The following is a 128,904-nucleotide window of genomic DNA, read 5'->3' as shown; positions in this document are numbered from 1 at the left end:
ATTGAAATAGATTTACCATTTGAAGTCTCCAGAATTGTTGAATCAATCACAATTATAGATTAAACCCCCTCCCGAAGTGAGGAATATGTAGATTATGTATAATAATTAAAGTCCCTTATAATTCTTAGACCTAACTCCCAATGGTTTGATTAGATTAATGATTCCACTCAAAATCTCAAATCTCCTAAATTCTATTGAATTAATGTGTGAATTATTCATCTTTCAAGATTAATTATTTCATCTCCCGATTACTCTAATAAACCCTAACACTCCTAATTGGTGATCAAGCAATTGATAGGAAAAAATACAGGAATAATTCAAACAATTGCAAGAGCAAGATAAAACGAAGTCAATTGGATTAAAACTATGAATCAATGCATCTTCACCAAGAATTCTACACAAAGAGTTTAGCTACTCATGTTCATGGTAGAAAACAAATCAAAACTAAGAAAAACAATGGAAATCATGATACGGAGTACAATTGGCAGAGGAATTGAAGCTTGAATCTTCAATCTTCTTCCAAGAGTTCTTCAGAGAGAGAGAGAGAGTGGGTGTTTTGCGGCTGGTAGAGAATTGACCTAAATCTTTCCTCTTATTCCCCCTTCTAAAATCGCAATTGACTGAGAAAAACGCAGGTTTGACGGACCCGGCCGGGTGGAATTAATCCACAGGAAAAACACCCGACCGGGTAGAAGTCTCTGGAGTCTCCACGTTATAGAAGAACCACCCGGCCGGGTAATTATTGTACTCCAAAATCATCCGGCCGGGTCTAGCAAATTCGGCACTCTCTGGACTTCTTCAAACTTTGTGTTGGCACCACCCGACCGGGTGGAGCTCTTTTTACTCCAATTTCACCTGTTTTTGTCTAAAACACTTAATAAACACGTGAACTCCAAAATATATAGTAATTGGCTGGAAATGACCATTTTGAGCACAAAACTCAACAATTATGCACATCAACATACCAATCACAACACTACAAATACGAGTTTGTCACATGGAACGGAGGGAGTAGTATAATTTTCTCAAAATTTTGTCTTTGTCGAATTGTAAATTATCCCAGTATAGGTCAGTCTAATTTAATGAAGAAATTGACATTGTGTTTCAATTTGGTTGACTCTGGAATGCAATGTGTAATCATAATTAAAGGTTTTAGGGCATAAACAACGGTGATCGAAGAGCACGTACGTCGACCAAGCTCTCCCTATAGGCCTGGGCCACTGGGGCGTCTAAGATCACACCGATTTATTGTCCACTCAGAGCCCGTTAGGTAATTTGATTTATGAAAGAATAATCAGAAATTAGATTATACAGAGTAATACTTATTCGCCTTCGTCCCGCGACATTCTCCCATTTATTACTATGCATCTTTATTTTTATTTTTCATCTATAAATACACTCATTCCACAATGCATTATCGATTATGTAATTTTCCTTATTTTAGTAAATTTTAAAAGTAAAAAAATATCAACTTTATTCATTTTTTCTCTCTATCTCTTTTACTTTACCTATTTTTTCTCTCTTTCTCTAATTTTATCAATTTGTTATTAAACCTTGTCCCGTTCATAAATGAGAATATTTTTTCTGGACGGGAGTATTGTCGATAATGAATTTTTTAATTAACTTGGCAATGAATTTGTATTGCGATCACTCTAATTAGATATTAACAATGAATGTTATTATTCGGATATGACAATGAATAGTTACATTATTAATTTTAATCATGTTCAGATGATTCTTTGAATATTCCTTAGCAATATAATTGGTCGCTTACCGATTAGTGATGATGTAAAATAACAATCGAATTGATTATATTCCATACCTTCCGAACTAGGCGTATTGATTTTTTTTATACATATAAATAACGTGATTAGTTTCAATTAATACACGGATTTTCACTTAATTTTCAATTTAACATGATTTTTTAATTAAGGTGATTAGTATCAATGAATATTGAATAGTCCACCTCCTTTTCTACGGTAATAATAATTTTATTTACATGAACTCTTAAAAAGAATCCGCAACTTTTCAACCGATAAAAAATAAATTAGATTATCCATAATTACCATAACTCAACCAATAGTTAATAGGAGTACTGCTTAATAAATAGATTTAAATGACGATATTAGGTGTTGACAAGTATGAACGGTGGGCATGATCATAATCTTCCCACTAAACATAGTATAACTAGCAATTAACTATGGTTTAGCTTTTAAGGATAAGGGTAGGTATGTCTACACCTCTACTTTATTACTATATCGAGGTTGTCTAGGTGAAATGAATTCGTGCTAATTAGAGCCTTTTAAATCATTTATTGCCATTTACTCCAAAGTCGTTGTGATTGATATTTGCAATTCTCAGTTTCTCACGTTTGGATAATTTCCAGCCGTTATCTTAATTGAAACATTTTAATTTATAGAAATAAATCTATACAACAATGATATGCTACGTAATTTATGTAAGCTCCTTATGTGAGCACCACACTCATTTAACGTATGTTTAACGTTGTTCGTTTCGATTTATATATTTAGTTTGATTCTAATATATTAAAAAATGTTATTGAAGTTTTTAATTTCACAAAATTCATAAAAATCAAAGCTCGATTTGCTCGTTTATTAATTTATTAGAAATTATATAAAAAATGAGCAAATCGAGCTTTGATTTTTATAAATTTTGTGAAATTAAAAACTTCAATAACATTTTTTAATGTATTAGAAATATATAAATCCAAACGAACAACATTAAACGTACGTCAAACGAGAGTGGTGCTCACATAAGGAGCTCACGTAAAGTATGTAGTATATCATTCATCTACAACTAAAATATGACTAATCACAAAAAAAATATTTTAATAAATTACTAATAGAATTAATTACTAATAAAATTATAAAAAAAGTCATTTATGATTTATCCTGCATCTTTTAGAGTTTGAGTAATTCTGAAAATTCTCAACCAAATTTACTCATGTTTATTCAATACTTATATGTGTAATATTTTGATATGAGATAAGTAATATTTGTATTTAACCTTTCTATTAATTTGTACTTGTAAGGATCAGATTACTCGAGGTTCACTAATTACCGGGACCTCTTTGTATTGACAAAAGTCTGAGATGGCTAATCTCAGAAAGTACAAGCCAATTACAGATTCAAGTAACACAAAACAGGAACGATACAAAGAGAAGCAAGAATTAACAAAGAATCCTAATCGATTTACAAGATCTGATCCTCTTGTAAAAGCACCGGATCTATCGCTGCAATTCACCTGCACACTCAAGTACACTGTTAGTATGACAAGGGAAACAGATCCAAAATGGATCTAAACTGTGAACACAAAAACAGAACTCAAGGAACAGAGAAATGGCTCAGGTCGCAACCACGACTACACCAGGGCCAAGGACCTCCTCCGTCCTATCCAACAAGTCACAAGGGAGCACAGTGGAACCAATCTAAACCCCGAGCTAGGGTTACCCGACTGCTACCACACAAAACCACCCTCACAGAACCAATCACTCAGAAACACAATCACACAACCTCAAGAACCCTCAGAACTCACGGATCTGAGAAACCAACCGATAAACTTCCCAGAAACAACAAGAGACAAGCTCAACCGCTTGAACTCCCTCAAATCTCCAGACCAACACAGAGGTTGAGAGATAACACTCGATCTTCACCAAAAAGAAGAGATCGAAGCCATCGGAGAAGAGAATCGGCCAGAGCTTCGAGAGAGAGAGAGAGCTTCTAGAGAGAAGGCAGAGCAGATGCTCAAGAAGAGAGAGAGAGAGAATAGTGTTCGAATGAAGAGAGTGAAGAGTCAAGAGTCACAAATAGACTCAAGAGAAACACACCTCAAATCCAACGACTCAGCGCCAAGATCCGAGTGAGAGTGACACGTGGCAGCCATCGGGGTAACTCTTCATTAAGTAACGGGCCAAGACAGAATGGGCCATCAATTAAACGGCCCAGCCGAATTAATTCCCAGCCCAAATGTTAGTCCATAATTCCACATACTCCACCTTGGACTACCTTTGGTAAACAGAGGAGAGCCTTGGTCATCGTGTTGCTTCATCACAGCCTACAAGGTCAGAACAAGACACCAAAGAGTCAGAGCTCATTAGTCAAGAACCAACCAGGTTGCCTAACAAGACACCAAAGAGACAAGGCTCATTAGTCAAGTAGGTCTTTATGTTGCCTTGAGATTTCAGTAGACCAAGGTCTAGAGAATCAACAAGGTCTTCCCCGGGACATGCATATGCACATGCTAACCACAATCAAAGTGCAACCTTTTAATGCAGATGAGCAGTTTATCAGCAGGTAGACATTTAGTTCCCATGTCAGCAGGATTCTTATCAGTATGCACCTTATGCAATAAAACTTCTTGTTTTTCAACCACATCTCGAATGAAATGGAACCTAACATCTATATGCTTAGTTCTATCATGAAAAACAGGGTTTTTGCATAGTTGAATAGCAGACTGACTATCAGAATATAAAGCAGGAACAGATTTTAAGAGTTTAAGTTCAGAAAGAACTCCCTTTAACCAAATTGCTTCCTTCATAGCCTCTGTGATGGCTATATATTCTGACTCTGTAGTGGAGAGGGCTACTATGTGCTGTAACTGAGACTTCCAACTTATACAAGAACCACAAACAGTAAACACATAAGAAGTGGTGGACTTTCTTTTGTCCCTATCATTTGCATAATTGGAATCAACAAAACCACATAGATTTACACCATCAACACTCTTCATAAAACACAGACCATACTTAGAAGTATGTTTCAGATATCTCAAAAGCCATTTCAGGGCCTCCCAGTGCACAGGTCCAGGGTTTGACATGTATCTACTTAGGCAAGAAACAGCATAAGCAATATCAGGCCTAGTACTAACCATTAAGTACATCACAGAACCTATAGCATTAGCATAAGGAACCTTTTTCATAGCATGGATATCATTTTCAGACTTTGGACACAAATCTTTACTCAATAGGAAATGAGCAGCTAAGGGCACTGAGGCAGTCTTAGCAGCAGACATGTTAAACTTATGCAGGACTTTAAACACATATGGCTCTTGATGAAGCACAAGTACAGAATCCTTTCTGTTCCTATGGATATTAATACCCAAAATCTTTTGTGCATCACCAAGATCCTTCATCTCAAAGTTATTACACAGAGCAGATTGCACAGACTTGATGGATTTGAGGCAAGGTCCCATAATCAGCATATCATCAACATATAGCAGTAAGAACACAGGAACCTTATCAAGGTTTTTCACATACAGGCAGGCATCAAAAGTGCTTCTAACAAACCCAAGATTTTGCATGCATGAATTAAACTTGATGTTCCATTGTCTGGGAGATTGCTTCAAGCCATACAATGCCTTTTTTAACAGGCAAACATGATTGGGATACTTAGGATCTACAAATCCCTCAGGCTGTTTCATATAGATAGGCTTATCTAAATCACCATGCAGGAAAGCAGTTTTAACATCCATTTGTTTAAGTTCCCAGTCAAAATGAGCACACAGAGCAAGCATAAGTCTAACAGTTGTAAATTTAACTACAGGAGCAAATATCTCAGTATAATCTACCCCCTCTTGTTGAGTAAACCCTTTGGCCACAAGTCTGGCTTTATACCTAAGTCCCTCTACCTCATTCTTTATTTTATACAGCCATCTGCAATCCACAACAGAGGCACCAACAGGTAAGGGAACAAGTAACCAGGTACAATTAACTTTTAAGGATAACATCTCATCTTCCATGGCTTTTTGCCATTCATGCCAAAACTTAGATTTAAGAGCCTGTTTAAAAGACTGGGGCTCATCACCATCAGATTCATGCACATTAAAAGCCAAAGAAATCAAGTTAACCAAACCAGTATACCTATTAGGTTCATTAATGTGTCTCCTGACTCTATCTCTAGACAGGAGGTAATTACTCAAGTCTGGACCAGGGTTAACCGCTTGGTCATCAAGTAAAACTGGGTCAGGCTCTGGATCAGGTTGAGGGTCAGGGTCAGGCTCAGGTGCAGGGCCAGGGGTGATAGGATTTGGAACCCAAAATTGCTCCACCTCACTTGGAGTATCCTCAGATACCTCCACCTCAGTGAGGTTATCAGTGGACTCCACCTCACTAGGAGGCTCATTGTCCACATTCAGAGGAGTGGTATCAGGGGCAGGTTTAAGACAGGGGAACTCAGCTTCATTGAAGATGACATCTCTGCTTATAATGACCCTGAAGCCAGGCTCACTTCTGTTCCAGATCCTATAACCCTTGACTCCCTCAGGGTAACCTAGGAAAACTCCTTTCTTGGACTTAGGTTCTAACTTGTCAGTCTTGGTATGAACAAAGGCACTGCAGCCAAACACCCTAAGATGAGACAGAGAAATTTTTCTACCAGAGAAAACTGTCTCAGGACACTTTCCCTTTAAGGGAACAGATGGAGACCTATTTACAAGGTAGGCTGAGGTCAGAAGGGCTTCACCCCAAAATTTTTTAGACATTCCACTTTTTGACAAAAGACATCTAACTTTCTCTAGGAGGGTTCTATTCATCCTCTCAGCAACTCCATTTTGCTGAGGGGTATAAGGGGTAGTCTTGTGTCTTTTAATTCCAAACTGAGTACACATGGAGTCCATTTGAGAATTACAAAACTCAAGACCATTGTCTGTCCTAATCACTTTGATAGACTTTCCAGTTTGATTTTCAATAAGATTTTTCCATGCAGAAAACTTGTCACTGACCTCAGACTTGTTTTTCATTAAGAAACACCAAACTTTTCTGGAAAAATCATCAATTATGGACAGAAAATAGACTGATCCTGAATGAGTTGAAACAGAGGCTGGACCCCACACATCCATGTGTAGGTATTCTAACACACTGTGACTGATATTTTCAGTAACAGGTGTGGGGAAAGATACCCTATGTTGTTTGCCCAAGACACAAGTGTCACAAAAAGGAAGACTATTTTGGAAATCATTTTCAGAAAGTAACTCATTTTTCTTCAAAATATTTAGACCTTTTTCACTCATATGACCAAGTCTATTATGCCACAACATGGCTTTATTAACCCGAGCCAGGCTTGAGACATTATTCACACAGGCCAAAGGTTGAGCAGAACACACATAGAGATTACATTTTTTCATAGCTTTAAACAAGCACATAGCACCCTTACAGATCTTCATGACTCCCTGCCCCCATTTACCCTCTAGCCCATCAAGCTCCAAGCAAGTGCAGGAAAGCAAATTATAACACAGATCAGGCACATATCTCACATTGTTCAAGTTTAGCACATAGCCATTGCTGAATTTTAAACACACAGTACCAATGCCAAGAATTTGACACTTCTTGTCATTTGCCATGGAAACAAAAGTATTTTCTACAGGTTTAAAGTCAGAAAACACAGACTTAAAAGGAGATATGTGATAGGTGCATCCAGAATCAATCAGCCAATCATTTTCAGTAAAAGAGCAACCCAGAGAAGAATTTACAGACAGAATATCATGAGTCATGAAGCACACTCCCTCAGGATCATTATTCTTAGCTAGGTTAGCAATAGAATCCAGACTATTATTACCATGTTTCTGCTTCTTAGGGTTGGGGCACTCTTTCTTATAGTGGCCTGCCTCACCACAGTTAAAACATTTTCTATTAGCCTTAGGATTTCTACTGTTAGACCTAGACCTTCCCTTTCCTTTCTTCTTTCCTTGATCATTAGATTTATTGTTATCATTACCCCCTCTGGTTTGGGATCTACCCCTAACATGCAGGGCTTTAGACTGAGCAGATTTAAAGGCATTATGTTCCTTGATTTCAATTTCCTTAGATTTCAAAGAACTGATGATTAGGTCCAGAGGAGCACTATCCCTACCATACTTTATAGCAGCTTTAACATCATTATAAGAGTCAGGGATAGCATTCATCAAGGCAATACTAGTATATTCATCAATAGTCTTGTCACCAGACCTTTTAATATCCTGAACAAGTTTCTGGAAAATATCAATGTTATCATCAATGTCCTTAGAAAGATCCAGTTTAAATTTGAAAAGTTTTTCAAGCAAATACATTCTGGAGGACATTGAAGTTTCAATATACAGAGTATCAAGTTTTTGCCAAAGCTCAGAAGCAGATTCAATAGATCCAACTTTCCTAATCACAGAATCAGAAAGGTTTAAAATAATGGTTGATCTGGCCAATTCATTCATTTCAGAAATTTTTTCAGCAGGTTCAGTGTCAGGAATAGTTCCCTCCACAGCTTTGAAAACTTTTTGCTGAATTAAAATGCATTTTATTTTCTGTTTCCAGATAGTAAAATCATTTTTTCCATTAAAGGGTACAATACCAACTGGTTGAGTCATTTTTAAGTAAATTTTCACACAGATAACAGTACCAACACCACAGCAAACACAGCAAGCAACCCAACTGTCACAGAAAGTGGACTTAAGCACACAGCACTTTGAGAGAGTACTTAAGGCAGATATGTAGCTATTCCTCATACAGGAAACGAAAAGAACACAGATGCAAAACAACAACAGAGCACACAACACACAGGAAAGCAAGACTCCACACAGATTCAAAGAAAAGATTCCAGAAACCTCACAGAACAGGTCTTGACAGAGTTCCTCCCTATCTGTCACGTGTACCCCGGCAAGGGGATTTCCCAGTTCACAATCACCCAATGTATGGGGGCGCAGGGGGTCACCCAAGGCGGTTACTGGCACAGGGTGGATAGGTAATTCACTCAAGACACAGATTTAGGCTTCTGAAAAACACACTTTGAACTTTAAAACAGAGGAGACCAATCACAGAGCAGTCAGCGGAAGCAAGTTAAGCAGAATTGCATCAAGAAACATATCACAAGACAAAAGTACATAGTCCTAGACCACGGCCAGTGGTAACTACCAGAAACAACTGCCCAAACCTAGACTAGAAAGCTGTAAAAGTTTTTAGAGTTGCAGCCAATTTACCAGAGCGGTTACCCTTCGTTAAGGAATAGCCGTCTTACCTCTGGGCCTATACCGGAGGCCGAGCTTTACTCTGACGAGCCCACCTCCTTAAATTTTAGCGACCCGGCGTGCCCAAGTAATCCCCCCGTGGCTCTGATACCACTGTAAGGATCAGATTACTCGAGGTTCACTAATTACCGGGACCTCTTTGTATTGACAAAAGTCTGAGATGGCTAATCTCAGAAAGTACAAGCCAATTACAGATTCAAGTAACACAAAACAGGAACGATACAAAGAGAAGCAAGAATTAACAAAGAATCCTAATCGATTTACAAGATCTGATCCTCTTGTAAAAGCACCGGATCTATCGCTGCAATTCACCTGCACACTCAAGTACACTGTTAGTATGACAAGGGAAACAGATCCAAAATGGATCTAAACTGTGAACACAAAAAACAGAACTCAAGGAACAGAGAAATGGCTCAGGTCGCAACCACGACTACACCAGGGCCAAGGACCTCCTCCGTCCTATCCAACAAGTCACAAGGGAGCACAGTGGAACCAATCTAAACCCCGAGCTAGGGTTACCCGACTGCTACCACACAAAACCACCCTCACAGAACCAATCACTCAGAAACACAATCACACAACCTCAAGAACCCTCAGAACTCACGGATCTGAGAAACCAACCGATAAACTTCCCAGAAACAACAAGAGACAAGCTCAACCGCTTGAACTCCCTCAAATCTCCAGACCAACACAGAGGTTGAGAGATAACACTCGATCTTCACCAAAAAGAAGAGATCGAAGCCATCGGAGAAGAGAATCGGCCAGAGCTTCGAGAGAGAGAGAGAGCTTCTAGAGAGAAGGCAGAGCAGATGCTCAAGAAGAGAGAGAGAGAGAATAGTGTTCGAATGAAGAGAGTGAAGAGTCAAGAGTCACAAATAGACTCAAGAGAAACACACCTCAAATCCAACGACTCAGCGCCAAGATCCGAGTGAGAGTGACACGTGGCAGCCATCGGGGTAACTCTTCATTAAGTAACGGGCCAAGACAGAATGGGCCATCAATTAAACGGCCCAGCCGAATTAATTCCCAGCCCAAATGTTAGTCCATAATTCCACAGTACTAATTAGAATAAATTAGATATATACAAGAAACGACGAAATTACAAAATCTTGTTGCAATTAATTTGTTCTTATCCATATTTTGATGCAATTATAAGCTTACCTAACACTATTTTAGTCCTAGTTAGATGTCTATTTTTTGTGTTACGTGAATAAAAATAAACTGAGGTTCACAAAATATTGAATTAGGATAAAGGTCAAAACATCCCACGATCAATTTTGGACCAACAAATTAATTTCAACGCTTGATGACTTATGTGGATAGATATAAATATATTCATCACAGATAGTGCTTAAGTCGTAAATTGATTGTTTGTGGATCTTTCTTATCGATATAAATGAATTGGTTAATTGTGGATTTTTTACATATATTTACATCGAATTTGTGGAGTAATATATATTGTTGATTGTTTGTTAATCTTTCTTATCGATATAAATGAATTGGTTAATTGTGGATTTTTTACATATATTTACATCGAATTTGTGGAGTAATATATATTGTTATTGTAGCAGCATTTATAAAATCACGTTAACTAAAAATGTGTTGATATGTATGTGCTAATGCTGTAACTGTGTAACTTATGAACAACGTGATATAAAATAACTATAATGTGAAAAAAAATCTTTTATGAGGAAGATAGTAATGAAAATTTAGATAAATGTACGTCATGTGTTGCGTGCTGTGAAATACACGAACACTTAAGCAAAAACACACAAGAATACCAAGAAATGACGTGTTCAGCCGAAGCCTACGTCCACGGATGGAAATGGGGATTTCGTATTGAATTGATGTGAGGAAAGGATTACAAAACGTAGACCTAGCTCTAGACTAAGCAATGAAAACATTCATATCTCATGAATAAAACTCTCTCTGATACAACAACAGAAACAAGATCACTTAACATGGATGAAACTCTCCTTTCTCTTTTGCTCTCTGTATCTCTCGGCTGATTTTTCTTCTTCTGATCTCTCGGCTCACACACACCATCTATTTGTATGTATGCGTGTGTGTGCGACGGTTACACCCTCAAGACTCACGCTTAGCTCCAACTGAGCTCGAGTTGTTGTAACTGCCTTCAATAGAATTTGAAACTCAGCTCCCAACGGCTAGTTTCATTTGCTAACTCTTGGCCTCTTCTTCTTGATCAGCCAAATAACTAACAAATCCTCCACCAGGATGATCAACTCTTCATACAAACCCCCACAACTCCATCACCATACAACCTTCATTAGTTTCAGACCACCCCCACTAAATCCAAGCAATAGTTGAACTTGGACTTTGGTAGCGCCTTAGTGAGCATGTCAGCGGCATTATGATCTGTGCTCACCTTTTCTATCCTTACTTCCTTCTTCTCCACTTCTTCTCTTATGAAGTGTAACCTTACATCTATATGTTTACTTCGTTCATGGAATGTATGGTGTTTAGCTAAGTAAATAGCACTGCTGCTATCACACTTTATAGCTACACTTCCCTGCTTAATCCCAAAATCACCAATAACTCCCTTGAGCCACTGACTTTCCTTCACAGCTTCAGTTAGTGCCATATATTCAGCCGCCGTTATGGATAGAGCAACCACAGATTGAAGGCTTGATTTCCAACTTACTGCTTAGTTGAACAAAGTAATAATATAACCTGATTGGGATCTTCTATTGTCCAGATTTGCTGCATAGTTAGAATCACAAAAACTAACCAAGGCATCTTCCTTACTTCTGTCTTCTGATCTAAACATGATCCCCAAATCATCATGACTCTTCAAGTACTTCAGAATGTACTTCAATGCCAGCCAATGTTCTTTGCATGGACAAGACATATATCTACTTGCTACACTGATAGCATGGGCTATATCGGGTCTTGTACAGATCATAGTGTACATTACACTTCCAACTATATTGGCATAAGGAATTATGCTCATCTCTCTTTCTTCTGCATCACTTTTTGGGCACTGATCTCTTGAGAGTTTAAACTGCTGAGAAATTGGAACAGAAACCCCTTTGCTACTTTCAACTTGAAATTTCTGTATCACTTTTTTTACATAATCTTTCTGTGACAGCCATAGAGTCTTGTTCTTTCTATCCCTCAGTATATCCATACCCAATATTCTCTGAGCACAACCCAGATCCTTTATCTCAAATCCCTTGCCAAGCATTTTCTTCACCTTCTGAAGCTCCTTCTTGTCTAGCCCAGAGATCAAAATATCATCTACATACAACATCAAATATAACATACCGGCCTCATCCCTATCCTTGAAGTAAACCCAACTGTCATACTTAGATTTTTCAAATCCCAATTTCTCCATATATTCATCAAACTTTAGGTGCCATTGTCTGTTGGCCTGTTTCAGACCATACAAACTCTTTTTCAGCAAGCATACCTTATCATCACTTCCATGCATTAAGAAACCCTCAGGTTGATCCATATATATAGTTTCATCTAGGTCTCCATGCAAGAATGTTGTTTTTACATCCAGCTGCTCCAATTCCCAATATCTCTGTGCAGCCATTGCAAGTAAAACTCTGATAGAAGCATGCTTCACCACAGGGGAAAATACTTCATTGTAGTCAACACCCTCTTCTTGAGTGAAACCTCTTGATACTAATCTAGCTTTAAACCTGATCTTATTCCCAGATTCTACCTTTTTTCTTAAATATCCACTTGCAGCTGACTGGTTTTTGATCAATTGGCTTCTTGACCAAAATCCATGTCTTATTTTTTTTATCAAAGACTCTATTTCTTCAATCATAGCCTTCATCCACTGCTTGCTCTCCTTTGACTGCATGGCTTCCTTAAAACTTGCTGGCTCTGCATACTCAATCTTCTCAGCCACACATAATGCATACAGCAGGTACTCAGCTTCACTGTATTTAGTAGATGGCTTTGGGTTTCTTCTGGTTCTATCTCTAGCCAACATGTAGTCATCTAAACTCTGCTGATTTCCATCAGATTCTGGTGCACTACTGCTGCTGGCTTCAACTTCATTACCCATCTCAGACTGTTGTTCAACTCCAGTAGCTTCATCATCACCAGAGATCTCCATCTGAGTTGAACTCTCAGGTTCCATCACCTCCATCTGTACTGAATCCTTGGGTTCTGGATCCTTAGCTGTCTGATTAGTTGGTTGAGCCTTCTCCAGAAATGGCATTCTATTTTCCTCAAATTGCACATCTCTGCTAATAATGACTTTCCCATTTCCTGGCTCTATGCACCATAGCCTATATCCTTTCACCCCTTTCTGATAGCCAATCATCACACATCTCAAGGCCCTTAGCTCCAGCTTGCTTTGTCTGATGTGAGCATAAGCCATGAACCGAAATATCTTCATATTCGAGTAATCCACATTCCTTCCGTACCACTTCTGATCAGGAGTATCAAAATTTATAGCAGAAGAGGGACTTCTGTTAATGAGTACTGCAGCCATACTCACAACCTTCCCCCAGAATTTCTTAGGCAACCCAGAGTTAAATAGCATGCATCTAACTCTCTCCAAAATTGTTCTATTCATGCGCTCAGCAACCCCATTCTGTTGTGGATTGCATGGGGCTATTCTATGCCTCTTCATTCCCCTCTCCTTACAGAAAAAATCAAACTCCTTACTCAAGAATTCCAGCCCATTGTCAGTTCTCAAACACTTCAGAGAACAACCCTTTTCCACTTCTACTTCTCTACACCACTCCTTAAATCTCATAAATGTTTCTGTCTTCTCCTTTAGAATAAAAACCCATAATCTTCTAGAGAAATCATCAATGATGGATAGGAAATATTTACCTCTACCCAAAGTTGATGGTGTAGCTGGCCCCATAGATCACTGTGGGCATAGTCCAGTGGTGTTACTGAGCTATGAATCCCTTTTGTACATGGTAACTTCTTGATTTTGCCAAGCACACACTGCTCACACAACCCAAGTTGCTCACTGGGATTTTCCAGCTTGATCAAATCCCTCTTTGACAGTTCCCTGATCCTTGCTTCTCCCAGATGCCCCAGCCTGAGATGCCAACTTCTCATGTTCAGACTCTGCACAAGATTTAAAGTTCCAGAAACTGTCTTTGCTTTCAGATAGTATAAGCTCCTTCTTCTTTCAGCCACCATGATCACCTTCCCATTCTTGACTATGTTCATAACTTCATTTGATAGAATGCAAGCATAGCCATCAACATCCAAAACTCCAACAGAAACAAGGTTTCTTTTGATTTCTGGAATGAATCTTACACCAGTGAGAAATCTAATAGATCCATCATGTAGCTTAAGCTTTATCTTTCCTATACCCCTGATGCTGCAGATTTGATTGTTGCCAAGCAAGACTGATCCACTTGCTTCTTTCAGATCATTGCACCAGCTCTTGATTGGACACATATGAAAACTGCATCTAGAGTCTATAATCCAGGGGAGTTCATCTGATTCCTCAGCAACATTGAAGGCTTTAGGAATCTCCAATTCTTCGGCAAAATCAGATGTGTTCTTCCCATTCTCTTCCTCAACTTGTTTCTTCTTCCAAGAAAAACAGTTTTTCTTCAAATGCCCAGGTTTCTTGTAATAGTGACATGATCTAGTCTCATTTTCTTGATCATTGCCTGCCTTCTGAGGATAAGATTGCTTCGATCCAACTGACTTCTTCTTGAAATTTTTCTTTCCCTTCCCACTTTTGACAGTGAGACTCTCTGCAACCGAATCAGGGGACACCTTGTTGTCTTGCTTCTGGAGCTCCTTTGATTTTGAGCTGATTGAACCTCCTCCATTGTTATAGAAGTTTCCCTTCCATAGAGCATCACATCCTTCAATTGCTCAAAGGATTTTGGCAGAGCATTCAACAAGATGATTGCATTGTCTTCAACTTCCAGCTTGACATCTATGTTCTCAAGCTCATCAATGATCTTATTGAACGAATCCAGCTGCTCCTCTACCCCTTTCTCATCCATGATCTTGAAGGAGTAGAGTCTCTGCTTAACATACAGACGATTTGCCAGAGATTTGGTCATATACAATTACTCAAATTTGACCCAAACTCCCGCGGCTATTGTTTCCCTAGCAACCTCTCGCAGCACCTTATCGCCCAGATGCAGAATGATCGCGCTATGCGCTCTCTCAAAGATCTCGTCTCTCTTCGTCTTCTCCTTTGGATCGAGATCTGGATCCTCATTATTCGATTTGTCAACAGGCTTCAGCGCATCGGCCAAGCCTTGTTGTACCAGCATCGCTCTCATCTTCAAACGCCAGAGACCGAATTCGTTCTTCCCCCGAGAATTTCTCGGCCTCAAATCTTGACAACGACATCTCCTTCAACCCTGTGTGATTTTGCCCAATCTTCCCACAGACGGCGCCACGTGAAATACACGAACACTTAAGCAAAAACACACAAGAACACCAAGAAATAACGTGGTTCAGCCGAAGCCTACGTCCACGGATGGAAATGGGGATTTCGTATTGAATTGATGTGAGGAAAGAATTACAAAACGTAGACCTAGCTCTAGACTAAGCAATGAGAACATTCATCTCTCATGAATAAAACTCTCTATGATACAACAACAGAAACCAGATCACTCAACATAGATGAAACTCTCTTTTCTCTTTTGCTCTCTGTCTTTCTCGGCTGATTTTTCTTCTTCTGATCTCTCGACTCACACACACCATCTATTTGTATGTATGTATGTATGTATGTGTGTGTGTGCGAGGGTTACACCCTCAAGACTCACGCTCAGCTCCAACTGAGCTCGAGTTGTTGTAACTGCCTTCAACAGAATTTGAAACTCAGCTCCCAACGACTAGTTTCATTTGCTAGCTCTTGGCCTCTTCTTCTTGATCAGCCAAATAACTAACACGTACAAGTTGGACTTTATCAATGAATTGCAATTGTAGAATATATTGGTCAAATCGATTGTGGTCACTTCCACCATGGAAATGAAATTGAAATCAAGGAATAAGGTAGCATCGAAAGCTATGCTTACAATCTTGATGCAAATGTTAAATCCACAATTAATTCATGAGATGGACTCCCGCGTGATGTGAATCCAGGTATTCAACATCATAGATTACCACGACATCGAGGGTCATGAGTTGATTGGAGTCCGAAAATAAGGTGGAGACATAACAGGGAGCCAAATCGGATTTGGCGGTCTTATTCAAACTAGAATTTTCCTATGAAGATAAAGTTCAAATGCTCTCCTTAGACCACCATTGTCTTCATCGTCGAAAGAGTTTCATGTGAGCACCTTGCACACCTCAATTGGATCCTGGATTAGGAAGTTATGGTCGTTTTACGAAAGTAGCGCAGCCCAAAAAGAAATGTGCGACCGGGCGAATTCCAAGAAGCAAAATGCCCGACCGGGCGTTGTTGACTGTTTTGAAGTTTGAAGTCTAGAGACTTTGCCCGACTGGGCGAATTATAATGGGGCATTTTTTACGGAGCAACTTTTTGACTTCCCGTTTATATTTTGTTTTACTCTTCTTAAGCTCATAGTATTAATACTCTTGCTAGGGTTTATTTGAACCAGCTCTGAATGATATTGTAAGAATAAAGCTCCAAATTTGAGCACCCCCTTTATCTTTGAAGGTTTATCCAAAATTCCTTGTGTTTGCATTTCAATCTATTGTCGGACTTTGGTGAAAGTTGTCTTTGGTTGTCTTCATTGTTTTGTAGAAGGTCTATATGTTCCAAGCATCTATCTAAATCATAACACCTTCATCTTCATCTTCTTCCTTCTCCGCCACTTTTATTGTTCCATTTCTTGTTGGGCTTATTGGGTTGTCGAAATATTTAAAGGAGCAAGTCAGGGGCAAGCATATGTGTCTTGAATTCTTAACATTCACGTTACCGCGCGCTCGGGCACTGTGAGCTCGAAATAATTCATAATATCCAACCAACCAAACACAAAATAATTGTTAAGAAATATACAATTAGCAATATTTGCTATCCTACGTAATTTAATAATGTGGATTACATAATTTTCTTAAATTCCAAACTTAGAATAAACATTTCAATAACTTGGGATGGGATGGGACTCATGGGAGTAATTGTTTTGATAATGCATTAAACTCAACCCAGGCCCAATTACCACTATTAGTTATTTTAGTCTGTTTCATTTAATGTGGGCCCAATTATGGAGTAGTATATATTTTGTGTTGTCACTTGTGAGGACTATGCATTTAATTTTGGTAAACACTCCAATATTCTTTTAGTACTAAAAATTTCTGAGATTAATATTACACATTATAACCCAAAATGATAAATGTATACATTAAAATATCGATTCTGGTTTAGGAAGGATACAAATTAATTTTTTCCATAAGTTATGAAATAGTATGGGTTTATTCAAAATTTTGAAGTTGAACATAAAGAACTAAGAAAATTAATACTGTATCATTTTATATAGAAACAATTATGAAAATGAGTATTTTCAAATAACCCTTGAAAAATAACATAATACATTTTAATATAAAAAATACTATAAATATATGTCAACTTGAAAATATAGAAATTTGATATATATTCGTAGCACCATTTCGATTTAAATTCAACAAAAATATCTACTTGAAAATATAGAAAAAGTTAGCATAAAAACTACCAGAATTAGGCTGTCGACACGTAATATCTTTGTCCATAAAAATAAAAATAAAAATCAAAATAAAATCTTGAATAAATAATTAAAAATTAGATGAGTGTGAATTAGCACAGCAGTGAGCCACTCCTCTCCTCTCCCCAATTCCCATGAAGCTACTCCCCCTCAAAATCTGGTGATTGATCGGTCACGACAAATTCATTCAATTGCATCAGCATAAAAGGGGAATAATTTCAGACGCAATTCGGCTTGGTAGAGATGGCGTCAATTTCCTGCATCGCCTCCTCCATTTCCGCAGCTACTTCACAGTCGACTACACCCCTATTTTCCCCCTTTTCCGCCAAGCCACGTTTCATCGGCTTCTCTTGCCGCCGGTAGGTATTCTCGAGTTGTATGTGTATTGCTCAATAGATTGTTTGTTTGTTTATTTATATTTGGGGCTAAGCTTGGTGGCTAAATTATATGTTTACATGGTTTTCCTTTCTAGCTGATGCGTGGTGATATTTATAATGTTTGGGATGAGTTAACTTAAAATGCCTAATTTTGAGCTTTCAGAAATTAGGCAAATTGATTTGCTGAATATGTTGCTATATACTTTTATATGTGGAATGCTTTGCAATGGAAGTATAAAACTGCTCCTATGTGCTGCTTCAGAATTACTATGATGTTAAAGCTCTGCTACTAATTAGTGGCAATTATTTTTAAATTTTACAATAAAGACCTATATAATAGCTTAATGATATTGTAGTTGTATTCTTTGTTTGTCGTAATGATAAGTAATTGTAGTTTCATTTGAATAGGTTGCACTATTGAGAAGAGGGTGGTGCGGAGTGAGTTATCTCGATTTCAACTATTTTACACTCCACTTTTTTAAAGATCTATTCTTCTTTCGTAGATCACACAGGGTTGGTATAAAGTGCAGTTACACTGGCTCTGGCATTAGAGAGGAGTCCAATGTCGGTACTATTGATGTTGTCGCTGATGTTAAGACTGAGCGAGTATGTTGTCAAGATTTATGTTGATTATTTGTTACATGCAGCTTATGTAGATTCGTGAGCTAATCATCACTTGTTTAGTGACCAGGTTGTAGTTTTAGGTGGCAGTGGCTTCGTGGGTTCAGCAATATGTAAAGCTGCAGTATCAAAGGGTATCGAGGTCATTAGTCTTAGCAGGTGCACGATTGTTGCTTGAATAATTTGAATAATGTTTCATCTCTCATGTGGCAGTAAAGTCCTATGGATTCTCATAAAAAAATATGTTACTGATCAGACTGAAAGTTATTGGTTCCTCTGGATGGTATCCACTGATAAATTATGAACTTTACTTGTTAACAGGTCAGGCCGACCATCTTACTCGGATGCATGGGTAGATCAGGTCACTTGGCTGACAGGCAGGTTCTTCTTTTTTTTTATGCGGCTTCGACTGATATTGAGTGCAGTTTGATCATTCAAATGTCAATTATGCGCGTGTGATAGATATAGTGATCTTTAAATGATTATGTTTTAAAAGTTTCATAATCCCCCTTCAAACTCTCAGTAAAGGATAATTGAATCAATAAAAACAAGGACTTGATTAGAACCAGAATTGAATAAGTATAAATGCGATGATTGTATATTCATTTCTACCTCTTTCTCTTCTATGCGCATATTTGTGTTTTGTTTGTATCCTAATAAAACCAAATACGGCTTGTATCCTAATAAAACCAAATACGGCGTAGTAACAGCTCACCGACCTCTCACAACCTTCCAACTAAGCAATGAAAATGATTGTTGATTTTCAGGGGATGTTTTTTATGCAAATTGGGATGAAGTGCTTCCTGGTGCTACAACAGTTGTTTCAACACTTGGAGGTTTTGGCAGTGAGGAACAGATGCAAAGGATCAATGGCGAGGCTAATATAGTAGCAGTAAATACTGCTAAAGAGTTTGGTGAGTATTCATGCCTTTCATATTATGATTTTTATCCAACTAAATATGGTAGAGAGACTGGTGTAATTTCTATTGTGATTGAGTAGTTGTGTGGAATTTCTCATTCCTTTGTATTTCAATGTGGAAGTATATTTATATTGTTTTTCCATTATGAGTGCACCATTACCTATCCCTTTGCCTTTCGTAAGCAGAGCACCCCTGGCATGAGAGTGCATTATGAAAACAATAACCAAAAGTTTAATGTTATATTGGGGGGGGGGGTACTAGGAACATGTCTTTACTGAGTCGACATCATGTTGATATCTATGCTGTTTATTCCGAGCTGATTGCGATTGTCTGGACAATGGTAGCATACAATCTATCTTCTCTGCTTACTGAGCTAACTAAGTTCAGGACCATGCCACCGTCATCAAAATGCTAATATATTAATCAACCCAAATGCTTTATCTTGACTATATTGTGATTCATATATTACTATTACTTTATTCTATCATGGCCTTGATTATGCCTGTGCTGTGTCACATTCTTTGGTGGTTTGAGTTAATGCAATCAGCTTATTTGTTCATATTTATTTAGTTGTCAATATACTTATCCCAATAAATCCATACTAAGTCTGCTTGGGAAGTCACCTCGAGTCTGCTTGCTCGTTTTGCTTTCTCTCTTTTTTTGATGTTCTCATTTCCTAGCGAACTTAAGAAGAAGATATCCAATCGGCATATCAGCTAGTCAAGCCGTTTTCAGTTTACCTGGTATCAATATTGATCAGTTTACTTTCATCTCCACACAGGTATTCCCAAGTTCATATTGATCTCGGTTCATGATTACAATTTACCATCCTTTCTACTATCGAACGGTTACTTCAATGGGAAAAGGAAAGCTGAATCTGAGGTTCTGTCCAAGTATCCAGCTTCAGGTACTTGCAGACTCTCCTTTATTATTTATCACAACAGCTTGGACAATACAAAATTGATGATCTATAATGGAACTTGGGCAGGCATTGTTTTCAGACCTGGGTTCATATATGGGAAACGAAAGGTCGATGGTCTCGAGATTCCCCTGGACTTGATTGGGGAGCCAGTGGAGAAACTTCTCAACGCTGTACAGAATTTTACCAGACCTTTGAACTCTCTGCCTGCCTCCGATCTCCTGTTGGCTCCCCCTGTCAGTGTAGACGACGTTGCGTTCGCGGTAGTAAATGCCGTCTCTGATGATGATTTCTTCGGTGTTTTCACCATCGAGCAAATCAAGGAAGCTGCAGCAGCAGCAAAGGTCTAAAATGGTTTTCGTAGAAACCTTGCAAGACTTGAGGTCTTGTACATTGGATCATGCAATAAACTCAACTTAAAAATGATAGCTATAATGACTGATGTATTAAGGTTTCAATAGAATTTAGTAATCAATCCTTAGCTAGAACTTCCTGATTCATATTTAAAGTTTGATAAACACTAACTATTAATTAGGATAGACAAAACTTGCTGCTCCTCACAATTTGATCTTAATTTTTTTAAAATATTTTTTTGTATTTTAATCTAAACAGTTGCACACTATCCTGTTGTATGTAATATTTCTTCATAATTTTCAATTAATGCATCTCGTGCCGTTGATAATCTACAACCAGAAAACGGGTTCAGACTTCAGCTATTTGTTTAAAACTTTGAACTAAATACCCGTATTACCAAATTTACCGTCCGTACCAAAAACGGGTTCAACTATCGTTTTAGAAAAATGATAATAAATAGTTAAAGTAGAGAAAAATAGTAAAATAAGAGAGAATAATGTAGATAAAGACTCTTCTTTACATTATTTTCTTTCGTATTTTATTTTTTCTCCACTTTGACTATTTGTTGTTATTTTTCCAAAATGAGGGTAGAAAATTAAATGACTCAACTACCATGGAACAGAGAGAGTAATTAATTTTGTGCATACCATGTATTTTGATATGGTATAATACTTGTAAGAATACGCTGGTAAGTTAACCGTATGATTTTTTGCGTATCACAATATATCAAAATTCCATACCATTCTAAATATATACTAATTGTATAACATTAATTAAATTAATCATTTATCAATTAATAATCAATTTGATTGTGTAGATACTTTGAAATCATATTCAATTATTTTCAGTATGCAATAACATCACGATATTTCAGCATACCATACCAAAATTCAATACAACATAAGGTATGGTGTACCAGATTTCAAAAATACGATATATCACGACGTTTCAACATCATGGTATTTTATTACACCATTGCGATATATTGTACAGTATGACATTTCTGGAACAGATAGTGAATAAAATTGACATGCACACTTGAGAATTAAAAGATGTGAAATGCATAAATCACGACACAAATATGGCGGCCTGTTTAAAATCTCCACATTGATAATGATATGTTTTGAGACAAGGAAAAAGTTTAGAATAAGGCATGAAATCACCAACAATAAATGGATTGTCCCATCAACAGAAGCAAGCCACTATTAGAAAAAAGTACATAGCCTAGAAGTCTTGTGCTCCAAAGAAATATCAATCCATTCTTCCCTTGAGAATTCTCTCTGTAACTTCAGTCGGTGTGCTGTTGCAATTATACAATTCATTCAAACATTTAAGGTTCTGATTGAAATTACTCAAAAGAGGCTTGAAAGAATGAGATTTCATCAGAAAAATACTTACACAAGGTAAACATGTCCTCCCCAGCCACTCAAACAGTCACGGTCTACTGACGATATCAGAGCTTGTGAGATGGTCTCGAACAATTCCTCAGCTTCCTGAATTTCGGTATAAAATTAAAGTTTAACATGTGGATCCCAGGAAGCATAAATTCCTTTCATTTGTATAACACGAGACTCAGCAGAACTTGTTTTTAAGCACCAAAAAGTATTCATTCTCTGATTTAAACGACTAAAGCTAATTATTCAGATATAAGCAGCATCAAGTATAGTAACAAACCATGTCAGGTTTGAACATTGATTCGCAGGCACCATAGAGTGATTCAGATGCAGTTCCAGCGACAACAAAATCTTTGGCAAGTTCCCTGCATTCATATGGAAAGATAAGAGTTAAAAGAAAGAAGGAAATGATAATATCCCTGGATAAGCATTACTCAAAAAGATGGAGGGCATATAGTACCACTAGTAGTAACTGAGTAAAAATATAAAAGAGCAAATATTAACAACCTCTCAACGAGCATCAAAGTGGTATTTTCTTCAGACTATACGAGAAGTTGTTAAAAGATTTCCAATCTCCGTCTCATTTGAAGAAGAAACTTAGTTATTCATATATATTAAGCCTCAATTACTTTCAAAGAATTGAAATGCCACCATATTTTCACATTGAGCTATAGTTTCTACATCACTTGCAATATAAAGGGAAGATCCATCAAATCATAATGGCATGATAGTTAGGCGGCCACAGTTTGAAAAAATCTCGTTAGCAAAGAAAATGAAATGATAAGAAGATGAAGAAAAGGAGTTTGGCGTACTTTGCTCCAATGGAATCCATGGTGCAAATGAAGGGTTTGTCATCATCTCCCAATCCAGCAATAACAGGTTGGCAAAAGTATGGACCAAATCTGAACCAAATAAAAAGAAATAGATATGCAAACCTTTTCTTTGACAAGTATGCCACCTCCAAGTCCACAAATTAAAGAGCCGAATATAAATTTTCAAGGGTAACACATTTTCAACTACAAAACAAAATATACAACTTAAGCCCTCCACACAGAAATTGTATAACTAGAGGTGGTAATGGGAGTTATCGGATTGAAGTCATTGAATTATTGAATCTAAATCAAAAGTTGCCTGCATCTACATTTACCGAAGACAACAACATGATCTCTGAAACAGCTGTGGATAATATCAGTTCAAACCACACTAGACATAAACTCTGGAATAGTCTTATGTACCTTTTCTCATAGAGAACTGCAGATACGAGGCTAGCAAATGTTTCAGGCTTCATGTCCCTCTCTTCCCTAAGATGATATAACTTGTGTCGGAATACAAGCCTCTGATACCTTCAAGTGGATTCAACCGAAACACAAAATAATATGCCAGATTACGAACTATGGAAAAAAATAACCATGCATATACATTATAAACATGTATAACCAAAGTACCAAGGGCTATCTTCACATGCGTTAAAACTAGAAACATTTTTGTTTAATACTATCCCTCAACAAAAATTCTGGACAGTAAGACATATAAATGGCACTCAATGCTGGCAATGAAGAGGCATGTGGGGTGTTTCTTCGACATTTAATATAAGGTTTCTGAAATAGTGCATGTACATTTTCTCCCAATTTTGCATCCATGAGTTGCTAAGCAATGGCTATGAGTCTTTATGTTCATAATTTGTACAATCACCAGTAAAAGACACATGCATTGTCAAAATCATTCTCTTTTTCTGCAAGGGAGCTATAGACTGTAGCAAATGTTATTAGTGGAGTATCATTCTGAGCACCTCACTCTCACATATATTCCATTCATATTTTATAGCCTGTGTTGAAAAGCAAAAAACGCAAAGAATTTTCATCCCTAACCAAAATTGATCAGCGCTGGTAAGAAATTCATAAACTACATCAGCTTACAGAGTTTGCGTATCAGTAGCGAGGCCAGCAAGACCGATGAAGAGCGTATGGTGGATCCTGTAAATCTTCTGAAAGTCGGTGGCGATCGTCTGCAGCTGCACGCCGAGCCTCCGGTCGCTGGCAATCGCGAAGCAGTTCTTCCCCACCATCGCCACCAGGGCGCTCCCATTATACTCAAAGATCTGCAATTATTGCCGCGTAAATTCATCCAACTCAACAAATCACATACAGAAAATGGGGGCGAAGCGAATATAGGGTTGTCAACAACGCCGCTACCAAAATTCGAACACTTACCGACATTTAGATGCAGAAAATGATCAAATGCCAAAGCTTTTCTTCGCATTACTTTGTGTGTGTGTGTGAATTTGAGGGATTAGAGAAGAGATTTTAGCTTCTTTTGGAGCGCGATTGCTTGAGAGAGGGGACACTCCGAGGCCGACCGTTTCAATCGCCCGACCCGGCTCGGAGTATTGGTTCATGTCATGGGCTACCTTTGGGCCTTTTAAGTGGGCCTAATATTTTAATTTGTTTTTCGTGAAATATCCAATAAGATAATTTACTAAAACTCTTTTTTTTCCTCCAAGTCCAGAATTTATCTATTATTATTATTATTATTATTATTATTATTGATACGAGATACGACACCACATCATGCATTTAATCGCAATGATAAAAACTACCTTCGTCCACCAAAAATATACAAGTCATGTATAACATGGATTTTAATGTTCAAATAGGAAGGTAATAGAGGGGGAAAAAGATAAGAGAAAAGTAGTGTTAGTGGATTGTGAAGTCCTTATTATTAGTATTATATTTAAATGTTTAAAACTTTCCATATTTAAAAAAATTGATCTAATTTTGATGGACGGTCCAAAATAATGAAACTGGTCTACTCCCTCTGTTCCCTTATAGTTGAGTAATTTTTTCATTTCAAAAAGTTCCCTCATAGTTGAGTCATTTCCATATAAAGTAACTTTTTTCTCTTTCTTACTTTATTCTCTCTACTTTATTCACTTTTTACTTTATTCTCTCTACTTTTTTGCCTCTCTTACTTTTTTATCTATTTATTTAACTCACTCAACATTCCTTTCTTAAACTCCGTGCCCAAAAGTTTCGCCTCATCTACGAGGAATCAGAGGGAGTATTTTTTATGGACGTAGTACAGTATATTGGATAGGTATAAATCTATAAAATACTAGTAAAATGCCATTTTCTGGTTGCATAAACAAAACCAAATGCAACGCGTGCTCTGAGTTAATTTAATGTAATGTAATTAATTAATTGAGTATACAGAGTGGATTGACCACAAGTGGATTACATGTCCTATACACGTTATACAATAATTTAATTTAATTGGTAGTACCTCTTAAAACTAAAGACTTCTTTAATATTTTTGGTGTATAATTAACGCAATATTTCCGGCATTGCCCTATATATTTACTCCATCTATCTGTAATTAAACGACTTACCTTTTCCTTGAATTCTATTTTGAAAAATAATACTTCCTCCCCTGTCCCACAAAAATATACATTCTTTATCTTTTAATTCGTCTCATAAGAATATGCATTTTCTAATAAGATGAGACACATTCTCTACTAACAATATTTTAATTACTTTTTCTCTCTACAATTCTCTTTACCAATTTGTATTAAAACTCGTGTCAAACCTAAAATGTATATTCTTTAATCTTTAGAGACGGAGGGAGATTTCAACAAATTGTCTGACTATTTAAACATCTTTCATTTCACTTAGTTTAACATTTTAGTTTTTATGTGCATCACGTCAATAAACTCAGACACGTGTTACGCCAAATTTTTTCACAATGGAACAATTGAGAACCTTTAACAGTCATGATATAATCAATCATTTCTGAAAATGCAGGAGTGATAAAAAAAATTGACCAAACATAGACAGTTTTCTAGCCATTTGTATTATTATTATTTAGTACTCCCTCTTCGGTTCTACAAGAGTATGTTCTACAAGAGTATGCATTTTTAGTTGGGTACAGATTTTAATGCACAATTGGTAAAGTAAGAGAGAGGTAAAAAGAAAAAGTAATTACTCCCTCTGTCCCTGAAGAGTATGTCATATTTCCTTTTTCATTAGTCCCTAAAGAGTATGAACATTCCATTTTGGAAACTCTCTTCTCTCTAATGAGGTGGGGCTCATTTTCCACTAACAATACTTATAAAACTTTATGTATCGACATCTCTCTTACTTTAATACCAATAATACATTAAAACTCACCGAACCCAAAGTTCATACTCTTTGGGGACGGATGGAGTATTAGTGTAGAATAGGTCACACCTCATTAGAGAGAAAAAAAAGTTTTCAAATTTAGAAAGTGCATACTCTTATGAAACGGACTAAAAAAGAAATAGTGCATATACTTTTTGGACCGAGGAAGTATTATTTATTACTCTCTTCGTCCCACAAGAATATGCACTCATTCCTTTTTAGTCCGTCCCACAAGAATATGCACTTTCTAATTTTGGAAAGTCTTTTCTCTCTAATAAGATGAGACTTATTCTTCATTAACAATACTTTAATTACCTTTTCTCTCTACATCTCCCTTACTCTATCAATTTTACATTAAAATCAATGTCGTCCCAAAAATGCATATTATTTGGGGACGGAAGGAGTATTATAATAATAATACTAATAATAACTATTACTTATTGTTGGAATACGACACTACATTCAGCCATCCACATCCGTGTCTCAATACCGCCTCCTAACCGTCTCATCCCTTCACTATTCATGGGTCTCACTGTACTTTTTACCCCATCTTTTAACTAAGAGACAACACATGCATTAATCCATCTCTTAACCATCTCATCCCTTAACTATTCATTCAATTTCATTTTTTATTTTTATTTCTAACAAATTCAATTAATATTTCAGTGAAATATTAAATTAATACTAACAATTCATAAAATCATTAAAAATCACGAAAATTACAACATCCGAAAATACGAAAAATACATAATTGAAATCATAATATCACAATTTATAGAAATCTGCATAATCATGGAAAGTGATGCGGTGATCGTCTAACGGTTGCCAAATTTCTGAAGTACATTTCTGCAGCGTCGTGAGACTGGGACGACCAGTAGCGTCGAACCCTTCTTGGAAGTACTCTTTCCGGGCCGTCAATGTATTGCGATATGCAGAAATAACTCCCGCCGCATGCGGAAACGACGAGGAAGTAGATATCTCCCCATACCGGGTTCTCACAAAAGTAATCTTGTACTAACTTTGCGGCGGCTTCCTCCCGGTCACGATGTATGTATTTTCGGGGTCGCTTTTGATGTGCCGCGGCGGCCTCCTCCTCCCTACGTCGCTCTTCTTCTAGCGATTCTTCCATTATTCGACGCATTTGCTCAAATGGATCCATGAATGAATTAAATTTGGGAGAAGAATTGGAGAGGAAAAAGAGATGATATGATAGTGATGAGAAGAAAAAAAGATGAGGGATAATGTGTTTGTGTGTAAAATGAAAGAGCAGGAGTATTTATAGAATATAAACAGAAAAAATGGATTTTTTTTACCGTTTAAAAACGGTAATATTACCGTTGAAATTTTTAAAAATTTTAATTTTTTTTGCGAAAAATCAATTTTTTTTTAAAAAATATTTATTGCGTCAGCAATGACGACGCCCACTCGCGGGGCGGCGAGTGGGCGTCACGCCCCGTGCCAGAGCTCGCCACGTGGCACTGGCGCGCAGCGAGATGGCCCGCCGACCCTCCCTCTCCCACGAGCTAAGCGACGAGACCGAAGACCTGCAGCGGCATCCCATTGCTGTCTCGTCTCTCCGAGACAGCAACGGGACGCCGCTGTGAGTGCCCTTATGCATTTGATCGTCCTGTAGATATCACCGATTACATTTAGTGCTAGTATTATTTTTCTCTCTCCACCTAACACCCAAAAATAACATCTCTTAAAATTTCGTGTTGATTATCTAAATATATCATTTATGATATGACGAAAAGAGTATATTAGGCCATCCGCAATGGGGCTGACGATGGCACGCCCGATGGCGCGCATCGTCCGCGCCTGCCATCGTCCGCCCCATTGCGGATGCGTGACATAGGCCGCGGACGATCGTCGCGCCCTATACTAAGGGCGCGTAGTATAGCGCGGACGATGTCCACCGTCCGCCCCATTGCGGCCTACGCGGACGATAGGCCATCGTCCGCGCCATCGTCCGGCCCACTGTGGGCTACGCGGACGATCGACGCGGACGATGGCACGCAGTTTCGTTTTTTTATAAATAGAGTTCATTTGTAATTTCATTTCACGATTTCACTTTCGAAACTTATTACATTTACATAATTACTACGAAATGGATTCAAGTCCCAATAGTCCTATGTTTAGCGGAGAGACGCGTTGGCCGGGTACAGAACCCGACGAATATCGTTCGTTCGACGCCGACACCCAGTATGATCCCGATTTCAGTACGGAATTGTACGGGTTGTCTGACATGGAGCCGTCTCCAAACCGACCAAGCGCTCCCTCCCGCCGTGACGCCGCAGCGGCCGATCTCGAAATCGCCACGACCGCTTCCGCCCCAGCCAAAAAGAAGCGGAACCGGCAGCGGGCGCAGAAGTTGCCGCCTCCCGGAAATTGCGATGAGTACGCCCCCGGCCGTATGAACTACACCGACGACGAAGCCCTCATTTTGGCCCGGTGTTGGGTAGATATATCGGAAGCGCAGGGCGCGTACTGGGAGCGCATCGCCGGCCTCTACAATGAGGCCAAGCCGCCGACCGCGTACAAGCGCAAACGTGAGCAACTCCGCAAGCACTGGGATCAAGTGAAGAAGCAAGTGAAATTGTACGCGGCGGAGTTCGAGAAGTTCACGCGGGCACAGGGGAGCGGCGAGAGCTTGAGCGACGTGCGCGCTAAAGCGCTGTTGTCGTACCGGTCGATGTACGGCGACTTCAAGCACGAGGCCATCTGGGCGCTCTTGAGGGACAAACAGAAGTTCCAAGGTGGAATTCTGCATACTGGTGCGCCGAGGAGGACGAAGACCACCGAAGCTGGTGATTACACGAGCAGCGGCAGCGGCAATCACCCGGTTGACCTCAACCGGACGTACGTGGATGAAGGGAGTTCCGGCACACCGGTGTCCTCCCGGCGTCCGCCCGGCGTCAAGGCTGCGAAGGCCAAGGGGAAGGCGGCCGCGACCTCATCCTCGACCGCTGCAAACCCATCTCCGTTCCCGGAAACGCTCCCGACCCAGACGGCTACCGCTTTTGAGTCGTTGGCAACAGCGTCGATGGCGAGGACGTTATTGCAGCCGCACAAGGCCCTCAAGAAGTGTACCGACCCCGACGAAGCCGAATATCTCCGGGCGTTAATCGATGAGCTGCGTCGGAAGTTGGGAATTGCACCGACTTAGTTGTTTTTTTTTGTAAGTTGAATGGTGTAACTTTTTTTTATTAATGCGTCGCCATTTGTTATTTAGACGTTTTTTATTTACTCGTTACTTGTTATTTGAAAACATTTAAATTAATTAAACAAAACAATAAAATGATGATGTGGCGCCATAAGGTGCTCCACTGCAGGTGGGGGAAGGAGGATAAAACTGATGACGTGGCGCCTTAGGGCGCCCCACTGTGATGCCCTTATAAAATGATATAGTGGGGTCAACTTATCATGATAGTGTGTGTAAAAGATGTTGCACACTTGCACCAGATGATCTCTAATATTTAATCGCAATGATAAATAAAATATTGTGAAATGGTATAAATCTGCGAAACAGAATCACAATATAATATAGTAAAATGCCATTTTCTGGTTGCATAAACAAAACCAAATGCAACGCGTGATTAATTAATTGAGTGTACAGAGTGGTTACAATTGGATTGCAAGTCCTATACACGTTCTACAACCATTTAATATAATTTTCTCTCAAAACAAAAGAAAGCATTTTCAATGTATTGGTGACATTTTTTAATAAATGCAAGATTTTCGGCATCACCCTATATATTTACTCCATCTATCTATAATCTATAGTATGACTTACCTTCTCCTTGAATCCTGTTTTGACTTGATGTGTTTTCTTATGCTATAATTAACCAACTTGGCTTCGTGCATAATCTGCGTGATAGTATAATTTGTAGAGAGATGATGGTGGGGTGGGCGTTGGTGTTGGTGTTGGTGCTGGCCATGGCGGCGGCGGCGGTGGCAGGTGGTGGTGGCGAAGTGAGGTATGATGGAAGGTCGCTCATCATCAATGGCCAGCGGAAGCTTCTCTTTTCTGGCTCTATTCATTATCCAAGAAGCACTCCCGATGTATAATCTCTTTCCCTCATATGCATAGTTGCATAGTTACATATGTAATCAATTGCAAACTGCATTTTTACTACAAACTGCATTTTTACTACAAACTGCTAACTAAATCTTATCCATTAGATTTTTAGATTTGATGTACAAATAATATTAATCAAGATTAAAAAGTATAATGTCAAATTGACATTTGTATGCAGCAAGTTGACATTCATATGTTTTAGTCCTGATATTCATATGTTTTAGTTTCAATTTTGTTGACATTATTTATCATCTATTAGACATCAGATTTGGAAATCTAATGGATGTAACTTAGTTTGCCGTTTGTAATAAAGATGCAGTTTGCAGTGTAGTGCTATATCACTTGAAAACAAAATCAAGTTTTTTTATAATACTAAGTACTACTCCACCTATCATGCCATAATCAAAGCAATGGTATATTATGTAAAAATGATATTCCATCCGTCTACGAAAAATAGTCATATTTGTAGACGACACGAGTTTAAATGAGAAATTGATAAAGTAAAAGAGATGAGAGAAAAATTAGGTAAAGTAAGAGAAAGAAAGAAAAAAAAGAGAGAGTAAGAGAGAGAGGAGATAAAGTGATTAAAATATGAGAGAGTTTCTATTTTTATGATGAGACTATTTTTCATGGAAATCCTAAAATGATAAAATGACACTAGTTTTTCATAGATAGAAGGACTAATATGATGCATAAAAATAGTCATATTTTTCTATACTATCCACTTATACGGATTTTAAACAGATGTGGCCATCTTTAATATCTAAAGCTAAAGAAGGAGGACTACATGCCATTGACACTTATGCATTTTGGAATCTACACGAGCCACGGCCAGGACAAGTACGACTATTGACTCATTTTCTAGTAACAATAATTTAATCAAAAATTTTTCCATTTCTCTCTTAGTTTAACAATGGTGCATTAAAACTCGTGTACAACCAAGAGTACATACTCTTTAGGACGGAGAGCGTATGTATAGTGATTTTATTCTTAGGAGATTTGTGCATATATATTTATATATACTCCCTTGTCCTAATAAAGAGAGTAAAATGAGATAGATGAAAAGGTACAAATGGTATTATTTTCAATTTAGAAAATTTAAAAAGAAACATATTTCATTTTTAACAGAAAGAGTATATCACTTGCTTTTTAGTACTGTTCTACATCTACTTTATATCTCAACATTACAAACAACTTACACATTATATTTGGTTAATGTACTAATTTTATGGAAATTTCAGTATGACTTCAGCGGAAGAAGCGATATAGCGAGATTTATGAAGGAAGTTCAATCTCAAGGCCTTTATGTCTGCCTAAGGATTGGGCCTTTCATAGAGGCCGAATGGTCTTATGGGTAACTAACCATATACTGACTCGAAATTCCGACATATTAGTTCAAGATTAATGGGCATTGCATCGTAACTCATCTTTAGTAATTTGCGTGCTATAGAGGCCTTCCTTTTTGGCTCCATGACATCCCCGGGATGGTATTTCGTTCCGATAACGAACCATTTAAGGTATGTACTCCCTCCGTCCCACATAATTTGGGACACTTTGACCGGGCACGGGTTTTAAGAAATGTAATAAAAAGTTAGTTGAAAAAGTTAGTGGAATATGAGTCCTACTTTTATATATTAATTTTATAATTAAATGTGAGTAGGAATGAGTTAGTGGAATGTGGGGTCCACTACCAAAAATGGTAAAAGTGAAATGGGTCAAATTATGTGGGACGTCCCGAAATGGAAAACTGGGTCAAATTATGTGGGACGGAGGGAGTATCTTTTTTTCAATTCTTGGTAGTTGAGAAAGAGGTGTTACACTATCTTGTTAGTTAAATCGAAAAATGTAAATAAAATAATATTCCTATTTCACTCTTGACGCAACAGATTCACATGCTAAATTTTACGACAAAGATAGTGAATATGATGAAATCTGAGAATTTATTTGCGTCACAAGGAGGACCTATCATACTATCTCAGGTACAATTTTTCTCTCAATTTCTCTCTTTTTTTTCAATTATATTAGGCATTGAACATAAATAATTGCACCATAGATTATAAAGACACTTGTCTAATATATCGTTGTATTGAGTAATTGGATCATAGTCTATTATAATAAAAATGATATGAATTCAGATCGAAAATGAATATCAAAATGTGGAAAAGGTTTTTGGCAACAAAGGGCCGCCTTATGTCCGTTGGGCCGCGGAGATGGCTGTGGGCCTCAAGACCGGCGTGCCATGGGTTATGTGCAAGCAAGATGATGCTCCGGATCCCGTGGTAAAGTCCATTTCTCAATATCCTAATTGATGTTTGATTTTTCAAAATATTGGAGTAATTCATAATACGAGAAATTGCAAATTACTCCTTCCGTCTATGAAATATTGTTCACTTTTATCATTTTGGTCCGTCCATGAAATGATGTTCACTTTGCTTTTTCCCATTTTTGTTAAATGGAGCTCACTTTCCACTAATTCATTATACTCACGTTCTATTATAAAACTACTAATAATGGAACCCACATTTCACTAATTTTTTCCACTCATTTTTCTTCACATTTCTTAAAACCCGCGCAGAGTTAAATGTAGATAACATTTCGCGGGCGGAGGGATAGTCATCTCTAACCCATTTATGCCATCTCCAAACCATTTCTCAATGTCTCGTGGGCCTCAAGATTGTTGTACCTTAGGCCATCTCCAACATTTACACAAAACTCAAACCCATTTGCGACTATATGTCACACACAAAAAATAATTTACTCTAACCATTTACACCAAACTCAAATTTTGTGGAGTACAATTTTTGAGAATATGTCTTGCACAACTTTTGTAGTAGACCCATATTTGGTGTATAGAAAAATGCAAAAATGAGTTTGAATTTGCAGTGTAATTAGAAAAAAATTTTATACTAAAAATGAGATTTAGCGTATGATTGAAGATGACTTTAGTATTACGCATTGAGCATGAACACTTGACACATAGTTGTGCTGTTTGTTTCTATAATTTGATCGAATCCAATAAGTGATTATAATACTCCTTCTGTCCCATAAAAATATGGGTGGATGAGATGACATGAAAATTAAGATAAAATTGGTAAAGTAGGAGAGAGGAGGAGAATGATATGATAAAGTAAGAGAGATGAGGAGAATGATAGTTAAAGTAGAGTTAGTGGACAGTGTGACCTACATTATTAAATTGATATAACTTTTCAAAAATAGAATACACATATTTTTGTGGGACGGACGAAAATAAAAAGTGCATATATTTTTATGGGACGGAGTAAGTATTTTCAACATACACATATGTGCCAATCTGATATACAAACAAATCCCGATACAAGTTTAATCAAAGAATATTAGATAAATATTCCTGATTGACAATGCACATTATATGTATGACAAGAAGCATAGTTCTAAACTGTGTTATGAATTTCCAAATTTAGCTATTACTAGTACTATCTGTATAGTATGGAGTATATTAACTTATTAAAATGTAACATGAACTAATTAAAGCTTAGTGAATATCTTAATCTAGTCTATAAATCTTTCATTACATCTACAGATTAATGCCTGCAACGGGTTGACATGTGGAGAGACATTTGTCGGACCAAATTCACCAAATAAGCCAGCAATTTGGACTGAAAACTGGACACATTTGTAAGATATCAAATATTACACTATTATTCTACTACTACTACTACTATTTTAGTGTTATAAATTATATGGATCCATGATATGTATAAACCACATTTTGTTACAATGAAGCTATGATGTGTACGGTAATACCACCAAAATCAGACGGGCTGAAGACATTGCATACCACGTTGCTCTATTCATAGTCAAAATGAACGGAAGCTACATAAATTATTACATGGTATGTTCGAATTTCCAACCATTTTGACACTACTATTAGTATTACCAATTGTATTTTCGACTACATTACATGGTTGTTTGACTTTCTAGTATCACGGGGGAACCAATTTCGGAAGGAACGCTGCGGCATTCGACATAACTAGTTATTATGATCCAGCTCCACTAGACGAATATGGTAACTAACTAACATAACTAACTTTTTTGCATCTAATTAACTTTTCGAAATTCATAGGTTTAATCAGACAACCAAAATGGGGACATCTGAAGGAGCTTCATGCAGTGGTTAATCTATGTTCAGACACCCTACTGCATGGAACTCAAATAAACATCTCTCTGGGTACACTGCAACAAGTAAATTCTTCGACTATCGAATAAAAAGTTGTTTTTATTTTGAGAACGGCGAACTCGTAAATTTATTTATTTTTTTAAAAATTTAACAGGCCTATGTATACAAGGGAGTAAAAAACGAATGTGCAGCATTTCTTGTGAACACAGATGGTGCAAAGGAAGCAACCGTCCAATTTCAGAATCAAACATATATAATTCCTCGAAAATCAATTAGCATATTGCCAGACTGCAAAACAGATGCATTCAACACAGCAAAGGTAACACATTAAATTCTAAACATCAATGTGTGATTGCTTATACTCTGACATTGATTAAATTGAGATCGTCTGACCATCTTATCCTTTAAATTCTTGAATAGGTGAGCAGTAAAGGAAGCACGAGAACAATGACACCAATTGTGAAGTTGGATTCAAAAGAGATGTGGGAAGAAGTGGATGAAGCTATTGCAGCGTTTGGTAATACCTCTTGGAAATCAAATAGTTTGCTAGAGCAAATGAACACCACCAAAGATACATCTGATTATCTATGGTACACTGCTAGGTAAAAAATCAAGATTATTTCATCTAACCTATTATGATTGTCATATATTCAACAATTAAACTGGATGACTCGAAAATTTGACCTATTTTTCTATTACTATATGCAGTTATGAGCAATCTGAGGAACAGTCTACTATGATAAGAGTGAATTCTCGAGGTCATGTGTTGCGTGCATTCGTCAATGGAGAATTTATTGGTGAGATAACATGTACTTTATTGTTATAAATCTTTATATATATTAGAACAATAATATTGTTTTTATTTAGGCTCGGGACATGGGACTTTCACAAATCAAAGATTCATTTTGGAGAAGAATGCTCCTTTGAAAAGAGGAGTAAACGACATTTCGTTGCTAAGCATAATGGTCGGCTTACCGGTAAATTGACTAAATCATTTGAATTTCGTAGGCAGTAGGCATGGGTTGGCGCAATATAGGATTCGTTTCAATCCCCCAAAGCTGTTGGACTAATGTAGTTTAGGGTTATGAGTTTAGGGTTATTACGTGCTGCCTTCGCTATTTATTTCAATTTGAGATTGTCATTGAGACCATATCATACTTCATTACTCGTCTTTTCTTTCTGTCCTTGTTTCGGTGGACTTTGACCTTATTTGTCCTTGAGCATTTTGGAGTTGCTTAGATGTTGTTTTAGGCGTTGTTCTCCTCCACGTTTTGCGGTTCAAGTGTTTCATTTATTAAAATAATTGATTAGAATTTTATTGTCTAAAGGTTGTTATCCAAGTTTATTTGACATCTTTTTTGGGTAAAAGTTATTATTTTTTTCATTAGTAAATTTGTAATAGTGAAAAATCAATGGTACTATAGGATTCAGGGGCGCATATGGAGCGTATAGCAGCAGGATTGGAGAAGGTGAGAATAGGAGAAAAAGACTTATCTAACCTTTCATGGGGATATCAGGTATGTATAAATTCGTGTGAGATCGTCTCATTTTGAGATGGATCAAGATCAAAATCTATACTTTATTGCACCCAAAGTCTTGTTATGATCATCCTCTAATTTACGACATTACCCGCTCCAAAATTGCTTAAATGCTTTCATGAAATTTGACTATTTTATTGGATTTATTGAAATGAAAAGGTTGGGTTAAATGGAGAAAATATGCAACTTTACACAGAAGATGGATCACAAAAAGCAAAATGGAACAAATTTCCCTCATCTTCTCGGCCACTTAAATGGTACAAGGTATGTAAGTATTAATATCAGCAATGATATGAGAGCATATTGTCGAAATAATCATGAAATTTAGATTTATTTATAATTATTCTTGATTATTTTTTGGTAAGACTATACGATTTGTTAGCCGAAATATCATGTGTGGATATCACTATCGACGAAAACGATGTCTTTTTCATAAATGAAGCGCGCTGTTTGGTTAAAAATATCAACGGTATATTACACGTCAGCATCCGGATTTTTCACCGTGAGATGATTGGAACAAATCGAAACTTTATGATTTTTCTTGCTGATTTTTAAAGTTGCAGGACAAAATAAAATTTTACTGAACTTCGCAATATTTCTTGATAGTTTGCCCTATAATTTATTCCAACAATATAAGTAATTAATTTTTTTAATTGCGTTTTCTTTTCTTAGTCAAAATTTGATGCACCCAAAGGCAATGATCCAGTTGCACTAAATTTGGGGTCAATGGGGAAAGGGCAAGTTTGGATCAATGGTGAAAGCATCGGTCGATATTGGATCTCATTTCTCAACCCTCAAGGTTCTCCTTCACAAAGATGGTAATCGAAATGTTTTTGTAGCTATTTTTTTTCTGAACTGCTACCCTATTGTTGTTATTCGTCATGTTTTTAACTTGATTTTTTAGAAATTAGCGAAATTTCTTGATGGTCAATTGTTATAATTTATATACATGTGTATTTTGCAGGTATCACATACCAAGAGCATTCTTGAAGGCCAGATATAACTTGTTAGTGATGTTTGAAGAAGAAGGGGGCAATCCTCTAGGCATATCAGTAGATACTGTTTCAGTAGCAGTAGCATAATTAATCATTTCTTTTCAATCTTCATTTAATTTGTTTTGTTTTGTTTTGTTTCACCACAATATAAGTATCATAATTTTGTGATATCTATGTAACTAAATTTTCTACATCTGAAACTATCACAATTGTTTTTGACATTTATACAACAAATGAAATGGCTTAAACATCAGACCTGTTTTGTGAGCCACATCAAAATATTTGATTATTAAAATTCTAAAAATTGAAGATTACACATTCATCAAAAAATTCAAAATGTATGTATAGTTATTTTTTTTAGCATTGTCATCTAACTAATTGATAATGATTAAAATCGATTTTCTTGTGTTAATTACATCTTAACTTAAAAATCATGAAACGAAAATAAATATAATAATTTATAATAAAAGACAAAAATTACTTAATAATCATTCTCATTCACATATCCATCTATGATCTATCATAGTGAAGAAGAAAATCTCCATTCTTAAAGTTAAACCATTTTAGTAACAAATCAAAATCAATAAAAAAATTAAATCTAATTAATCATAAAATCCCAAGCAAATTAACAACAAAATGCAGACATAGAATATATATTATATTCTACTATATATATTCTATGGTAATATTAATACCATTACCACGAGATCAATTTATGTAATTATATAAAGATTGCTTAATTAAAATTGGATCCGTAGCACCCCTTATTTGATTGATTTCCAATAAAGTGTTAATACCATTACCACGAGATCAATTTATGTAATTATATAAAGGGGAATATTTAATAATTTTGATGAAAGTACCAAAATAGTCTTCCAATTACCCATATTTTCTAATATGAATATAAATTCTTACCTTTCTTCTAAAATAGTATTCATACTTTGGATTAATAATAGTACTATCACTTATCATTTCAAAGAGATTTTCGGACAAGTCACCATATTTCATTTTTCTTTTCTAGTAGAGTTTTTCATTTAAGTCCAATTTTTAAATTTTGGAATTTTTTGTAGAGACTTTCATTCTAAATCCCTAAATTTTAAAATATCTCTCTCAATTTAGATTTGCTTTATTGTTTGGAATTTCTATAAATCATAGATTTTATGAATGGAAAAACTCAAAAGAACAATTAGTATTATCCTTACAAATATAAAAATAGCAATTTAATAAGGAAACAATAAATTAATAGAAAATCGGTTTAAATAAAATTATCTTTATTCATTAGTAAAATGCCATTTTGTGGATGCATAAACAAACTAAATGCAACACGTGCTCTGAGTTAATTCCCATAAATTAATTAATTTAGTATATAAAGTGGTTACACATAAACGTTATAGAAAAATTAAATTTAATTATCACTCAACACAAAAGAAATCGTTTTCAGAGTATTGATGATCTTTTTAATTAATGCAGCATTTTCGCGTTGTCCCTATATATTTACTCCATCTATCTATATTACTTATATCTTCTCCTTGAATCCTGTTTTGACTTGATGTGTTTTCTTATGCTATAATTAACCAACTTGGCTTCGTGCATAATCTGCGTGATAGTATAATTTGTAGAGAGATGATGTTGGGGTGGGCGTTGGTGTTGGTGCTGGTGCTGGCCATGGCGGCGGCGGCGGTGGCAGGTGGTGGTGGCGAAGTGAGGTATGATGGAAGGTCGCTCATCATCAATGGCCAGCGGAAGCTTCTCTTTTCTGGCTCTATTCATTATCCAAGAAGCACTCCTGATGTATAAACTCTCTCTCACACACACATATATGTATGTGATACAGACCAAACGGGAGAACTCATCCCAAAAGACTAGCCTGTTAGGAGAGAGAGCCCATTTAGTCTATATACCCCACATCAGTTGTTTCACACGACCGATGTGGGAATTGAGTCCGTAACATTCGACCCTCCTTTAAGGGCCAACGTCCTCGTTGGTCACGGCCACGTTGGTCACGGCTGGTTCTTTGCCAGGCCACCACTCCGTGGGCCACCACTCCGAGTTCTCGTTGGTCACGGCCACGTTGGTCACGGCGAATTCTTTGCCCTGCCACCACTCCGTGGGTCACCACTCCGAGCGGTCCCAAACGCACTCATTGGTCACGGCGAGTTCGTTGCCCGGCCACCACTCCGAGCCGTTTGGGCTCTCAATGAAAGCACCAATTGATACAGACCAAACGGGAGAACTCATCCCAAAAGACTAGTCTGTTAGGAGAGAGAGCCCATTTAGTCTATATACCCCACATCAGTTGTTCTCACGACCGATGTGGGAATTGAGTCCGTAACAGTATGCTACCTCATCGTTGCATCAATGCATATGCATTAACCCTATATTATTCGTTGACAACACCAAAATTTGACGGGTGTGCATCAATTAAGCATTGAATTTGTCTACAAAAAAATACCATCATAGGACAGTTGAGAGTTTTTAAAATTGTGTTTTGTCATTTAAAGTGCGTTGAACAAATTAAAATTCGACTAAATTTCATGATTTTTTTATGATGATATATATAAATGCCAGTTATTTAAAACGTGTACCAACAAGAAATATGCATAATACTAGTTCGGTATCAAAATAATCCTATTTTTCTATTCTATTTTGGACAGATGTGGCCGTCTTTAATATCGAAAGCTAAACAAGGAGGAGTTCATGCTATTGATACCTATGTATTTTGGAATCTACACGAGCCTCAGCCAGGAAAGGTACTGACTATTTATTGATCATCTTTTTAAAGACAGGATACCACCATTTATGTGTGTATATTACTTCATGATTACAACTCCACTTTATATCTCAACTTTTCAAACACCTTATATGTTAGTATATTTCACTCATATTCAGTATGAGTTCAGTGGAAGAAACGATATAGTGAGATTTATCAAGGAAGTTCAATCTCAAGGCCTTTATGTTTGTCTAAGGATTGGGCCTTTTATAGAGGCCGAATGGTCATACGGGTAATTAACCAGACTCAAATTTCCGATCTATTAGTCGAAGATTAATCAACATTGCATCACAACTAATACTTAATAGCATGTGCTATAGAGGCCTTCCATTTTGGCTCCATGATGTTCCCGACATTGTATTTCGTTCCGATAATGAACCGTTTAAGGTATGTATCTTTTTGCTATCCTTGGTGTTACACAGTTACACTTAGTACCAATATTAGTATACAGTTATATCATAACAATGTAAATAAAAGATTATTTATTTCTGTTTTATCCTTGATGGGACAGATTCACATGCAAAATTTTGTCACGAAAATAGTGAATATAATGAAATCCGAGAATTTATTTGCCTCACAAGGAGGACCTATCATACTATCTCAGGTTCAATTTCTCTCTTTATTTCTCTTATTTTTCAATTATTGTAGACATTGAAAATGAATAATTATAGCGCGCAATTTCTAAGGATGCGATCTAATGGATCATAAAAATGGGATGATCATTCAGATTGAAAACGAATATCAAAATGTGGAAAGAGGTTTTGGCGACAAAGGGCCACCTTATGTCCGTTGGGCTGCGGCGATGGCTGTGGGCCTCCAGACCGGTGTGCCATGGTTTATGTGCAAGCAAGACGATGCTCCGGATCCCGTGGTAAAGTCCATTTCTCGATATCCTAATGTTTGATTTTTCTCAATTTATTAGTATTTCATATTATGAAAATTTGTGAATTAATATATGTACTATTGATGTGGTAAACAATTGTACCATAGTATAATTTAATTTTCGACTGCTGAGCTTTGCAATCAGCACTCCCACAAGTTGAATTTCAAGGTAACATGTTAAAAACATGTTTAGAAATATGAATATAGATCTAGATCCATTACTTTTGATATCCATATGTATGCTTTTTAGTGAACAGTTCAATAAGAAAGAACTATAAAATCTTTGATTGAACATACATATTATTTGTGTGACAAAAGAATGGTTTTAAACTGTGTTATGAAGTTCTAAATTTCTGGTAATATTTTTCTGTAATAAAGAAATATAGCTATTAACGGCACCATATGCTTATATACTTTTTTGTCTATATTAATAATTAAATTTCAAATTTAATTAAAGTTTGTTATCCTAATCTAGTCTATATATATTTCAAAACATTTGCAGATTAATGCCTGCAACGGATTGAAATGTGGGGAGACATTTGTAGGACCAAATTCCCCAAATAAGCCAGCAATTTGGACTGAAAACTGGACACATTAGTAAGGGATCAAAGTATTATTATTATTATTATTGGTATTATTTGTTACCATTGTATTGTTATAAATTATTTGAATACATGAGATGTATAAACCTACAATTTTTTAAAATGAAGCTATGATGTGTACGGCAATGCCCCCAGAATCAGATCGGCTGAAAACATTGCATACCACGTTGCTCTATTCATAGTAAAAATGAATGGAAGCTACATCAATTATTACATGGTATGTTCGAATTTTTGAACATTTCAACACTAGTATTACCTCTTGTATTTCAACAATACTATTATAACATGGTTTGCTTGGTTTCTAGTTTCACGGTGGTACCAATTTCGGAAGCAACGGTTCTGCATTCGAGCTAACTAGCTACTATGATCCAGCTCCACTAGACGAATATGGTAACTAACTAACTAACATCAAAATCGAAATTGATGTGATAAAATTAAATATATTGTGAAACAAAATCACATCATTTCAGATAAATCATCGTTGTTTTAATTAACACTTGAAATAGAATAACTTTGTTTTCTTGTCACATCATATTTGATTTCCTCATATTAATTTTGATGTGGACTTCTTTGGAAAATTTTCACAAACTTGAAAATTAAAGTTGTGAGATCAACCATAAATTATGATTTAAATGTCATCTTTCCTTTTTGCATCTGATTAATTTTTCAAAATTCATAGGTTTGATCAGACAACCAAAATGGGGACATTTGAAGGAACTTCATGCCGCAGTCAGTCAATGTTCAAACACCCTACTATATGGAACTCAAACTATAATCTCTTTGGGCGAATTGCAACAAGTAAATTCGTCAACTATCAAACAAAAAAGTTATTAGTAGTTTTATTATGAGCAAGGAGAACTGAGAAATATAATTTTTTTTTCTCAAAAATTAACAGGCCTATGTATACAAGGGAGAGAGAGACGAATGTGCAGCATTTCTTGTGAACACAGACGGGGCACACGATGCAAACATCCAATTTCAAAGTCGAACATATGAAATTCCTCGAAAATCAATTAGCATATTACCAGACTGCAAAATAGAGGCATTCAACACAGCGAAGGTAACATATCAGGCCTTTAACTAACAGTACTTCAATCATTTTTCTCTAGTACTTATCTATTTTATGTTAAAATATGTACCGTCTACTAACAAGATTTTAGATATCTTGGTCAACCACGATAATAAAAGTGACTCCATTATTTGTTTTGATAGATTATGAAGGATTGATTTAAATTGAGATCGTGTGATCATCTTATCCTTTAAATACTTGAATAGGTGAGCAGTAATGAAAGTACAAGAACAAGGACACCAGTGGTGAAGTTGGACTCAAAAGAGATATGGGAAGAATTGCATGAATCTATTGCAGTGTTTGATAAGACCTCTTTGAAATCAAATATTTTGCTAGAGCAAATGAACACCACCAAAGATACATCTGATTATCTATGGTACACTTCTAGGTAAAAAATCAAGTTTATTTCATCTAACTTGTTATGTTTGTCACATTAGCACAAATAGTAATGAATCTATATCATAACTTAAAATTCTGACCTATTTTTCCTTGCAGTTATGAGCAATCTGAGGAGCAGTCTACTACGATAAGAGTAAATTCTCTTGGTCATGTGTTGCGCATATTTGTCAATGGCAAATTTATTGGTGAGATAATATATTGACTTTATTACTTCAAATCTCCTTATAAGAAAACTACTATATGTAGAAAATTAAAACAACAATATTGTTTGATTTAGGTACGGGACATGGGTTATACAGAAATCAAAGTTTCATTTTGGAGAAAAAAGTCACATTGAGAAAAGGAGTAAACGACATTTCCTTGCTAAGCATAATGACTGGATTACCGGTAAATTGACTCAATTCTATTTGTATTTGATTTATTATAAAGTCAACTGGTGCAATATATGACTCATTTAAAGTTTTGAAATTCGCTTAATTGTTTAAGACTGTGATTTTGTTATTGTTTAACTTCGTGAATTTTATGATTTCGTTGTTATTTGTGGTTATGTGGACTGTGATATTGTGCTCATGTTCAAGACACATTGTTTAGGTTTTTGTTTTCTTTTTGTTATGTGGAATTTTGGTATATACCATGAACTTTTGCTTGCGGTTTTTCGGATTGAGCGTTTTATTTTTAAGAAATGATTGGAATTTTCTTGTCTAATTACTGTTATCCAAGTTTATTTAAACATCTTTAGGGTAAAAATTATTGTTTTTTATTTGTAACACTGTAATTTGTGAAAATTAATTATAAATCAATCTTGGTTTAAAAAATGGCACTACAGGATTCAGGAGCATATATGGAGCGTAGAGCATCAGGATTGGAGAATGTGAGAATTGGAGATAAAGATTTATGGAACCTTTCATGGGGATATCAGGTATGTATGAATTCGTGTGGGATGGTCTCATTTTGAGATGGATCATGCTATGATCCTCCTCTAATTTACGACATCACCCGTTCCAAAATTGCTTAAATAACGCCTTCATGAAATTTGACTATTTTATTGGATTTATTGCACTGCAAAGGTTGGGTTAAAGGGAGAAAGCATGCAAGTTTACACACAAGATGGATCAAGAAGAGCAAAATGGAACAAATTTTGCTCATCTTCTCATCCATTGAAGTGGTACAAGGTACGTACTAATTAAATCGACATCGTTCTGAGGGCAAATTGACAAAAAAAACAAGAAATTTAGGTTTGTTCGTAATTATTCCATGACGACATAAACGATGTCCTCTATTCATGAAGAAATTTCTAATTACACGATATCGATCGTTTTTTTTATTGTGGAATAATTATGAACTAATTCAAATTTGTGATTTTTCCAGCTGATTTTTTAAATTGCTGGATAGAATAAAATTTGACCAAATCCTTATAGTTTTTTTTGCTGGTAGTTTGCCCTATATATTAATTTATTCCAACAATATAAGTAATTAATTTATTTTATTGCATTTTCTTTCTTAGTCAAAATTTGATGCACCCAAAGGCAATGATCCAGTTGCACTAAATTTGGGGACAATGGGGAAAGGACAAGTTTGGATCAATGGTGAAAGCATAGGTCGATATTGGATCTCATTTCTCAACCCTCAAGGCTCTCCTTCACAAATATGGTAATCGAAATGTTTTCATTGTCTTTGGTTGTATGTTGTTTTGTCATCTTTTTTACTGTCATGTTTTGTCTTTTAAAAATTAGTGTCATTTCTTGATGATCAATTGTTATAACTTAAATACATAAAACTTTTTGCAGGTATCACATACCAAGATCATTCTTGAAGCCTAGAGATAACTTGCTAGTGATGTTTGACGAAGAAGGGGGCAATCCTCTAGGCATATCAGTAGATACTGTAACAATAACATACTAACAATGGCATAATTAAACAATTTCTTGTCAATCTTTATTTCATTTTGTTTTGTTTCACCATAATAAAATTACCACAATAAAATTATCACAAAACATCTTCATTATTAAGTTGAATTTCGTCAGTCACAAAATTTGCACTTGGTCTTGTTCCATCTCCCTATCCATCTTCTACACACTCACATGTTAGCAAAACAAAACATACAATCACGAACATAAACCAAATAAACACATAAATTGTTTAATCAATTCGACAAGATATGTGTCTACACGTTGGACTAATGACAAGTCAGATATTCACTATATAATTTTCTGATACTATTGACAATACAAGAGAATGTATATGCAGATATAGTGCACTCTAATCATATCCTCGTAGAAACTGAGTTCGGCCTAAATATAAATTGTATGGAATCCCAATAATGTACTCAACTATAAGAATTGAGTTGGACCGTCCTAAATATAAACTGTAGGAAGCCATACAGAAAAGTCAACAATAGGAGAACATATATAGTGGATGATCTATTCACTTTTTTCAAGCTTCATATTAAACACGTTTACAAATTTTACTATATAGACAACTTTTTATTATGAATAAATTTTTAAAAAAGTCAGATAACATATTATAAATATATTTTCATACAAAATAGTTGCATTTTCACATAAGCTACAATTCATGAATTGTAAACAAAAATCAAGTCTCTCACACTATTTATTTCATAGCAGACTTGCATGAATGAGTAACATAGAATCTACGTTGTACAGAAAGAATATATTGTTTCATCACCTAAATACTCATTTCTTGAATCTACATTTGCAAGATCAAGCAAGCTTCTGTAGCAGTTTCAGCATGAACCAGTGAAACAAACCATCACCATGTCCAGATCAGCTGCTTCTACTTGTAAGCAACAAACCCCGATTTTTGCCCTTTTCAGCAACGCTAATGCCGTCTCCCTCTAAACTTCTCATTTACCAATCAATTTTCTTTTGCTGCGGGGGATTCCCTATGTTTCTTGTACTGCCTCGCTTTTGACTTGAATCTCGACCGAGCTTCTTCTTTGTCAGTCTCCCAGGCGCTTGGTGGCAACATAGCTTTCTGAGAAGGGAGTTCGGAGATGAAAAGCAGGGTCTGCGCCCATCCAGCATACTTCCCATATTTGCTCACAAAAGCATCTGCAACACGACTGCAGATTCGTGGTGTCAAGCTGGTGCCTGCCAGTTCAGGAAGGAGATACCTGGTGGCGATCTTTTGCAAATGTATATTAGTAAAATTGATCACATATGATCTCTCTTTTCTCTTTTCCCAAAATAAGAAACAACAAGCAGGAGGAACTGGGATGGGTTAACCAACCTTCCACACATGAGTATCAACAGGAATTGCGTGATGATGATCCAAAGCAAAAAGAGCAATGCACGCAGCAACCTTCGGGCCAACACCAGGTAAACTTGAGAGACCGCCAACCGACTCTTGAAGATCTAGTTTACGAAGAGAAGCAAGCCACTCCTGACCCCCTTCAGGCTTCGATTGCAAAGCCGCAACAGTGCCAACAATATATTTAGCCCTGATCCATTTTTCAAAACAAATTTACAAATGCATTGTGGCAACAAGTTGAATCAATTTGAGAGAGAAGGGAAACAATGAAAACTTTTGATAACCTATAGTATTACACTGTCAAGACTACTAAAAGAGAAATTCTTGAATCAAGGCTGCATTTTTACCCACTTTTTCAAACCCAATAAATAAGAAAAAAAGGAAAAATCGCATAGATTCTCATTAACTCAAATCATTAGCAAGACTACACCAATAGCTCATCAAAGCACAGCTATGAAGTAACCATCAAGAAATATCCATATATGTATGCAATTAAATGCAAGTTTCTATCAGAATTCCATCAAATATGCATAACCAAATCTAAATCCACACACATAAACTTCAAACAAGCTAAATCAAAGTCTACCTGTACCCAAAACCAGCGTCTCGAAGCTCGGCCTCCGACAGCAGCGCCAGCTTTTCAATCGACGGAAACTCGTAAAACTCGAATTCTCCCACATTCCCCAGAAATCTTCCCTTGGACGAGATGAAATCAACCATTTTCGTAATCCTCTGTATATTATTATTCGAGGAGCAAATAAACTGAATCAGACATTCCAAGGGATCCTGTCGCAAAACCCTAGCCCCCTCCAAATGCAATGCCAGCTCAGCAAACCTCGAATCGGCAGCCCTAAATTCGTCCCAAATCGAATTCAGCGAAACGCCCATGTTCAGAAAATCGAAAAGCTCGGTCCTTGCGCGGTCCTCATCGTCCGTGAAATGACAGAAATACCCCACGCCGTTGTCATCGAGCTGCTTGAGGGAGACGAGGTGGGGCCCGATTGGGCCCGTGTACTGCAGCGGCCAGGTTTTCTTCCACCGGAACGTCTGGCCGGTGGGGAACGTGAGCGGTAGATAGAGCTCGGATTTGCTGATGTTGAGGGGTTTCCATTTGATCTCGGCGGCGGCGGTGGGGAATGGCAGGGGATTTTGGAGAATGTTGCGGCGTTTTGTGGAAACGGAAGTGATGAGTTTTGTGAAGGATTGGCAGTGAAGCGGCGGTGGAGGGGTTGAAGGGGACGGAGGCAAGGGAGATTTTGGTCTTTTCATTCTTGCGATTAGGAGATTAGGGATTGCAGTTATATTTGGGAAGAAGTCAGAGAAACTAAAACTTGTGAGGCGAATTAATGAAGAATAAAATGTCAAAGGGTAAAAAGTAGTTATATTTGTAACTTACGTAAAATTAAGGGACCAAAGTTGCAATTTATAACGGCAAAAATATCAGAAGAAATTTGATTAGTTAATCAGTGATTAGCAAAACAACTTTAACATTATTTTATCTATTTAAAAATACTACTCTTGCACATACAATAAGTCATTTTTATAACAAAATGCAATATAATTACTTCATTATTTCATTCTCTTTTCTAATTTTTACTTCATGGTTCTCTCTTTTAATTATTTCCGCTCTACTTAAATCTTTAAATATCATTTTCTCAAATCGAAGGACTATAAAAAACCGGTAAGGATCTCATCAACTTTTCCCCCTCCACCCCTGCTCCACCTCTCACAATAGAATAAAATAATTAACATCTCGCTTAGAAAGATATATTAACTAAATTAGAATATTAAACTTTAATCAATTGTTGGATTTTAATTAATTTAAGTATATAAAAAGAATGCAAGCCCATATATCTATATATTGAAGAAAAAATTGTAGGAGGTCGTAATATTTTAAACATTTGAAAACACTCTTGGTTTAACAATCTTAGATTTCCTAGCTTTCTCCCTTTAAACTTGGTGGCGGAGAATTGTTCCTGCATCAAATAGGCAACGAACGTGAATACCGAAACTAGCGGTTTACTTGCGGATACTAATCAATCATGGAGAAAATATAGTATAACAAGTAAATTTTGCGCAATATCATTATCTGATGAAATGAATTCTTAAAATGGCAAAATGGTTCTTTAAATGGTGGACGGAGGGAGTATTGATTATATGATGATATGAGTGTAGATTTGTTTTTCTGTTTGTAATTTCTGCCGCATATCATTAGATGATGACATGAATTCCTAATATATACAAGAGGATAAAAGAAGTATGTATTTAAATATTAACAAAGCAACACATGATAAAATCCAAAGTATTATTTAACATTATTATTACAAAAAAAAATTACATAATGAACGCAAGACAAAAAAAAACAGAGCTAATTAACGGATTTGGATCCCCAGCACAGCACACGAAAGGTTGTTACACTCATTCTATTATTTTAATTTTAAATTATAATATTATTTTATTTTATCATAAAATAATTTATTATATGCGCATGTTTAATTAACGCCCGAAGCAACAAGAAGATTGGTCACGAACTCTGTTACTATCATCATCATCATCACCATCATCATCATCATCATCATCATTCGCGGGTGATTTGTCAACCCTGCCTATGCAACACGGAGCCATGACCCAAAATCCAACCAAACTCAAAGTCCCCAAAACCGCCAGCATTCGGTAATACTGATCCAAACGGTTGTCACCCGCCGTCTCCCCAAACAAACTCTTCTTCCCCTCCCCTTCACTCATCTTTCTTACTATCGCCACCAAAACCACACTACTAAAATAGCCAACCCCCTCCACAAAATCCGTGTACACGTCGTAGTTGTCTCTGAGCTTGGTCGGCGCCTGCGCGTGGTAGTACGTCTCGATGCTGCTCCTAAAAAACACATCCACGATACGAGACATTAATGCATATCTTCCATATCTTTTGTTTAGTTATCTTTTGATTCATAGTATCGTTCTATATCTTGTTTTCTTGTTCCCTAAGCTAGTATTCTAGTATTATAAATAGGGATAGGTTGTTATCATTTTATTCATTCAATCAATATATGAAACTATCGTTATTTTGGCTCAATTGAGTAGCAAACAAGAAACATCTCCTAAGGCTGCCGACGAGTAAATCTCGCGCTCAGCCGCCCCTTTTGCCTTTCAAGTCGCCGACCCAAACGTTGGGCGCTCGACAACGTCAACACTCGTTTCTTGATTGTGTGTGGAAATCGACGTTAAGGATTTAGGTCCTTAACAGTAGCTTTGCTTTTTGTTTTACGTTGTGCTTCTCTTTTGCTAATCTTTTGTTAGTTTGTCTTTTTTGTTGAATGATTTATGGTGTACTCTCGGCTCGCCATCCTTGTGGCCGGGTCATTTTTACTTGTCGAAAAAAATTAAAGTCAGATTTTCCACTTAAGTATGTTTTTAAATAATAAATCAAAAATAAATTACTCCACAAGTCAGAATAGTAATATTGAAAAATTTATAATGTCTGATCCCAAACATAATTTCTGATTTTTTTTCATTTTTAACATTTTCTTGTCGATTTATATAATGTATCTTTTCAATATTTAAATATACTAGGAAGAGTAATGGCCAAAATTGGTCATGAACATATGATCATTTTACGATTTTGGTCATAAACTTTATCTTTTGGATTTTTTGATCCTAAACATATGGTCATTTTACGATTTTGATCATGGACTAACTATTACGTTAAAAATTAACGGTCAACGGATTTAATCCCGATTTTGACCAAATTAGACTTTTAATTCTGATTTTTTACTCCCTAATTAATTCCCCTTTAATCCAACTAAAACACTCTTCTTCTCCAAAGTAAAATACACCAATCCTTCCCCCCCTCTCCTATGTTCAATTCCTTGTCATCGCCGTTGACGAGTTTGAGAGCAGCCTTCTCATCGCCTTTGCTCAATTCCTTGTCCACTTGCTCGACCACTTGCAACCTCTCTAGTCCACTCACTATTTTGCAGCAACGCCGTCGCCGTGAAATGTACAATCCTCCGCTGCCAAACATCACCACACCGCCACCCATTTTCCCCTAAACTAGATAAATTATTCAACATGAGTAGTAGTATTACCTAAAGCGGATTAATCCTTTTTTTGGAAGAATTAGTAGTACTCACCCACCACTCACTGTGGGAGAAGAGATTATGCAAATAAATTTGACGTCACTTTAAAACAATAACTTCAGCCTTTGGAATATAGTAATTAGAAATTACTCATTTGAAATCAAATATTTTATTTCTTTCTATGCTGCCAAGCAACCTCCTATCATAGTCTTGTTATGAAGTGTTGATCAACATTTAAATTTAATTACATAATTCCTCAACATGTTATGAAGTAGCATCGAACTTTCCGATATAAATATTGTTTTGAGTGTTGATCACTGGTCAAAATTTAAATTGTACCCGGATTGAATAGGTACGTGATAACGTGATTACTCCATATTAATATCAGCACATGGAGGATTATCTATTACCATCATTTCCGATTAGTTCATCGATACCGTAAAAATTGTTATTTACGTAATTAATTTTACAAAATATAGAAAATTTGAAGTCTGATTTTTTTTCTTTTTATTTATTTCCTTTTTACAACAATAATGCATAAAATATTATACCCAACATAATATGTACTTTCTTCTTTACACGGAGTCTTAATTTTGGGCATTTCTTTTAAATACGGAGGTTAAGAAATATAAATATTTAATGAGTTAAGTGGACTGAGATCAAAGTAGAAGAGTTGTAAGAAATAAAATAAGAGAAGTTAAGAGTTGTATTTAGCCACAAAAATGACCCAACTGGAATGATATAATTCAACCAAGAATATGACTTAACACTAATAAGGAGAAGAGAGTATCAAATAGAGTGTGATAGGAAAATATAATAGAGATGGTACTCTTGTTTCCATTTTAGGAAATGTGTCATTTTTATTAGATATACCTAAAGAAAAACGTGTCATTTTTTTTATAGAACAAAGAGTGAATAAAAATTAAACTTTTATTTTACTAATTTTTTAAACTCATTTTCTTTTACATTTTTTTAAACCCGCATCAAGTCAAATGTATTGCGGGAGGAAAAGAGTATAGAATGTCTGATAATGCTGGTGTGTCGCATACAATTAATTAAGCAAAACAATTTATAATTAATTGGGTGTGAGGTTATTTGTATTGGTATTGCTTGCACTCCACCTTCAAATCACGCCTCCACCATTGGTCAATCCCATGAGCCTCCTTAAACTTAAGCCACTCTTTGCAAATCCCATGAGCCTCCTTAAACCTTGTCGCCGCCGTAACGTTGAGAGTGATATGAGCACAAGGAAGAAGATGTAGCGGTTCATGCGACGAAAACATGCTCAAAACGGATCTTTTGGTGGCAATCCTCACAATCTTCCCCGCCCCGATCGCCTCCATTGACTCCCTGTTCTTAAAATACCCAGCATATTCCGAGCATATTGGATCCGCCCGGTTGATAAATACATACGGGACCCATGTTGACAGCATTGCAAAATAGTCCTTTTTACTAGTCTCAGTAGTAACCGCAACAGCAGCAGCAGCAGTTAACTGAGTTAAGCCAGCAGTCACGAAACTGGTGAGATACCTAATCCCAGTCTTCACCTTGTTGTTCTTGATTCGCTCGATCGGCAGAGAGATAAAGGGCGGGTTAAACAAGTACGTCTCGAGACGGACTTTGAATTTCTTCACTATTTCCCGCCCGACCGCCAGTGCTAGCGACGATCCCAGGGAATGCCCTACCAGCCAGACGCATTTGTGCTCTATCTGGATCGCCTGGGTGGCTGCTTCTAGCGCTGTCCGAAAACGATTGCTCTTCTGGATGCGGTTGAGGACGACTTTCACGTTCAGCTTGACGTCCTCTTCCCAGTTTTCCGGCTTCATGATCGTGCCGCGGAATGCAATCACGTATTGCGGTGGCCCGCCGGTTTGGTGGCAGGAGCTTAGTAACCTGAAGACCACCCCAAAAATCGAGCCGTCATTGTTGTCTACGAGGCGTTGGTAGACTTGGAAGTTGAAAGAGTCCCACCACGGATGGGCCAGGGCGTATGGGTATTTCCGGTTATGTCGTTGGTCATGTTGCAAGGTGTAAACTCCCTGGACCAAGCTGGCTAACACTGACCTTTTGTGGTTCAAGTTGCTCCTGTCATTAGACAGAGTCTGGTGTGAGATCGTCTCGTATTTTCAACCAACTTTACTCTATATTTTTTAAAAATCTATGCTGAGTCAAAATGGGATATATAATGGGAGATAAGGTAGGGGCGGAGCCAGAAATTCAATTTAGCAAATGAAAATTATTTTTTTATATATATAATTAACAACTTAGGACTCGTTTGATAAAAAAAGATGAGATATGAGAATATATGTAAAATAAGATAAGAAATACGGGCTTCATGTCAAGATATGCAAAGATATGATTTTTTTTCGTTGTTGTTTGATAGAACGGAAATTATCTAAATTTTTATAGTATATTAAATAACATGGCTTAACTTGACAAATTGGTGGGTTACATAAACATGGTTAAGGTTATAATTTTGGTAAGATTAGGAAGGATATCAAACAATTAGAAATGTCCATATATAATTCTTTATCTTGTATTACTAACTTATCAAATACACCCGTATTAATTGAAATATATTGTGAATGCCCATTGTCCCTTATTTATAAATTTATAATGAACTCAAAAATATTTGACTCATGTATAGTGTGGGCTGTTACCAATCAACGGCGGTGAGATGTGAAGGCCCACTGCGGCTGAAAGTTTGATCCTCATAGGCCATTAATGCTAATTAACTGCACAAATAAATCACATCAACTTATATACAAATTAATCACATCAACACATTGAAAGATATCATTTTAGTAAAAAAATTGAGAAGGGTTTGATAGTGTTTGTGTCCTCAAACTCTTTTCTTCTTCAATGTTATGGACATTTTCTTGAATGTTCTAAAAGATGGTAATACAAAACGCTCTTAACCTTTTTTTTTAAATGTCATTTTATGTGTGAAGAAAAAAAAAATCATCGTAGAGTACCGCAAAATAGATCGGCTTTTCATTACCCTATTTTATATAGCTACATTACCCTATTTTATATAGCTAAACAATTTGTGAAATACGCTAGAAAAAAGTTAAGTTTTCAGATATTTTTTTAACATACGCTTACAATAAAGTTGTTCACGTAAAAATCTAAAAGTTCATAATTAACGATGTTATGATATAACATTCGTGGGCTATACGCGTGCCTGAGGAAATCGGCAGTCGTGTCCTTAATGGCGGCCCAAAGCACACATTTAAGGGCTTAGCCACTAAGCACGCTGTTGCAATGCCCAAAGCACACACCATTAAATGCGTGTATAGGCATTCACGCATTTGAGGTAGTCAGTGTGCCTTCATGCAGCATTTCTGAGCACTTTTGCCTTTTAACTACCAATTATGTACTCGATATACACTGTTTTTTATCCAATTACAAAATTTTTAAAAAAATGAAAATTATCCGTTTCTATATTAATTGGAATTCAACTCTAAAAAACAATATTATTGCTATAGCTATCGAATTCCAACTAATACACACACTACACCAAAATAAATGACAAAAAGAGCAAAAACTAAAAGAAAAGGGAAGAATGAAAAAAGTGAAAAGGGAAGAATGAAAAAAGTGAAAAGGAAGAAAAATGATTGAGAGTGAGGAGACGCACCTATGTATTGCAGAATGCGTGGAATGTGTTTCTTCTTATTTTTGTTTTCAAATAGTGTGTATATATATATATACATATTTTATATTTGTATGTGAGCGGGAAGCATCACGCGTAAACAACATTATCATTTTCGTTTATTTTATTTATATAATTATTTTTTTGTCTGATACTCCCTCCGTCCCGCACTACTCGCACGTATTTCCTTTTTGGGCGTCCCAAGTTACTTGCACTCTTTCCATTTTTAGTAAAAATTTTTACCTATAGCCGTCATTTTTGACTTTCCTATACACTCATTCCTTAATCTCCGTGCCGAAAAGGAAATAAGCGAGTAGCTCGGGACGGAGGGAGTACTTCAAAATTGACTAATGTAATGCGGAGGCAGCCATCGAATTTGGAATTTATCATTAATTTTCTGCGCATTTCCAATTTGACCTAAATATTTAATTTTATGCTATATATTATTGGATTATATGTGTTCGACTTGAGTGGCAATAAAATTTCGAAGAGTCAAATTATAAGGTGAAAATTTGTCCTATTTGCATAGACCATAAATTTTCTCGATCATAGAGTCTTCTGTAGAATTTATTGGTTCAAAATTCAAATGCAAATTTTCTTCTTTATCCAATAACCGGCGTCACCACCGCGACACTGATTTTTCGCCGACGCCGGTTTGACGCCGAACCATTGGAACCGGCGTCGGCGAAATCGGCGTCGCCATGCCGATTTCCGCGCTGACGCCGGTTCCGACGCCGATCCTCACGGGCGCCATTGTGCGTCCCGGATCGGCGCCAAACCGGCGTCGGATTTAAATTTTTTTTTTGTTTTTCGAAAACACTATATATACGCGCGTTGAACCTCATTTTCATTCGCACCACTTGTTTTAACGAGTATTCTCTCTACCTTACTTTCTGTTCAAGATCAATTTAAGAAATGAGTAATGCCGGTGGTAGTGGTGGGGATGCGGATGAGTACGAGCGTATGATGAACGAAGAGCTAGATGCCTATACGAGCCGTGAGGTTGATCGATGGATGCAGAGTTATATGCAGCCGGCGGCACCTCGCCCACGACCAGTTGTCCACCGTCGACAAGTGGTGCATCGTGATCATGAAGCTGCACATCAGCGCCTGTTCACAGATTACTTCGCAGAGGAGCCGCGTTTTGACGCCAACCATTTCAGGCGTCGTTTTAGGATGAGGCGGGACTTATTTATGCGTATTGTTAACGCATTGGAGCAGCGATATCTGTATTTCCGCTTCAGGCACGATGCGGCTGGCAGACCCGGCCACACCCCTATTCAAAAGTGCACTGCGGCAATCAGGCAGTTGGCCTACGGCACCGCGGCAGACATGTGGGACGAATACCTCCACATCGGTGAGACGACTGCCATCGAATGTGTGAAGTATTTCTGCCAGGGCGTGATCGAAGTATTCGGTGATCAGTATCTCCGAAAGCCTACCCCCGAAGATTGCCGGAATCTGCTGCGGATGCACGGGGATCAGTACGGGTTCCCGGGAATGCTAGGTATAATGTACGCCTGTACTATCATGCACAACATGATCGTCGAAGATGAAGGTGTACAACTGACTGATTGGGCCACCGACGATAATGAAGCAGGTCCAAGCCACGGCGTCACCACCGCCAACGTACGAGGTGGGGTACCGCACGATGAAGAAGCCCTCCTCCAAGCACATGCCGACATGCGTCAGACGGAGGCTCATATTCGACTGCAAAAGGATTTAGTTGAAGAGTTGTGGGCGCGGAGGATTGCAAGGCGTTAGTTTTTATGCAAATTTATGTAATTTTTTAAATGTAATTTTTTTAATTATTGTACTTTTTTTTTAAAATTAATGTACTTTTTAAATTTTAATATTATTATTCGAATTTTCCGTATTTGTCTCGTAAATTAAATTCCGTATGTTGATACGAGTGTAAATTAAATTATACTAGTATCACGCCCGTGCGATGCACAAGTCATATTAATTTCTTCATATTTATTTCATTATGCGAAATAAAATTTGTGAAATGATAAACAAAAGAATATTCGACATCCTCTTACTTTGGATTATACTTTTTCAATCACAATAACCCTACCTGGCCACAAGAGTGCGTTTAAATGCTAACTTTTCTTAAAAATGTCAATACAATCACATTAAAATTTCAACAGATATTTGTGTTGACATTTAAATATCAGACTTAAAATTAAAAAAACATTTTAATTCCTTGAAAATATGAATTAACCGTTGAGTTATAACTACAGGAGCAAGTTTACGTTGCAATAATTTAAGATTGCACTGGTGAGATACTTCCTAGCCGAGCTTCATTTCATTGCAATATAGTGACCCTATACACTAAAAACCCAAACCTTGAAACCTAAATCATAAACCCTTAACTTTAAAATATACTCATCATGACCAACAAATGAACCAAATATCTATAAAATTCTCCATCCGCCCAGTTCAATTTTACTTTGTTGATCACTTATTCTATTTTGAGGGTTTTAGATCTGTATTCGATATCTTACACTGGGTCGGCCTACTTGACAATCCTTACTGATAGTAGAGGTTTTTTTACCTAAATCTTGGCTGCAAATCTGATTATATGCTCATATCAAGAAAGTGCAATTTTAATTAAAAAAAACATGAAGACATTCTTTTTTTAAAAAAAAATTGTGCAAATCTATACATATATAAAAGAGAGTTTTGGATCAATATGAGTGGCTCGCTCGATATATTTGAATCCTAAACCATAAATACTAAACTCTGAACTCTAAACCATAAATACTAAACTCTGAACTCTAAACCATAAATACTAAACCCTAAACCCTATTATCTTCTAGATTTGAGATCAATTAGAATGGCTCAATACACTTGAACCCTAAACCATTAATCATAAACCCTAAACGCTAAATATTGAACCCTGGATCTAAATCGTTGCCTTCATCTCAATTATATGGAGATATGTATTAGTATTAATTTTCATAAACTTTCTCACTTCCTCTTCGCCTAATTATCATAAAAACAAAAAAATATTTCCAACTTCTAATTTTATTGAAATATGCATAATAATAATTTATTATTAATCGGCTAAACTGAATTACAATATAGATGAATGTTAGTTAATTTAAATTAACTAAACGTAAATAAATTAAATCAAATACTATCAATCACGAGTTCTAATTATCTGTCTCTCTCTCTATTTATCTTTGAAAAATGCTAAAAATACATACAGTCGATGTATATTTTGAAGCTAAGGCAAAAATAGAGAAGCCTTTACAAATGAAAGAAAACAAATCGATCTCAATTATCTTCGGAATGACGCCGGCGGTCGAGGGATGGGTGAACATGGTTGTTTCCGGCTGCCGCTGCTCACTTAAGATTTTCGCCATTTATCTTTTTTGTTTATGTACTTGTGCTTGTTCTTGGGGGTTTTCCATTTATTTATATAGAGCCAAATCAGTTTTGATTGGTCATGGGTGCAAATGAAAAGTTTTAGCTCTAATTCCTCAAACAATAATGTATACGTTTTCATTTTCAATTGGAGCCTTTTAGCTCTAATACGTGAAATAATAATGCGTTTCACATTTATGTTCAATTGGAGCCTTTTAGCTCTAAGCTAAGATAATAATGCATACATTTAATACATCAAAAGTTATTATATATATTTAAATATAATTACAATGGCATTCTTGTTAATTTTCCCAAAACTCCCTTTTTAAATCCCCAAAGTGTGTCATCTATTATGAGACGGAGAGAGTATGTAATAGTAACTTATATGAAAAATGATTAACTTAAAAGTAGAGGAAAAGAAACCAATGCTAATAAAAATGATTTAATTAAAATAGAAAAAACCATAGTATTGTTAAACGGCACAACTAAGACTTTAAATTTTTATAACTTATAAAAAATTTTATTTTGTTTTTAATTAAATACACAACAAAAATAAAGAACATGTAAAAAGTAAGAAGAGACGAAAGAAAAGAGTACACAAATTGTACAGTTTCTAAAACAACACAATTGAGTTAATCTTAATTTCATACTATTATTATATTCCATTTTAGGTATTTTGTAAATGTAATTAATAGTAAATTGTAGTATTAGTCAAATATGTTAATAATATAAGCATCTACATAATTAATTTACCTAAATTGAGTTAACCATGATTTCATACTATTAATTCCCCTTTTTTCCTCGCAATTTATAATACTATTAATATGCTACTCAGCCGCAATTTCTGTCATGAATTGGCCAAAATATGAAACAAATCACGGAGGGAAGGAAAATAATAAATTCAAAATTAGATCGATATTTTAACTAAGAATACTTCAAAAAACCTTCCTGTATGCCCTACTTGTTTCTTCTATAAATAAGAGGTTGTAAACATGTAATACAAGTATAACAATACAATGAGAATACACGAATATGCCTAGTCTATTTCTGTCGATGAACTCTAGTCTGTTTCTTCCATTGTCTGACATGTTAATGCCGATGAACATTTCGAACCCATCCTTGCAAGTCGTCTCCCCGCCAGATTACATGTTGTAATTGATATTCCACAATAATAGTAGCTCAAGAATTTGCATATTATGCCTAAGCAAGAGTTTTGCAAGTGCCCATCCATACTCATTATCTTTAGTTATACCAGAATTTATATGGGAATATAGAAAAATAATGGCATAAATGTGTGGGAAGAAGAAAGGGCTAGGAATTCATAGAGTTTTTGAAATAGAAAAAAAAACCTCTCAATAAACCCGACGTAAGGTTGACATTTGAATGCTATTTATGTTATTTCTCTAAAAACTTTTCAAATTATCAAATTTTATTAGAATATTCATAATGGCATAACGGAATCAACAGCATCTCCCCACAATGTGCAAAAAAGCATGTTATGGCTGTGGAAAAAGGGATTCAAATACGTTATAAAAATAACAAAGCGAGACAATTTTCAACACTTACTCGGAATTTGATAGCCGGATTTCGATGAGTCTAGATGTAGAATGCATAACAATTTTTCCAGTGTCGACAACCACACCAATGATATCTGCAAAAAATATGAAGGTAAGAATCGTGGACAAAAAAAAGTGTAAAGTAAAGTTTTAAAGTTTTTTTTTTTTTTAAAGTGTAAAGTAAAGTTAAAGATGCTAAACTTACCAAAAAGTGGTTCATCACATACATTACCAATCTGCGTAATCTCTTCAAATGACTTCAAATTTAAAAGCATTTTTGGAAATTGAGGCTCATTAACTGCAATCATTTGTGTGCTTGAAATCATCTTAATGTGGTATGCATGATTTGTAACTGGATTGCGAGGCCGATTTTGCCTCACGAGAAAATTGCGTATACGAAATATACCCCCTTCCCTAATTAGTGCACCAAACCTTACGTGTAGAATTCGTGGAATAGTTGCTTGAATCCTTGTGCCCTCAACACAAAAAGTCCATAGGTAATGGTTTCATATAACTTGCAAAAACATATCTAAAACGCACAAAACAACATACCATTCGATCGTGAAGCACACATTCTAAACTCACGATATTGGTTTTGTCTTTAGGAGCGGCACCTTCATAGACATAGATACAACGGACTTTGATAATCGAATTAGTTTTCGTTAGTTGTAGATCATCGAGCAAGGTGTGGAATGGTTCCATGGTATCAACCTTGCTACTTGTGGGAAGAACAAAAAGATGAAGCTTAAGCTGTATAAGGTAAGTAGGTATGTGTGGATAGATCAAATCATCTAATGTCATATTTATAGGGAAAAAATGAAGCATGAGGCATCATTTTAATTAGTGGAGAAACCTAATCGACCTACAATTCTATTCTATGTCATATTTAGAGAAACATCCACCGTTAGAAAAAGTAAAAAAATTTCAAGGCAATCTCAAAAATTGGGGAAAAAATATAAAACTCTCAAAAGTCATTATTAAAATACCAAACCACATTATTCTATTTAATACTACTACACGTGTATTCGATGAGTTCTGTGGTTAGGATATTAATATTAAATGCTTTACATATAATTATGAGTTTGTGCATCATCATATTATTATTATCAACATAAAATGAAAGATCAATCTCTCTTCCCTATTGTCCTTAAACGTTTCTTCTCTTCGTAACCTCTTGTTTTCTTCCCACGTCTCCTCTTCTTCTCATTCCTTGCTGGATAACTAACCGAGGCATCAAGAGCAAGGTTCTTATAATAATTTTTTCCCTACATAATGTCAAATGACAAGTCATAGAAACATTGGACCTCCAAAGTATGTGAAATAATTTTAAAATAAGGGTTAAAATTGTGAAATAAATACTGAAAATTTAATAAACGTTATTATGTACATTAAATACAAATAAGATAGTTGACTGTTTCAATTTAATTATTTCCGTTAAGAACGTTATGTCATTATTGGATAGAGAATGGTTTAATTTTATTTTATAATGTTCCTCAAGAGACTTTAATTTCTTTTAAGTTTTTAACTTAAAAAATTTAACCGACACATTCATCATTTATGCTTTTAATTGATTAATTACGTAATACTTATAAATATTCGAAGTGCCTTCCTGGAAGTGTAAATTAATTTATTATAACAACAATAAAAACCGTACACATTATAATTTTATTTAAATATTTATAATGGCACATTATAATCCCAAACCAAAATTTTTAATTCCCAAAATGCCCCCAAAACTCAACTTTTATATATGTATAGATAATTGTTATTAGTGATGTGGATAGGTAGTGTGAAGGCTATGTAAGGGCTATTTGATGTCCAGTTGATGTGGCAAGCTGATGTGGCAGGAGAATTGTAGTGCTGATGATGTGGCAGTGTGAAGGCTATTTGAGGGCTATTTGACGTCCTAACCTATTGGAGATGCTCTTAGTATAGACTGTAGTACTATAGCACAATCTATGAGCCTAGCTTGTTCTTGTTTAGTTGTGTTAATTTTACAAATTACGTAACAATCAAAAGTTGATATGTTCATTCTGTATGTTATAACTTTAATAAATGGATAAAATAATAAATTGGCTTTAATATATCTATATTTTGTAAAATTAATGATATAATATAAGTAGTTTTTATGGGGTTATAATAAAATTAAATGAATAAAACAAAATAACCATGTCAGTGTAAATTAGACGAGAACGGTATCCACAGATGCCCTCCATGTGATAATTATAATTTCAAGTAATCACACACATATTCAATCTAGCACAATCTCTAAACAATTTAATTTTGATCAATCTAACACTCAAAGCTATATTTATGTCACAAAGTTCCATCCTACACCTACTTCATCACACATTGATAAATTATGAAAATAAATTCCACATCAATTTAAAGCATCATCACACGAAATTATGCAAATAAATTCCACGTCACTTTAAAACAATGACTTGAACCTTTGGTATCTAGTACGGAGTGGAGTTCAAGAAATTAAGCTCACTTGAAATTGAATCTTTTATTTTTTTTTATCTACTAAACAACTTCCTATTAGAGCATCCTCAATGAGGTGCCGATTGACACACATTTTGGCGAACAAGTTGGCCATCGGGTACCCCACCGCCGAGCGCTCGGGCACCGCACACGATTTGGGCGCCGAGATCGGCGACTGCCCCATTTTTTTTGTTTTGTTTGAAGGAGAGAGGTTGTAGTATGAAGAAGGAGAGAAGAATTATATAAAGAGAATTACGCAGAGAAGTTTTTTAATGGAGAAGAAGATGAATAGTGAATTAGGTTTTCATTTGTTTTTAATTGGTGTAAATGAGCTTTATTAGTGGGCCAATAATTTTATTAAACAACATTTACAAAAAATATAAATAAAATAATGATGATATGAAAATGAGATGAGTTGTGGAATAGGCAAGAGATAGGTTGCACATTATAGAGAGATATGTTATGGGATTAAATGTTTTTGTACATAAGGAAATAAGATAGGCTGTGAGATAGGGTATGAAATAGCCTCGAACCATTGTAAGTGTTCTTATAGTCTTGTTAGCGCTACAACATTATAAAACTAAGTGAAAATTATTATTTAAATTATAGTAATATTTAGTTGACTTCTAATCTAGGGAGGAAGGCACGTGTGGCTCCGAGGCCCATCAGCTATCTGAGTAATTACTATAGATTTATGTTATTCAGTCATAAAATGAGTAATTAGTATAGATTTTCAGTAATACTTATCGTGGGGGAGTTGGTTACCGCTCAGGACTTGCTACATGGAATTGAATTCTCTTAGCCCCAAAATCTATATGTATGTATTGTTAAAAAAAATAGTAAGAGGTTATAATATTTTAAACATGTGAAAACAGAACAGTCTTGGTCCGAGAAACGTGATAGATGTTCAATCGGACGTGAATACCGAAAGTAGAGGATGCAGAGACTAATTAATCAAGGAAGAAATCTACACAAGTTAGTTTTGCACAATATTGATTATAAATCTATTATGTCTGTAACTTCAGCTGGCTGCTGCATATCACTAGACGATAACAGGAATTCCAAACATACACAAGAAGTATTTAAATATCAACAGAGGAAGAAGGATAAAATCCATAGTATTACTATATGACATTATTAATACAAAAAAAAAAAAAAAAGTTACTCCATCAGTAACGCCCGAAGCAACAAGAAGATTGGTGACGAAGTCTGTTACTATCGTTATCGTCATTCGCGGGCGATTTGTCAACCCTGCCTATGCAAAACGGAACCATCACCCAAAATCCAGCCAAACTCAAAGTCCCCAAGACCGCCAGCAGCCAATAATACCGATCCAAACGGCTCTCACCCACCGTCTCCCCAAACCAACTCTTCTTCCCCTTCCCCTCCCCCTCACTCACCCTTCCCACAATCGCCACCAAAACCACACTACTAAAATACCCAACCCCCGTCACGAAATCCGTGTACACATCGTGGTAGTCTCTCAGCGTGCTCGGTGCCTGCGCGTGGTAGTACGCCTCGATGCTGCTCCTAAAAAACACATCCACGCACGCCACCAAGTAGAACTGGAACACCAGCCACATGGCATGCTTGCGCTTCACCACCGCCGCGGCTACCACGCAGCAGAGTATCGCGTGCGCCATGGCCACCGCCACGCCCACGATCGATGGGATCGTGCGCAGGCATCTTGGCACGCAGAAGTTGCAGTATTTGTTCGCGCATTGGAGGAACGCACACATCGCGCATATGCACGGGGCGGCGGCTAGGGCGATCAGCATCGGCAGCTGGAATACGGCGAGTGGAATGGTCATAAATAGGAATTTGCGCTTCATATAGTTCGCTTGGGAGACGAAGAAGGTGTTTCCGAGCGCGGAGACAATGCCTAAGATGATGAAGTTGATTGAGATGCCGGTGATGTGCCGCATAAAACTGGACTCCTTGCGACCACCTTCGTTTTCTTGATGATTTCTGTATAAAATTAGATAGAAAGTGGACTAATTTTGTGAAATTTGACTAAAATTAGTAAAAGAAAGAGTAAAAAAAAGAGACCACATGGTTGAAATAGTGGGGCCCATTTTATTAACAATGATTATTTAACGGAATTATTTAACCTGCAAGGGGTGAACGCTTTGAAGAGTGTAGAGAGCAAACTCCCTTCGTCCTTGGGACCGGTTTTTGTGTAAGACGACCATCCGCCCAAAAAGGTAACGGTTACAAAGGCGGCGAAGATTGCCGGAAACCCAAACCGGAAAGTCCACGACGATATCAGTGAAATTATAACAAGTCCAATTGCGTATACGCAAAGGTTCTGTGCTGTCGAGCCATGCTTTTGCACAAGACCACACAATTTAAATTGTCCCCCCTGGCTGGTCTGTTCATCGTGCAAACAAGGCACACTCACGGTCAGCCCGCCTCGTCCGATAGCCGTTAACGCCACTCCGAGGTACAATAGGCCTCTTTGCGTATTCCCTACACATGTTTCATTGTATTCCTTGCATGGACCCATGCCCAGAACCGGTGGCAACGACATTGTAACAAAAACGATACCCTGCAATCAAGAAACCATAAAATTTGGTCAAATTTTAGTACGTAACTTTGAAAATCAGCCATAAATTTTAGATTTAGTGTCGATCATCCCATGAGATTTTCAAAGATGAGATGGAGCAAAATTGACAAAATACCATAAAGTTTGGTTAATTCTAGTTCGTCACATAACATTGAAAACCAGCCAGAAAACCATGAATTTTAGATATAGTCGTATGAGATTTTTAAAGTTACGGGACATACCAGAATTTGATCAAACTTTATGTATTTTTTTGACAATTTATCTTTTCATAGTGATATAGATATGGACTCACCAGAGTAGAGGAGACGGTAGAGATGACGACCACCTTAAAATTTCCGAGATACTTGTCGGCGAGGAGCTGAAAGACGGCGGGTAGCATGAGGCTTGTTCCTTCCCATATGTTGACGATTGCGGCGGCATGAGTGAAGCTTAGTTTCCAAACATCCGTCAAAAATGGTTGTAAAACAAAAAATGCCCGTCGCATTAATGTGTCGGACCACAGTAGTTGTACAATCCTACAACCCTTGACTGCACAAATCACTTGCATTTTAGACATGAAACATACTAATAAGTAAGGGCGTTTAAAGTCATACCGTTATCTCTAATGCTATTGCTAAAGCAATTTCTGATGCAATTGAACATCGTTGCATGGAATTATGCAGCTTCACTCTCACCAGCAAAATGTGAACTAAAACAGGAAGAAAAAAAAACTAATTAATGATTATAAGACATGATTTGAGCAATGGGTAATGCAAATTAGGATTAGGATTATCACTATTATCAACTTACATTCTTGAAAAGCTGCCCCACTTTAATTCGAAATTGCTGTTTGGATTTTGGAGTTTCAATTCACCGCTGCCTTAAATAGAGAAAATTCTATTATAAACAATTCCTCCTTTTAATAATGTAAAGAAAAAAAAAGTTCCCATTCACAATGTCCTTTACTCATTTTTGGGTTTTCTAGTTGCCTAGTGTTTGGGGCAAAGAATAAATAATGTGTTTCATGAGGGTCAATATTCAATTAGTTATACCTAGATAAAATGATATCTCCTTGTTTAGCATATTGGATCCAGTATTTTAAAAATTCGAATCGTCAAATAAAAGGTGAAGCTATGGGCTCACGGTTCATTTCCTTCTCAAGTTATGCTTATAATATATCGGATTTATTTTCATAAACATGCAAAATGTTCATCTGCATTGACTAATGTAAAAAGTACTGTATGCTCAAGTAAGCCGCCAACGTACCAACATGACATATGCATATTTACGCAATAATTTAAGAGACTAATATATAAATACAAGTAAAGGTGATATTATCTCAATTTATTTTTTAATTGATAAATAAAAATAAATTTTTAAAGTTGTGATATGATGGACTCGAACTCACGTCCTTCAATCCAGACATTAACCCCCTACCTAACTACCACTATGCCAAATAGAAAGGGAATTGGAAAAATTGGATAGGAGTGTAACTCAGATCATAAGGAATTGAAACCTTTTGGGTCAAAATGCTAAGAAAATAATGTAGCCAAAAAACCAAATGACTAATTTAATCTTAGACAAACTTTATTTTGATTTATCTCATATTGTATTTCACGATTGACTAACTTATTTAGCAAATTGAATACCACCTACATATATTGAACATCTGAAAATAAATAGCAAATTAAAGGGCTAATTTCCTCCTGTAGCTTCACTTTTGCTACAAACGGAACCCACCATCTAGCCAAACACAATTTCAAAAGCCCAATCGCATATGCAAAACACCATAAGAGCATCCACAATAGCGCCTAGCGCACCGCTTAGCCGAGCGCTGGCGCTAGGCGGTGCGCTAGGCGGTCTATTGCAGCCGCCCAGCGATTTTCGCGAAAAAAAACCGCCTAGCGCTCGGCGGTTCCGTGGCGCTAGGCCGTGCGCTAGGCGATCCGCTAGGTGCTATTGCAGCGTCCGGATCGCCCAGCGCACCGCCTAGCGCGAATTTTTAATTTTTTTTCCCGAAACACTATATATACGCGACTTGCCCGTCATATTCATTCGCACCACTTGTATTAACGAGTACTCTCTCTATCTTAATTTCTGTACAAGATCAACACCTAGAAATGAGTAACGCCGGTGGTAGTGGTGGGAGTGGTGGGGATGCTGAGGAGTACGAGCGTATAATGAACGAAGCGCTAGAGGCCTATACGAACCGTGAGATTGATCAATGGATGCAGAGGGCCTTGCAGCCGGCGGTACCTCGACCTCGACCAGTGGTACACCGCCGAGCGGTGATTGATCGTGATCACGTAGCTGCACATCAGCGCCTATACGAAGACTACTTCGCACAGGAGCAGCGGTTCAACGCCAACCTTTTCAGGCGCCGTTTTAGGATGCGCAGGTCCCTGTTTATGCGTATTGTTAACGGATTGGAGCAACGATATCTGTATTTCCGCTTTAGGCACGATGCGTCTGGCAGACCCGGCCACACTCCTATTCAAAAGTGCACTGCGGCAATCCGGCAGTTGGCCTACGGAGGCGCTGCAGACATGTGGGACGAGTACCTCCACATCGGTGAGACGACTGCCCTGGAGTGTATGAAGTATTTCTGTCAGGGCGTGATTGAAATATTCGGTGATCAGTACCTTCGAAGCCCTACCCCCGATGACTGCCGGGATCTGCTGCGAATGCACGGGGAACAGCATGGGTTCCCAGGGATGTTTGGCAGCATAGATTGTATGCATTGGGAGTGGAAGAACTGCCCCGCCGCCTGGAAGGGGATGTACACTACCGGCTACAAGGGAAAGAATCCCACGATGATCCTCGAGGCCGTAGCTGATTACCGGCTGTGGATTTGGCATGCGTATTTTGGGATAGCTGGTTCGAACAATGACCTCAACGTCCTCAACTCGTCGCCACTTTTCAACGAGCAGTGTCAGGGTGTCGGTCCAGCCATCAGTTTTGTCGCCAACGACAACCGACATGATATGGGCTACTACTTGACGGATGGGATATACCCTAGGTGGCCCGTCTTTGTGAAGACGATCCGATGCCCAGGAGATGAGAAGAATGGATACTTTGCGGCACGGCAAGAGTCGGCGCGCAAGGACGTGGAACTCGCATTTGGTGTGCTCCAGGCTCGATGGGCGGCAGTTAAGGGGCCAACGCGTTTGTGGCACGTCGACTGCATTGCTGATATAATGTATGCCTGTATAATCATGCACAACATGATTGTCGAAGATGAAGGTGGACAACTGACTGATTGGGCCAACGGCGATAATGAAGCTGGTCCAAGCCACGGCGTTGCCGCCCCTAACGTACGGAGTAGGGTACCCCACGATGAAGACGGCCGCCTCTAAGCACATGCCGACATGCGCCAAACGGAGGCTCATATTCAACTCCAAAAGGATTTAATTGAAGAGTTATGGGCGCGGAGGACTGCACGACGTTAGTTTTTTTTTTAATTATGTAATTTTTTTTAATTAATGTACTTTTTAAATTTTATTAATATTAGTGAATTTTTTCGTTTTTGTGTCGTAAATTTAATTCCGTATATTGTGTGATTGTTAATTATTTCATTTTGTACATATTTGTTAATAGTGATGTGGATAGTATGTGGCTAGGCTACTATGGCTGGGCTATTGCTGGACTACTTGCTTGTTTTGATGATGTGGCAGAAGGATTGTTAGTGCTGATGATGTGGCAGTGGCTAGGCTATGGCTGGGCTATTGCTTGGCTATTCCTATTGTGGATGGCCTAAAGAACGTTCGAATGACTTGCCGTCAATGGAACAACTTTATTCATGAAACCACGTCTCAATTCCTGATTACAAGAAATTCAATTATGAAAACACTAAAACACGAGGATCTGATGAAAGGATTTATATAGGAGTATATGTAAGTACAAGTGAGCATACTATAATACCAAAATTTAATAAATTAAACAACAAAACTTTGCCTTTCTTATTCAATCGAACTGTGTTTTACACATGAAAGGAGCCCAAATATTGGAACATAAAACATTAAACTAATATGAATCACACCACTTCATTTATACTACAACCTTTTCAAACATGAACATTATCTCTCTCTATATGTTGTTGATTAAAAGAGCGATAACGAAGCACAAGCACTAGCATCAGAAGATGTCTAGTTGGGCAATGGGATATCGGCTAGATCCTCTCTATATGGTGGATTCTGCATCTCAACTCCTCCTTGATGCCCATTTTCCATTCGACCGGCTTGGGCAATCACGTCCGACTTGGTGGGGTCGATGAATGTCACAACCCTATCCTTTCGAAACATGAGATAGATGACGGAGATAATATAGATTGCCATAAGAGGAAACACTACGATTCCAATGAACACATTCCCCACTTTCGGCAAGTCATTGCTAATAAGCCAACCCACAAATGCAGTGCTCAAATAATAGATGTTGATGCCTATGATCCCCAGCCCTAGGATCCATGAAAACACGATAATCTGCATGAGCACGTACACAATAATTAGTACTAGTATTACAAAAGAACTCATCTCAATGGAGTAGGTAACCATCAGACATCCTTAATAAAGATATGATCTAACAGTCTAGATTCACTTACGTAGATAGAGTTCTTGTGAGGTCCCATCTTGGTGGCGCTCGTGCTGAACTTAAGAAGTGGGATTAGAGCGAAAGGAAGCTCGAACGATAATATCATCTGTAATAAATTGAATTCTATAAGTAATAATTACATTTAATTTGTTACTTTGGATGAATTATATTCCATTTTTGAGTGAGGATTATGTAGTACAAACCGATGCAATAATGATGAGTCGACCAGCTCCTGAAGATCCTCCAATTATAGACACTATTAGACTTGGGGTTATTGCAATGCACCTTGTCATCAAATTTCTTATCCATTTCTTCATCCTAAGTTCCAAGAAACCCTATAAAAAAAACCATGAAGCAGTTTAGACCAATTCTGGTACGTCCCATTTAAAAATTAGCTAAAAATCACAAGTTTGGATTGGCTCGTAACTAATCCCGTAGCAAAATATTTCATTACCTCAGTATAATATATTGTTGACTTTTTTAATCAAACACGGTCGTTTTCTTTATGAATATACGACACATTCAAATAACTAGTTGTGTTGTTATATCAAATACAATTTCACCAAAAAATTGCAGAACAAATCAAAACTATACGTGGTTTTTCTGGATGAGTTTTAAAGTTGTGGTACGAACGTACCAAACTTCGTGATTTTTCCGACAATTTAACTTTAGTTGTCTCACATCATACCTGCATGATGAATTGTCCTGCATAGGTGCCGGTGATAGCGGAGCTTTGGCCCGAGGCCAGCAATGCAATCGCATAAACGATAGAACTTGATTTCCCCAAAACATTCTAGAAAAGATCAAGTAAAAAATGGAATTAGATATATTATCCATGTACGATATAGGTGGGTTTTACTTATGAATATTGAGAATTAATTAACCTTGAGGAGGAACGATGCGGAATTAAGTGTCAAGTCGCTGCAATTATCTGAGTTTTCATTTGAGAGATCATCTGCTAAGCAAACAGTTCCCGACACAGATATAACTGCCACATTTATCAAAAATGCTACAAAAAGGGCAAATCCACTCTCGATCAAGAAGTATCGACAAGCATCCTGAAATAGAAATACAATATTAACTAATTATCTAACAATTAGTGACATTTAAACACTCCATCATCCACAATTTAAATGTCTTACTTTGACTTGGTGCAAGTTTTAAAAATTGTGAAGAAACATTGATGGAAAAAATTAGTAGATGTGGTACCACAATAATATAAATCATGAAGTTTGTCATATTTTGCTAAGTCTATAAGATTTGAATTTAGATTATTAATTTTTTTATATATATGATCTCAATTGTTTAATCCATATATAAAATGTTGCTCAAAATGATGTATCGTTAAATATGAAAAAAAAATACTTATTTTTATGAAACGACGGTGTTTTGAACATCTTAAAAAACTTAATTTTTATACACAGATGAGATATTGCACATTAATGAAACATTGTGATTTAATTTTTCATTTTAAAATCTTATCAACGGATCAAATTTTGACTAAATTTTGATCAAATTTTTAAATAACTATTAACCTATATATACTTACATTGATTCCACGAACGGAGTTAGGTATCTTTCTCGATAGTACTAAAGCAGAATGAAGAAAAAGATTGTGCCTGCAGTATGAAAATATTTTATCAATAAAAAAGAATTCGCAACTAAAATGCTTGTGATTTTGTTTTGATTAACTGGACCAATATTCCCAACCTCTACTGCCAACTAAGCTTGCCTAATTTTTTCAATGATTGAAGTATGACATTGTGATATATTTTTGTTATTTGACAATATCAAAAACACATGTCAACGCGTCAGAGAGTAAATTAGTCCACGATCACGTCAATTTCTATTATTAGTAGGATTAGGGCTAATGACTAGCCTGTATATACTATTCTGTCTTTATAAGTTATTCCAAAAAATTATAGTGAAATCTATCAATTCAAATGTAGATTAATAAACAATTCATGTGTTTATTTATTAATCTTCACGATTACTTGCGTGTTTATTTCCTAACAAAATTTGTGACCATATATAAGGAAATAGAAAGTAACATACGGCATAACGAGGGCACCAAGCAGAGCGATGGCGTCACCGGTGGCGCCTTGGCCGCTCAACTTAGGCACAAACATTCCTTTCATAACTTCTTTAGCTGGGGGCTGCACATAGCTTAATTCTCCAAAAAAGCATGCTGCCATTATGAATACTAATATGGCAATCAACAATTCCAGCTTCCTCACCTGTTTTTTTTTCATTTTTATATTGTAACAAATAAAAATTTATTCGTTTAGAAATAGTATATAATTATTAATCATGAGAACATAATAATTACTAGGCCTCTCCTGTTTTTTCTTCTCATATAAATTGAAGACTTACGCCATATCTTTGTAGGGTGAGCAAGAGTAGAGTGCTGCACCCGGTGCAGAGAACCCCAACCCACACTGGTATCTTAAACAATATGTTAAGTGCAAATGCCGTCCCAATCACTATCAAATCGAAACTCACTTATGTTAATAATATTTTTTAAGATAAAAATTAACCTAAATATATTAATAAAATAAATAATTTTTTATGTGAGAACAAAGAGATTTTCATAGACAAAATGTATATATATACCCTCTGGGATGTCAGCAGCGATGACGGCGAGCTCAGCCAAAATCCACAAACAATATTTGACGAATATTGGATACTCTGCCTTGCAATGCTCCGCCAAATGTTTGCCTACATATGTTTATATTAATCATATCTTGTCCATGAAAAAATGTTTTGGTATTGGACAATAAACGTTTTAATATAAATAAAATTAATAAAGTAAGACTGAAATATATAGAGAGAGAAAAAAAAATATTGAGATATTATTAGTGAAAATTTATGCTCATTTTAGAAATGTATCATAAATAGGTATATATTAATTTCCATAAATAGGCCAAAACAGAGAAATTTATCATAGTTATTGGTATACAAACATTAAATAAATGCATGTACGTATAATAAATGTATGCGTACCGGTGCTGACTCCTAGATTTGCTGCAAGTGATTGAATGATGAGGGCAAACACCAAACCAATTAGGATCACCCACAACAACTGCAAATATACATATATAAATATGAGAAAACTGATTTCATTTCTAATACATGTACACATCATTTTGCTAGAATTCATTTTAGGACAACAAATAACAAACCTTAAAAAAAATTGTTTTCATGTCTAAGTTCATCTTTTTGTTTGGAAAGCAAATACTTTGGACTAATTGTCGAAAGAATCTCATAACATTCAAATTTTTGGAATTTAAAAGGTTAACTTTTCTGCAATTTGCAATTTACAGTTGTCCTGCAATGCCAATTTTCGGTGAAAATAGTGATTATGAAAGCCAAAATTTTAAATTCACAACTGCAGTTTGTAGTTCATCACAACATGAAAATTGGATTGAGACTCTGCTTTAATCCACAAACACATACGTATCATATCAATAACGTAGAAGAGATAAGTGAGAATTAAGTAGGTGATAGAATAAAGTATGAGTGATTGAATGTTTGCTTTTTTATCAAAAAAGAAAATAACTCACTTAACTTAATTTGGATATCCCAAAAAAATATGTATGACTCAACTTAGTTGGAATATGACTAGTTTACATTAAAGTAAATACTGAGAACATGTGAAATCAATAAAAGTGTATATTAGTAAGTTAATTACTTCATAGCCGTGGTTTGCTCCCGCTTGCAAATCAGTTTCCACTGCATTTAAGATATTCACACCGTTAGTGCCACAAATATGTATGCTAAATTGCTAAAAAAATCATGAAGTTTAATCAATAATTCTAGTTCATTTTATAATGCAAACGTCAACAATAAAACAATGACGTTTGGATTTGTTGCCAATTATTTCATGATGGATTTGTTTTACTAGTAAAATTGTACTCCATCTAATATGACATTCGTCAAATCATACGTTAACGTCACGACCAATGAGTTAAACGATGTCATGTATTCACGTTTTTTTTGTTATAGGAACTATTGATAACAAATTCAAATTTCGTGATATTTCCAACTAATATTAAAATTCTACGACGGGTCATAATTTAACCAAACTTTGTGATTTTTCTATCAGTTTGCCCAAGGGAGCTTACAATTTCCAGGATCAAGGTAAGCTAGTGAGACCAAGAAACCAGGGCCAACATGCTGCAAGAATTTTTTCCATCCTGGTTTCTGCACAAACACAAAAATCAACATTTCATTTAAAAAACCAAATGTACAATTATAATTTTTCATTTTTGATGAAAAAAAAACAAGAATTTTATCAAACGATTTTGTAAAGTGGAATAAAAAGCCGTAATTATCACTGAGAAATACTCCCTATAGTTTAATATGTGTACCTGTTGCACCTCTTCTTCCTGACCAAATTCTTTATTTCCGGCCGCCCAATCACCGGCGGGAGGCGGTGTCTCAGCCACTGCAACGACACGGTTGCTGTTCCCACCGCCACTCCCCTGCTGCAAGCTTGCCATATTATTGCAATTAATGTGGGTATTTTTTATGTAGCTGTTTGTTTGTGTATGATAATATTTTCCCTCCCTTTATTTATATTGGAAGAATCTTGTATATTGCCTTTCCCAAGAAGAACCTCTAATTTTATTCATAGCTACCTTTGTTTTCTCGTCACTAAAATAATACTGTATTCTGGAATTCGTCACAAAAAAAGACATTACTAGTATTAATTAAATTAGTAATATTAGAGCATGAGCAGCACCGGTTCATAGGCTGACCCGTTACCCATCCGCCCATGCTCGCTGAATTCGGGGTTTGGCTCGAGCCGCCTAGGGCGCAAGGGCCCCCATGGTTTTTCCATGTTTTTAAGAAGTGATACTGGTAATAATCAATTAAATTTTTGTCAAATTTTGGTCATGCTATATATGAAATTTGAAAACGGAGTAGTAAATCACAAAATTTTAATTTTTTTCAATGTTTTCATTTGCGTTATCTTTTTAATTTGCAAGCTTCAAAATGATAGTATTGTTTTATTAAACTAACTACTTTTTTCCTTAACATCGTTTTAAATCATCAACAAAGGCGTCGACCTATATTATGGATGTTCCTGTAAATGCGATTGGTTGGACAATGTTCTTATACTTTAACATTACATATCCGATTCTCAAGAAAAAATCAAAATCGTGATCAAACTCGAAATGTGCCATGAAACTTGCCGAATCTAATTAACAAAGGGTGGCAGGTAGAGTGATGTCTCTTATTTTGGGTTGTCACATTAGTAATGACACCCAAACTCAAAATGAAAACATATTATAAGGTCTTATTCTTCTTTTTTTAGTTGGTAGGTCCATCTCATTTTAAATTTATTTAAATATTAAGTGATTGTATGTTGTCTGTAGTACTATATGTGTATTGTGTGTGTTATATTAACTGGTTAACACATGATTACTCAAAAACTCATGTACTTAACAGCATCTGCAGAAAATTAAATAGAGTAGCTAAGATGGCACGAAACATACCAATTGTGAGACTGGTAAATACTAGTTAAAAATACATTTCAGGCCTCTATTTAATAATCTATGCATTACTTGTAAATACATATAAACAAATTACTAAATTTCAGATTTGGATAATCTTCTTGAAAATAATAATCAATTGAAATTATATTTTATTTCCAAGCGGCATGAATTAGGACTACCTCAATTCTGATGGTGATGAGTCTGATGACACTGCTGATTTGGACCATTTGTTTGATTATCACGATGAATTGAGTTATATTTTTGGTATGTTAATTAAATAATTTGTAACACCCCGACTTTTTGACATCTTAACTATTCTCAAAAGGGCGTTGAATGACTAGAAAAAAAATGTATCGAACAAACTTTAAAAACGATTAAAGAGACATTGAATGTTTACATTCAATCAAGAAGATTTTCAAATTTCGTTTAGTACAAAAGAATTTAAGTCCAAATAAGCAATCAAGTCCATAATGGTAAAGTACAAGTCTTGAGCCCAAATTCTTTTATGCTCGGCCCAATAACTAGAAGATCAGCCATTTCGAAGCCCAAACCACGGCCCATGTCCGATCAGCCCGGGGCAGCGAGCCCATGTCTCCGACAGCAACGTGGCAGCCAAGTCATCTTCCCCACCTGCAAGATAAAAACAAGTCTCCTTGGATAAAGGCATAAGAAATTAAAGAACTACTATTAGTTGGAAAGAACTAGCCCCTATTTAACAATAGGAGACCAAAGAGTCACCAAAGAGAGCAAGTCAAAACCTGCACCTGCCACGACAAACAATCCCATTTATTAACTAAGTACAAGTTACCCATATGGAGCCAACTTTCAGTTAAAGTTTGTTGCAGAATCATAATAAAGAGGATTTGCTGCAAGAAGAGAACAAAGTAATATAGCAGCTCCATTAATTTCCCACGAGTACACACTTTTGACTATAAATATCAGCCCATCACCACCTCCTTCCTCACACTTCTCTATAAAAATCACAAGAAGTGCAGCAAGAGAGGAAGGAGTGGCGGCGAGCTTAAGGGCAGTCCTGCGTTCGAAGGAGTCACCGAGAATGAGGTAATACACTAGCACCCTCTCTGCATTATTTCGGACATCATACTTGGCTCAAGAACATAGAATCATAGCTGTAGAAGTCTCATTGCAGTAGCAAGTATGGGTTAAGTATCTAATAAAGAGAGATCTTAACCAAACTAAGCTTGAGCAAACTTAGACTAGAAAGTGAGTACATCCTAGTGAACTTTCAAGAATTCAAAACCAAGCACTAAGACCATCTCCATCGGTGACCATGGAGAGAAGGTCACCCACATAAGACAAAAAAGATGCAATTAAAAATAATTCTAAACAAAAAAAACCCAACCCAACCCTTTCTTCCATTGTCACCCAGCCGGCCCAAGTAAAAAGTGGGTGTCATTGACGCATGTCTTTCTCCTATTGGACAATATTGATTACTTTTTTTATTTCTTTACTTTTATTTATTGATTTATTTTATCACTAGTTGTACAAATTTGGTCACTAGTTTAATCTTGAACATTTTACACTAAATTAATTTTTTATTTTTTTATTAATTTTAGTTATGAATTTGTTTTATTCAATTATTATTATACTTATCCATATATCCTTCCAATACTCATTGTGAAACGTTATTCCAAAAAAGCCATTTGAATTAATTTATTTTAGTTATTAATTTAATTTATTTAATTATTATTATTTTGTCTTTATATATCATTTCAAAACTCATGTGAATTATTCTTCCAAACATTCATGTGAGCCCCTCTTTTGAAAAATTCACGTGAACTAGTTCATTTTATTATGATTAATTATTATTATTTTTTATTTCTTTATTATTTGCTACTTATTTTATTGTGCTTCATTTTTTCTATATATATCCCACTAAGCATTGCAAAACTCTTCACAGACAAACTAACTTTATTTTCATTCTTGTTTTGATAAATTTGGTTTCATGGATCCAAATTATCCAGACTATAGTCCTTTTTTCCCAAACTCCCAATTTTTTGAATAGCTAATATTTTCTGTTTTAAATTTGAATAGCTAATATTTTCTGTTTTAAATTTGAATCATATATTTTTTATTATAATTTTTAGACATTATTTAATATATATAAATTAACTATAAATTAAAATATTAATATACAATATATGAAAAAGAAAATATTTAATTGGGTTGGGTTGGGGTCACTGATGGAAGTAAAAAAAGTTGATGGGGGTTGAATTGGGGGAGAGTTGTGTATGTGGAGGATAGAGAAATGAATATTTTATTAAAAAGTTGATTGGGGTTGGGTGAGTGTCACGGAGGAAGATAATCTAAGCCTCTCCCAACACCAAATAGTCACACCTCACACTAACTGCCTCTAGGACTCAACAAAGTAGCCTAAGCAATGAGAATTAAAGAACTTAGCTTTAAGGCCGAGGGGCTGCCTCGGAGTCCACCGGCGATGGCGAGGCCACGAGGGCAGCCGCGGGGACTCCACGGGGCAGCAGGTTTTCCTGGCTGAACAGCTCCCACAGCGGCTGTCCGCCTGTGCAACTGGCAGCAACGAGCAGTGAGGCGGAAGCTGCAGCGGCAGGGGAAGAGGCCGAGAAGGGGTTGCTCTCGCCCGAACCCGACAGGCGGGGCAGCGCCGTGGCAGTTTCGATCAGTGGCGCTGGCATCGGGTGCCGAGAACAGCGCCGGCAATGCTGCGAGGGAGAGAAGGCGGCGGCCGCAGCGCCGACCCCGTCAGGAAAGTAAGACGAAATGGGTTCGACGTGGAGCACAGTCCGAGAGAGAGAGAAAGTAGAGAGGGCTGCAAATTCCAATTTTGGGGATAGAGGAGAAATGAGGTGGCGTGATTTTCAGATTTTGGGGAAAATTGGGAGAATGAAATGGAGGAGAACGATGGAGGCGATGATCCCTCTAATTGTTGATTGAGGGGAAATGGATTTTGTGGGAGAGCTGACGGTGGAGATGACCCCAGGACGCCGACGCAAGGTGAAGGGCGGGTTAAATTCCAAGAAAGGACGTCATGGCAAAATTTATCCGCCATTTGTACCCTGAAAAAAGAAGTTTCCAGACATAGGAAAGACGCGAGAAGCTGTCGCGTGTTTTAAAAGTATAGACGCATTAGCCTAATGCGTGTTTAAATAAAACACGCATATTCCTCTCGCGTGTATTAAAGGAGAGACGCGTCTTCCTCTCGCGTGTTTAAATAAAACACGCATATTCCTCTCGCGTGTATTAAAGGAGAGACGTGCCTTCCTCTCGCGTGTTTAAAGTAAAGACGCGACACGCTCTCGCGTGTGTCCCTTGATTCACAAAATCCGTCCAGAAGGCAGAACATACCACAAAACGCGAAGCAGCAGCGAAAATCGGCGAAAATCGGTGAAATTCTTCCAAAAATCGGCGAAATTCGAAGCCTAATCCGATATTTAGCTCTCCTATTCCAATTTGAAGTGTTGTTAGGTAACTTTCAACCCTTACTTTCGATTTTTATTGGTATATTTTAGGTGGGTATAATAGTTAGGGTTCATGGGGTTTATTGGTATATTTTAGGTGGGTTTATTGGTATATGTTAGCTCTCCTAATCCGATATTTAGCTCTCCTAGATGTCCCGACATCAAAACTAGGATAAGCATCTCTCCTAGACGTTCCAACATCATGATGATTGATAGGAGGTTCAAATTGCAACGCAGTGGTAACAGGAGTATATTCAATAAAAAGTTCAATTTGACGTGGATTTTCAGCAAACATATACTCCAACAAATTATCATCCACTGGTGTAGCTATATAATTCACTACTCCACTAAAAACCACAGGATGCCTCCATGTTAAATCAATCGTATGTGCATCCAACTCAATTCCAATTTTTTCACATATCATTGAAACAAGCTGATAATAAGATATCTTTTCATTCAATATAATAAATGATTTTGCACGAGGGGGATCATAAGCAACACCCAAACCTGGGAGCTAACTAATTTTCTCATCCCAGTATAAACTCACAAACACCATTAAACCTGCAAAATAAGTACGACATAACATCATATACTATAAATTCAACATACTTAAATAAATATTGAACAAAATTAAAACTGAAAATTCAATACCAAGTTCAATGCCATAAACCCTAAATCTATACCTAACTAACATATAGCAATGATAATTGAAATTAATAGTCAAAAATTACCTAGCACCACTTAAATTAGGAATTAGAGCATCAAAATATCGAATTCACTTCGATTTTCGCCGGCTAGAGACGTTGGCCGTCGCTGAGAGGGAGAGAATGAGCGAGGTGGAAGTGAGGTCGAAAGTGAGGTTTCTGCCTTCTGGACCGACTTTGTAATTCAAGGGAAACACGCGAGAGCGTGTCGCGTGTTTGCTTAAAGACGCGAGAGCGTGTCGCGTGTTACATATACACGCGAGAGCCTGATGCGTGCTTAATTAAACACGCGAGAGCTTCAAGCGTGTTTAGTTAAAACACGCGACAGCTTGTCGCGTCTTTCCCCTCTCTGGAAACTTTTTTTTCGAGGTACAAATGGCGGATAAAAATCGCCATGAGGCTGTTTCTTGGAATTTCGTCGTGAAGGGCGGCAGTGGCGTTGAATCACCGAGACCTTGAAAGAGAGCTAGATGTTGACGGGGAGCTTGAGAGAGAGACGACCGACGGTGTGTCGTCGCACGCCGGTGACGGCAGCAACACCGCCGGTCGAGAGGTGCAAAGTAGGGAGAGCTGCGGAGGAAGAGCAGTCGCCGGCTGGAGAGTGAGCGATTAACAGAGGACACCGGCGAAGCTTCGGTGACCCGATTGACGGCGGACGGACAGTGAAGAAGAAGGAACCGCTGCTTCTTTTCTCAATTAGGGATTTTGGTTTGGAAATTGAAATTGGGGATGTGAAATCTATCCTAACATCTAAGTTTGATGAAAAGTCTTTAATGCTATTTTTGGAGAGAAATGGAAATATGAGGTGTCTTCTATTCAAAAATAATTTTTTAAGATAAAAACAATATGACAAATAATAGCCTAATAAAATGCTAACTTCTTGAAAATGTTTTAAAACACATTTAAATAGTGCACTACCATTAAAAAAAATTATAATTAAGTTATTAAATTTCTATATTAATTAGACTTATATTTAAGTTAAATTGGAATTGTGCTAGAGAGTTTAGTTTGTCTTCCATTTATTTAGATTAAAATTGAGATTTAATCATTTATTGCAATATTTTTTCTCCGAATTAATTCACAAGCTAAACGACAACACATATATGTAATGCTTACAATTTCCATCCTATATTTACTCAATTAAAGTTTTTAGTTCTTATATTTTAATTCACCTCTAATTAAACAATACTACTAAGTTTATAGATTAAACTAAGGAATAAGATGACATTATATATATTTAAAATTAAATCTAACATATAAAGTTTGTATAACTTCTTAATATAAAGAGTAGTGTAAATTCTCACATTATTCAAAACAAACAAGATGCATAAAATATTATCGTTATTTTAAGTGATAGTAGTAATTTACTTTTTATACGTATATGTGGCGGGAAGTAAGAAATTTATTCTTTCCAATATAAAAAAATCATTTAGTCTTTGGCAATGTATATCAAGTTATGTTATGGTCTGAAATTAAAAGAAAGAAATAAACAGTCAACTAAAATGTGATTATTGGATAATACAAATTTTCTAACTTGACTTCTCAAAGAAGTTTTAAATTTATATGATTTAAATTATTCATATATTTAATGTGGATATGTTTAATATTCCACATATTTTTTTCAAATTAATTTTTTATAAACTAGGCTATTAAATTTATATATTAATTTGTCTTTTATTTGGATTAATGACTTGCATAACGCTTTCAATAAACATCTTTACTCATACATATTTTCTTTATTTGTATATCTTATTCTAATTAATTCATACTCTTAGATCATTAGTCGCACATCTTATTTTATGCCGAGAGTTTTAAGTTGCTGCAAGTTGAACTGATCTTTAGGCCGAAATAAATTAAAGATGGAGAAGAGCAGTTGAGCCGGACGGAATTAATTTATGAGGGAGCTTGAGCTGTTAATTTGTTCTTGTTCAAGAATTCTAATTAAGTTCTTGGGCCATGATTATTTAGGGCATGCATTCTAATTAAAAGTATAAGAATTTTCTTAAGTTTTGTTAGTAAGTTGTGTTGTTTTAAAAAGGTTATTCACGAGTTAAGGGCGGAGTGATGAGAATTCAAGTTAAGGAGTTTAAACGAACGAGGTGGGCTTTCTAGTTACTATACAGTTTTTACGAAAAGTATATTGTTGGCTTTCGAACTAAAGTATTTTAGTGAGCTCTTAGTTTAAAATATGTTTACAATTTTTATGAAAAGTATTTTGTGGGCTTTCTAGTTACTATACAGTTTTTACGAAAAGTATATTGCTGGCTTTCGAACTAAAGTATTTTAGTGAGCTTTCAGTTTAAAGTATGTTTACAGTTTTTATGAAAAGTATTTTGTGGGCTTTCTAGTTACTATACAGTTTTTACGAAAAGTATATTGTTGGATTTCGAACTAAAGTATTTTAGTGAGCTTTCAGTTTAAAGTATGTTTACAGCTTTTATGAAAAGTATTTTGTGGGCTTTCTGTTAAAGTTGCAGTTTTTACGGGAAGTATTTTACGTGGGCTTTCTTTAAGAATTCAGAAAAATAGCTTTAAAGTATGCTTTCAGTTGTTTACGTTCCCAGTAAGTGAAAATATCTTGCCAGTATGCTTACAATTATTTACTTTAAGTGAAAGTGGTGTTATTTAGTTATGTGATATTATGTGGTTTTACGAGTACTTATGAGCTGTTAGCCTTTGTTGATATTTGAGTTCGGCTTTGACCGATAGAAATGAGTTTATGTTTCAGAAATGATTTATGAGAAAAAAATGAAGTTTTGGAAATTATGCCAAGCCATGTTTCGTTTTGAACTTTGCCTATCTAATTGTCTATTAAGGGCGATGTCCCTACTAGACCAGGAGTTTCAGTTTGTGAATTAGTTTCACCAGGAGTTTCGTGAATTATGTTCACCAGGAGTCTCGTGAATTAGTTTCACCAGGAGTTTGTGAATTAGTTTCACCAGGAGTTTCGTGAATTCGTTTCACTAGGAGTTTTGTGAATTCTTTTCACCAGGAGTTAGTTCAAATACAGCATATGTTCCAGGAAAATAGATCGACAAATCGTTTTTTATAAGGAAAAAGAAAAAAATGATTTAGTGTTCTCAGACCTTTTCTTAAAACCCCGAGATTCACTCAGAAGTGGCTTGACATTAACTTTTATTTTATGATAATAAAATATATTTTGGCACATGTCCACTGAATACACCAAGTACTCAGCCCTGCATATGTTTTAAAAATGTGCAGGTTGAGCAGTGATGATGGCGGGCGGTGTTGAGCATAGACGATGAAGATCCTTCGATAGAATAGTACTTGGATGCGACGTGTCTCCATACACGGTGTCATTCGCTCTTGAACGCTTCCGCAAATGTCTAGTTCATTTTCAGTTTTGTTGGTCCGAATTAATGATATTCCTAGTTTATTGTAACATGTTTGCACCCTGATACATTTTGAGTTATTTTCAGTTATCTAAAGTTTATGTTCAGTTGTCCCAAAGTTCTTTCCCCTTTCTTCACCGCTTCTTTCATCCTCCCCTAGTCACGATCAACCGAGTTTTCTATCCTTAGAAAGTGCGGTCGTGACATAATTTCTGAAGTGACACGAATGTTTAATCTTTTTGTTTGTCTCCTATCATATTGGAACTATGTCTACTCTATTTCTCTTTCTCTTTCTCTTTCTCTTTCTCTCTCTCCAAATTTTGATGCATAGATTTATTTTGGACAAATAATAAATAATTTGTTTTATTTTTCATGCTATTTATTAAAGAATCTCAATTGTATCGGACTTTCCTCAGCACAATCTTCATCCATATTTTATGCTTTTACTTTCTTCATCCCATAAATTTCGTCATACTTTGACTGGACATGGATTTTAAAAAACATAATGGAAAGTGAGTTGAAAAAATTAGTGGATTGTGGGTATATTAGTTTTATAATAAAATGTGAGAGAGAATGAGTTAGTGGAATATGAGATCCACTATAAAAAATTGTAAAAATTGAAATGTGACAAATATTGTGGGACGCACGGAAATGGAAAAATGTGACAAATTTTTAGAGACGGAGGGAGTATAAAATAGTAAAATATGAGATTGATAATTTAAAGACACATACACATGTATTGAAATTGATTAAAAAAAACACTAAAAAAATAGGATAGATTCACAGATTCATTGGCCGTCTATGAATTTGACACTGATTTAAATTAAAATTGATCAAAGTATCAAACACACTAAAAATAGGATAGAATTTATAAAATCATTGGCCGTCTATGCATTTTACACTGATTTAAATATTTAATCTATTTTTAGTTATTTACTTAGATTTATATAAAAAAATATATTTGTGAGTCATTATCGAATTTGTTTCATCAAAATTCAAATATAAAAGCATCAAAGTAGTAGTTACAGTTTTCGACCCATTGAGAAAGCCCAATTTACTGGATCAATATTTTACTGATCCAGCCCAACTCTACCTCAAATTTTCAAGCCCAATCTTTGGCCACGTATGGTCATATAAAGATATTGCTAAATATTGGGAGTCATTATTTCTTATAGGGATAATTTTCCAAAAAATCATAAAGTTTGGTCAAATTTTACTTTAACCTGCAATATTAAAAGTAGCTGGTAAAACCATAATTTGAATAGTTCTTATCTAACTAACTTGATAGTTCTAACCCAAAAAATTAGGATTGCCTACATATGATGTATCGATTATGTGTCTTTCATATAGTTTTGTTTATGAAAAGACAATAGCTTCAACCAACTTGTAGTGTGACGTCCAGGTTTATCGAATGCGTATTGGATACTACTTCATCTAATTAAGAACAAATTCCAATTTCATAATTTTTCTTGCTTTTTTAAGTTGCAGAATGAATCAGACTAAAATTCGTGATTTTCAACACTTGCCCTTCTTATATGTCATGGTATTCAACACATTTCCAGTTTAATTGGGATGGAATTAAACAACATTTGTAGAAATGAGGGTTGTGTAGTATAAAGGCTTTTAATATAAATTATACAGTAGTATTTTCTGAGATACATTAGAAATGTACACAACCAAGTTGCAATATATTTTCTAAAATGCATTAAATGTCAAGAAGGTATGAATTAAGTAATATTTGTTCTCCATTTCACACACTTGGATGTAGTATATGATTGTGTGATTGCATGGATATTTAAAACACATTGAGCAAACGATATATAGTGCTTCTTCTGTTATTAACGATGATCCATTGGATTCTAAAATAACCCGAATCCTGCCCATTCAGCATCGGAAACGGGTCGGGGCGATGACCCGTGGATGGAAGGAGACGACGTTGGGACTGTTTTCCTACTCGAAAAGGACCACCGCGACGAGACCTCAAGATCCGAATAGTAATCGGATTCGGGTACGGATCTAGCCCCCTTCACATTCTTCGGTTTCCGGGGCGATGGGAAGCACCCGGCCGTGATAACCACGTCGGGTCGGGCAAGAAGCAATGTGCGTGGCGACCCGATCCGATCCGATAGTGTGCGTGGTGATGATCGGATGGAGCGGGTTCGGGTTTGGGGCTCCATGGGGGGCTGGAAGCATAACCCGGCTGGTGGCGGTTTGAGCTTTCTTGGTGTTTCTTGAATGCTTGCTACCTTTTGCTTCCTCTGGTGCTGCTTTTCGGATCCGGATTCAAGCAGGCGACGACCCGGCTGTGTTTGGGGCTTGGGGACTCCGGGTCGGATCTCCCATTTGAAGGGAATGGATCCGGGCTTCTTGAAGGAATCATCATTTTTCATGTTGTATGCTTTTTCGATACTATCTTGGTGTGTTTGTGTGAGAGTGGAAACTCAATTTTGTGTGTGGAAATCAATTTATAGAAGTGTGTGTTGAGTTAATGGATCAGTCTAGGCATGATCAAAGGCGTAGGAAGTGGGGGTACGTGGGCCTTTTGAAATGTATGACTTCACAAAAATACAAATTAACATTTGAATTAAGAGAGTTTGTGTGATAAAAATCATTTTTCTTTAATTTGTGATATTAATTCTACTGAAAAATAATAAATTCTTCACCTAATTATATAAATTGGACATGACTTTTGGCACCGTATAAATTCAACATGCCTAATTTGTTTGTCGGTCAAGTGATTATGTGGTCAATAATTTTCTTTTATTTATATTCATCCATGTCAAACAAAAATACATATAGAAGCTACTTATATTATGTGGGGGGGGGGGGGGGGGGTTACATATAATTTATGGATAATATATAATCACTTTATGTTTCTTGAGAATACTTTGGAGACTACTACGTACATGATGTATTAATTGATGATTAAAAATAGATAGGTACGTACGTAACAGGAAACTAAATGGAGGTATACAGGTGTAGTACATGAAAATGAGGTCTCAACTAATTTGACATTTTTGCTCCAATTTTAGAAAAATGAAATGGAATCTTGAAAAGGAAGATGTGATTATGCAAAGGCAAAATGATTTTACTGTCTCATGCTTGTGTTTCATTATGATGTACTGATTTATTAGTCAAAACTGTAAATCATATCAAAACCATGCGTGAAATTGGAGGAGATTTGGAACAATTAAATTTAAACTCAATCTTAATAAGAGATAAACCAAAAGCATTGGTTTTAATACCATCATTAATTCTTTTTCTTGAATATTCAACATGTAGATTAAACTTTTATGACATTAAAATCTGGCGAAAAAGTTGTAGGATCTTTCAGCATGAATACACAGATAGTTGTTTCTTGACTAGATTTAAGAATTCATGGGCTGAGATGAAAACTAGAGACCTGACCGGAGGAACGGTCGCCTAACTTCCGAAAGGGAACTCTTGTGGCATATTATTGAGCGCACGCGTTATATTGCTAGCCACGTCCAACAGTTGCAAATACTCATCCGCTCCATCTACAAGACACTGTTAAAGCCACACGGTAGAAGCAACATGTTCACATTCGCTTTTCATTCAAACTAAAACTTAGAACTCGAGAAGAAACAGACAAAAAATGCCAGCATTTTCACCTTATCGGCCTCTCCAAATTTCTTGCATATTCTTGCTTTCTGGTCATCTGGTATGTCATCAGATTCGACAACTACATCATACAACTGAAAATACGGACGAGTTAGCATTCAGCACCTAAAAAAAACAGTGTGGAATCAAGAATCAACCCTACATGGTTAAGCATCTGAGAAGCTGGATAGCCTTCAGCAATCACATTTTTCACTTCCTTATCAGCCATGTCGAAATCACCACTTCTGCAAGCGGTAAAGAGGACCTGCACAACATCATCAGGGATGACCTGACCAATGATGTACTATCAATCAGTTTTTGAGTAGACAAAATGGTGTAAATATTTCAAAACCGGTAATTTGTCCCTCACAATTTCTATATTTACAAATGCAAAGAATGTCCTATAGAGATGCAAACAACCAAAATGTAATGATAGTATCCTGAAGCCATTATTCACAAATTCTGGAGAGCAACTTACACCAGACACGCTGATTAAGTCCTTAGATGTAATTGAGGATCCGAATAAGCGAGCAGCACCCTGAACAAAAGGGGAATATAAAAACCAAGATAAAATGCTCCCAAAAATGTAATATACCAATGACAAAGCACAGGTTCAAGCACCCTCACTCCATTATAAGTCTTCCTCAAGACAAATAGTTTTTCTTTCTAATACCCACGAGTTTGTTAGAATTTCAGGGGGTAATCGGGTCAATGGCTATGGTAATATCAAACTAACCAATAAAGTATCTATCATACCGTAATGCTTATATTCCCAAAACAGCTGTATCATAGGCAAACAATTTTCCTTGTCTATGGTCAGGAATCCTGGGGTGGGAAGCAGCTAGTTCAGTAGCAAGAAGAGCTCACAGCTCGAACTAAGAGTTCAAAAATAAAGCACCCTATGTCATTCTGGCCTCTCACCTAGAGCCCATCACTCGGACAAGCTACTTAGAAACAAGCTACAATCCAGTTGTTAGGGACAGGAACAAGTCCTAGAATAAGGAAACAAAGACTGTTAAGACATATTTTCAGGTACTTTGATCCTATCGTTTAAGTAGTCTCTCATAAATGATGTTGATAGCCGCTAACCCATGGAAATGTCTTCAAATCACCATTACTTCTACATAGTTGTTATAACTCAATGCTCTGTACATAAATGTCAGCAAAATGATAAATTATTGGTCCCAAGATTTTGGCCACAACATACAGCAGAGCAAAATTATGTACTGTGTAGTTTACAGTAATAAAGAACTATATAAACTTACTAAAATACAGGCATTTAGCAAATTTGAAAATATTATCTACTCCTATATCTTACTTGTAGATACGTTATAGCACGGCGGAGATCACCTTGAGAGATAGAACTTAAGGTTGAAAGAGCCTACAGTGAATCATAGATTTTAATATGGTCACAGCAAGAAGATCGAAGACAATATACATGCACAAGCAAATATTTGTTCAAACAAGCATCAGATGTCAAGTACGATAAATCAAACCTCTGAATCCAAGTTAAGACCTTCTTCGTTGCAGATGTATAGAATGCGAGATGTCATAATGTCTTCTGTAAGTGGTTTGAATCTGAATTTCGCGCACCTAGATGCAAGGGGTTCTATAATTCTGTATAAATTGAATAATTCCTAAAGTCAGCTCTGAGGATACTACGCATCACCTCAGGGAAATACTTGTAACCGAAGATACATGTCCACTTAGCACTATCCCCAGAATTAAAAAACCTTTTATAACATATCATGATCCACAACTCTACCTGCTGATGTAGTTACATATGAAGAAGAATCTTGTAACTTTTGAGTATGTCTCCATGGTGCGTCGCAAGGCATTCTGTTAAGCGATAAATCAACCATTCACTAAAACACCCATAATACAAAGCAATACATGCAGAACCAGCACACTTGCCTGGGCATCTTCAGTCATCGAGTCAGCCTCATCAAGAATTATGATCTTATAAGGTGGGCAAGGATAACCACTAAAGTCAGAATGAAAAGCATTAAAATGACAATCAAGGAGCAACCGCAGAAAGACAAGATATATGCTACATTCTAAAACATAGTATTAGTACCCTTGACGTGCAGAGCCAACAGCAACAGCGGCAAAGTTTTTTATTTTCGTACGAACAACATTTATCCCACGATCATCACTAGCATTCAGCTCCAGTACTCTAGACCTGTATAACTCAGGGCTAAAGAGAAAGACTGGTTAAGTTCAGGAAAATCCAGAATTCACATCTTACGGGATGTATAAAAGTGAGTCATCAGAAAAGATGACACTATTTTTCGATTTCCATAATGTCTCCATTTTCTCCTAGTTCTTAAGCCTCAATATATAAACGCACTACTACTGATAATCTACAACATCAAATATCTGTGAGATATATATTGTAAGTTAACGGATTTACTCCAATAATTAACAAAAAAACATATTGTATTCAATATATACTATTCTCTTCATAACATGGTAAAAACAAAATAATACTGCTCACAGCAAGAAATCTGAAATTACCCATAAAGCTGATGAGCAATGGCAAGAGCTGTAGTCGTTTTCCCAGTGCCAGGAGGGCCATAAAATAGCATGTGCGGACACTGAAAATTCAATCAAACAGCACAAGAAAAGGTGGAAGTGGAAAATTAGTGGTAAAAGAAATACTACTAATAAGAGAGAAATTAAGAAAAAAACACTACAAACAAAAAAAATTAGTACATTGGTTGTTTCCAAAGTGTTGGTAAGAACTCGAACGACCTCTTCTTGGTGCGCAACATCCTTCACTTGCTTCGGTCGACTGTCAATTCACATATGCAAAATTAATTAATTTACCGGGAAAAAAACATGGGGCACAAATCACTATCGATTGATTACTATTTCTCGACCCATTGCTGGGAGCTCGGTAAAACAGGCGCCATTGCTGCAAATTGCAATGTGAAATCGATTTTCTTTGCTTCAGAAAAAGAAAGGGTTTTTAATTTTCCCGCGTAAAAAAATTGGGACGACATACTCTTTGGAATTATCCTTTCAGCCCCTGAAGTCTCCGAAATTACCGATGTAGTAGTTTGGATTTTTATTTTTGATGTAAAGTGTCAAAATTTTCAAATCAAATTAAAACTAAAAATTGGTTAGATTTTTTAATGATTTCGATTTAGTTTGATTTCAATTTTGGAAATCTCAGTTTTTTTTATTGGCTTCGAATGTACTATTGAAGAAACGAAAAATAAATTTAAAATGAATATTACTACTACAATATAGTAAGTATACCTAATAAAAATCACATTTGTGTAGATTAAAATTCCTGCATGTTATGATATAGATTTTCTAAATATTATAAATGTAGGGATATGTTAATGATTAATATGAGTATATTTCATGTAAATTTAATGAATTATTTTTTGGTTTTTGGTTATCTTTTTGCAATTTTTGTTTTACGGTTCGGCTCGGTTTCATAGTTGGATTTGTATTTTTCAGGTTCAGCATTTTGGATAATATGATTTAATCCAATTTTAATTTTTAAAAATAATACTACCTAATTTGATAACCGAATCAAAAACTGAATGTTGAATAGTTATTCCAGACTAAATAGAGCATCCACATCCGTGCTCTTTGGCAAGAGCACGAATGTGGGCTCGGACCCACTTTTTTTTACTTTGTGCTCTTCTCCAAGAACATAACACCCACATCCATGCTCTTCCGCAAGGACATACTCAAGGGTCACACCATTCCATTATTTAATTTAAATACTTCAATTACTAAAAATACATTAAAATATAAAAATTACATAATTAAATCCTAAAAAATAAAAATTACAAACTTAAAATCCAAAAAACTAAAAATTACATAATTAAAATCCTAAAAAATAAAAAATACATAATTAAAGGATAAAAAATATTGTTGTGGCCCTATCCCCAATGTTCTTCGGAGACCTCGTATCATTGCCAAATGTGAATCAAGTTGCTCGGGGGTCATATTTGACCTATCGGCCAAATTGAGTTGGCCAAAAGGGTCCACAACGAGTTGGTGGGGGTTGAGGTGGCACAAAGGGAGCGGGAGTAGGAGCGGTGACGGATGGAGTCGCGGCGCGACGGCGGTTGGCCGTCGGCTTCTTCCTTCCTTGCGGCCGGCGTTGGGAACTGCTCGGACCAGCGTCGGGGCTACCCAAGTTAGCTCCGGCGAGCTGGCTAGCCACCTCATCCTCGCCGATGTAGGATAGGGATACCAACCTCTACTGTTTGCTGGAGGAGCTGGAGGAGGATGATACGCCTCCCCTATACTTCGGATGCACACGCACCTCCTGCCAAGCGATTAGGTACTTGAACGGTTTGTAATTTAGGGATTGGTAGGTCGCCAAGGCGGCACTGATGATGTCGAGCTCGCTCCTGTCGCTCCCCGCCGACCGCTCTTCCTGGAGGTAATACCCCTTAAACTTTTGGATTTCTTCGTTGGCTCTGAATATGGCATTGCGCACCATACCCTCATTGCGCTCGATGGTTCCATCCGGATGGTTTTCATTGTACCGGCGAGAGCCGCGCCACCAAAACCTATCCCCGCTTTGGTTCGTGCCAACCCCCGGGTCTTCGGAGATAATCAAATAGGCTTTAAATAATTGATCCATCTCCGCCGGAGTGTACGGGGTGTGGACACCACGAGGAGTAGGAGTATGAGTAGGAAGAGGAAGAGTTTGAGAGCCGCCGCTCCCTCCCGATCTGGGTTCGGGTGCCCACCTGTTGAAGGGGCTGGCAGCGGAAGCGTGCGTGACAAAACGGATCACATGAATTTGATCTATTTAGCAGATTATTTAGACAAAATCTATTCGGGTAATTATCACATGTATCATGCTCATAACTTGAATTAAAACATGCTTTAGCACATTAAATTCCTAAAACATGCTTACTACGGAATTAGTCAATTTACCTCGTTGATTCAATCAAGAATCGATGATGGCTTGCTCCGTCTCCACGTGAAGATCTTCAATACAAGACCTCGGATCTTCTGACTGGTGTCCTGGACTATACGCTGATATTTGTGTGGGCAAATCTCACCAACGTACTAGGACTCGAATAATGGAAGACAGAACTCAGCTCACGGAGGAGAGCACAATTTTCGAAAATTCTCTTAAAGGAGGGGGACGAAAATTTTATGAATAAATTGTTGTATTTTCTGTCTCCTTTATTCTCCTATTTATATAAGTCACATATTGGGTCCAGTCAGGGATCTAAGGAAGAATCTGGAACATGCCTCACCCAATTAGCTTTTTACTAATTAAATTGAACCCACAATTTAATATAAGCTTATATTGGAATATTACGAGCAGCCACTACAGAAGTAATATTGCACTGCCTTCCAAATCCGAAATTACAAGTATTCCGGGTTTCCTTTAATTGTATTTGATTTATTTCCCGCGCTTAAGATGGAAACATCCATTAATTAATTAATGTCTGCTATAGACTTAATTAATTAACATATTTCGAATTCCAAGAGTGGACTTAGCAAGAAACTCTTATTTATTATTCATAGAGTAATCAAACTCCAACTAGCTAGGTTCCGAATAATAAAACCTCGTTTCGAGCTCCTCTTGTGGATGTTATCAAACGAGACTCTCCTCGCGCACGTTTCAACATAATAGCAATCCTAGCACCTCTAGATAATGATCACCACTACCCAATATACCTGGATCGTTGGGTTACGAAAAACCCGCACCTTTGGTAAGTCAAAGTAGTGGATACTCAATATCGTATGCTCAATGCTAACGTACATTGATTAAGAAATTAATTATCAAGACCTCGTCTTTCAGTAGATAGCATAAAGACTCGTCTTGCTGTTAGATCCATTCAGTGCTATACCACACCAACGTCATCTTATTTCAATAAGGTTTAGAAATAATCGGACTGACATTGCAACCTTTCGCGATAGGTAGTCTAGGGGCCTATCTAGGTTGTGAAATTCTTATTTTTCTTTGTTTAGAACTGACCGTGTTACCTTAAATTGGACGACGTCTACTAAAACAAAGACTTAAACTTTGTTACGTTTGCTCATACATTTAAATATGCAATAAACAACCATTAAATGTAAAACATAACAACATTATGACAAAAATAATCTGTTGCATTTATTGGAAAATAACCATTAGAGTTTTACAGTATGCAATCACTCGAAAGGTGATTTCTAGTATACAAAACCCTAACAATCTCCCACTTATACTCAAAACAGCTTTAGAGTATACAAAATGGTAGTGCACACGTCTTAAATATCTCCCACTTATACTGAAAGCGAGTTGAGGTCTTGAATGAGTCGAACTTCCATCCCTTCTACGTGGCACTCGAACGGTTTTACCGCCAAAGCCTTTGTAAAAGGATCTGCCAGGTTGTTCTCTGACGCAATCTTGACCACTTTTATGTCTCATCTCTGCACTATATCTCTAATGATATGATACTTCCGCTCTATGTGTTTGCTCGCTTTGTGAGCTCTTGGTTCCTTGAGTTTGCCACAACACCAGAATTGTCACAATAAATGGTGATGCTCTTGGGCAGATTCGAAACCACACCTAAATCCATAAGGAAGTTCTTGAACCATACAGCCTCTTTTGCAGCCTCTGAAGCGGCCACATACTCGGCTTCCATGGTCGAGTCCGCGATGCATTTCTGCTTCACACTCTTCCAAATTACGGCTCCACCTCCTAAGGTGAACACATATCCTAAAGTAGATTTTCTCGAGTCCTGATCAGCTTGAAAGTCTGAGTCAGTATATCCCAAAGGACAGAGCTCGACTGCATTGTAAACTAGAGCATAGTCCTTAGTCCGTTTAAGGTACTTGAGTATGTTCTTTACGGCAGTCCAATGTCCTTGGCCCGGATTCGACTGATATCTTGCCACCATGCCAACAACAAAGCAAATATCTGGTCTAGTACAAAGCATAGCATACATGAGACTTCCAACTGCCGAAGTATATGGAATCCTTCTCATTGCTTGTATCTCAGACGGCGTTTTAGGGCACATCTCTTGAGATAAATGGATGCCATGTCTAAAAGGTAAGAAACCTTTCTTGGCGTCCTGCATGCTAAAACGACTAAGTACTGTTTCGATGTAAGATTCTTGAGATAAGCACAACATCTTCTTATCTCGATTCCGAAGAACCTTGATCCCGAGAATGTGTCCCGCGTCTCCTATATCCTTCATCTCGAACTGGTTTGACAACCATGTTCGAACTGATGACAACATCTTTTTATTGTTTCCAATTAGAAGAATGTCATCTACATATAAAACTAAGAACACCACATTCCCCTTATCACTTTCTTATACACGCAGCTTTCACTTGGGCACTTTTCGAATCCAAACTTGCAAACAGTTTGATCGAAACATTGGTTCCACGATCTGGATGCTTGCTTGAGGCCATAAATGGCCTTCTTAAGCTTCCAAACCATGTGTTCTTGGCCCTTTATGGCATATCCTTCGGGTTGTTCCATGTAGATGGTCTCCTCAAGACTGCCGTTTAGAAATGCAGTCTTAACGTCCATCTGCCATACATCCCAATCCATATAAGCTGCAATATACAACAGTATCCGGATCGATTTGAGCATGGCCACTGGGGAGAAGGTCTCATCATAATCGATGTCTTCCTTTTGGGTATACCCCATGGCCACTAGTCTTGCTTTGAAGACTTTAACTCGTCCATCGGGTCCACGTTTACGTTTATATATCCACTTGCTCCCAATGGCAGTACAATCTTCGGGTAGGACGGACAAATCGTAGACGTCTTTGTCTATCATAGATTGAATCCATTGCTTTTACCCATTCGCAATGATCGATATCTGCCTGCCCCTCCGCAAAGTTCCAGGGATCTAATACATTGCTGTCCGAGGAGTGATCCATAGATTCTCCCAAACCAATGTATCTGTCGGGCTCATGTGAGACCCTTCCACTGCGGCGCGACACTACAATATTTTGAGTAGAAGTTGAAGTTTCGGGAATTGTTTGTACACTTGGTACTTGTTCTTGGTTAATGGAACTTGTGACTGAAGTTAACTCATCAAGAGCCACTTCACTGCTGGGTTTATGATTCATTACATAGTCTTCCTCTAAGAATGTCGCGTGAGTGCTCACAATGACTTTCTTATCTCGGAGACTAAAGAATTCATAACCTTTCGTTCCTTTGGGGTATCCTATAAACAAACATACCTCCGTCCTAGATCCTAGCTTAGTTGGATCCTTTTCCAATACATGAGCCGGGCAACCCCAAACTTTGAGATGTGCTAGATTGGGCTTACGCCCAGTCAACAACTCATACGGAGTTTTAGGTACGGATTTTGATGGTAAATTATCTAAAATGTGACTTGCGGAAAGCAAGGCATGTCCCCAAAACGAAATAGGCAGACGTGCATAACTCATCATCGATCGAACCATGTTTAATAAGGTCATGTTCCTTCTTTCAGTCACGCCGTTCTGCTGGGGCGTGCCCGGCGCAGTCAGTTGGGATTGAATTCCCACTTCCGATAAGTAGTCCAAGAATTCGGCACTGAGGTATTCGCCTCCACGATCAGATCGTAGGCATTTGATATTCTTCCCATGATACTTCTCCACAAGAGTCTTAAAGTCTTTAAACTTGTCAAAAGACTCTGACTTGTGACGCATCAAGTAGACATATCCAATTTTCAAGAAGTCATCAATAAATGTGATGAAGTATCGAAAACCACCTCTTGCCTCAGTTGACATTGGTCCACATACATCGGAATGAACGAGCTCAAGTACTTCCTTGGACCTATTGCCCTTAGCCTTAAAAGGCCTCTTGGTCATCTTGCCTTCTAAGCATGACTCACACTTATGAAAAGGTTCCTCCTCTAGACCTTTGATAAGATCTTGTTGAACAAGAGAATGGATCCTCCTTTCATTGGCATGACCAAGTCTAAGGTGCCACAAGTACGTTTCGTTCATTGAACTTGAAGGTTCTTTTCGTTTCTTTGAAATTTTCGATGTTGTATTGAGTTCTGATTTGCGATTATTAAACTGTGTAGAAGTGATTGTGTACAGATTGTTTTCCATGATACCACGACAGATATAAGAACCATCTTTCTTAATAACGCAGTTGTCATTAAAAGAAATCGAATATCCATCATAAACCAATTTAGAAACCGAAATTAAATTTCTTCTAAAAGAAGGTATCAACAAAACATTCTTCAAAATCAAAAATCTATCACTACTAAAACGCAAATAAATGTCTCCCACTGCAACGGCCGCCACTTTGGTAGCGTCGCCCAGCTGGACTTCGATCTCACGATCATGTAGCCGTCTTGTCACCTGCAATAAGTCAGGATCAAAACAAATATGATCGGTGGCTCCTGTGTCAATAACCCAAGTGCAAATTGATGTCGAAGTCAAACAAGACTTGACAACTAGAGCCTGGTGCATACCTGTAGCCTTGCCCCGTTTAGGACAGTCTGGCTTCCAATGCCCCTTATCTCCACACTTGAAACACTTCCCCGAAGGCTTCTTGTTGGCCCTCTTCTTCTTCTTTCCCTTAGCTATCTTGGCCGGTCCTGAGTTCGGTGCCTGCCTTTTTTCTGCTCTAGGCTTCAAGCCAGAGGAACTAGGCGCCGAAATCATCATGGCCGCCTTAGCCTGGACCATAAGGTCCTCTGCCGACTGAAGTTCAGTCAACAGCTCTGCCAAGGTGTAATTTCTTTTGTTCATCTCAAAGTTGAGCTTGAACTGTTGGAAGCTAGGGGGAAGACTTTGAAGGATGATAGTTACCTGGGACTCGGGATCGATTTTCCCTCCCAAGACCTCAATTTGGTTGAGGTGGCCCATCATCTCGAGGACGTGGTCCCTCACAGGCGAGCCTTCCTTCATTGTCTTCGACATGATACTCCGAAAGGCTTGAGACTTCGCCGTTCGATTCTGAGTACCAAGAAGATTTTTTAGATTCTGCATAATCTCGGCGGCTGTTACCATAGCTGAATGCTGATGCTTGAGTACTGAAGACATAGAAGCCAACATGTAGCACTTAGCCATCTCATTCGCCTTATGCCACCGTCTGTGTGCATCTCTGACTCCTGCCGCAACGGTAGCCGCCGGCACTGGAGGTCGCGGGGTGGTGAGCACAAAGATGTATTCATCTGCTGTGAGAACGATGTCCAAATTTTGTTTCCATTCTATGTAATTTTGGCCCTCGAGTTTGTTTTCTTTGAGAATTGCGGAAAGAGGATTGAATGACATATTGACGATTTGATTTGCACTGCAAAACAGAGTATTTTACTATTGTCATAAACTCATGTAAGAAGTTTGATTAGATTAACCATAAAACTTTTCAAAATCTTACAACTGTAAAATTAAAATTTTGTATCCTCCAGAGGAAGTCAATACGCATTAAAATCTTACAATTTTACTGGTCACAACACCGACGAATAGTCCAGAGACCACAGAGTGGCATGGCCGCCTAATGTTGCCTAAGCAAGACCATCTCTTTAGCATTACAGAGTCTCATTTCTACAACACACTCCCATAACAATGCTTATGTGCTGCTAACAAGATCAAGCTATCTCATAAATTCTGTGTGAACTTCTGAATCTCGCAGTTTCTTAGGATTATTGTCCCCACAGAGCAGGTGGCGATAATATTCGAAACTACATTCTAGTTCATACTATTTATATTTGAGAAGTCCGCCCTCATGAACTTGCTATTTTCTTAGGATTATTGTCCCACAGAGCAGGTGGCGATAATATTAGAAAAAGGCTTCATGAATTGCAGACCATATACAAACGTTGAGTTCATAATTATAGCTTAGATATTTGGGTTATGGTTTTTCTTTAAGTATCCTTAGCCTTGAGGCAGTTGAAGGCTTAATTAAAATCTGTTGGTATTTAATCTACCGGATAATTAAATCTTTTATTAATTGGTATCTTCCATTAGGAATTATTGTTCTAGAATTTAATTCTTATTCATGTCTACTATAATATATATCTAAAATAATTAAATTACTTAATTCTTAATAAGACATGAAAAAGTAAATTCAAATTATTTCCATGTTCAAGATTAGGAAGAGATATTATATTATTTAACGTATTGATACATATCTATCCTTATTAGGATCTTAGATATATAAACATTAGGAAACTATTATATTATTCTTATCTATATCATCTAGGAATCAAAATAATATTATTTATTTCCATAGATATAGAAAATAATAAGATATTCCTTAAATCTAGATAAAATATTAGGAAACTATTAAATTATTCTCATCCATATCTTCTAGGAATAAAATAATATTATTTAATTCCATAGATATAGATAATAATCAAAATATTCCTAAAATCTAGATAAATCTTCCAAAAAGATTTTATTTCCATTAAATAATAATATTTTAATGATATCTTTTAATAAAATAATAAATAATCATTAAAATAATTCTTCATCGTTATCTCATCGTACGAGGTTCGCACGAACGATGAACGACGAAAATCCGACGAGTTCGTCGTTGGATCACGACGCACATGGCGTCTTGGCCACAGGCGCGCAGGTGGCGCGCCATCGTCTCGGCCAGCGGGTCGTCGCGGTTCGCCAGCGTCTCGGCCAGGACGTGCGCGGAGGCGCAGCTCCTCTCGGCCAGCGGCGAGCATCTGTCGCGGCTTCTCGGCCCGTCGGGTGCCTACATCTCTCGGCCAGCGGCGCGCACGGTGGCGCGCCCGCTCTCGGCCAGTGTCTCGGCGCCCGTCTCGGACAACCAAGCCATCCAGCGGCGCGAGCTTCTCGGCCAGCGGCGCACACGGAGGTGCGCCCGCTCTCGGCCTTCCGCCTAGGGTTGCGGCTCCCGGCGCCCAGTGTCTCGGTGGTTCAGTTACGAGCCACCACACCACGCCAGCCACCATGTCGCTCTCGACGCAGGTGCGTCTGGGGCCAGCGGTCTCGGCCGGCGGCGCGAGCCCTTGCTCGCCTGCGCGTCGCCCCGTGATCCCGGCTCCCCGGCTCCCACTGTCTCGACATCCCTATCTCGATCGCACGTCTCGTACAATCTAGTAATTCAAGTTCTTGATTCGATAGTTCTTGAGTTCACCATGCATAATAAATTAAACAAAACACCAAGAACATGCATACATGAATTTCGCGAAATTTAAATCCAAATAAATGGAGTACTAATAATTCGTTCCATGTAATAAAAAAATAACTTCAGTCACCCTCAATTAAATCAATTAACTATGCTTCCATCCATAAGAAACAAAATACCCCAAACATGCACTATAAAAAGGTCAGCATTCAATTTGAATATTATTTCATTCTAACTTTGTAGATTCCAAAATCAAACATAACTATCACCAATATCTATTTTACACATTTCAAGCGTGTATCAGGGTATCTGTTATCTATTATCTATTATTATAACGAGAACTACTCCAATTCCTATTCATAAGTAATAATTACATCTATTATTCGTGAGTTTTATAAATATTTTTCAGTATTATAATTTCACACCTACAACTTTTGAACATTTATAAAAAATCCACTTACACTATTTAGGGGTTCCAGTTACTTTTCACATTTTCTATTTATATATTGATAATTCACTAATATATGGAAAAAAAAATACTAAAAACTTAATTAAAATCACAAAAACTTTATAGTTGAATTATATGAAAACTTACATAATTTAAATAAATAATTACATGATTATAGTTAAAAAAAAACTTAATTGGGAGATGTGTTAGAATTTTATTGAGCGACGCCGGAAGCTGTTTGACTTTGACAATAGTCAGTATATATCATACCTCGTTACACGCAATAATCAAAGTTAGTTACATTCTTTTTTTTAATGATATTTGAATTAATAAAAAAAATTGAATCAAGCCATGTGGAGAATCTGCTTGGGCGATGCTTAAATACAAAGTGAATTAATAATCGCATGATTTGCTAATTTGTCCACTACACAAATTGCAAACCTAAAATTACAAACTTTAGCCAAAATTTAATATTACTCAAGAACTTAAAAACTATGAAGTTTTATAGTGTAGTGATGGATCTATATGAATACAACCTCTGCTCATCGAGCTTAGCAAGAACACCGGCAGCAGTTTCCTCTTTCCGCACTTCCCTCAAGATCTTGTCGCTGAGGCAAAGAATCACAACGCTATGAGCCTTTTGAAGAATCTCATCAAGGATAACTTGTTTCCCCTTCTCCGCGGGATCCGCTGCCTTCAAAGCAGCCCCCAGTCCTTGCTAAATCAGGACGGCGCAAACCTTCATCTTCCATAGCTCGTAGTCATTGGTACCAGTGAACTTCTCTACCTCAGATTTCGATGCCATGCCTTCAAGCTTTCTGAAATGATCTCAATCGACGGATGCCCTTCCCACAGACGGCGCCAATTGAAGGAATTATCGATCGAGAATAGAAGAACACACACAATCAATTAATTGAAGAACACGAGAGCTAGAACAAGAAATGTAAAGTGTATTTCTTTGTGAATGCATAGAGAATCAAAGTCAACAGTAACTACTACAAACTACTTCACTTATACAACTCACTTGAGCTCAGTGAACGGAATAACCAATTCTCTCAACAGCTTAATGGCTAGTCTTCCAACTACACTCAGCTCACTCTCGAAGCCCTTTTCTTATGGGTGCGCTGATCAGCCATTCTTAACGAATATTTTACTCCTATTTGAAATTCTAACCAAATTTGAGAAAAAAAATTAAGACTCAAGGTGATGGTGTTTTTTATATTGATAAATTTGTTTACCTAGATTGTCAGATATGTCACAATAAATTCGAATTATGAAAATATTGAGCTTGTACTTTTATCTAGAAACTCTCAAATCTTGACCTTATTGGTGATTTCAAAATTGAAATTTCACTTTGCAAAATATAACAAATTTTATTTGTCACATTGCATTTTGATGCTTGGACTCGCTGCCAAAGGGAAGAAAACTACTTTCCCAATGCACATTACAACAAATTTCAAATTCAAACTCAACACCCTACTATAAACCCACACCCCCGTGACCTCACCGCCCAATCATACCCTGACACTAAGTTCCTTCACTCACCGCCCAGTCACCCTACGGCCTTGCAAATTCAAAAATACAGCTCCACACGGTGGGGCCCACCGCTGGCCGCTCCTAACGAATACCCGAACCTGATCCAACGGCCCAGATCAATCCTCAATTCAAATCGGACCCCAACCCACCTTTTCCCCCCTCGAAAGCAACCATTTATTCTCTTCTTCCTCACATTCTCACTCCATTCGCATTTAGTCCTTCTCAGCAATTGAGAAAAAGTCCCGATTTTGTGGTGAATTCGAAAAAACACTCGTTTTTTGTTTTCGCTTGCCGTTGCTTTTGTGGGGTCAATGGCGAGTGCGGCAGGAGTGAGGAGGTCGGCGACGTCGTCTCTGGCGAAGCGCCACGCTTCTGCTTCGGATAATACTGGGAAGCCGGCTTTATCGGCCTCCGCCGCGAAGAAGCGGCCGGCGCTAGCGAATGTCACTAATCAGAGGGCTGGGTCCGGTTCCTTCAATTCGGGGCGGGTTTCTGCACCCGAAGTATCCAAAATTGTACGTGCAGTCGACTTATCAGTTCACTTGTTTCAATTTTTACGTCGGAATGTAGTTGAGTGATTTTTGGCGTTATTGTTTTGGTCTGATTTTATTAGGTTTTCCACAATTAGGGGTTTTCCAATTTAATATCGCCACCATTGTTGGATGGTACGTGCATGCTTTCTTGGGGGAAATTATTACTTTTTTGTGTTTTCTTGGATTGATTCAAGAATATTTTTTCGCCCTCTTGTTTGAATTTTTCGATTCAAGATGCGCCGGAATTTGAACTAATTTCAAATTTGAAGTTCGGTTTTGAGATTTTACTTTCTCTTTGTTAAAGTGTCAGACTTTAAATAAAACGATGCACCATTCCTTTTTTACTCACACTTTTGAAATACTACTGTTCTTGATTTTATAAAAGGAAAAGGAGTATGTTAGAGTTGTTTCCTTTCATGAGACTAATTCGTTTCTTGGATTTCACTGTTTTCATGGACTAATTCGATTGAATCTTGACATATGTAGGTGCCATGTACCACCAAAATTGTGAGCATAAAGAAGGGATCTTCTGTTTCCTCCAATGGAGGCTTCTCTGGGGTTTTTCATCCTGCAGCAACCAATTCTGTCAAACAGAGCACGGTTGCTGCGGGTAGATCCTTGTCTTCAACGAAGAGCAATGTAAGCATTCTCGAGGCTGGTGCTGCCTCCGTTACATACAGCATGAATTTGTCTCCTGACAAATCAGATTCATTCTCTGTTTCAATGGATGAATCCATGTCCACTTGTGATTCTTTGAAAAGCCCCGATGTCGAGTATGTGGACAATAATGATCTAACTGAAGTGGATTCCATTGAGAGAAAGGCTTCAAACATGCTCTGCATTTCAGAACCCATGGATATTGGAGGTTTGTGATTTGATCTTGTGAATTTTCTTGATCATTTATTGCCAGCCATCTTTTGCTAAAGGTGTTGTTTTTGCAGGGGTTGTATGCAAGCGAGACGCGCTAGCAGCATTGGAAGCCGGTGGCAAGATTGTCAACGTTGATGATAATCTCGAAGACCCACAGCTCTGTGCAACCATTGCTTGTGATATATACAAGCACTTGAGAGCATCTGAGGTAGTTAGAGATTACTCAGACATCTTCTGTTTAACTTAGTTTGAGTTTGTTATTTAATCAATGGCAATTGCTTATCTATTTCAATTTGTTAGGCAAAGAAAAGGCCTTCTGCTAGCTTCATGGAGAGGGTGCAGAAGGATATCAATCCGAGCATGCGATCAATTCTCGTTGATTGGCTCATTGAGGTTCGATTTTCAGTTTCCTATGTAGCTGAAGTTTGCTGTTCCAGTTTGTAAAAGTATTCATTTATTGACAAAATTCTTGGAACAACAGGTGTCTGAGGAATACAGACTAGTTCCCGACACGTTGTATCTGACTGTGAACTATATAGACCGTTATCTCTCCGGTAATGTCATGGACAGACAAAGATTACAGCTGCTCGGTGTAGCTTGCATGATGATTGCCTCGTAAGCCCTTGTCACGTCTTACCATTTACTGTATGAAGAGAGTTGTGCACTGAATAGCTCGAGTTTTAATTATATGATTGTGTTTTTTCGCAGAAAATATGAAGAGATTTGTGCACCTCAGGTGGAGGAGTTCTGCTACATAACAGATAACACATATGTTAAGGAAGAGGTTCTGCAGATGGAATCTGCAGTCTTGAATTACTTGAAATTTGAAATGACAGCGCCAACGGCTAAATGTTTCTTGAGGTAAATCACATTTTGCACCTATGATGGCTAGAAGAATAAGATAGTAACATTTGGTATTTCTCGAATGTATGTGTAGGAGGTTCGTTCGGGTTGCTCAAGGGGTAAACGAGGCTCCAGTGTTGCAACTGGAGTGCATGGCTAACTACATCGCAGAGCTGTCTCTGCTAGAGTACAGCATGTTGAACTTCGCCCCATCGTTGATAGCAGCTTCATCGATTTTCTTGGCCAGATACATTCTTCTCCCAGCTAAGAAGCCTTGGGTATGTAGACATGATGCGAGACATATATACATTGCTGTGTTTCTTAATTCGTGTTGTATCAATGCAGAACGCTACCTTGCGGCATTACACGCTCTACCAACCCTTTGAGCTACGCGATTGCGTGTTGGCGCTGCACGGTTTTTGCTGCAACAGTAGCAATTCAAGCCTGCCAGCAATTAGGGAGAAGTACAGCCAGCATAAGGTGAGATCAGATTTCTTGCATTAATGGATGCTTAGTAATTTTGTCAAATGTTAGATGAAATTAACAATGTATTTTTTTTGAAACAGTACAAATTTGTTGCAAAGAAATACTGCCCTCCATCAATACCCACAGAATACTTTGAGAATGTGAGCAGCTAGTCTCATCAGTTGCAATCTTGCAGTTGTGTAGCTCAGTTTTAGCCTAACATCTCATGTATAGATTAGATCTTTTTAGCTTTCTCAATGTTGTTGTATTCTGATACTGGGTTTTATATAAAAACATTGAGTTCTAGCAAATGATGGCCATTGCATTATTTATCAGGATTTACATAACTATACATTTATAAACAAACATGGTTGGAAATTACTTAGCAGCAGCACATTGCCTTTTTGATGCTTGGTTCGGGAAAATATTAAGCCAATGGCAATCCTCAAATTGACATTTGGAACCACCATAAGGCCACTCCGCATTGGTAGTAGGCCCAATGTATTTGGGGCTCCAAGTCGGGGTGCCGTCCTCGAACGAGTTATGCGTCAATCTCTGAAGTCCCGAGCCATCCGCGTTGATCACGAAGATCTCACCGTATGGCTGGTAATGGTGCGGGTTTGAAATGGGTTCGGCTGAGACTCCGGCGTAATCCGAGGTGAACACTATCTGCTTCCCGTCGGGGCTGAACCATGGGTGGTTGGTTCGCCCGCCAGTCCCACTTTGGATCACCTTCTGGAGCCCCGTGCCATTTGGATGGATCTTGAACATTTCGAAGCTGCCCCCGCCCGGATTCTCCCTATCCGAGGCGAACACGATCCATTCCCCATCTGGCGACCAATTGCACATCGTGTCGGACCAAGGCCCCTCTGTTAGCCTATAGAGGCCGCCTTCTTCTCCGTTCAATGCGTCCATTATGTATAAGTTCTTGTGCCCACTTCGCCCCGATCTGAACACGACCCATTTCCCGTCGGGCGACGGGGAAGGGAATGCATTGTTTGCGCCTCCCTTGGTTAGGGTTTTGTAATTGTGACTTAGGTCCTCATCATCCACATTTATTGAGACTATGTCAACCTTGGTGCTCTCACTAGAGAAATCGGGTCCGGCGCTAGTGTACACTACTCCCTTTCTCTTCCAATCCCAAGAAGTTGCGAAGGCATATAGTTTCGATACTTCCCGAATACCCGACCCGTCTCGGTTCATCACGTACACTCCCGGGAATTGCACGTAGGCAACCCGTTCGCCATCAGGGGAGTACGACGGGAACGACCCGTCGACCCGGAGTAGTGAAAGGCCGGGTAACTGGCTCCGGACATTCTCAATTACTAAGTCATTGCCCTTCCCGACTCCGTCGTTGGCTTCGCCCCGACACTTGTGGTACCCGACCCAGCCGGAATCGGGCGATATAAACGGGTTAAGATGGTGTGCACTAGGCGAAATGGGTCGGGTCAATTCGAAAAACTTATTCAAAACGACGTCGTATAACTCGATATGGCGATATTCCGACCCGGGCCTCCTCGTAGCTACCGCTATGAAGCTCTTATTAGCGGCGGAAGCTGCCGGAGTGAACGCGTGCAGACCCGGCGGGGTGACTCGCCGAGTCACCACCGAGGCAGCGTCGATCTTTCCACCGACGATGTCGAACGACGCCGAGAAAACGCTCCACCAGCCGTCTCCGCATCTGCGGTGGAAGTAAAGAGTCGACTCGTCGGCCCAACTCGGCCACCCGCCGTGCTCGACGATCTTGACCCGGCCCGAGCCGTCCCGGGTTGAGAACACGTAGAGGTCTGTGGCGAGCTCCTCGACGTCCCCGCTCCAGCCCTTCTCCCCGTACGAAGCCACCGCCGTGAGTGCCCCGGACGGCGACACGGCGGGGCTGTAATCCGCAATACCCGGTGGCGTCAACCGCCGGGTCAACCCGGTGGTGAGTCCGGTCGAGTAGACCGCTGTCCAACTCGACCGTGGCTTGCCCGGGTCTTGGTGGGTGGAGATGTAGATCAAATCAGCACCCGCTAAACTCGGGCGGTCCTTCATCGAGATGCGGCCGTTGGTCTCCTGTTCGCCGATTAGACGAATCTCAGAGCGAGATGAGTCAGTGGAGAGCTCGAGAGCAGATCTGGATGATCCCCTTCCCCGGGTTGTGTAGTCGAAGACGTTGAGGAAGATTTGGGAGGAGCCGTTGCGCTCGGTGACGTAGATGAGGTGGGTGGGGAAGGGGGTGGATTGGGGAGGCGGGAAATGGCCGTTGAAATTGACGGAATCGCCAAAGGTGAGGCGGACTTCTTGGGAGGGGGAGGCGGTGGGAAGGGCGAATATGTCGAAGGCGTAGCTTGATCTGCCCAGAGTGGTGAAGGAGATGGTGTCGACCGCGTGCGGAAGAGGAAACGGGGTTAATAGGAGGAAATTAATGATGAGGAACAGAGGAAGAGTGGAGAATTCCATTGGAGTAGCGATTGAAGACTGAAGTGAAGAGGTAGAAGATGATTGAGTATTGTTTAACGATGAGATGGAAGGTGGATGAGTTACACGTGTCAGGTGAATAATTTACTTTATCCTAAATGTCATTTTCTTGGTCTTCACTAAATATTCTAGATTCTTCCATTATAAAATATCAACATTTGTTTTTACTAATATTAATTTTCTATGTAATACTTGTAATTCTGATTTTTGTGAGTATCTCCCACTCTTCCATTTCGGAAATAACGTACAGTATCTCATTCGACTCTGTATAAATCCAATACCCGATACTTGACCCGAATTTAATGTACCTGACTCGGGTATCCAGTCCCAAACTAGAGATATAATATAGGCGCAAACCAAACAATAAGAATGATAAGTATCATTATCATTAAGTATAGCTCGAAAAACAAAATAAGTTTTTTATTTGAACAATTTCCTTTTTTCTTGTAAATTTTGAGTTTGTAATGCAGGAACCCATTGAACATTTGAACGACAACCCAATGTAGTTGGGCCGGGCCTACTTTATTCCATTTATAAACCCATTAAAAAATCCATTTAAAATCCCGTTACAATACCCATCCCATGCTCATTGCAATATTACAATTTATTTTCTTTCTTCTCTTACGAAATTTAAAATATATAGTATTCTGTTTTGCCTTTTGTATGATCATCTTATTTATTTTGGCCCACATTCAGCATAAATTCTTTGCTCTGCTCCATCCCTTATCTGTCAGATCTTCAAATCCACTAATTTAATAATTATATATATTTTTGTCAGATCTTCAAATCCAGTGATGTGAATAAAATTCCAATAATAGTGGTTTACAAACCAGCAAAGCCCAACACGTAATACTTTTTGGATATCGACGAGCCCATAATTTTATAAAAATGAATCCAGGCCCGAGTCAACTCCGAGTCGCCGCCACGTGAAACTCATGGGCCATCTGAAACCACTAAGGCTGTCGGCATAAGTCAAACAAAATAGCCTATTATCAAATTGACATATTTTTTAATCAAATAGTTCAGTTTTTCCTTAGAAATTGACGACATCGCTTAACTCATCACAGTGAGATAAGTATGGTTTCTAACTGCCGAACCATTTTCACAAAAAAAGTCATTATGAATAATAAAAATAATTCAAATATTATGGTACTTTCAACTGATTTAAAAGTTGAATGACCAAAATTTCATTTATTTTTTTTAAATTTCCCCTTGAAATTTACTCCTACTACTCTACTATACTACTACAATGTATCTAACTTAGAAAATAAACTTCATACTATGAAATTTTTTTTCTAATATTTTGAGATGAATTTCAAATAATTTGATGAATCATTATACACTTTTAAATATTAAAAGCACATTCAATATAACGACGATTCCACGTGGTGAGTGTGTTTCATACTTGAGCAAATTTTATTTTGGTTTCTATAATTCTATTTACTACAATTTGCAGACTCCAGAGTTGACTTGTGCAGTCATGTCGTGGGCCAATCTTATTTGAATGGTCCAGCTCTTTCAATTTGTTATCATCGGAAAAAATAAAATGAAAATAGTGGATAGTTTAATGTGGATGGAATATTGTGCCATTATTTGTTACTCCTACATTATGATGGTCCAATTGCTATAAGATTACAAATTTGATTTTTGATATTTTCTAAATTATCGCAATAATATATAGAAATATTTTCTTAACCAAAATATCACGCGATCTTTTAATATCTAAGTAACGTCTATTCATAATTGATACGTGACGAATATATTTCACATACTTTGGTTTAAGAAGTAATCATGTGAAGTAATTTTTCAATCATTATAAAAATTTTAATGTGTCGATTTCACTATGAATTGAAAAATATGTTACTCCTTATTCAAAGAATTTACAATATATCTTACTTCACATAACTCTGGGTAGTAAAAGTGCTCAATAACAAGAATCTATCATTGGTATTTTATTTTATTAGTGCCTTTCTAAAAACATTATATGGTGTCTTATGACTATCAGTACGTTTTACACAAGAGTTGATTTATTGAAACAAAATATTAGTAATAAACAGCACAACATCCCTATCAAAAGATGAAGGTGAACACTCTGAATTTAATTAACTTAAGATTTTATTAAGGGAAAGTCAAATATTTTGTCACATCAACCATAATTCATGCACTTTTTGCCGCATAGTCAACATGGTGTTTCAAAAGTCTCATTTATTTTTACGAAAATGAATACTATTTGTTTTTTATTTGACCATTCATCAATTAAAATTATTGTCTTCGTTTGGTGAAGCAATAATTTTTTTACAAAAGAACGACTATGATTGAACAAAGTTTATTTAATTACCTCACGTTCAAAGGTGATATATAGTGATCAGAGTATATTTTAATTCAGATTAGGGTTTGGATTCTTCATTATGATAGAACAGAAAATGAATAACTTTTGATGTACGGCACAACGACATGAATATTTAATTACAAATTAATATTATAATTTAGTTTTAAAAGAGGATTTGTCTGCGGGTAAAAAAAAGATTGTTGGACTTTAGTAGTGCTTGTGGCAATGTAAATTATACTTCACTCGTCCACAAAAAAATTATACTACTGTTGAAACTTCACTTTCTAGAAATTCACATAAAATAATTCATATAGTTCAAATTTACAACAACTCCTTGTTTACTAAAAAAAATCACACTCTAGCTCCCATTAATTCAACATGATGAGGTCTTTTTCCACTAAAAATATCTATCAAACATGCTCCATAGATATACAAGTATTACTATACGTGTTTCAAGTTTTTGATATAAGTTTAATCATAATATCATTTGTTGGTAAATAGAAGATTGATCAAATAATGAATAAGACAGCTTACCTAGTAGTTCTGTACTGCTGGCATTTGGCATAGCAATTTTGCTTTCTCGTGGCTTTGACAGAAAAATATTCCTGCTGTTGACTTGTCGACAAAAAATATTTCACCAAATGAATTAATCAAGAAATTAGTACACAAAATAAGACCAATTTAAACTTGACTTAAATTTTCCAATTTCCATTGAAATATGAAATATCTGAAGTTTCCAAGCACGGCTCTGCAATGCCTTAAACACGGATTGATTTCACGTTATATGTATAAGCATACAGATAAAGTAGATAACATTTATCTTTTATTAAAACAAATAATTTTGTATTTTGTGTTCTAAAATTAGATTTATTATAAATTTTTAAATGTAAATTTCATTTTTTTCATACGTGTTTTTTTGTTAAATTTTAAATTATGTATTTTTAGTTGTTTAGTTGAGTTGAGAAAAGCATTCGGGCAAGATTTAATTTTTTGTCTCGTTGATGAATGTGGATGCACACCCATTTCACACTAATATTGGCAGTTTTACTTTTTTCACAAGTTCTTTACAATTAAATTACTTTGTCTAGTATGGGCAGACTATTTAACTTAGGTCTACAAATTTGTCAAATAAATCATAAGATTAGAGAACACGTTACTAGCTAGCTAGAATTATTTATTTGGACCAAAACTGTCGCACGTAATCGTTTATATGAGGTCATGAACTATCAATAATGAGGCAGGAAATAATACTATTAGGTATTAACACAATTGTCAAAAGAAAACAAAAGACTGCGTTCACATTGACTAATACTGTGCAACAGTTCTTGTCCCAGAATGCAATAAAAACTAGACTATGATTTTGTGCGTGATATATAGGTACATGTGTATTTATGTGACATTGTATCATTTGTCTTCATATACCCTTATGTGAAATACTCCATATATTATAAGAAACACATAATGAATAGTAGTAGCAATAAATAAGTGAAGGGTGGATTTTTCCAAGTTGAACATTATTGTAGTATGCCAGTATCTGTCATGTGTGACATATATTACAACATAACTCTACATTTATTTCTCTTTTTATGCTATGATAATCTTTAATGTATAAAATTTTATTTACAAAATAATGTTTAATAGACTTAGATATAACATAATAAAAATTTGAGCTGAGTAATAACTAACGCGTGCTTGGATGCTCTTAGGTGTGGGCACGATGTTGCAAGGCTAGGTGTATGCACGCTTGAGCACGATTTAACAGCCCAATAACGTGCGACATGTGATGTTGCTTTATTATTTTATGTTTTTAAATTAAAAAATCTGACTTTTATTCATATGTGAATATGCCGATTCCACACTTAATTCTTCGCACCTTCACATTTTTTTCTTTTTTCTCTTTAAAAAATTTAACTTTAATTTATTCCATTTAAAATTAATATTCTTATTTTAAATGTGTATTTTTGTTTATTTAAATATGTAATTTTTGTTTACTCATAAAACAATTTATAGGAGGTTATAATTAAAAATAATAAAACATTATAAATGCGGGTAAATGAATAGTGTAGTACTCAATTTCTTAATGCTCATTGATTTTGGCCTTCGAATTATACTGAAAAGCAGGTGAATAATATACTTCACCAGACCTCACATGGAAGTATTGGTGTACATCAAATTAAAGGCTATTATCTTTACCCTTTTAATTGGATTAGTCACCGAAAAGGTTTTAAATTGGTCATGTGACAAAATATTATGATTGGTTGAAATAGTCACGTAATACACATATATGGTCATATAATTTTTTTTTTACATAAACCCAATCACATTGTCCTACCATATAAATTGAGTAAATTTTGGCAGTATTATTGAGATTATAAGAACTTACATGGTAATATCACTTATTCAGATAGTCTAATTACGTGCTCTATCAACTCATGATTAATTATTAACGAATTTTATATAAATTCAAATTAAAATTCAATATACTCCCATTACATGCTTCTTATCTTTCTCATTTTATCGATCTTCCCACTATTTTCGTGCTTCAATATCCTACAAATCTGATATAAAATCGAATTCATCGACTACCATATAGGTTTAGTAAAAAATGGGATGAAAACCATCCCATGCCGAAATTATGTAAAGTTGCAAATGATACACAAATGGTACCTCAATTCTACTAGTACAAGGACATGGCCTAATAAAGATAACTAATTTTGAGTTCAACGGTTTATGTGTGTATCATCGAACCCTTACTTTGATATTACAGCTTAGGTTAGTATCGAGCCTGTTTAGCCCGGGTGTTAGAGCCCAAGTTTAGGTCGAGCATGTGTGGGCCGTGTGCTCCTGTTTAGATTGAGTATTTCACTTCTCATAAAAAAAATCTTTTTATACTATATAGTACTTAATTTTTTTCTCAAAAACAATCACACCTTGTATAATTATATTTTCTCTTTATTTTATTAGGAAAAATTGTTTTATGTTACCTTTTGAAAAATAAATCTATGTGATCAAATTTTGTACAACCAAAAATTGGTTTATATGAGAAAAAATAGGTCTATTTATACATTTAATTATAATATATGAGCGTACATGGAATGTGTATAACATTTTGATCATATATTAATGATTTGTGTATAAATTTTTTACTTTTTCAGAACCATAAATGTAATTAATGTATACTTTAATTTAAATTTAAAAAACAATATAGAGGCAATTCAAATATAAAAAAATTTGAAAATAAGGCTAAAGACTAATCAAGTCCTTTTAACTTGTTCACTAACTATATTTATTATTTTAATATATAATTAATACATTGAATTACTAATAATATAAACTTTTTGATTGTACAAAATCATTACTATTTGAAAAACGAGCCACTACAAATTTTGGAGTTTGGACAGGTGAATTTATATACTCCTACCTAATTTTCTGACAAATCAACATTATTTACTCTACTTGAGTCAATTTGTAGAAGCAAATTGAGAATTTCAATGCAGATAAACAAGATTTTCAACAATCATGTTGCATTTAATACTTCTTGTCCATATATATGTCAAACTAACTTCCTTAAACTGAAACGACTTGAAATAAATTTCATCCCACAACCTTTTAATATTGATTATCAATGTTTTCAAACTCTTGCTTTTCAAGATCTGCGACTATTCGCGGCTTCACCAAAAATATAATTAAAATATTACTCCCTCCGTCCCGCACTACTTGCACTTATTTCCTTTCTGGGCGTCTCAAGTTATTTGCACTCTTTCCATTTTTAGTAACAATTTATACCTACAGCCGTAATTGTTGACTTTGTCTATCACTCATTCCTTAATCTCTGTGTCCAAAAGAAAAGGTGCGAGTAGTGCGGGACGGAGGGAGTATTTTAGAAGTGTCACAATTTTAACTTTTGAAGAAGCACGATAAATGTTAGTACTCCGTACTATTTTATTTTGGTTGAATTGATATAAAGTGTGTAGGCAAAGATGAGAAAACCTACCTAATCATCTTTATTAGGTTTTAGAAAAATCAAAGTGACAGTTACTTGACACAAATTCATGAACTAAATAATGTGTTTGAGTAATTAAAAACATAATAGCGTAGTATTTCACGCTACATACTGAGCATTAAAACGCACTCCATTTGATCAAAACTGTGACATTAGACAGATATCAAATGAGTATATGTGTTATGTATTACTACTATATCTTTGTTAACATGTGTTACCATTAACGCAATGACATTATAAAAGGCATTTTTTAATGTTATTAAGGACGCTAGTTTGTGTGTCGAATTATACCACCAACGCTTCTTAAAGTGTCACTATTGTTAGTGTCCCAACTAAAATTAAAGGACAAAAACAGAAGCGTCCTAAAAAAGTAAAAGATTAAGATAATTTGCTCTCAACTTAGAGACGCTTTCTTTTGCATCCTAAATTATGGTTATTTTTAAAAATTTTGAAACACTAATAATTGGATCTTAATATTTTTGTTCTTAAAAGATAAGTTTTTTTGGTAGTGAAATTAAATTATGGAGTAATAAAATATTAATAGTGGTAAACCGAAATATATGATTGTGTTATTACTGTTTTATATATCTATAAATCTAATATCCAAAATAAACGAGTGATTATTGAATTAAATCCTAAACTATTTAATTTGTACAAAAAATATTTTAAACTTACATTATATTAATATAAAATTTAAAAATAATAGTATCATATTGAAAATAATAGCATAATAAAAGTTAATATAAAAATTATTTATTTTATAAACACAATTAAAATAGAAAGACATGATTTAAAATCTATTTTTTAGGATTTATTCGGAGCAAGTCAATGTAAAAGCTCAAACCTTGTATAAAGTAGTAGAGAATTCCTGTGGCTGGTCGGATTGATCCGCAACCTGATTTCCTCAATTGTGAGGCGTCGCTAATCAATAATAATTCAAACAAACTCTGATTTAATCTGTATTATACTAAAGTAAACAACAAAAGGCAGAAATAGAGTTTTATACTACAACAAATGAAAATATAGGGTTGTGATCAATTGAGATTTTTTAGCCTAATTGAGAATTGAGATGCATTATTAGCCACTCATTTTTATTAAATGAGTGGTCCAGAATTTACCACATGGAAAATATTTTTACATTAATTAATTGTGAAAGGGCAGAATGGTAATTTCATCATACATTTTATTTAATAAATATTTTTTTTATTTTTTTTAAAAAAATTAAATTTTTTTTTTGATTTTTTATTTTTTTATTATTTTTATTTTTTTTGTCAACTACATATACAATTCATGTCAACTACACACATATAATGTCAACTACATATACAATTCATGTCAACTGCACATATATAATGTCAACTACGTATATGATTCATATCACCTATACACATATAATATCAACTATAAGCTGTTGACATTTGATGTGCAGGCTATTGACATTTGATGTGCAGGGCTATTGACATTTGATGTGCAGGCTACACATCGTAGTTGACATCGCGTGAAAATTAAAAAAATTAAAAAAAAAATTAAATTTTTTTTAAAAAAATTTTAAAAAAATAAAAAAATAATTTTTTTAGTTGTTGACATTTTAATACGAGTTGTTGACATTTGATATTCTGGCTATTGAAATGAAATGACGATAATACCCTTAGTTGATATAATCTACTTGTAGTTGACATTTCAAAATGAGTGGCTGAAAATGCATCTCAATTCTCAATTAAGCTAAAAAATCTAAACCTAACAAGACCCTGAAAATATAAAACAAAATTGTTGTAGTCAATTATTTCAGCTACGCCTACAAAACACCTTTAATTGACTATCGCATATGGTGGGTTTGATTCTCGAACGTGCACACTATTTTAAGAAAATAATTTCTCTCGGTACATTTTAATTTAATAGTTATATTATTAATATTTATATACTGAGTCCCTTCGTCCCACAAACATGATACTGATTCCATTTTAATTTTCTCTATAAAAATAATCTACTTTATTTTCGGTATTTTTTTTTCTCTCTAACAAGGAAGACCTCATTCCTCACTACCAACTATATATAAGAACCTGTGTTGTTTTAAGTGTCTTATTTTTATGGGGCGGAGGGAGTATTACCTACTCTCTTCGTCTCACTTTAGGAGTCTCATTTCAGTTCGCACAAGTTTTAAGAAATATGAATAGAAGTTGGTGAAAAAAGATACTCTATCCGTCCCAACTAAATTGGTATAAAACTTTTGGGCACAGAGGTTAAGAAATTGTGTTAAAAATATGAGAAAGGAATAAAGTAGGAAGAATAAAGAGAGTAAAGTAGGTGATGGAATAAAATAAGACTAATTGGATGTTTTGTTTTTTGTCAGAAAAAGGAAATTACTCACTTTGTTGAGACATTCAAAAAAGGAATACGACTCAACTTAGTTGGAACGGGGGGAATAGTAGATATTGTATCCTACTTTTATATATTAGTTTTATAATAAAATGTGAGAGGAACATAGTTAATAAAATGTTGGGCCTATTACCATTTAGGATGTCCACAATAGTTAGACAAGCTGCCTCCCACCGCCGCCCCCCTCTCCCACAGCCATGTCCTCGCTGTGGCTCACGGCGCCGTGGCCTGCGCCCAAGCCCTTCTCCCACAGTCGCGGCCCCGCCGAGTAGTCGGCGCGCCACGCCCCATCGTTTCCACCCCTATAGGGAGTCGCGGCCAGCCATGTCCTCGGGCGGGAGCCACGGCTCCTTATTGTGGACACTCTTATGAAATATTTAAAGCGTGACTCTTAAAATTGGACATCAAAAAATGGTAAACAAGGACTGCTAAAATAGGATAGAGGGAATAATATTATTCATTAGATTTTAACTGAGGATGTTAGATGTAAATAATTATTGGAATGAGTATATTTATAATTCTAATAAATTCAATAATTTATAGGTGAATAACTCATCATCATTATTATTAGTTTTATTTATTTTTATTTTTTTTATTAAAAATCGCAAAGAAAGGGTAACCAATAAAATGCGAGTATGCATAGTTTGGATAACTAAGAAAAGAATCTTTTGTTTTATGAAATAAGACAAAATTAACTGTTTCTAAAGGGAAAATGTGTATACATGTTACTATTGATTGAGAGTTTATGGACTTTATGTGTATATCTACTCCCTCTTCCTTAAAAATATAAACTAGTTTTATTTTAATCCATCTCTTAAAATTATGGATTTTTTATTTGGAAAATGTTTTCTTCTTAATAATGTGGGACTCATTTGCAATAACAATATTTTTTTCTTTCTATCTAATTCTATTAGACTAATTGTGCATTAAAATATGTATCTCTATAAATATTTATTTTTAACAATTAGAGAGTATAAAAAATCAAAGTAGGAAAATAAAACTTCCAAGCTACTATAATTTTGGTTTGACTGGTGGTTTTAAAAGCAAAGGAGATTGAAACATTTTAAGGAAATTTCCAAAAAGAATAATCTGTGTGTTTGTTTATAATCACAAACTCAAGATAAGAGGGAACTTTCAATTTTCTCTGCATAGAATATATACTTCCAATTAAATTGAGTTTATTCTTTTGTTCTTTTCATAATAATGACAACCTAAAGCTTGATCAAATTATTGTTGTCAAGTTGCCAAAATTCTCTCTAAAAAAGTTGTAAAATTCTTTCAATTATATGTTACAATAATAATTCTATACACATACACGATAATATGTGATACTAAATTCATTTCAAATTGGCATCTTATAACATGTATATTAACATTATCATGTCAAAGTACTAATTCATGTCAATTTTTTTCTTTCTCTTTTGATTTCTATATCTAATTTATTTGTGGTTGTAATTTATCAATTTAATATAATCATTTTGATTTGAATGTAGTATTTTTTTGGAAAGAGAATGGGATATTTATTAAAACATTGCCAAAATTTTACAATTAATTCATATCGCTATCCATTATACAGCATTGAAAACATATATTACTAAAACTTTCTAGAATCTAAAGCGATGTTTTAGATGGATGTTATGAAAAATGGACATTGAAATTTATAGTGACTATTTTAATTATTGTATTTACATTAGAAAAAAAATACCATTTTGCATTCATGGATACTAGCATAATGAGCGCAACTTCATGTGTATATTGTTATCCTTTTTCTTTTTTTTCTTTTTCTGTTAAGATTTAGTTTGTTTCTTATTTTAAGTGCTTTTGATTTTACTGAGGGAGTCCATTGGCATGCTTAGACTTTTAGGGAAGTGTTTTCTTGTTTGTTGTTGGTTTTGGATCTTTGGTGACTAGCTAGTTTGTTGAGCTTATATATACTCTTTTTCATTAGTAGTTTGAGCTTTTTTTTAATAAAACTACTAATACTTTTGTGCCTTGTCTAAGAAAAATAGAGTAAGTATTAAGCTTAGAGGACAAAAGAGAGTAATGGAGAACAAATTTCATGTCAATTTTCATTACAAGACATCATTACATTTGTCTTGCTCTGATATGCAGGGGTGTTAACAAGATTAATTTCTACACTATCTATTACCTATATAATTTATTCCTGATTACCACCTTTAGAATCTCATGTTATTAGTGGTTTGGTCAAAAATCAAGAGCTTACCGCCAATAATTTCTCTATTCAACATAAAAGGTTAGATATTTTTCCAAGAACCGGGGCTGTAAGAATAAAGTACTTCTTACATAATCACTTAATACTTTTGTTAAAAGCAAGCTTGTTAACAAACAAGTCTAGATAAATGTACATAATTTATACGTATATACTCCCCTTAATTCTTTATCAAATCAAATCGATTTTATTTCAATTAATTTTATTAGTATTTTATAGCAATGAGAAAGAGGTTACATGAAATATTTATGATAAATCCACATAATTTACAGTTTGATTAATTGATGATAATTATATACATACTGAATTAAAAGGTTGATCTTTTCCGTAAATATGCACTATTTAATCTGGAAAAAATTATACTTTTTGTATATTATTTTTAAAAGATGTAATATATTAATTTAGTTTAAATTAATTGACATTCATAAATTAATTTTAAATGTAAAATATCTTACATGTTCAAAGATGTATACTATGTAAATTCATCACTAATCCTGTCTAATTTGGTTCTACCGAAGTTATATCACTGTCATATTAATAATCCCAAATTTTTCGGCCAAATGTTTTTGTTAGAAAAACCTTATTCGGCCAAATTTTTGTAAACCAAAAAAACCATATTCGGCCAATATTTTTTGTTAGAAAAAAGTATATAAAAAAATTACGTAAGGTATTGCTTGGTTTTTTTCTGATTTGTTTTCTTTTGAAGTGAATGTTGTTGATTAAAGATGGAGTACTATTTTTCGTCCAGTTCAAAAGTATTGCTTAGGCCTTATGTATAAGCGTAAAGAAGGAATGTTCTCCTACTTCAAGCATCGCTAAAAATGATTTCAATTATGTACGCCAAGTTGGAGTCTCTAAAATGAATTATTCCTTTTGCATTTCTTACAATTTCTTTAGATTCCTCAATTAATCATTTTTAATTGGGAAAAAAAAAGAAATGATGGGCAAAAAAATTGTCTTCATTTCAAATCCATTAATTGGAAAAAATTATTTTCACGATTATTTTACAATGTATTCTTGTACCATTGTTGGTGACTTGCCATTATTTATTTATTGGTTGTGCCGTTTTGATAACTGATTGCTAACTATTTATTTGCTAATTGAACTGCTAACTATATTAATAATCTATGGTATAAATGTCAATATAAAGACATCTGCATGTCAACAAAATTTAGTTGACGAACTTATAATACGTCTCATTTACTCAAGTAAAAATATTCTTTATACATTCATAACATGTTATTTCCTTCTTTATTCTTGTAATACTCATGCACTCCAAGTTTATTTAGAAACATTAAAATATAGCGGAGTACTATTTTCTTTAAAACGCACATAATTATAAACATATTTCTTAATAATTGGGGTAATAAATCAACTTTAAAATTGTGAAATAACATCCTCTCCTTCCTCATACTAACCAACAATGCAAGAACGATTTAAATTTGATTGTCCCTCCATCTAAGGCAATTGCTGTCCAAAAAATATTACTCCAATGAAACAAAATAACAAATCTTTATTCTCTAACTTGAATTTGCAATTTCATTTCTCTATCAAATTGTAGCTTATAGTATAACAATATCACCATCATTATATACACAACCACTAATATAGAATAAAAATACAATAGAGAACAAAATAGAACATGGTTTGCCTTATATGGACCAGATATTCTAACCCCACTTCCAAATAAATTGTTTGACTGATAAGTGATAGGTGTCTTAATTGCTTATACACATTAATATATACCCAAACCAAAGCTAGCATCCATGATTAACATGAAATAAGAACCCTATTCCCTTTGTTGATGAAAAGGGATGGATGAGAATTGAGAAGCCATAGTGTGCAAATTATTACAATTCAAAGGTTCTCATTAAAAGAGACATAATAAAATATAATTTTCACCCACACCTTCCCTTTTTGTATATATATTGCTACAATCTCACCAAAATTTCATACCCTCATCAAAAACTCAAATAAGTCTCTATTTTCATTTCCTATTCATTTATCAGAGCAGAAACAATATCTTACAATGACGGTAAGAACCCTCATTTCTCTTCATGAATTCATAACAATCCTATGTTTTCTTCTCTAGGATTGTGCTAGAAATCAAGAAAATTGCATTTCTTTGAAGTACTACTATATTTTATACTCCTACCAAATATTATTACATCATGTTGCTTTTGTGTCTGGTTCTTGTCAACATTTATTTTTCTTGTCAACATTTGAGTCATGTCCAAGTAGAAGAAGAAGGACTAAACTACTCAATCATTTTCTTAATTATATGGCTACAAATTAATTTCATGATTATTCTTTCCACACTTGGGTAACATTTCAATTAATTCCACATTATTAGCAAGGAATAATTAATAACAAGCTTCTATTCTCAACTAATTAACCGCATTAATTCCAACCTCCCTTTAACATTGTTTACCACTAGCTCCTTTCATTTAATGTTTGATCTCTTGATCCTAACTTTCAAGAAAATTTTGCATTGACTATCTGTTATCAAAGCCCATCTCCTATCTGACATTGCACACACAAACCATACCATTAAAATTAAGTACAACACGACAAGTAAATCCATCTCGAATATCGGATATATGGTGTGAATCGTTACGCAAAAGCCATGTATAGCTCCTACAATTTTCTAAACCCACCTCTTCATATACACAATTAATAATAATAATGTCAGTCTAGACCGTGGACTAATCTAATTGAAAAATTTATCTGACGTAGAATTTTTTATAATAACAACCCTCTATATTTAACGGAGAATTGATGTCGTCTGAGAGTTTGAGTATATTTTGACATCTCTATCGATTTAAGTCCAGCGGTGGGGCCAGAGTTTGACTGGAACGCGCTTCCTTGTATTTTCTTCTCTTATAAATAGCCTGCTTCAGCATGGCCAAAAATTCATCTGGGAATTCAATTCAAAATTAAACACACCCTTGAAAAGTGTGTGCGTGTTTCCGTTTAACTGCACTGGCGCGAAAACGAAGTTTTCTGAGAGGCATTCAATTCCTCATTTAAATCCCTCAGCTTCTACACATAAATCTCTCTCAGTTCAGTTCAAGTTCTAATTTTAATCTTATCGTTTCTGCTCGGACAAAATAAAAAAAAAACTAGAAGATGAGTCATGAGAATCATACCGTAGCGGTGAATGTGCCGCCGCAGGTCGGCTCCAAGTGCTACGACGACGACGGTCGCATCAAACGGACTGGTGAGCTCATTAATTTCCTCCATTTTCCGGCAGCTGGTTTTAAATTTTAATTTTCCTTTTTAACTTTTTTTTTGTTTTTTGTTTTGGATAGGCTCTGTTTGGACGGCGAGCGCTCATATCATAACGGCGGTTATCGGCTCGGGAGTTCTGTCGTTGGCTTGGGCCACGGCGCAGCTGGGTTGGGTTGCCGGTCCGACCGTTATGCTGCTGTTTGCTTTCGTTACGTATTACACTTCCGTCCTTCTCTCCACGTGCTACCGGACTGGCGATCCGGATAACGGCAAACGAAACTACACCTACATGGACGCCGTTAGGTCCAATCTCGGTAAATAAAATGTGAAAAAGTTGACTGCTTCGTCTTCGTTGAGGCGATTTTGTAATTTTTGTAATTTTTTTTTTACTTTTCAGGTGGTTTTCAAGTGAAGGTATGTGGAGCGGTCCAGTACATGAATCTGTTTGGAGTTGCGATCGGTTACACCATTGCTGCATCTATAAGCATGATGTAAGTGTGAACTGTGCGGATTCGTGCATTTCTGTTTTTTTTGGAGTGTTGATGTGAATGTGAATGGAACAGGGCGGTTGAGAGGTCAAATTGCTTCCACAGCAAAGGCGACGCGAGTCCTTGCAGAGTTTCGAGCAATCCTTACATGATTGCGTTTGGTGTTATGGAGATCATCTTCTCACAAATTCCCGATTTCGATCAGATATGGTGGCTCTCCATCGTCGCCGCCGTCATGTCCTTCACTTACTCCACCATCGGTTTAGGCCTTGGCATCGGGAAAGTTGCAGGTGATTTTCAATTTTCCCCCAATTTGAAACCCTAATTTATTTTATTAGTTAATTAGTCAATTAATTAGCAGCATTTCCGTTTTCTGATCAGAATCGGGGAAGGTGATGGGGAGTATGACCGGAATCAGCATCGGAACAGTCGTCGGAGTTCAAACAATCGACGAAACACAGAAGATCTGGAGAAGCTTCCAAGCTCTCGGCGCCATAGCCTTCGCTTACTCCTACTCCTTAATCCTAATCGAGATTCAGGTACTTGAATTTCAGCATTTCACCTTCTCCGATCCACGATTCAGTCATCAATTACTAAAAAATCATCGTTTAATTTGAATCAGGACACGATAAAATCGCCGCCGTCGGAGTACAAGACGATGAAGAACGCGACGCTGCTAAGTGTAGCGGTCACCACCGTTTTCTACATGCTCTGCGGCTGCTTCGGGTACGCAGCCTTCGGCGACCTCTCCCCGGGTAACCTCCTCACCGGATTCGGGTTCTACAACCCGTACTGGCTCCTCGACATCGCCAACGCCGCGATCGTGATACACCTCATCGGCGCGTACCAGGTGTACTGCCAGCCTCTGTTCGCCTTCGTGGAGAAGACGGCGACGGAGTGGTTCCCCGACAGCAAGCTCATCGGCCGAGAAATCACTCTCCCCATCCCCGGCTTCCGCTACAAGGTCACCGTGTTCCGCCTCGTCTGGAGAAGCGCGTTCGTGATGCTCACCACCGTCATCTCGATGCTCATGCCGTTCTTCAACGACGTCGTCGGGATCCTCGGCGCCTTCGGATTCTGGCCGCTGACCGTCTACTTCCCGGTGGAGATGTACATTGTGCAGAAGAAGATTCCGAAGTGGAGCTCAAGGTGGATATGCCTGCAGATGCTGAGCGCCGCCTGTCTCGTCATATCAATCGCCGCCGCCGTCGGGTCTTTCGCCGGAGTTGTGTCGGATCTCAAGACGTACAAGCCGTTCAAGACTTCCTACTGATTTCGCAGTAGTTTCAATTTTTAATGAGAGTAAAAATTAAGAAAAAGAAACGAAAAAAAGAAAATGGTGGGATTTTTAGTTAAATAGTTTATGTTCATAACAGGCCTAAAAAAGGCCGTAGATCTCACAGTATTTACAAGAAGCAAAAAATGAAGAAGGGGTTAAGTTATGTTTGTAATTTTCAAGAAATTAAATCCCATGATTTTCCAGTTTTATTTTAATTCTATTTCTCAATTGAAATTGTAAAATTGTTTTCTTTATACTACTTATATTTTGTTTAAGCAAAAAAATGTAATTGTGACAAACAAGATTTATTATCGAAGGCAAAAATCAATGAGCGTAGTCAATTAAAAAATTGGTGACCATACAAATACGGAGTAAAACAAAACTGATACATGATCAAAGATCACTAAAAGCAATTCAACAAAACCAATACTATATGATAGCTAAAAAACAAGAAAAGAAAGTTTATCCTGGTTACCCAAAACTAAACAAAATCCTAATCGTGTTAATCGACAATATATTTAAATACTCTACACACCTATTAACACTCGACACACACTGTACTAATTTGTAGCAAATTAGATTAAACCAGTTTAAAAGAGTGATGTTTAAGATCGAGCCATTCATCATACTTCAAATTTATTTTCAATTATTGTTATTTACTATAAATAGAACAATAATTTAGAAAATTTTATAGTCTAACTTTGATTTAAATCATCCTAATAATCAGTTATTATTGAAAAACTAAAAAAATGAAAAATAGGATACCTAAATAAAGACATAGGATCCTATATACCTAACAAAATTATTTGGGGAATAATCAATTTTGTGACAAATTTACTATAAAGTGTTTCGGAGCAGACAGCAATTGTCATTCTTATTTGTTTGAACAAGATATATATTCGATAATTCGAACAACAATTTGGTTACAGTATGTAATCCCATAATGTGTCAAGCTATACATATGAAAGAAAAATATATCAAGGACCCCAGCAAAATAATTCTTGAGTTAGGTACAAAAAAATCGTTTTATATCAATTTGTTGATTAAGTTTTTCATGTTTCAGAATTTAATTAATGAGCGCGTGTTTTCTTGAATTGAAGCTAATTTTTCACTAGATGATAAAATGTGTCAAACTAACTGTAATTAAGGCCACCATCTACTATTGATAGAGTTTAAAGAAAGTCCAATATATCTTTAACTATTTGTAGGTGATAACTGGTTTCTTACTTTTCCCCTACCATTATTCTGTTGATAGAGTCTGGCACCTCGAATTTTGGTTTCTTTGTTTTTGTGCGTTTGATGATATTAGGATATTGGTCTTTGACTCTTTGTCCTTGATGGATCCGCGAATTTCTGACGTTAGTAAATGCTGGTAGAGAATGAAGATTATGACACAAAGAAATTACGTGGTTCGATTTACTGAGGTAAATCTACGTCCACGGGAAGAAAAGGGGGGCAGAGTTGTATTGCTTGATCTGTTTTCTACAGCTTACAAATACAAACTTGCTATTTGCTATATGGTCTTTTATCTCTAGAGAGCTTAACCTTCTTCTATCTGATCTAAGTTCTATTTATATCTTGAACTAAGATCGTGGCTTGCATCACCACCCTAAGTCGTGGATGTCGTGTAGGTCATGGCCTAAGATCGTGGATGTAGCGTAGGTCATGGCCTACGATCGTGGCCTGAGTTGACACCACGTGGTAGTGGGTGTGTTGGACATCCTGTATGGGTCCACTAACTCCTTGTTCGGTCGAATACTGAGACCGAACTGCTTTGGTTGCCGATCTGAGAGTAGAGCTTGATGCCGACCTGAGAGCAGAGCTTGATTGGATGGCTTTTACCGAGCTGTAGGCTGAGGCCGAACTCTTTGGTAATGCCGAACTCATACTCCTGCTTTGGTTGCCGATCTGAGAGCAGAGCTTGATAGGTTGGCTTTTACCGAGCTGTAGGCTGAGGCCGAACTCTTTGGTAATGCCGAACTCATACTCTTCCTTGGGCTTTGGGCTGATGGGCCGTCATTGCTGTTGGGCTTGTTTAGTACGCACCCCATCACTACCCCCCCCGAAAAGCGAAGTGAATCACTTCGGCGAAGCGAGTCACTTCGGCATTCTGAAAAAGGGGACGGGGGAGGCTGAAGTCAGGGGACGTGCCCTGCGCGTGACTGCATTAAATGCGGCATTAAATGCGACAGTAAAATCCGGCCGTCGAATCCTGAAAAGGTGGGATATGAAACGGTGCGATGATTTGAAATCTTTTCCAAATCTGATAAATACCGCCTTTCTTCATCATTTGAACACCTTTGCTATTGGCTTCTTCTGCACTCTCTATCTTTTGCGTGAAAAATTTCCTTCCGCTTTCAAAAATTTCCTCAGGATTTCTTCAAACTTTCAAAGAGTAAGAACCATGTCTGCTTCTTCTTCGTCTGAGTCTGGTAGCGGTAGAAAAGGGGGTAAGGGGTCTTCTAGCCGGAAAGAATCCGGGGAGAAGACCGTAGAGTATTTTCACAGTATCTTGAGTAAGGATACTGTGATATCCCTTTACGAAAAATACTCTTTTCCTGGGGGGAAGGCGGTGGTTCCCGACGATGATCATAGGGCTAACGACCCGCCGGAGGGTTATGCCACCGTTTACGAAGCCTGCTTAGAATGCGGGCTTCGTTTCCCTCTTCCCCCACCTTTTGTAGAGCTTCTTGATTTTTTTCAACTCCCTTTAGGTCAGGTGACTCCGAACTCTTGGAGGCACTTGTCGGCTTTTGCTGCCGAACTCCGTAGGTTAGATAAGGATCTGTCTCTGCGGGCAATCCTTAATTTTTTCCAATTTAAAAGGAAGGGATCTTGGTTTTACTTGATCCCCTTACAGCCGTTTAGGGCATTCTGCAAAACCAAGTGGCCGAAATGGCAAAACCGCTTCTTTTTTTATAATAGGACAGCGGCTCCGGGCTTCCCCTGGAGAGGGCCGAAGTCCGTGATTCCTCATCCTCGGTTAGAACCATTGGCCGAGCTCGATGGCGAGCTCAACAAGATTCCCGTAGTTAGGAAACAATACACGGAGTCTGAGCTCGTCAAGGGCGACGTCGTGTTCGACATCTCGTCTTCGGACGAAGAGGCCGAGGGTGAAGATTTTTCTTTACCTTTATGTTCTACTGCTTTAACGAAGAAAACTAACCTTGCTTTCTTGCTTTTTGGCAGTGTACATGCTGAACAAGGCTACCCGAAAATCTTCGGAGTCCAAGGAGCCGGAGAGGCCGAAAACCACCAGCTCGGCGTCTGATGCCGAGAGGACTCCGAAAAGGCAAAAAACCTCTTCGGATCCGAAGAAGCCGGAGTCAACTTCGGCAAAGGGGAGGGGGAAGGCCCAGAAGCCCCCGAGAGCGCCAGAGAAAGACGTGGTCTTGGCGCCTCCTTCGGAACATATCTGTGAGCCGTTTTTATGGCCCACGGACTTCGCCGAGGTGAATTCTCTTCTTGATTTTCTGGCCTTGCTTTTTTTTCTGTATTTTTTGTGGTCCCTTTGTTGACTTTTTTCTTTATTCATTTTCAGAGGAACGATATGCTCTCCAAGCTCGTCGCCGTCGAACTCTCCAAAGCGTCCAATGACTATGCCGAGATGCAGAGGAAGTTGGCGGCTGCTTGTCATCGGGCCGAACAGGCTGAGGCTAAATTTGAGAAGGCCAGAGCTGCTAGGATTTCGGCCCAGGATGAAGCTCAGTTTGCCAAAAAACCAGCTCGTCATCCAGCGAGAGCAGGCGAAGCGGAGCGATGCTGCTGCCGTGGTTGCCCAAGGGGAGGCTCTCCGTGTTTACACGGAGAAACTCTTTTTGAGCAGCCAGTTCTCGGCCTTTGTCGGTAGTCTGGTAAGGCTAATTGCCGATAAGGGCGAGCAGGGGGCCGACGTCGTGATGCCTCTGTACAGCCGAGAGATAGCAGCTCGGCTTCAGAATCTGCCGCTCCTTGAGGAGCTCGCTTCATCTTCGGTCCTGCTTTCTGCAGACCGAGTCCGGAGTTGTCGAGCTGATCGGGACGAGAACCTGGAGGCTATCTTTGCCTCCGTGGGACCCGTTTCACCCGCTTCGACTTACCACGGAGAGGGTGAGGCCGAGCCGCTGGAGCGGGAGGCCGAAGTCGATCAGGCCGGGCATCCGGAGAAGGAAGCCGATCAGGAGGCGGAGGCGAGGCCGGCAGGAGGCGAGGCTGAGGCTGAGGTAGCCCAGGAGAAAGAAGCTGTACCAGACCGAGGAGCCGGAGACGAAGCTGGCGGAGTATGATTTCGTCTCCCTTCTCTTAGTCTAGTTTCTTCCTTGTAAAATGGCCTTGAAGCCCTAGTGTAAAAAATTTTCCTTGTGAATGAAAAATTCTCTACACTTGTCTTCGTATAGCTTTTCGTACTCGCCTTTATTCCTGTTGTATTTTACTATCTGCTCGGTACAGCTGCCGAACTAATATAGCTGCTTTGTACCCAAGGAGATGGAGATACTTCACTGGAAACGGCTGTACTCTTCGGCTTTGGACGAAGCTGAGAGAAGAGCTATAGCCGATCAGACGAAAAATGACGAGCTTCTGGCTCGTTTAGTGAAGCTGGATGCCGATATCAAGGACTTAGAGTCCGATAAGAAAGATCTGGAGGCCGAGCTGAATACGGCCATTGCTGAGAGGACTGCGTATGAGGATTACATCCGTGTGCGCGGGGGAATGACCATATCAGATGTTCAGAGTCGAGTTGACGAACTGTGGGAGGAATATCATGTACTCCGTATGAACAATGTGCTGGAGAGCCCGGCTTGCCAACAAGTTGTGACATCACTGCGGCGTTGGGCTTCTCGGTACAACATTGTTCTTTCTCGGCGCCCCTCCATAGAAAGATTCCTTCGGCATATCGCGCCAACAGATGCTCGCACTCCAGATCAAACCTCTGGTTCCCTTGTTCAAAATCCTACTCCCAGCCAACAACGAACTCCGGAACAGCCGGAAACGTCAAGACGAGAACGGGCTCAGGAGCAACCGGAATCGTCAAGACAGGGACGGACTGAAATTCGCCGAGGAGTTGTGACTATGAGCGAGCAAGATCAGCAGATGCTTATTGCAGAGACTCTTCATCGCCGAGGTGTTAGGACTTCTCGGGCTCGGGGAAGAGGCGTTGGGTCGAGGATAGCATCTCGTCGACCTGCTTATTCTTCATCTGCTCGGAACAACCGAACTCGGCTTCCAGAGGATTTTGCAGATAGGTGGCTTAACTTCAGCAACCCTGGACAGTAGAATAGTCCCTTGTAATAGCGTAACGCCATTTTGTAGGGTAGCTAAGTTGTATGCCGAACAAGATTTGAAAAATGAAATTTTGTTTTCGCTTCTAACACTGTATTTACAGCTTAGCGAAAAAATTTCATCGTACTCGTCCTCGGTCTTATGAAGTAAACTTCTTTGACCGGACTTGGGCCTTGGTCTTATGAAGTAAACTTCTTTGACCGGACTTGGTCCTTGGTCTGATGAAATAAACATCTTTGACCGGACTCGTCTTTGGTCTGATGAAATAAACATCTTTGACCGGACTCGTCTTTGGTCTGATGAAATAAACATCTTTGACCGGACTCGTCTTTGGTCTGATGAAATAAACATCTTTGACCGGACTCGTCTTTGATCTGATGAAATAAACATCTTTGACCGGACTTGGTTTGTGTTCTAATTTGGCGATTTTTGTCGCCGGGATCGAACTTTCCCTTGTCCTAATTCGGCGAGTTTTATCGCGTGGATCGGACTTTCCCAGTTAACCGAAGTGGTCTTATGCAGTAAACCTCTTTGACTAGACGTGGTCGTCCCCGGCCTTATGAGGTAAACTTCTTTGACCGAACTTGGTCGTCCTAATTCGGCGAGGTTTATCGCGTGGATCGGACTTTCCCTTATTGCAGTTCGTTTCAGACGAAGTGCTTGTTAAGCTGAATTGCGGTCTTGTATCCTCTTTGGAAGCTTGGACGCACAATCGTTGGCTTATTGCAGTTCGTTTCAGACGGACTGCTTGTTAAGCTGAATTGTGGTCTTACATCCTCCTTAGAAGCTTGGACTCACAATAGTCTTTAATAATCGATCTAAAAAGGGGATCAGTCTTTAAAGAACGATATACCTTGGTACCATTTGTAAGAGACGACAAGCACATAGAGACAAAACACATAGGGAAAAAATGAAAAAGACGAAAGAAAAAGACTTTAAACCTTTTAAAAAACGACAAGTAAAAGGCACAAGTAAGAAACAAACAAATAAAAACACATACCCCTATGACCGAACTAGACACGAGACGGACTGACCGGACTTGTCTCTTACAAGTGGAACTTCTTGAGGTTGGAGACGTGCCATGTTCGGGGTACTTGTTCTCCTGACATGTGAGTCAATTTATAAGACCCTTTGCCGAGGACTTCTGACACCCGATATGGACCCTCCCATGTGGGTTCGAGTTTGCCCAGCTTTTCTGCTCGGCTTACTTCGTTGTTTCTCAAGACGAGATCTCCCACTTGAAATTGAAGCTTTTTCACCCTTTGGTTATAATACCGGGCTACTTGCTCCTTATACTTGGCTGCTTTTATGCACGCCAATTCTCTTCTTTCTTCGGCGAGATCTAGTTCTGCTCTCAGTCCGTCGTCATTCATTTCTGAGGAGAAATTTAGAGTTCGGGGACTGGGTACGCCGATCTCCACCGGAATTACGGCTTCAGTGCCGTACACCAGGCTATACGGAGTTTCACCGTTGGAGGTTTTGGGTGTAGTTCGGTAGGACCATAGGACTTGAGGGAGATTTTCTACCCATTGTCCTTTGGCTTGTTCTAACCGAGCTTTTAACCCTTTCACCAGAATCCGGTTCGTTACTTCCGTTTGTCCGTTTGCTTGGGGATGGGAGACCGAAGTGAACCGCTGTTGAATGTTCAGCTCTTGGCACCAATTCTTGAACGTCTTGTCGGTGAACTGAGTCCCATTATCCGAGATGAGGATGTGGGGTATGCCAAATCGGCACACTATGTTCTTCCAGACGAAGTCCAATGCCTTTGAGCTCGTTATCGTAGCTAATGGTTCAGCCTCCACCCACTTCGTGAAGTAGTCCACGGCAACGATAAGGAATTTCATTTGCCGAGGAGCTTGAGGAAGTGGTCCCACTATGTCTATGCCCCATTGCATGAAAGGCCAAGGGCTTTGCATAGTGTATAGATCGGTCTGCGGCATCCTTGGGACATTTGCATGAATTTGGCACTTCGTACACTTCTTGACGAGCTGCACTGCCTCTTGTACCATGGTTGGCCAATAATATCCCCATCTCAGAACTTTTTTAGCTAAAGCTCTGGCTCCGATGTGGCTACCGCACGATCCTTCATGAACTTCTCTGAGGATGTAGTCCGTCTCTTCTGGTCCTACGCACCGCAATAACGGCTGGAGGTAAGACTTTCTAAAGAGGACTCCTTCATGAAGTTCGTACCGAAGTGCTCGGCATGTGATCTTCCGAGCTTCTCTCTTATCCTCGGGCAATTGTCCTTGATCCAGATACTGCAAGATCGGCGTCATCCAGTTCGGCGAGCTGGATACTGAATGTACCTCGGCTTCATCAATGCTTCGATGCATTAATTCTTCCGCCTTTGAGCTCGGATCTGAGGCCAACTTACTTAAGGCATCTGCTCGGCTATTTTCCGCTCTGGGAATGCGGATTATCCGAAAATAGGAGAAACTTCGGCTGATGCTTTGCGCTTTGTCCAAATACTTCTTCATTCTCTCGTCACGAGCTTCACTTGTACCCAACACGTGATTTACTATGACTTGTGAATCACAATGGACTTTGAGAGATTTGACGAGCAGACTTTGCGCTAACTGGAGTCCGGCCAGGAGGGCTTCGTACTCGGCTTCATTATTAGTAGTGGGGAATAGGAAACGAAGTGAGTAGGTTACCTCGTGTCCGTCGGGAGCGACAAGTAAAATACCAGCTCCACTTCCCATCTTGTTTGAAGCTCCATCTACGAATCCGCTCCAGCAGTCCGGCGGCTCTACTTCGGATTCCAAGGGCTGTGCTAGTTCGGCATTGGCAGAATTCTTCTGTTCGGCAATAATAGGAATTGCTTGATCGAACTTCGCTTCTGCAAGAAAATCTGCCAAGGCTTGTCCCTTGATGGCTTTCCGAGGTAGATATTCAATTGTGTGCTCTCCCAACTCTATAGCCCACTTGGCGATTCTGCCTGATGCTTCTGGTTTGGTCAACACTTGCCGAAGTGGCAGATCAGTTAAGACGCATACCTTGTGAGCATAGAAGTATGGCCGCAGTCTCCTTGCTGCATTTACTAATGCCAGAGCAATCTTTTCCAGTGGTTGATACCTGGTTTCTGGACCTCTTAATGCTCGGCTTGTAAAGTAGATGGGAAGCTGCTTTAGGCCTTCTTCTCGAACAAGTACCGCGCTGATGGTTTGATCCGATGCCGCTAAGTATAAGAATATTACTTCGGCTTCGGTTGGAGCAGAGAGAATAGGAAGCTCGGCTAGATAACTTTTGAGCTCGTCAAAGGCCCTTTTCTGCTCGGCTCCCCACTCGAACTTTGGTGCCTTTTTCAACACCTTGAAGAACGGCAGTTGCTTTTCGGCTGCTTGGGAAAAGAATCGATTCAGTGCGGCTAGACATCCGGTTAGCCTTTGCACGTCATGTATGGACTTCGGCATTGCCATGTTCTGAACGACTTGAACTTTTGAGGGGTTTGCCTTGAGTCCGTCCTTTGAAACCCAACAAC

The 128,904-nt window shown here is 37.1% G+C and overlaps 13 protein-coding genes across 15 annotated transcripts; 5 read left to right on the top strand and 8 right to left on the bottom strand.

Moving 5' to 3' along the window:
* Positions 1-17,723: 17,723 nt before the first annotated feature.
* On the top strand, positions 17,724-21,159 carry LOC121760372 (uncharacterized protein At1g32220, chloroplastic-like). 2 transcript variants are annotated; one of them, XM_042156057.1, is made up of 7 exons: positions 17,724-17,989; positions 18,511-18,613; positions 18,699-18,787; positions 18,950-19,005; positions 19,396-19,542; positions 20,330-20,455; positions 20,537-21,159. In XM_042156057.1, exons 1-7 carry the CDS (start codon positions 17,874-17,876, stop codon positions 20,815-20,817), a joined length of 918 nt encoding a protein of 305 aa, XP_042011991.1. In that variant the 5' UTR covers positions 17,724-17,873; the 3' UTR covers positions 20,818-21,159. The 2 variants fall into 2 exon arrangements, with proteins under 2 accessions (XP_042011991.1, XP_042011995.1); XM_042156061.1 differs by having other exon boundaries at positions 17,725-17,989; positions 18,692-18,787.
* A 744-nt stretch (positions 21,160-21,903) lies between these two features.
* LOC121760361 (proteasome subunit beta type-3-A) lies at positions 21,904-24,585 on the bottom strand. Of its 2 annotated transcripts, XM_042156044.1 has the most exons (7): positions 24,426-24,585; positions 24,132-24,313; positions 23,451-23,558; positions 23,028-23,117; positions 22,496-22,580; positions 22,220-22,314; positions 21,904-22,121 (listed from the first exon to the last, which is right to left on the bottom strand). In XM_042156044.1, the coding sequence occupies exons 1-7, from the start codon at positions 24,429-24,431 to the stop codon at positions 22,073-22,075; spliced, it is 615 nt and encodes a 204-aa protein (XP_042011978.1). In that variant the 5' UTR covers positions 24,432-24,585; the 3' UTR covers positions 21,904-22,072. The 2 variants fall into 2 exon arrangements, with proteins under 2 accessions (XP_042011978.1, XP_042011983.1); XM_042156049.1 differs by lacking the exon at positions 23,028-23,117.
* A 5,741-nt stretch (positions 24,586-30,326) lies between these two features.
* Positions 30,327-37,223, top strand: LOC121772333 (beta-galactosidase 16-like). The gene is made up of 18 exons (XM_042169397.1): positions 30,327-30,431; positions 31,192-31,287; positions 31,689-31,801; positions 31,898-31,964; positions 32,334-32,426; positions 32,583-32,726; positions 34,007-34,101; positions 34,210-34,318; positions 34,408-34,492; positions 34,550-34,668; positions 34,758-34,922; positions 35,024-35,205; positions 35,312-35,400; positions 35,471-35,580; positions 36,028-36,120; positions 36,301-36,405; positions 36,814-36,959; positions 37,106-37,223. Exons 2-18 carry the CDS (start codon positions 31,192-31,194, stop codon positions 37,221-37,223), a joined length of 1,929 nt encoding a protein of 642 aa, XP_042025331.1. The 5' UTR covers positions 30,327-30,431.
* A 2,567-nt stretch (positions 37,224-39,790) lies between these two features.
* LOC121772327 (beta-galactosidase 16-like) lies at positions 39,791-44,760 on the top strand. The gene is made up of 17 exons (XM_042169384.1): positions 39,791-39,886; positions 40,026-40,138; positions 40,227-40,293; positions 40,418-40,510; positions 40,634-40,777; positions 41,291-41,385; positions 41,499-41,607; positions 41,696-41,780; positions 42,070-42,188; positions 42,286-42,450; positions 42,666-42,847; positions 42,955-43,043; positions 43,136-43,245; positions 43,685-43,777; positions 43,926-44,030; positions 44,363-44,508; positions 44,646-44,760. Exons 1-17 carry the CDS (start codon positions 39,791-39,793, stop codon positions 44,758-44,760), a joined length of 1,926 nt encoding a protein of 641 aa, XP_042025318.1.
* A 617-nt stretch (positions 44,761-45,377) lies between these two features.
* Positions 45,378-47,456, bottom strand: LOC121760357 (N-glycosylase/DNA lyase OGG1-like). Its single transcript, XM_042156039.1, has 3 exons — positions 46,715-47,456; positions 46,108-46,318; positions 45,378-46,002 (listed from the first exon to the last, which is right to left on the bottom strand). Exons 1-3 carry the CDS (start codon positions 47,395-47,397, stop codon positions 45,733-45,735), a joined length of 1,164 nt encoding a protein of 387 aa, XP_042011973.1. The 5' UTR covers positions 47,398-47,456; the 3' UTR covers positions 45,378-45,732.
* Positions 47,457-51,116: 3,660 nt separating this feature from the next.
* LOC121769127 (GDSL esterase/lipase At4g10955-like) lies at positions 51,117-53,871 on the bottom strand. Its single transcript, XM_042165829.1, has 3 exons — positions 53,842-53,871; positions 52,865-52,939; positions 51,117-52,289 (listed from the first exon to the last, which is right to left on the bottom strand). Exons 2-3 carry the CDS (start codon positions 52,924-52,926, stop codon positions 51,296-51,298), a joined length of 1,056 nt encoding a protein of 351 aa, XP_042021763.1. The 5' UTR covers positions 52,927-52,939; positions 53,842-53,871; the 3' UTR covers positions 51,117-51,295.
* An 8,566-nt stretch (positions 53,872-62,437) lies between these two features.
* LOC121772321 (protein NRT1/ PTR FAMILY 5.11-like) lies at positions 62,438-64,674 on the bottom strand. Its single transcript, XM_042169371.1, has 5 exons — positions 64,624-64,674; positions 64,428-64,544; positions 64,127-64,362; positions 63,380-63,816; positions 62,438-63,236 (listed from the first exon to the last, which is right to left on the bottom strand). The coding sequence occupies exons 2-5, from the start codon at positions 64,474-64,476 to the stop codon at positions 62,438-62,440; spliced, it is 1,521 nt and encodes a 506-aa protein (XP_042025305.1). The 5' UTR covers positions 64,477-64,544; positions 64,624-64,674.
* Positions 64,675-67,753: 3,079 nt separating this feature from the next.
* On the bottom strand, positions 67,754-72,930 carry LOC121770047 (metal transporter Nramp5-like). Its single transcript, XM_042166850.1, has 13 exons — positions 72,771-72,930; positions 72,525-72,603; positions 72,092-72,132; positions 71,404-71,482; positions 71,014-71,118; positions 70,774-70,883; positions 70,456-70,637; positions 69,950-70,019; positions 69,285-69,458; positions 69,089-69,193; positions 68,604-68,735; positions 68,411-68,506; positions 67,754-68,291 (listed from the first exon to the last, which is right to left on the bottom strand). Exons 1-13 carry the CDS (start codon positions 72,900-72,902, stop codon positions 67,959-67,961), a joined length of 1,638 nt encoding a protein of 545 aa, XP_042022784.1. The 5' UTR covers positions 72,903-72,930; the 3' UTR covers positions 67,754-67,958.
* Positions 72,931-83,117: 10,187 nt separating this feature from the next.
* LOC121772058 lies at positions 83,118-83,836 on the bottom strand. The gene has a single exon (XM_042169005.1). It carries the CDS (start codon positions 83,804-83,806, stop codon positions 83,276-83,278), a length of 531 nt encoding a protein of 176 aa, XP_042024939.1. The 5' UTR covers positions 83,807-83,836; the 3' UTR covers positions 83,118-83,275.
* Positions 83,837-84,611: 775 nt separating this feature from the next.
* Positions 84,612-87,987, bottom strand: LOC121768507 (replication factor C subunit 2-like). The gene is made up of 12 exons (XM_042165044.1): positions 87,909-87,987; positions 87,753-87,831; positions 87,555-87,634; positions 87,115-87,234; positions 86,952-87,021; positions 86,803-86,876; positions 86,534-86,654; positions 86,356-86,418; positions 85,516-85,575; positions 85,201-85,326; positions 85,049-85,132; positions 84,612-84,944 (listed from the first exon to the last, which is right to left on the bottom strand). The coding sequence occupies exons 1-12, from the start codon at positions 87,950-87,952 to the stop codon at positions 84,840-84,842; spliced, it is 1,026 nt and encodes a 341-aa protein (XP_042020978.1). The 5' UTR covers positions 87,953-87,987; the 3' UTR covers positions 84,612-84,839.
* Positions 87,988-99,252: 11,265 nt separating this feature from the next.
* LOC121786085 (cyclin-A1-4-like) lies at positions 99,253-102,096 on the top strand. Its single transcript, XM_042184615.1, has 9 exons — positions 99,253-99,572; positions 100,077-100,455; positions 100,532-100,668; positions 100,761-100,853; positions 100,942-101,075; positions 101,169-101,321; positions 101,398-101,581; positions 101,649-101,783; positions 101,870-102,096. Exons 1-9 carry the CDS (start codon positions 99,369-99,371, stop codon positions 101,939-101,941), a joined length of 1,491 nt encoding a protein of 496 aa, XP_042040549.1. The 5' UTR covers positions 99,253-99,368; the 3' UTR covers positions 101,942-102,096.
* Positions 102,070-104,250, bottom strand: LOC121786076. Its single transcript, XM_042184603.1, has one exon. The coding sequence runs from the start codon at positions 104,208-104,210 to the stop codon at positions 102,147-102,149; it is 2,064 nt and encodes a 687-aa protein (XP_042040537.1). The 5' UTR covers positions 104,211-104,250; the 3' UTR covers positions 102,070-102,146.
* Positions 104,251-117,056: 12,806 nt separating this feature from the next.
* LOC121786068 (amino acid permease 3-like) lies at positions 117,057-120,379 on the top strand. Its single transcript, XM_042184591.1, has 7 exons — positions 117,057-117,201; positions 118,293-118,386; positions 118,478-118,711; positions 118,795-118,888; positions 118,961-119,175; positions 119,267-119,424; positions 119,508-120,379. The coding sequence occupies exons 1-7, from the start codon at positions 117,196-117,198 to the stop codon at positions 120,156-120,158; spliced, it is 1,452 nt and encodes a 483-aa protein (XP_042040525.1). The 5' UTR covers positions 117,057-117,195; the 3' UTR covers positions 120,159-120,379.
* The last annotated feature ends 8,525 nt before the right edge of the window (positions 120,380-128,904 follow it).

This window comes from Salvia splendens, chromosome 2, assembly GCF_004379255.2.
Source record: "Salvia splendens isolate huo1 chromosome 2, SspV2, whole genome shotgun sequence".
Lineage (NCBI taxonomy): Eukaryota > Viridiplantae > Streptophyta > Magnoliopsida > Lamiales > Lamiaceae > Salvia > Salvia splendens.
This window is presented reverse-complemented; position numbering and strand designations above follow the sequence as displayed.

Bases quoted from the DNA above. Each gene is read 5' to 3' on its own strand.
- LOC121760372 (XM_042156057.1), top strand. From the start codon at position 17,874: ATGGCGTCAATTTCCTGCATCGCCTCCTCCATTTCCGCAGCTACTTCA. The intron at 19,006-19,395 runs GCAGGTTCTTCT...GTTGATTTTCAG, and splicing joins TCAGGTCACTTGGCTGACAG to GGGATGTTTTTTATGCAAAT. The intron at 20,456-20,536 runs GTACTTGCAGAC...GAACTTGGGCAG, and splicing joins GTCCAAGTATCCAGCTTCAG to GCATTGTTTTCAGACCTGGG.
- LOC121760361 (XM_042156044.1), bottom strand. The intron at 23,559-24,131 runs GTAAGCTGATGT...ATCCACTTGAAG, and splicing joins GCTACTGATACGCAAACTCT to GTATCAGAGGCTTGTATTCC. The intron at 22,122-22,219 runs GTAAGTATTTTT...TAATTGCAACAG, and splicing joins GGAGGACATGTTTACCTTGT to CACACCGACTGAAGTTACAG.
- LOC121772333 (XM_042169397.1), top strand. From the start codon at position 31,192: ATGTGGCCATCTTTAATATCTAAAGCTAAAGAAGGAGGACTACATGCC. The intron at 32,727-34,006 runs GTAAAGTCCATT...TTACATCTACAG, and splicing joins ATGATGCTCCGGATCCCGTG to ATTAATGCCTGCAACGGGTT. The intron at 35,206-35,311 runs GTAAAAAATCAA...TACTATATGCAG, and splicing joins TATCTATGGTACACTGCTAG to TTATGAGCAATCTGAGGAAC.
- LOC121772327 (XM_042169384.1), top strand. From the start codon at position 39,791: ATGTGGCCGTCTTTAATATCGAAAGCTAAACAAGGAGGAGTTCATGCT. The intron at 41,608-41,695 runs GTATGTTCGAAT...CTTGGTTTCTAG, and splicing joins GCTACATCAATTATTACATG to TTTCACGGTGGTACCAATTT. The intron at 42,848-42,954 runs GTAAAAAATCAA...TTTTCCTTGCAG, and splicing joins TATCTATGGTACACTTCTAG to TTATGAGCAATCTGAGGAGC.
- LOC121760357 (XM_042156039.1), bottom strand. From the start codon at position 47,397: ATGAAAAGACCAAAATCTCCCTTGCCTCCGTCCCCTTCAACCCCTCCA. The intron at 46,319-46,714 runs GTAGACTTTGAT...AAAATGGATCAG, and splicing joins GACGCTGGTTTTGGGTACAG to GGCTAAATATATTGTTGGCA. The intron at 46,003-46,107 runs GTTGGTTAACCC...CATTTGCAAAAG, and splicing joins TTGATACTCATGTGTGGAAG to ATCGCCACCAGGTATCTCCT.
- LOC121769127 (XM_042165829.1), bottom strand. From the start codon at position 52,926: ATGGCCTATGAGGATCAAACTTTCAGCCGCAGTGGGCCTTCACATCTC. The intron at 52,290-52,864 runs GTAACAGCCCAC...GTCTAATGACAG, and splicing joins CATCTCACCGCCGTTGATTG to GAGCAACTTGAACCACAAAA.
- LOC121772321 (XM_042169371.1), bottom strand. From the start codon at position 64,476: ATGTTCAATTGCATCAGAAATTGCTTTAGCAATAGCATTAGAGATAAC. The intron at 63,817-64,126 runs GTGAGTCCATAT...TCTTGATTGCAG, and splicing joins CTACCGTCTCCTCTACTCTG to GGTATCGTTTTTGTTACAAT. The intron at 63,237-63,379 runs GTTAAATAATTC...AATTTTATACAG, and splicing joins AAAGCGTTCACCCCTTGCAG to AAATCATCAAGAAAACGAAG.
- LOC121770047 (XM_042166850.1), bottom strand. From the start codon at position 72,902: ATGGCAAGCTTGCAGCAGGGGAGTGGCGGTGGGAACAGCAACCGTGTC. The intron at 72,133-72,524 runs GTAAGCTCCCTT...TCTTAAATGCAG, and splicing joins TTACCTTGATCCTGGAAATT to TGGAAACTGATTTGCAAGCG. The intron at 71,119-71,403 runs GTACGCATACAT...AAACATATGTAG, and splicing joins AAATCTAGGAGTCAGCACCG to GCAAACATTTGGCGGAGCAT.
- LOC121772058 (XM_042169005.1), bottom strand. From the start codon at position 83,806: ATGAAAAATGATGATTCCTTCAAGAAGCCCGGATCCATTCCCTTCAAA.
- LOC121768507 (XM_042165044.1), bottom strand. From the start codon at position 87,952: ATGGCGCCTGTTTTACCGAGCTCCCAGCAATGGGTCGAGAAATA. The intron at 87,235-87,554 runs GTAATTTCAGAT...CTTTCTCTTTAG, and splicing joins ATTGCTCATCAGCTTTATGG to CCCTGAGTTATACAGGTCTA. The intron at 84,945-85,048 runs GTGAAAATGCTG...TGGCTTTAACAG, and splicing joins AATTTGGAGAGGCCGATAAG to TGTCTTGTAGATGGAGCGGA.
- LOC121786085 (XM_042184615.1), top strand. From the start codon at position 99,369: ATGGCGAGTGCGGCAGGAGTGAGGAGGTCGGCGACGTCGTCTCTGGCG. The intron at 100,854-100,941 runs GTTCGATTTTCA...TTGGAACAACAG, and splicing joins TCGTTGATTGGCTCATTGAG to GTGTCTGAGGAATACAGACT. The intron at 101,582-101,648 runs GTATGTAGACAT...GTATCAATGCAG, and splicing joins TCCCAGCTAAGAAGCCTTGG to AACGCTACCTTGCGGCATTA.
- LOC121786076 (XM_042184603.1), bottom strand. From the start codon at position 104,210: ATGGAATTCTCCACTCTTCCTCTGTTCCTCATCATTAATTTCCTCCTA.
- LOC121786068 (XM_042184591.1), top strand. The intron at 118,712-118,794 runs GTAAATAAAATG...TTTACTTTTCAG, and splicing joins CGCCGTTAGGTCCAATCTCG to GTGGTTTTCAAGTGAAGGTA. The intron at 119,176-119,266 runs GTGATTTTCAAT...TTTTCTGATCAG, and splicing joins TGGCATCGGGAAAGTTGCAG to AATCGGGGAAGGTGATGGGG.